This window comes from Bombina bombina, chromosome 8 (assembly GCF_027579735.1).
Source record: "Bombina bombina isolate aBomBom1 chromosome 8, aBomBom1.pri, whole genome shotgun sequence".
NCBI classification, from domain to species: Eukaryota; Metazoa; Chordata; class Amphibia; order Anura; family Bombinatoridae; genus Bombina; species Bombina bombina.
The window spans coordinates 76,301,142-76,445,320 of record NC_069506.1 but is presented as its reverse complement, the minus strand read 5'-3'; the positions used below and the strand labels follow the sequence as shown (position 1 = coordinate 76,445,320).

Here is a 144,179-nt window from a genome sequence, read left to right as displayed (position 1 = left end):
TTTATTCTTAGCAGGGCTGGATTATATATTACAAATCACATACATGTAACAACACAGAGGGTCTTGATACAAGCCCCCTATTACAAATTAGGTAATATAACTTAACAGACAGAAAATCCTTTGTATAAGACTGGAGACATTCATCCTTGAACAACAAGATAACATAGGAATGTAAAAATGCTCTTAAATGCATGGTTACGTTAGTAACAAGATAAGGATGTTACTCCCCAAAGAACAGATGTCATATAACAAAATACAGAAAAAACAACAGTTCAATATCAGTACAACAGTTCATAATTAGTTCATCATGGCTTCTTAGATACAAAATGGCAGCACTATGGTTATATTTTCTAACACCAATAAACAATGAAAATATCGGATTGTGATCTCGTCAATATAAAAAAGTGTTCTTTTTCAGGTGTTAAAATGTCAATATTTATCAAATGATAGATTGTGATCAATACTCAGTCAGTATTAATGATGCTTAAATGTAGGTTTTCCACTCAGGAATAATATCAATTTATAATAAAGGAAGTTAAATGTCTTATTATTTTGAGTCACTTAACATCCAAACATCTCATTGTAATCATAAATAAACAGTCTGATGATCATATTTCATTATTTCATTTTAGTTTAAGATTAAAAATTTAAAAGTGTGGTTTCAGCTGTATTTTAAAAAGTCAAATGATGTTTATACATTTTTGAATTGAGTTGAAACAATCATATGGTGTTATATACTCACCTTATTTACATCCTACAACTGTGTTTTACTTTGTAGAAGCCAGTGTATCCACTTTAGCCTGAATCCCTTATATAATGAACATGACTGAGTTTTAGTAACATACAGTTGCAGTGATAATAATACGAACCCACTGTTGAGAATTATTTGATCTATAAATTACATGTGGAGGGTTACTCAGCCCTATGCCAATAATATTTCATTCCCGTTAAGTAAACGGAGGAGATGTTGAATTAAACACATACCCTTGCGACTCTATATTTAATAATTTGATTGACTCTCAATCAGTTTATTATAGTATTTGTCTTTACCAGCCCATTCATCTTTCTGAGGTTAAGAATTTAATTTTTGTAACAGTGATGTCACTATAAATCGTTGAGAAGTAGTTGAGAGATAACAGGGGGGGGGGGGCATTTATCCCTATATTTAACCCCCCCTTTCTCGCTTCAATATATTGAAGAGGTGCTGATTGTAGGACACATTATCACTCTTCTTACAACTTACCCAACTTCTCCAACCCACACAATTGTGATCTAATACAACTATATTAGTGATACTAAATCAACCTCATAACATTAGGAATTCTGACAATCTTACTTCAAATTAGGGGACACAAACACACTATTATTTAATATGAACAATACATTCTCACGAAAGTCAGTACACCCCTCACATTTTTGTAAATATTTTATTATATCTTTTCATGTGACAACATATAAGAAATGACACTTTGCTACAACGTAAAGTAGTGAGTGTACAGCCTGTATAACAGTGTAAATTTGCTATCCCCTCAAAATAACTCAACACACAGCCATTAATGTCTAAACCGTTGGCAACAAAAGTGAGTACACCCCTAAGTGGAAATGTCCAAATTGGGCCCAATTAGCCATTTCCCCTCCCCGGTGTCATGTGACCCGTTAGTTTTACAATGTCTCAGGTGTGAATGGGGAGCAGGTGTGTTAAATTTGGTGTTATCGCTCTCACACTCTCTCTTACTGGTCACTAGAAGTTCAACATGGCACCTCATGGCAAAGAACTCTCTGAGGATCTGAAAAAAGAATTGTTGCTCTACATAAAGATGGCCTAGGCTATAAGAAGATTGCCAAGACCCTGAAACTGAGCTGCAGCACGGTGGGCAAGACCATATATAGCGGTTTTAAGATTTTAATATGTATAAAATGGTATCTAGCGCTGAGGAATCTGTTGGCGCTCTACAAATAACTGATAATAATAATAATAATAATAATGGTATCACTCTGATTATAGAGAGGTTAGTGTGTCCTTCTGACTATTTTAACATCAGGCATGATGTGCTGCTGAGGTGGTCATTTAGGCATACTAAGGGCTAAGATCATATATGGATAGAAGGGAATGATAAGAGTTGCAAAGACTTACAATAGTTCGGACTACCTTATTTGGAACATGGCCAAAAGTATATTGTCAGCAATCTTAAAGGGTATTTAAAATGTATGAGAGGTAACAGTATTCAGAGTGAGTCTCTGGAAGGGAAAACATCAAGTTACACTCCATGACCTAAGGCCTCCCACAGTTGAAGCAAACGGGGTAATATAATTTTATTTTACTATTTCTCGGTTAAATTGTTTTTCTGTGTTTTACCTTTGTAAACAATAAAAAGTAATATTGTTATTTATCTTTCTTTAATAAATGTGTGATTGATTATTATGAAGGAAGTATTGTTGTCTGTTCTTGAAGGGTCATATAGATATACAGAAGATTGTATATAGATTTCATTTGCACAAGGCTGATTATTGATATATATATATATATATATTTTTTGTCGTGAATGGTTTTTAACATAAGATCCTTCTTTGTTTAAGTGTAATTTCTTACATTCCCAGAAGGAAGCCTCTTCTAAAGATGATGCACAAGAAAACCAGCAAATAATTTGCTGAAGACAAGCAGACTAAGGACATGGATTACTGGAACCATTTCCTGTGGTCTGGTGAGACCAAGATAAACTTATTTGGTTTAGATGGTGTTAAGCGTGTGTGGCGGCAACCAGGTAAGGAGTACAAAGACAAGTGTGTCTTGCCTACAGTCAAGCATGGTGGTGGGAGTGTCATGGTCTGGGCCTGCATGAGTGCTGCCGGCACTGGGGAGCTACAGTTCATTGAGGGAACCATGAATGCCAAAATGTATTGTGACATATAGAAGCAGAGCATGATTCCCTCCCTTTTGGAGACTGGGCCGCAGGGCAGTATTACAACATGATAACGACCCCAAACATACCTCCAAGATGACCACTGCCTTGCTAAAGAAGCTGAGGGTAAAGGTGATGGACTAGCTAAGCATGTCTCCAGACCTAAACCCTATTGAGCATCTGTGGGGCATCCTCAAACAGAAGGTGGGGGAGCACAAGGTCTCTAACGTCCACCAGCTCCGTGATGTCATCATGGAGGAGTGGAAGAGGACTCCAGTGGAAACCTGTGAAGCTCTGGTGAACTCCATGCCCAAGAAGGTTAAGGCAGTGCTGGAAAATAATGGTGGTCACACAAAATATTGACACTTTGGGCCCAATTTGGACATTTCCACTTAGGGGTGTACTCACTTTTATTATAAACAGTTTAGACATTATTGGCTGTGTGTTGAGTTATTTTGAGGGGACAGCAAATATACACTGTTATACAGGCTTTACACTCACTACTTTACATTGTAGCAAAGTGTCATTTCTTCAGTGTTGTCACATGAAAAGATATATTAAAATATTTACAAAAATGTAAGGGGTGTACTCACTTTTGCAGCATTCTGACCACATTGTGTTACTTTTTAATTGTGTGATTTGATTTTATTAGTAGAAATTAAAAATTACGTTTTAACCCCCTTCTTTCGGGGATTGATATTATGGTGCCCATTTATCAAGCTCCAGGTGGAGCTAGAGGGCCCGTGTTACTGGCGAGCCTGCAGGCTCACCAGAAACAGCAGTTATGAAGCAGCGGTCTAAGGACCGCTGCTCCATAACCCTGTCCGCCTGCTCTGAGCAGGCGGACACACATCGCCGAAAATCAACCAGATCGAGTACGATCGGGTTGATTGACACCTCCCTGCTGGCGGCCAATCTGCAGGAGGCGGCGTTGCACCAGCAGCTCACAAGAGCTGCTGGTGCAATGCTGAATACGGAAAGCGTATTGCTCTCCGCATTCAGCGAGGTCTGGCGAACCTGATCCGCACTGTCGGATCAGGTCCGCAAGACCTTTGATAAATATCCCCCTATTAGTTAACTTTCGCAACCAGATATATGTAATAGTGTTGTTGAGTGCTATTTCACTTGATTTTTTCTGTTCAATGATTCGAATAAACAATGAAAATATCAGATTGTGATCTTGGCAATATAAAAAAGTGTTCTTTTGCAGCTGTGTCGATATTTATCAAATGACAGATTGTGATCAATATCCAGTCAGTATTAATGATGCTTAAATGTAGGTTTTCCACTCAGCAATAATATCAATTTATAATAAAGGAAGTTAAGTCTTATTATTTTGAGTCACTTAACATCAAAACATCTCATTGTAATCATAAATTAACATTCTGATGATCATATTTCATTTTAGTTTAAGATTAAATATTTAAAAATGTGGTTTGAGCTGTATTTTATAAAGTCAAATGATGTTTATAAATTTGTGAATTAAGCTGAAGGAACAGTCAAGAAAAGGCACTTGAAACATGGAAAAATTGGTGCTGAATCTTAAATGTTAAAAAAAAAGTCTACAAAAATGTGCTTTAATGGGACTTCCGGGCGGCGGCCATCTTGCTAGTCGTACTGAGCTTCAGCTCCCTAAGCTCTCTCCAAAATCAGTACTTTCAGTACAGCTGAACTGGATATATGCTATCTAAAATAGTGGCTGAGCTATTGAAGGCCTGATCTGAGAAATAGGGGTTTTGAAACGAGACGTGGCTTAATTGCCCTCAGTACCGGACTTTTTCATTTGAGGCATCCCCCTACATTAGAAGCCTCAAACACTTTTCTCCCAGGAAAACAGTGCAGTCTGTGAAAGAAAGAAGGACTCCAATAGTGCAATATTGTATGAAATAAGCACTCTTTATTTACAACAAGCAAGCCAAATACTCACAATATCTGGCGTGGTTAAAATCACATAAAGGTATCTTTTGAAATAACAGCTGATCTAGAGCAGTCCTGTGGTCTGTACAAGCTTGGGAAGTGAACAGCGATGTACCCGGTCGGCGTGTGACGTCACCACCCGACAACAGCTGATTCTGTTAAACACTCCGTCTGCAGAGCACTGACTCACAGTGCTCTCTGGATCTCGGCCTCAACACGTTTCTCGCCCCCTGCTGGGCGCTTTGTCAAGAGGAATAATTAACAATCCTTTGCTACTCTATTTATACATGATCTACTGGCGCCATCTAGCTTTCATGAGCAGAATGACCATTGAAATACAATTGATATTTCTATATACATAATACACAAATACCTTTCTTGTTTCTATTCCCTAAAACCAATTAATAACATATATAGCATCATTTCACCTCAAATGGTTAATATTAAAAAACATATACTATATAAAAATAATTAATTTTATAATAAATTACCTTCTATTTAACTAAAAACACTATTACAATTTTTTAAAAATACAATAAAATAACTACATACATTGCCACATGTGATAAAATTTCATATAATTATAAAAATCTAAACTCATACACCAATTCATATTAATAGCTATATAACAACACCTTCTAGTCCTCAATCAGATTGTTGATAACTTTTAAAACCTAAAAAAGTCAGTCTACGTGATAAAAGCTGCCACATCTAAATCAACATTTAGACCATTAGGCGCGAGAGTCCCCAGTTTATATATCCAAAATGTCTCTCTGCGCCTAAGGTCCAAAAGTCTATTACCACCCCTGGGATTGGGTTTAACCACTTCAATACCTTTCACAGTCAAGCATTTTGGATCACATGCATGGCTCTGAGAGTAATGAATTGGTACACTATGTTTTAATATTGGTTTCTTTATGTTGTAAACATGTTCACTATATCTTTTTGATAGGCATCTCTTCGTACGACCTACATACTTAAGCCCACAACTGCACTCTAATAAATAGACTACATAAGTACTCTTACAGGTAATAAATTGTTTAACCCTAAACTCTTGTCCTGTTACTTATCTAAAAACAGATCTCTCTTTATTAATGCATTTGCACATAGGACATCTTGCTTTATGGCATCTATATGTGCCCTTCAAACTCAAAAAGTTATCATTGATATTACATTGTATTGGTTTACTCTCTTTTAACTTACTGGGGGCAAGTAAATTCTTTAAACTGGTATTCTTCCTATACACTACCTTAGGATTTATATCTAGACTTTCTTTTAATAGAGGGTCCCCCTTTAGTATGGGCCAATATTTATGCAATATTTTCTTCACATTCATAATACCCTCACCATATGTGGTGATAAATTTGACAGACTGTTTTTCTTGTTCACAAGATTTTTCTTTTTGTTTACTTAATAATATTTCCCTATCTAAAATCTCCACTTGATCCATAATATGTGTGACATGTTCCCCATTATGGGCCTTACAAATTAATTTCTCTTTTAAAACTTCTGCTTCAGTATGGTAGTCACTTATTCTAGAACAATTCCTTTTTAGCCTTATAAATTGACTTTTGGGAATATTTTTCACCCATTTTTTGTAATGGCCACTAGTGGCATGCAATAAGCTGTTACTGTCCACTGATTTTCTATAATTCTTAGTATAGATTTTATTGTCCTCTACAAACACCAATAGATCCAAGAATTCAATCATTTGGTTTTGAATATTACCAACAAATTTTACATTGAACTCATTGGTGTTTAAAAAGTCAATAAAATTAGCTGCCTCAATCTCAGATCCCTCCCAAATTATAAAAACATCATCGATAAAACGCTTATAAAATATCAAATTGTGTTTAAAAGGGCCATCTCTCCAAATAAATTCATCTTCAAATAAACCCATAAATAAATTAGCATACAATGGGGCAAATTTCGTCCCCATCGCAGTGCCACATATTTGATGGTAAAAATCCTTTTCAAATTGAAAATAGTTGTGTTCTAAGACAAATTTCATACAATGTTCTAAAAACTTAATTTGATGGTCTGGAAAGATTCTTTTTTTCTTTAAAAAATATGAGCTAGCCTTTATTCCAATTGAATGTTGTATTATGGTGTACAATGAGGTTACATCACAAGTGATGAATCTCATATCACTATTCCATTTTACCTTCTTAAGTTCCTGTATTAAGTGTACACCATCCCTAAGATAAGAATTAAGTTGAGTAACAAGTGGATTCAGAAAGTAATCAATATAACTCGATAGATTGGCTGTTAATGAATCTATCCCAGATACAATCGGTCTCCCTGGAGGGTTGGAGACCGATTTGTGTATCTTGGGAAGATGATACATAACAGCCAATCTAGGGTGTTCATTATATAAAAAATTAAACTCATCTTTAGTTAGAATTTTTTCTGACAGTCCTATACTTAAAACACCTTTTAGTTCTAATAAAAATGCCTTCGTGGGGTCATTCTTTAATTTATTATATGTAGTTGAATCATTTAATAAACGTAATGCTTCAGCAATATAAACTTCACGATCCTGTATCACTATCCCCCCACCTTTATCGGCTTGGCGGATAGTGATATTGTTATTTTTTACCAGTTGATTTAAACTACTTCTTTCAAATTTGTTAAGGTTATCTTTAAAGTTTATATCAACTGGTAATGATTCAAGTTCTTTTTCGACCAAATTTTTAAAAGTCTTAATATATTCACCTTGTGCATTGATTGGATAAAATGTAGATTTAGCTTTTTTATCGCTATGTATAAAAATGTCATTTGATTCAATGGGAGAGTCACTTCCTAATAACAAGTTCATATTTTCCAGAGTTTCAACATCATCAACCTGAAGTACACTTTTGTATCTAGCTCCAGACTGTGTATTTTTCTGAGCAAAAAATCTCTTAAGCGTAATGTTTCTTATGAATCTCTGGAAATCAATGAATACCTGGAATTTATCTAGATTCTTTTTTGGGGCAAAAGATAAGCCCTTACTCAACAAGGCCATACTTCCACTGTCAATAGTATAGGATGATAGATTATAAATACTTGCTTCATTTTTATCTCTTAATACACTCTTGCATTTTTGAAGTTGTTTCCTCTTCCCTGCTCTACATCCTCTCTTTCGCTGAACCTTCTTTTTCGTTGGTTCTGCCCCCCCTCCCTCTCTAGAATTTGTGGGTCTGTCTCTTTTCTCCAATTCTGATTCCATCTCTGATCCCTGTCCTCCCTCTCTGCTGGATGTGGTTTCCATTTGATTTGTCTCCGAGGGGACCCTAAAAAAGCTGTTGCTGATTCTCTATATTGTTCATTTTTAATAAAATTCTGACTATGATACTGATCATAGTGAACTTTTGGTCTAGCACCCTCAATTCTTGAGTCTCTATTTCTGTTATCTAAAACTTCAAACCTATTTGCATGACTATAGTCTGACTGGTGTATATGATTACTGTTATCCATCCTTCTTGGTACTCCATGATGGTAATTGTCTGTTTTTTTACTTGTCACATCTATATTGTTTTTTGGATCAAAGTTGCGATCTCCATTTTTATTTTTATCTGATTGCGACTGTTGATGACTATTTTGGTCTCTTCTATTCATAAAAGAATGACTAGAATTCATATTTGTTTTTTCATTAGTTCTATTCCTATTTCCATACTGTTGATAAGCTTTATTACTATTACTAAGGTTTCTTGGTTTCCAATTGTATTTTTGGTCATTTTTACAATCTAATTTATCTCTTCTCAGTTTGTTTGATTTATTAATACTCAATTCTCTCGTCAATTTTTCAACTCCTTTTACAATATTATCATATAATTTTTTGTACTCCTCATTTGTCAGGAAGTTGTTAACTTGTTGTTCAATTTTATCAATTTCTACCTGTATTTTTTCAAGTCTACCTTCCCTATATTTTATTAGCAATTTAATTAATTTGAAGGAGCAAGCATCTAATGTTGCCTCCCACTCTGTCATGAATTCCACTTCATCTAATGCAAAAGCTGGCTTTTTTAACAACCTTAATCCCCTTGGGATAATTTTGTGTTTGATATAATTTTCTAACAATATTATATCTTGCCAGTCTTTTGCATCTTGTATTAATAACTTTTCATATTCTTTCAAAATTTCTCTTGGGTTCTCATCACAAATCCCTTCCATAGTTTCATCCTCTAATAGGTCAAAAGATCTTCTCCTATTTGCTCTAAAATTTAGACTACTCATAATTGCTAGATAGTTATGCTGCTGATCTAAACAATACAAATCACACAAACTACCACCAGATGATACAGCGCAATACTATCCCAGCAATAATTAAAAACAATTATTTAAAAAATATATATCTGCTGAATTGAATGAATATTCTATTCCAATAATAAACAATTTCAAACCTAAAAAAATATATATGAAAATATATATATTGATTGTGAAAATAAAAAAATAAATAAATAAAGTAAATAAATAAATAAATGAACTGAAATAAAGTCTTATAAATGGGAACCAATAATTTAGTATAAATCCAAATGTGGACACAGTCTTACTGTTGATTGTAGTTGTTCCAAATGATCTTACTTTCAGACCCAGCTGCAGCTATTTCAAACACACTGCTTGTCTTGCAGTTTAGTCACCAAACACTTTTCTCCCAGGAAAACAGCGCAGTCTGTGAAAGAAAGAAGGACTCCAATAGTGCAATATTGTATGAAATAAGCACTCTTTATTTACAACAAGCAAGCCAAATACTCACAATATCTGGCGTGGTTAAAATCACATAAAGGTATCTTTTGAAATAACAGCCTCAACATTGTCCCCACAACTTGCTATGCCTTGAGTGCGCAGTTATTCCTATTACACAACAGACACTTGTTAAGGACCCAGTATGGCAATTAACTTCCAAAAGTTTGAGGAATCTATAAGTGCCATACTAGAAGATCACTATGCAGACCTTGAACTGCTTTTTGAAAACTGTTTTCGCCCCGACCCAGACCGTGCGACAGGAGTGAACCCTGGCACTGTCCCTAGCCCACAGCAACGCACAGAGGAAACAGCAAATACTCCAAGTACTTCCATGGAACAAATAGAACAAGACGGCTGCAAACCTATCCCTACCCCTAACGTTAAGATGCGACAGCCTGGTATTCGAGTCATAGCCGACGGTCCTGCTATGCACAAGATTGAAGATGCGGCTTTGCCGTTGCGATCCCCACAGAAGCAGGTCCCTGATGCTAATAGCCCTACAAGGCACCAGAGAACAACAGTCGGCTGGTCCCACTTAGTTGCGCAGAGATGCAATGAAGAGGATATGCAGAGCACACTAGTGGGGAGCCACTATGAGGATATACAGAGCCCAGAAACCAATGGAGCACATACACTGCTGGAGGCCTACCTGATAGTGCAAGCACTAAGGTATGGCGCAATTACAAGCACTCGCAAGCTCTACAGTATATCGCTAAGCTAGACAAACATGAGCATGTCTCTAGCAGGGTATGAGGAGTCCATGGAGGTGAGAGTGACGCATCGAGCTATTGATCTCCTGCACTTTGCCCCCTGTGACCTTAGATCTGGTGTCGGTTAGTGAGGTAACAGCTTTTACGAGTATACTGGGAGGTATAAAGGTGTTCAAGTTGACTTTCACTGTTTAGACACTTTCAGGACGTGTTATTTGCTACAGAGGTGCCCTGTGATCCCTCTTACACGGCACCAATGTTTAAAGACCTCTCCTGGCGACTTGTCCGCTAAATCTAATAAACACACCCAACCCCAAATCTCTGCTCCACAACTTAAATGGCTTCCTGCATTGTGGTTCTTACTTTCCTAGAGATATATTTTTAGTATAAGCCAAATTGTTAGTCAGTCACAGCATTTATCAACACGGAGCTTACAATATGTCCACACTCTTTCTCATTTTGCCACTTAGCAATTCCGCTAATGATAATTAGGTGTTTATTTCTTTGATGATATGGAAGTATAGTTAATACTGTTATACCAGTACAGCTGTCTCTGTAAATACGTCTTTAAGTCTTTATGACTCTGAAGTATGCTTTTTTAGCATACTGGTCTCTGGTGGATATATATATATATATATATATATATATATATATATATATATATATTTATCATAAGAACAAGAAGCTAGATATTTCTGTCACCTTTAAAAGTCCTATACTTGTTACAGCTTTAGCTTGGGGGGGGGGCTCCTATTTTATTAGCTGTTGTTAATTAACTTTATAGATTTCAATAAGGTTCTTGTTGTTCAATTCTATGTTATTGACTTTATATGTTCGCATTGTTTAATTGTACTCCTGTGCTAAGGACTACCCCTAGTAATCAAGATAGCAATCAATTCTTCTTTGTTCATAGTAGTTACTCTTTGTTCATATTCATTCAAGTCAGCCTCTATGTCAAAACTCTCTGCATTGTGAAGAAGGGTCATTACATTTATATCCTTATGCTATGAACGATGTTATCTCAGTCATGTTGAGTTCTGTGACCCAGTGTATTACGATCCCCTTTGACTCGCTATGTGACATAGTCCAAGTCATTTTTGTATACGTTGATGGAGTTCATCTTAATATTATGTCTATTTATATCTAAAGGCTCACAACATCCCATGATTGCCTATTCCCATAGATGCTAAAATATATAAATATGTATTTGCATACCATTACATACACACAAGCTTCTACACTAATATCTCTGTGAGCCTTAATGTTGAGTGTCATAAAATATTTTCCTTCAGAGTAAGTGCTTCCTTACTTATACTATAAGATAAGAAATACAGGGTTCACACTTGAGACCCAAGAGTGGTCTCCTACTGTCCATAATTGCCTTCGGTAGCATTATAACTTTATGGTACTGCGAGGTCTAAAAGTGGCCTCATATGTCATTCGGTAGGCATATAGTCTGTCTGGCAAACATACGGCTAGATTTAAAGTTCTGCGTTAGCAGTCAAAAGCAGCGATAAGGGGTCCTAACGCTGCTTTTGTCCGCCCGCTGGTATTTAGAGTCAGGCAGGAAAGGGTCTAACGCTCACTTTCAAGCTGCGACTTTTACATACCGCAGATCCCCTTACGCCAATTGCGTATCCTATCTTTTCAATGGGATCTTCCTAACGCCGGTATTTAGAGTCTTGGCTGAAGTGAGCGGTAGAGCCTCTACCGACAAGACTCCAGCTGCAAACAAAAGTCAGTAGTTAAGAGCTTTATGGGCTAACGGCGGTTTATAAAGCTCTTAACTACAGTGCTCTAAAGCAGTGATTTTTAACCTTTTTTTTGCCGTGGCACACTTTTTTACATTAAAAAATCCTGTGGCACACCACCATCCCAAAATTTTAAAAAAATCACACATTGTAGCCTAATACAGCATATATATATACACATACACACAAACACACACATACTGTATGTATTGTGCTGTTATGCCATGCCTCCTACAAACTACCCCTGCACTGGGAGTAAAAAACAAGCAAAGTTTAAAAAATATGTCACACTGTTGTCAGTCTGCCGTGGCACACCTGAGGATCTCTCACGGCACACTAGTGTGCCATGGCACACTGGTTGAAAAACACTGCTCTAAAGTACACTAACACCCATAAACTACCTATGTACCCCTAAACCGAGGTCCCCCACATCGCCGCCACTAAAATAAATATTTTTAACTCCTAATCTGCCGACCGCACACCACCGCCACCTACATTATCCCTATGAACCCCTAATCTGCTGCCCCTAACATCGCCGACACCTACATAATATTTTTTAACCCCGTAATCTGCCCCCCCCAATGTCGCCGCTACCTAACTACACTTATTAACCCCTAATCTGCTGACCGGACCTCACCGCCACTATAATAAATGTATTAACCCCTAAACCGCCGCACTCCCGCCTAGCAAACACTTTAATAAATAGTATTAACCCCTAATCTGCCCTCCCTAACATCGCCGCCACCTAACTTCAAGTATTAACCTCTAATCTGCCGACCGGACCTCACCGCTACTCTAATAAATGTATTAACCCCTAAAGCTAAGTCTAACCCTAACCCTAACACCCCCCTAAATTAAATATAATTTTAATCTAACTAAATAAATTAAATCTTATTAACTAAAGTATTCCTATTTAAAACTAAATACTTACCTGTAAAATAAACCCTAATATAGCTACAATATAACAAATAATTATATTGTAGCTATTTTAGGATTTATATTTATTTTACAGGCAACTTTGTATTTATTTTAACTAGGTACAATAGCTATTAAATAGTTATTAACTATTTAATAGCTACCTAGTTAAAATAATTACAAAATTACCTTTAAAATAAATCCTAACCTAAGCTACAATTAAACCTAACACTACACTATCATTAAATTAATTAAATAAATTACCTACAATTACATACAATTAAATAAACTATACCAAATTACAAAAAAAAACCCCACTAAATTACAAAAAATAAAAAAAGATTACAAGAATATTAGGCTAATTACACCTACTCTAAGCCCCCTAATAAAATAAAAAAGCCCCCCAAAATAATAAAGGTCCCTACCCTATTCTAAATTAAAAAGTAACCCGCTCTTTTACCAGCCCTTAAAAGGGCTTTTTGCGGGGCATGCCCCTAAGTAATCAGCTCTTTTGCCTGTAAAAAAAAATACAACCCCCCCCAACATTAAAACCCACCACCCACATACCCCTACTCTAACCCAAACCCCCTCTTAAATAAACCTAACACTACCCCCTGAAGATCTCCCTACCTTGAGTCGTGTTCACCCAGCCGGGCACCGATGGACCAAAAGAAGACATCCGGAGCGGCAGAAGTCTTCATCCTATCCGGGCAGAAGAGGACATCCGGACCGGCAGACATCTTCATCCAAGCGGCATCTTCTATCTTCATCCATCCGGAGCGGAGTGGAGCCATTTTCTTCCAGCCGATGCAGATCCATCTTCTTCAACCGACGCCTACTCGCCGAATGAAGGTTCCTTTAAATGACGTCATCCAAGATGGCGTCCCTCGAATTCCGATTGGCTGATAGGATTCTATCAGCCAATCGGAATTAAGGTAGGAAAAATCTGATTGGCTGATCCAATCAGCCAATCAGATTGAGCTCGCATTCTATTGGCTGATCGGAACAGCGAATAGAATGTGAGCTCAATCTGATTGGCTGATTGGATCAGCCAATCGGATTGAACTTGAATCTGATTGGCTGATTTAATCAGCCAATCATATTTTTCCTACCTTAATTCCGATTGGCTGATAGAATCCTATCAGCCAATCGGTATTTGAGGGATGCCATCTTGGATGACGTCATTTAAAGGAACATTCATTCGGCGAGTAGGCGTCGGTTGAAGAGGATGGATCCACGTCGGCTGGAAGATGGCTCCGCTCCGGATGGATGAAGATAGAAGATGCCGCTTGGATGAAGATGACTGCTGGTCCAGATGTCCTCTTCTGCCCGGATAGGATGAAGACTTCTGCCACTCCAGATGTCCTCTTTTGGTCCATCGGTGCCCGGCTGGGTGAACACGACTCAAGGTAGGGAGATCTTCAGGGGGGTAGTGTTAGGTTTATTTAAGGGGGGTTTGGGTTAGAGTAGGGGTATGTGGGTGGTGGGTTTTAATGTTGGAGGGGGTTGTATTTTTTTTTACAGGCAAAAGAGCTGATTACTTAGGGGCATGCCCCGCAAAAAACCCTTTTAAGGGCTGGAAAAAGAGCTGGTTACTTTTTTTTTTATAATAATTTTTATTGAGGTTCATAAATAGGTTTACAAACAATTATCATTTGAAACAGGATACAGATCATAGTACTACAACATTTTACAGTACGTATCCAAACTAAACATATAAGAGCTGCATCTATTTGCATAGAATCTTGAGCTTAGTACAGGAGCATATCAAATATCCTAACATATGTTTACAATCCAATTTATTGTTGTAGCCTAGTATCTAACAATCAAAAGAAAAAGAAAAAAAAAAAGAAGGAACCTCAGATTTTCACTTTTTCTCCTTTCCTTAAGAAATAGTTCCCTTAATGAGCCTTTAGGACCTCCCAGGCCCAGTTCTTTACATAAGTGTTGCATAGGGAAAAGCAGTAACATAATAAACAACAGTGAACACTAAACATAAACAACCTGCTGATATGAGGACGAAAGAACATCACAGGGATGTCACAATTATTGAATAACTTATCAGGTTGCTGCCTGAATGAATATAAGTAATATTATACTAAAACTGTGTGAAGGGACATTTTCCCGCAGTGAAAAGAAGAATAACATATAAGTCTTTTATAGCGGGGGAAGATAGATATTGAAGTAGAAGTAGAACTACCAGAAAAAATATGATTACATTTGCGGTATTTATCAAGGGAACCGCATTAAAACACGTCAAGCATATTTACGGATGCCTGAGTGTATTGGTGGTAGGGGGGAGCTATATATATAAATATAACAAACAAGAGTAGGAATTGGTTATGAAAACAACAGAAATATTAAGTAAGACCTCTGGGGCGCATGGTTGGCACACAGTGATATGGTGGGGGTGACAACTAAGTATGGTCTAGGCACTATAGCTAGTAGTATTAACCTTGATTAAAAAACATCTCTAAGCTGGAGTAATGTAATTATATATATGGCGTATATTAGCTCACAAAAGGTTGCCGGATGTTACTTTAAATAGTCAGACCATGGTGGGGTGGAAAACAGCAGAAATACATGCAAAACTTAAATTTGTGGATTGGGGGGGGAGTGAAGGCTGGCAATATAAGTAATTAGCTTGGGACGTTAGACAGGTGACTGATATGGGTTACTATGGAGGATATAAATATCATTGCTATAGTATAAGTATACTGCTGAAACAAGCAAATAAAATACAAAGCGCTGACTCGGCCGTTGACAGCCCCTTCACTCTAATCTTAGGGAAAGCAGTATTAGAAATAATATATATAACTTTCTCAATTCTATATAGGTTATAACAAGTGATGTTAAAAGTGTGTGAAAACTATTCATTAACTAGCTATGTTGAGCTTAAGCACAAATATTAGGAGGCCAAGCAAATATTCCCAAAGTATGCACATTGTATTCATATTATTGAAGATTTAGCTTGAGAGGTCATGTACTATACCACCCCGCCGCGTGGGCATGGGCCCTATGCCCCACAGCAAGGCAAAGTACAGTTTTAGACAGATATGCATACAGGTGAGATGTATAGTAATAAGCTAGACAAACAGGCATCAGAGCAATTTCCATCATAAGGATTTGAGATATTTTATGAGACACCTAGATGCCATAGTTATGGATATTATGGTCCCAAAAGCAAGGTATGGGGGTACAAGGAGTATTAAGCACAAAGCATTGTGGTGAACAAAGTTATAATGGAACATGACTCCCCTCTAGCGGTGGAAATGGCTATTGCGTACCATACCCAGAAATGTTATTTGAAAACCAAACTTAATACTTTATAACAGCGGCAATTTTCAAGCATAAAAATAGTAAACTCAGTGCTTCCCACATCATAACTGAGATGGGGCTCTACAGATCAGTTAATATAGGTATAATCCCAGTGTCCCAGTGTCCACCATGCTACAGGAGCCTGTTCTAGTCTTTTAGGCAGTAATCCATTTGGAAACGTATAGATCACTAACTAAAAACATCTGTGCCCCATACACTCATCGGACCAATTGTCCAGCCACCCTAGCAATATGTAGTGAGCTATATGTGAACATAACAGGGTCTCTTAGGTAGGCTAGTTCCGCTGTAAGTTTTGGTGCCTTCCATGTCTATCCCACACCGATACTGTTCGTAGAGCACAAGAGGGATTTGAGAATGGCGTCCCACAAAATGAGTGCAAGACCTCTCCGCTGCACCTGTGTCAGTAGCATCGTTTTGAATGTGGCTGAGTCCACCTCTCCAACCCAGCATTTGTTGACCAAAACTTCGGTGTAAGAGCAGAGGTGTATCTGCACCACCTCTCAATATGCCCGCAGCCCCGTCTGTGTTCCCGACCAGCTGGGAAGTAGAAGAGAAGAGGGAGTCCTTGCATCTCGTTTTCTCAGAAAGCATTACCGGTTCGGCAGATTGCAGCGTGGAGTGTATCAAGCTGGGACATGAGAGAGTGACTGCAATGTCCGGTAACTGCGTGTTCCAACCAGGTAAGGCCCCAATATCCTGTGTGAGGACCGCTGCAGCATGATCAGCCTTTTGTGTGTACGAAGCAAGGCAGCCACGTATATCAGCAAGAGGGCTCTGCAAAATCTGCTGCTGCCTCAGAGCTACGGTAGTTAGTGGTTCGTGTTCAACCACCTTTGTAAGAACTTGGGTGAGATTAAAGAAGTGTCTGTCTAGCATGGTCATGATCCCAAGAGTCCATGAGGGCAGCGCCATCTTGGGATCCTTAGGTGTATGGATCACTGTGCGATATGCCCTGTCTTCTAGGGAAAACCGGGTGAAATGTGGCTATTGTCTGCTCCCGGACTCATTCTTAAGAGAAGTAGAAAGTTGGGGTCCACTTTTGAATAGCTTTGGATTGCAAATTGAGGTAGATATGTCCCATATAATATAGTCAGAGCCGGGAGCTCTGCAAAGATGCGACCATCCGCTCCATTAGCTAGCTCCTCCCCCCAGCTGGTTACTTTTTAATTTAGAATAGGGTAGGGACCTTTATTATTTTCAGGGGCTTTTTTATTTTATTAGGGGGCTTAGAGTAGTGTGTAATTGGCCTAATATTCTTGTAATCTTTTTTTATTTTTTGTAATTTAGTGTTGTTGTTTTTTTGTAATTTAGTTTAGTTTATTTAATTTTATGTAATTGTAGGTAATTTATTTAATTAATTTATTGATAGTGTTAGGTTTAATTGTAACTTAGGTTAGGATTTATTTTACAGGTAATTTTGTAATTATTTTAACTAGGTAGCTATTAAATAGTTAATAACTATTTAATAGCTATTGTACCTAGTTAAAATAAATACAAAGTTGCCTGTAAAATAAATATAAATCCTAAAATAGCTACAATGTAATTATTCGTTATATTATAGCTATATTAGGGTTTATTTTACAGGTAAGTACTTAGTTTTAAATAGGAATACTTTAGTTAATAAGATTTAATTTATTTCGTTAGATTAAAATTTTATTTAACTTAGGGGGGTGTTAGGGTTAGGGTTAGACTTAGCTTTAGGGGTTAATACATTTATTAGAGTAGCGGCGAGGTCCGGTCGGCAGATTAGGGGTTAATAAGTGTAGGTAAGGTAGCGGCGACGTTGGGGGGGCAGATTAGGGGTTAATAAATATAATATAGGGGTCGGCGATGTTAGGGACAGCAGATTAGGGGTACATAGGTATAATGTAGGTTGCGCGTTGTCCGGAGCAGCAGATTAGGGGTTAATAGTATAATGCAGGTGTCAGCGATAGCGGGGGCAGCAGATTAGGGGTTAATGAGTGTAAGGTTAGGGGTGTTTAGACTCAGGGTTCATGTTAGGGTGTTAGGTGCAGACTTAGAAAGTGTTTCCCCATAGGAAACAATGGGGCTGCGTTGGGAGCTTAACGCTGCTTTTTTGCAGGTGTTAGGATTTTTTCAGCCGGCTCAGCCCCATTGTTTCCTATGGGGAAATCGTGCACGAGCACGTTTTGCCAGCTTACCGCTACCGTAAGCAACGCTGGTATTGAGGGTTGAAGTGGCGGTACATTCGGGTCAACGCACCCTTTTTGGAGCCTAACGCAGCCCTTCAGACAACTCTAAATACCAGCGTTGTCTTAAGGGTGCGTTGGGAAAAAAAGCTGCGTTAGCTACGCGGGTCTTTACCGACAAAACTCTAAATCTAGCCGATAATGTTTACTATTATTCCTAAATAATGTCATATAAACATGCTATGTCTATTTTGTTCAGTTTTTACTGGTGATATCTATGAAAACATACTCTTTGTAAAGCCTTTATTCTCATGAATTGATTGTTTGCCTTGATCTAAACCTCAATAAAAAATATATTATAAAAAAATTAAAAAAATAAATAAATGTGCTTTAAAGGCATTTTCTGATTAATTGGAATGCTGGTGTTTAAGGGTCATAAAAGTGCAAAAAGAAAATTTGCCCTTACCAAATTAACCTTATATGTCTGTAATTGGATTCCCCATTTTCATATCCACTTCTTTCTTTTTGATCTCTGTCTTAAAATTCACACATATGACTTTGTTCTTGTGCTGTTAAATGGGCACTAGACACATTCAGCATTACAGAGCCTTGTACTGTATGTGTGCATGCCAGTTCTCTTGCTCAAAGCTGTTATTTTTCAGGTTACTGTAAAAAAGGGGTATAGCCAGTCAAATGTCATACCGACTGCCTCATACACAGTAAGAAGCATGTGTTCACTTGTTGGCAGCAGTAGTACATATGGGAAGGTGGGCACCCAGGGTAGAAGGTCATTTACTGAAATATATTGTTCAACAAAGTTACATTAAGGTATGGACTACATCATGGAAACAACATCAGAGTGTTCTCTAAAATTGTCACAAGTTGGAGCAGCAGTAGTAGAAATAGGCAGGTGGACACAACTGAGGAGCAGTAGTGGTAGGTTGGTGCCAGTGGAATATGTCAATAATATTTGAGTGTGTCCAAAGACTGGTTAATGGATAATGAGAACAATTGAATTCCCTTAATGAGTACAATATTAGTCAAGTTTGAAGCTGCATTACCAAGCTGGAGTCTAAACAGTTGAAGTATCACAAACTCACCAAAAAATTCCACAACATTAATTTTTCCCATATTAGCTTCTGAAGGAAATTTCCATGCTTACTCCTGCACTTAAAACCTGGTAAGTATGGCTGTCACTATATTCTGTCTTTTCTCCACTGTACTAATACTAGCAGTACCAACCTACCAACACACATTGGGGCAGAATTATCAAGCTCCGAATGTAGCTTGATGCCCCTGTTTCCGAGCGAGCCTTAAGGCTCACCAGAAACAGAAGTTATGAAGCAACGGTCTAAAGACTGCTGAACCCTAACTTGTCCGCCTGCTCTGAGGCAGCAGACAGAAATCAACCCGATCAAATACGATCGGGTTGATTGACACCCCCTTCCACCTGCAGTTGGCGGCATTGCACAAGCAGCTCACAAGAACTGCTTGTGCAATGATAAATGCCGACAGCGTATGCTGTCGGCATTTATCGATGTGCGGTGGACATGATACGCTACATCGTATCATGTCCGCTCGCACTATGATAAATTGGCCCCATTGACTTATGGCATGTAACTAGACTAGAGGATAGTTTTGATGGACAGAGATCACTATCTAAATATGTGTTATCTTTTATTAAATGATACTGAAACGTATAAGGTTTTAAAAAAGAATCCAACTGACGATTTTCTAAAAGATCTGAAGACGCTAGTCAATGGAGCAAGTGAATTGGGTATATTAAACGATAAAGAAAGTGGTTAATTGATCCCAAAGAATCCAAAAATTCCTCTCCTATACTGCCTTCCAAAAATTCATAAGAACATAAAAAACCCACCAGGTAGACCGATAGTCTCAGACATCGATTCAATAACTGCAAATTTGTCGGAATATATAGATCTGTATCTACAGTATCTACAGGATTATGTGAAGTGTCTCCCTTTATATTTAAAAGATTCAACGGATGTCTTGAGGCTATTAGAGAGTATAGATTGGGATGAGAATTGTCTATTAGTGACGTTTCAGCTTTGTATACTTGCATCAAACATGATTTAGGGATTGAAGCTATAGATTTTTATTTAAAGAATGACAGTACTCTGCTAGATGAACAAAATACCTTTCTAATTAATAGTATTAGATTTATCCTCTCTCACAATTATTTTAGTTTTGATGGAAATTTTTATTTACAATTATGTGGTACAGCAATGTGGACCAGATTTGCCCCTAGTTATGCTAATTTATTTATTGGTCTATGGGAAAGAATTTTTCTAGACTCTACTGACCTGGGGGCAAATCTGGTCTCCTTTAAACGTTATATAGATGATATTTTAATTATATGGAGAGGTAGTAAAGAGGATTTAGAATGGTTCTTTTCAAGGATGAACCAGAATGATAAGAATTTAAAATTCATCTATGAAATACATAACACCAGAATTCATTTTCTAGATTTACATAAACATTGTAAATAATAAAATTGTGACGAGGACTTATTTTAAATCAGTAGACGCAAATGGCTACATTCATGCGGAGAGTTGCCACTTGGATAAATGAAAAAAAAAAACATTCCAAAAAGCCATTTATGCGTATTAGAAAAAATTGCATGAATAATTCAGATTACTCTGAGCAATCAGAAGTTTTAATAAATAAATTCCTTAATAAAGGGTATAAAGTAGAATTAATAAACAATGCAAGAGATGAAGCATTTAAAATAAATAGGGAATCTTTACTTGAAACTAAGATAAAACAGAGACAAAGTGATGACATCTGTTAATGGTGAGATTAAAGTCCCATTTATCACCCAATATAATGAAGACACTAAAATACTAGAAACAATTTTAAAAAAACATTGGCACAGTTTAAAATCAGACGAGATATTAGGTCCAGTCTTGCCCTATAATCCGAATGTGGTATATAAAAAAATATAGGAATCTAAAAAGCTATTTAGCAGCACCAACAGATCTAAAAAAGAGTAGTATACCTAGAGACAGAAATCTAACAGGTAATAATATCACAGGTTTTTATCCTTGCCTTAGTTGCAAGGCATGTAAACACTCAAAGAAAAGCAGAGATTTCAAATCAGGAGTTACTAAAAAGGTCTTTAAAATTAATCATTTATATAGATGTACAGATTTTAATGTTGTCTACCTTTTAGAGTGTTCATGTGGGATTCAATAATCAATTGGAGAATCAACAAGGCCTGTCCGAGATAGGATTAGAGAACATATCAACTCAATTGAAAATATGGATCTTGACAGAAATAAAGACCTCCCTGTTCCTAGACATTTTAAAAGATGTAATAATGGTAATACAAAACATCTGAGCTACACTGTGATAGATCAAGTCAAACCCAACTGGAGAGGGAGTAATATACAAAATGAAATTGGAAGCAAAATGGATTTTTGAACTTAAGACATTGACTCCAAGTGGCTTGAATCTCAAATTTGATTTAGGGTGTTTTTTTATAAAATAAAAAATATAAAAAATAAATAAATAAATAAAAAAAATTATAAAAATTTTTATAATTTTTTTTATAGAATTTCTTTATAAAATAAAGAATTTCTTTATAAAATAAAGAATTTTTTATAAAATAAGGGATTTTTTATAAAAGAATTTTTTAATATTTTTTTATATTTTTAATAAAGTTTTTTATAAAGTTTTGTATTAAGTTTTTTATTGTGCTTTATAAAAGGTTTTTTATAGAGTTTTTTGTAGAGTTGTTTATGAAGGATTTTTACAAGGAGTTTTGTGTCTTTCAGAAATTAAACATATAGATTATCGCTTAATTATTTATATATTTTTAGGTGTCAAAAATCCTAGTATGAGCACCTTTTAGAAAATGTATGCTACCAATGCATGTTAGCATATTAACTAAACCTAATTTTGTTTTTTATATTCTTTTTATATTTGTTTCCGGTTTTAGAAATTCATAAAATATTTACAGCACAGCTATGGATTAATTTATATAATGCTGTTATAACAGACTATTAAGTTTTCTATTAGGTAGCGTGAATAATAAAATTAAGTTATAAAATCTTTTTTATCCTCCATAAAGTTTCTTTTGATTTATTTATGAACTTATTATTTTTGTATTTAGCGCAAATATAAATTTGACTTTATAAGATTTAATCACTGATCAGTTAATATGTACTGATAGTATAGTCATCAGGATATTATGAATCGATAATGTAATAGTTAGAATAGTTCTGTGATACCGATTGTTATATCCCAGTGTAGGTATGCAGCTTCATTTCACAAGTGACATTACGAATACATACACACACGGCACGCTATCAAAAATGTTATGAAAGGAAGTTCGCAAATATTTTTTTTTATCAGTGTGGTGTATTAGTAATTTAGTGATTGTTAGATATTCTTTCTATGCGTATAAAGATTGCCAGTAAAAGATTTTGCTAAGTTGAAACAAATTGTAACAAAATGTATATATTTGCTGTTACCTGATAGGTTTAACCATTAGCCAATCAGGAGCATAGAATAGGTTTAAAAAGACACGGAAGAGAATGCCCCGGTAAGAGCTTGAAAAAGATAATTTTGAAACGCGTTGCTCACGTGACTCCTTAACGAAGCACACCTGTTTAGTGTAACTCGTCTAGTGATTTTGTGTGTTGGCGCTTCTGAATTTGTGCTACGGCACCTCTGACGGTTCTGTTTTGTTGTACACATCCAGACTGATCAGTGTGTATTCTTTTGCGGCCATTGAGTCACTGACTGATATTAGAGTTACGATATTTTATTGCATTCTCACATTGTATGATCTGGTGGATTTTATCCACTTTGGACAGTAATTGCACAGCTGACTGAATAAGAGATCTATCAGCATTCTACTACCACGCTGACTACAGCAGTTTTATACTGTGAGTACAGATTGTTTGTTTCCATTAATGCTTTGTGATACTGCCCTAAGAGGATTTCCCCTTTCCCATAGGAGGATAATACATCAATCACAAAGTTATCGACACCTAGGAAACTACAAAGAACACCCTCTTTGAGAGAGATATCTATGATCAGCACTTTTTTGTTGGAAGCAACGATTTAGACTACTGACTTTGAATATTAATATTGACTATATTTGCGTCTGCTGAATTACTCTACAGGCACTGTTTTACTAACAGTATATGTTTATGTTTGTTTATTTTATTGAAAATTATTAATTGTTTTGTTTTGAAGTGCTTATTTTAAGGTCGACCTTATATACAGTTTTATTGTATTAAATTTTATTTTATTTTTTCCTAATCATCTTATTAGTGTGACATACTTTGATGTTTATATCTTTTCAGCATATCATGGTATAATATTTGATATAGACGTTGAGCTAGACTTGATATATTTGAACTGTTTTTGGCATCTGTGGTTTATTTTCTGCGTTTGCCCGTAGTTCATTATTCAAATCATTTATTAGATATATCAAATATTTATGTATTAATTACGCATCATTTACTTAAATAGATTTATCCAATACAGTTACACTTTAGCTTTTGTTAGCGCTCCTTGTTTTTTTTATTCTTTTTATTCTTTTACTAGACTAGAGGATACCTGGTTGACCCTGTCTTGATACTTGACTTTACTACCACTGACCTGAGTACAGCATGATGCAATAGCATTTGAATTGCTACTCTGTCCAAGAGGAAGACATATTTCAGCTACCGCTTTTTAATGTTAAAGGGACATGCAACCCTACTTTTTTCTTTCATGATTTACAAAGATCATGACATTTTAAACAACTTTCCAATTTACTTCTATTATCTAATTCGCTTAATTCTCTTGATATTCTTTGTTGCAAGGCATATCTAATAAGATTTAGAAGCTTCTAATTGGTTGCTGCACATAGATGCCTTCTGTGATTGGCTCGCCCATGTGCAGAGCTATTTCTTCAACAAAGGATTCCTAAAGAATGAAGAAATTTAGATAATACACAAGTAAATGTTGTTTGACGTTGTATTCTCTATCTAAATCATGTAAGAAAATGTTTGGGTTTCATGTCCGTTTAATTAAGTAGTAGAAAAAAAAACTAAAATATTACAGCTCCAACTTTTAGAATATACTAATTGGCAGTTTTTGGCAAAATAAAACAATAAGTTTGACAGTTTAGATAAGGTTGTACCCTCATTAAAGCATACAGCAATCTGTATGTACTGACAACTTTATACAGGATATACTGGTGCCTATTATTAATGCTTCTAGATAACAGCAGATGTAACAGAAAAAGTAGGTGTAATAAAACAGCATTTAAAGGGAATAAGAAAACAAACAGCGCTTGCAGTGTGTGGTAAACTTGGGCAATGTGTGATCAAGTGAATAATATAACTCAATACAAAAAGTGTATAAAAAATAAATATTTTATTTATTTAACGCTATCTCATACAGAAAAGTATAATGGTAAAATTATGAGAAAATTGAGCAGACTAAAACATCTCTCTTTAAAAAATCATGCAAATCGCCATTAATATAACAAGGAAGGAAATAGCAAAACAATAAGGCTTCCAATGTGGTGAGACCGAAGTCTAAAAGGCAACCGCTAGAATGTATTATCTAAAACATTAATACAATTGCTATCTGCTAAATTAACTAAAACAAAGTTAAAAAAAGTTAAAATTCAAAAGACTACAGGATCAAATAGAAGCAAACCGCAGCTCACTCGTCTGGCCAGACCTGTGCGTTCACGACGCATTTCTGGGTCACGCCCCTTCCTCAGGTGTCTTTAAAGGGACACAAAACTCAATTTTTTTTCTTTCATGACTCAGATAGAGCATGTGATTTTAAACAACTTTCCAATTTACTTCTATCTAATTTGTTTTGTTCTCTCTGTATTTTTTGTTGAAAAAGATACCTAGGTATGGTCAGGAGGTGTTGATTGGTGACTTCACATTTATACCTCATGTTATTGGCTCACCTAATGCTCCCAGCAGTGTATTGCTGCTTCTTCAACAAAGTATACCAAGATAATAAATCAAATTTAATAATAGAAGTGGATTGAAAAGTTGTTTAACTTTATATGCTCTATCAGAATCATGAAAGAAAAATGTTGGGTTTCATGTCCCTTTAAGTACGAAGGGTCTCAAAAAATTTATTTGACATATTACATGAGTGGTGTCATCATTTCAGTTATCCAAGGTTTTAAGATAATAATTCACATATACAGTGTCGAAAGAAAGAAAGAAAGAAAGAAAGAAAGAAAGAAAGAAAGAAAGAAAGAAAGAAAGAAAGAAAGAAAGAAAGAAAGAAAGATTATTTGTACATAGTAATATACCTACAGTATATTTTTCTAAAAAAAAAAAAGATTTCTTATTTTGGGCCAGATTACAAGTTGAAAGCCGTTACCCGCAGCCATTCCTCTTCATCAAGGAGCTAAATCCTTTAGATTTTATCCATCATCTTGTGACAGTTGATGAATTTCATCTGTAATGACGAAAAACAAATATTTGTTAAAAAAATGCCGTCCGCCCCATCTGTTCATCCTTATCATGGTCCCAAATCCTTTAGCTTTGGCCCATCTTGTGGCAGTGTAAGAGTTTCACCTGTAACGAAAAATTACAATGCTACCCCCCTCCGAGCCATTTCTCTTTATCATGGTCCAAAATCCTTTAGCTTCAGCCCATCTTGTCCAAGTTAAAGAATTTCACCTGTAACAGCACAATATGAAAGCCGTTACCCGCAGCCATTCCTCTTCATCAAGGAGCTAAATCCTTTAGATGTTATCCACCTTGTGCCAGTTGATACATTTTATCTGTAAAGACAAAAAACAAATATTTGTTAAAAAAATGCTATCTTCTCCATCCATTATTTTTTATTATAGTCACAAATCCTTTAGCTTTCAGTCATATTCTGCCAGTGGAAGAATTTCACTTGTAAAGACGCATTACAATCTCCCCCCATCCCAGCCATTACTCTTCATCAAATTAAAATCCTTTTGTCTTGGCCCATTTTGTGCCAGTTGAAGAATTTCACTTCTAATGTTGACGCCCCCCCCCCCCCCCCCAATCATTCCTCTTCATCATGCTCCCAAATCCTTAAACTTCGGTCCATCTTGTGCCAGTTAAATAATTTCACCTTTAAAGGTGCAATATGATTATCGCTCTCCACAGCCATTCCTCTTCCTCATGGTCAAAAATCCTTTAGCTACAGCCCATCTGTTGCAAAAGTTGACTAATAATATCAATCCCCGAAAGAAGGGGGTTAAAACGTAACTTTTAATTTATACTAATAAAATAAAATCACACAATTAAAAACACAATGTGATCAGAATGGTTTAGCAGCTTCCTGCATACCAGCCATTACTCTTCATCAAATCCAAATCCTTTAGTTTTGGCCAATTTTGTGCCAGTTGAATAATTTCACTTCTAATGTCGATGCCCCCCCTAATAATTCCTCTTCATCATGCTCCCAAATCCTTAAGCTTCAGCCCATCTTGTGCCAGTAGAATAATTTCACCTTTAACGACACAATATGAACACCTCTCTTCACAGCCATTCATCTTCATCAGGGTCCCAAATCCTTTAGCTAAGGCCCATCTGGTGCCAGTTGAAGAATTTTACCTCTAACAACGCAATATGAATGGCGCTCCCCACAGCCATTTCTCTTCATCATGGAGTTAAATCATTTAGATTTGATCCATCTTGTGCAAGTTGATTAATTTTGCCTGTAATGACTGAATAAAAATATTTGTTAAAAAAAAAAAAGTCTGGGCAAAACAAGGCAAAAAAACATCAGGCGCTGCCCGTTTGTACCAAAAGAAAGAAATTCTTCTTGACCACATTTAAGGCCAATCGGTTATATAACCGGGACCAAGGTAAAAAGGAATTTGCATTATACCCTAGCACCCAACCCTCCAACACACCACAAATAATGATACTTTTAATAACTACAATTACGGTAACCACAACCATATTGAAGGACATCTCAACCTGTTCAGAATGGTTTTAGCAGCTTCCTGCAGCTCTTTATATGCCCTTGGTTATTATGACATCACAATAGCCATTAATGTTGAATTCTGTTACCAGCAGCAATTCCTTTTGATCATGGAGTTTAATCCATTAGATTTAATACATCTTGTGCCAGTTGATGAATTTCACCTGTAACAACATAATACAAATATTTGTTTAAAAAATGCTGTCTGCCCCATCCATTCATCTTTATTATGGTCCCAACTCCTTTAGCTTCGGCCCATCTTGTGCCAGTGGAAGAATGCCACCCCCTCCCAGCCATTTCTCTTCATCATGGTCCAAAATCGTTTAGCTTCAGCCTATCCTGTGCCAATTGAAGAATTTCACCTGTAACAACACATTTCAATTCCACCCCCTGCCAGCCTTTTCTCTATATCAAATCTAAATCCTTTATTTACAACCCATATTGTGCCAGTCAAAGAATTTAACTTCTAACATTGATGCCCCCCATTCATTCCTCTTCATCATGCTCCCAAATTCTTTTGCTTCAGTCCATTTTGTGCCATTTGATAATTTCATCTTTAACAACACAATATGAACGCCATTCTCTGCTAACTACAACTACAGTGACCACAACCAAATATTTGTTTAAAAAATGCTGTCTGTTCATCTTTATCATGGTCCCAAATCATATAGCTTCGGCCCATCTTCTGACAGTGGAAGAATTTTACCTGTAACAACAAATTAAAATACCACCCCTCCCAGCCATTTCATCATAGTCCAAAATCCTTTAGCTTCAGCCCATCTTGTGCCAATTGAAGAATTTCACCTGTAACAACACAATATGAATGCCGTTACCGGCAGACATTCCTCTTCATCAAGGAGCTAAATCCTTTAGATCTGATCCATCTTGTGCCAGTTGAGGAACTTTACCTGTAAGCACAGAATACTTATATTTGTTAGAAAAGTGCCCTCCTCCCAATCTATTCATCTTTATCATGGTCCCTAATCCTTTAGCTTCAGCCCATCTTGTGCCAGTAGAAGAATTTCACCTGTAACAACACATTACAATGCCAATCCCTCCCAGCCATTTATCTTTATCATGGTCCAAAATTCTTTAACTTTAGCCAACCTTGTGCCAATTAAGAAATTGTGCAATGCTGCCCCCTGCACATTCATGGCCAATCGGCTGCTAGCAGGGGGTGTCAATCACTCTGATAGTATCTAATCAGGATGATTGCTGTCCTCAGAGGTGGCAGATGAGTTAAGGAGCAGCAGTCTTAAGACTGCTGCTTCTTAACTTACATTTCCGGTGAGCCTGAAGGCTCACGCAGAAACAGCTGCATCGCAGCTTAGTAAATGGGCCCCTAAATATTTGATCCATCTTGTGCCAGTTGATGAATTTCATCTATAACAACAGAATACAATATTTGTTAGAAAAGTGCCCTCCTCCACATTCATTCCTCTTGAACATGATCCCAAATTCTTTTGCTTCTGCCCATCTTGCACCATTTGAATAATTTCACCTTTAACAACGCAATATGAATGCCGTTACTGGCAGACATTCCTCTTCATCAAGGAGCTAAATCCTTTAGATTTGATCCGATCTTGTGCCAGCTGATGAACTTTACCTGTAAGTACAGAATACTAATATTTGTTAGAAAAGTGCCCTCCTCCCCATCTATTCATCTTTATTATGTTCCCAAATCCTTTAGCTTCAGCTCATCTCCTGCCAGTGGAAGAATTTCACCTGTTAAAAAAACATTACATTTACACCGCTTCCAGCCTTTTCTCTACATCAAATCCAAATCCTTTAGTTACGACCCATTTTGTGCCAAGAATTTCACTTCTAACGTCGACAACCCCCCCATTCATTCCTCTTGATTATGCTCCCAAATTCTTTTGCTTCGGCCCAACTTGTGCCATTTGAATAATTTTACCTTTAACAACGCAATATGAACGCCACACTACGGTGACCACAACCATATTGAAGGACATCTCAACCTGTTGGGAATTGTTTTAGCAGCTTCCTGCAGCTCTTTTTATATACCCTTGGTTATTATGACAGCACAATAACTTCGGCCCATTTTGTGCCAGTTGAATAATTTCACCTTTAACAATACAATATAAATGCCGCTCTCTGCAGCTATTCCTCTTCATCATGGTCACAAATCCTTAAGCTTCAGCCCATCTTTTGTCAGTTGAAGAATTTCACCTCTAACAACATAATATGAATTCTGTTACAGCAATTCTTCTTGATCATGGAGTTATACGTTAGATTTGATCAATCTTGTGCCAGTTGATTAATTTCACCTGTAACAACAGAATACAAATATTTGTTAAAAGAATGCTGTCAGTCCACCCATTCATCTTTATCATTGTTCCAAATCCCGTAGCTTTAACCATATTGAAGGACATCTCAACCTGTTCAGAATGTTTTAATCAGCTTCCTGCAGCTCTTTAGGGTTGATTTATCAAGCTGTGGTGGACAGGGGTGCACATACACCCCCCTGTCTGCCGCAGCGCGCCTATGGTTGGCTAAATTCCGCTGCTGAAATTCAGCATTGCACACGAGCGCTATTTTGCGCTCGCATGCAATCCCGCCTCCTGCCTGCGCAACAGCCAATCACTGGCAGGCAGAAGCTGTTAATCTCCCCAGTCGGACAAGACCAGGGAGATTGAAATTCTTGCTTGTTAAATACGGACTGCAGGTTCTCTTGTGAGAACCTGCAGTTGTAAGGGGTGCAATGCTTTGATAAATCAACCCCTTTATATACCCTTGGTTATTATGACATCACAATAGCTTTAGCCCATCCTGTACCAGTTGAATAATTTCCCCTTTAACAATGCAATATGAACGCAGCTCTCTGCAACAATTTTTCTTCATCATGGTCCCAAATCCTTTAGCTTTGACCCATCTTGTCCCAGTTGAAGAATTTCACCTCTGACACACATTATGAAATCCATTACCTGCAGCAATTACTCTTGATCATGGAGCTAAATCTATTAAATTTAATACATCTTGTGCCAGTTGATAAATTTCACCTGTAACGACAGAATACAAATATTTGTTAAAAAAATGCCATCTTTATCATGGTCCCAAATCCTTTAGCTTCAGCCCATCTTGTGCCAGTGGAAGAATTTCACCTGTTTATAATGCCAATCCCTCCCAGCCATTTATATTCATCATGGTCCAAAATCCTCTTTAGTTATTATGACATTACAATAGCTTTGGCCATTTGAATGATTTCACTTTCAACAATGCAATATGAATGCCGCTCTCTGCAGCAATTCCTCTTCATCATGGTCCTAAATCCTTTAGCTTCAGCCTATCTTGTGCCAGTTGAAAAATTTCCCCTCTAACAACACAATATGAATTGTGTTACTCACAGCAATTCCTTTTCATCAAGGAGCTAAATCCTTTAAAATTAATCCATTTTGTGCCAGTTGACCAACAAGTTAATGGATGCTGAGTGTCTATTTCTGGGAGCTGTTGATTAGCTTTGCAGGGTTAAGCAATTGAAATAGGAGGGCAGTTCTGAAAAAGTAATTTGTAAAATGAGGCACCTCTCAACATTTGCTATACGTTCATTCCAGATTGGGGGCCTAAGATCTTCTTAGATGCTGTATTCTAAGTAAGTTTCCAGTATATGTGAATAAGGAAGATATTAATATAGAGGTATTGAAAATAGTCCTTTACTAGAACAATGCATATGTTATAAATAAATATTGAAGCATTAATCTAGCTCAGGATACAGCTGTGAAAGGGCAATAAAATACATGCAAAGTCTAAATGAGCAAAAATTAAAATATTATAGTACATAGACAGCAGATGTGCTCAGCATTAAGTGGTTTCTTGGCTAGGAAAAAGAACCAATGGATCTCAAGTTTATAGCATTAATCCAACAAACAAATTAAAACAATATAAACAGAACCGCAATAGCAAGGAAGAAGGCACAGAGGCAGAGGAGAGAGGTGGGATAGGATCTCCATAATAAAGGAGTATCCCAAAATTATATATGAACACTCAGGAGACAGCTTGGATAATAAAGGTCATTACACTTTACTAGCTGTGTTGCCTACGCTGATAATTCTATATATGGTGTATGAAAATAGAGGCAAACACACTAAAGAAACGCAGCAAGATAATTAGTACAGCTTCATTCAAGAAAATAAACCTTATATGTCTCTGAACAGTGCATCCAGCACTGCTTTCACAAATCCACATCTCAGCTGATTCCTGTAGCGTAGTGGGGTTTTTTGTGCTCTCTTCCCTATGGCTATCTGCCCTGTCACTCCATAGGGACGGTCATGGAGAGAATCCAGGGTGTTGGACAGGGGGATCCGTGTATTAACAAGCCTGTCTGATCCAGATTTACTAGTTGGTTGTGTGGGCATGCTTTTAGCTCTGTATGTGTGGCGATCCTGTTGGTCGCCATGTGCAGCGATGGACCTGCATGATTGTGAGTAAGATGACAATACGGCAGTCGCACATGTGGGAAGGGTGAGACTGTAGCCATCTCTTGCAGGTCCTCATCATTCAGCCGGGGGTGCCATCCTCCATGATTGGCTGCAGTTTTCCCGGGTAGTCTCTTCATATAGCTCATAACTGCCGCTTGCATATCTAAAACGGTAAATGGCTCTGTTGTTTTAAAAAGCTCTGCGGCAGCATCCACTCCTTGTCCTTCCTCCTCTTGTCCCAGGAGTATCTGTGTAGTAGCCACGTGTGATATTTCTTGCAAATGGTGGTGCTCAACCAATAAAGAGTGCTGGGAGCAGTAGACTTTTCAGGGCAGAAAATATGTCCTGCATCTGGCTATCTTCAGTTAGAATAGCGGTGTTCATTACAGCAGTATTAGAGGGTCCGTGCATAGCGTAGTATGTTTCCATCCACCTCAGAACGCCTCCCACAATTTCAACTTTTTACTGACTTCACGGGGGCCAAGTGGGGAAATTCTTGATCCCTTCAGTTTCTGAACATCTATACTGTTAAGGATTATATGGATGGCTGTAGATTAGACCACATAAAACAGTTGTAAAGGAGAGTCTATATGCAGATCCTCATAGAGTTGTTGCCATCTTGGTTCGCTGCTCACCGGAAGTCTTTGAGTTTGACTTTTAATGACACATTAAAATCCTTCCCCCCCTCCCAGTCATTACTCTTCATCAAATCCAAATCCTTTCTTTTTGGACCATTTTGTGCCAGTCAAAAAATGTCACTTCTAACTTTGAAGCCTCCCCAGTTATTCCTCTTTATCATGCTCCCAAATCCTTTAGCTTCGGCCCATCTTGTGGCAGTTGAAGAATTTCACCTCTAACAATGCAATATGAATGCCACTCCCCACAGCTATTCCTCTTCATCATGAAGCTAAATCCTTTAGATTTGATCCATCTTGTGCCAGTTGATTACGTTTGCTTGTATAGACTGAATACAAATATTTGTTAAAAAAACTGCCCGTTTGTACCAAAAGGAAAAAATCCTTCTTGACTCACCTAAAAGGCCTATCGGTTATAACACCAGGACCAAGGTAAAAATGAATTTGCATTGTACCCTTGCAACCAAGCCTCCAACACACCACAAAAAAATATACCATTAATAACTACAACTACGGTGACCACAACCATTTTTAAGGACAGCTCAGGCTATTCGGAATGGTTTCAGCAGCTTCCTGCAGCTCTTTATATACCCTTGGTTATTATGACATTACAATAGCTTCGGCCCATCTTGTGCCAGTTGAATAATTTCACCTTTAACAATGCAATATGAAAGCATCTCTCTGCAGCAATATGAAATCCGTTACCCGCAGCAATTCCTATTCATCATGGAGCTAAATCCATTAGATTGGATACATCTTGTGCCAGTTGATGAATTCCACCTGTAACGACAGAATACAAATATTTGTTTAAAAAAATGCCGTCCGCCCCATCCATTGATGTTTATCATGGTACTAAATCCTTTAACTTTGGTCCATCTTGTGCCAGTGGAAGAATTTCACCTGTAACAACACATTACAATGCCACCCCCTCTCAGCTATTTCTCTTCATCATGGTCTAAAATCTTTTAGCTTCAGCCCATTTTGTGCCAATTGAAGACTATCACCTTTAAAGGGACACTGAACCCACATTTTTTCTTTCATGATTCAGATAGAGCATGCAATTTTAAGCAACTTTCTAATTTACTCCTATTAGCACATTTTCTTCATTCTCTTGCTATTTTTTATATGGAAAGCAAGAATGTAAGTTTAGAAGCCAGACCATTTTTGGTTCACAACCTGGGTTATCCTTGCTGATTGGACAGCACCAATAAACAAGTGCTGTCCAGGGTCCTGAACCAAAAATTAGCTGGCTCCTTAGCTTACATGCCCTTTTCAAATAAAGATAGCAAGAGAACGAAGAAAAATTGATAATAGGAGTAAATTAGGAAGTGGCTTAAAATTGCATGCTCTATTTGAATCATGAAAGAAAAAAATTTGGGTTTAGTATCCCTTTAACAACACAATATGAATGCCATTACCAGCACCAATTCCTCTTCATCAAGGAGCTAAATCCTTTAGATTTGATCCATCTTGTGCTAATTCACCTGTAACGACAAAATACAAATGTTTGTTAACAAAATGCTGTCCTCCCCATCCATTCATCTTTATTATGGTCAAAAAACCTTTTGCTTTGGTTAATATTCTGCCAGTAGAAGAATTTCACTAGTAACAATGCACCCTCGCCCAGCCATTACTCTTCATCAAATCCAAATCCTTTAGTTGCGGCCCATTTTCTGCCAGCTGAAGAATTTCACTTCTAATGTTGACACCCCCACTAGTGATTCTTCTTCATCATGCTCCCAAATTCTTTAGATTCGGCCCATCTTGTGCCAGTTGAATAAGTTCACCTTTAACGATGCAATATGCACGCCACTCCCCACAGCCATTCCTCTTCATCATGTAGCTAAATCCTTTAGATTTGATCCATCTTGTGCCAGTTGAATAATTTCACCATTAACAACGCAATATGAACACCACTCTCTGCAGCCATTCCTCTTCATCATGGTCCCAACTCCTTTAGATTTGGTCCATCTTAAGCCAGTTCATGAATTTCACCTGTAATGACAGAATACAAATATTAAAAGAAAAAGTCTGGTCCAAACAAGGCACTAAACATCAAGCACTGCCAGATTGAACCAAAAGGAAAACAATCCTTCTTGACCCACATAAAAGGCCAATCAGTTATAAAACCTGGACCAGGTAAAAAGGAATTTGCAGTGTACCCTCAAAACCAACCCTCCAACACACTACAAATAGTGATACTTTTTAATAACTACAACTACAGTGACCACAACCAAATTGAAGGGCATCTCAACCAGTTTGGAATGGTTTTAGCAGCTTCCTGCAACTTTTTATATACCTTTGGTTATTATGACAATAGCAAGGTGTAGCACTTTACCAGTGTCTGTGACTAGATGTGGCTGTTAATAACTGATTGTGATTGGAGTTTAAAGCACTTGCGCAAAAACACAGAGCACACAGGAGAAGTGTAGTATAAAAAAAAAAATCCACTTTAAGTATTAAAATGACACTCACAATTATCAACCTCAGACATACATGAGGAGACCAAGGTATCTCTCCATAACCGGACCATCCTAATGCAGGTGTCAGCAGGGCAGTGCATAATTGCTGCTATATACTGTGCATATATGAACATTTATTTTGTGCTAGATTACAAGTGGAGTGCTAATTTATTGCACAAATTTGCCCGTTTGCGGGTGTGGGATAAATAACTAGCAATTACAAGTGGCTGGTTATTGCTACCGCAAGCTCGTGGTAGCAATTAGCGCTTATAAAATTAACCAGAGATCAGATCTCTGGTTAATTTTATAAATGTTCACAAAATACCCCAAAATCAAGTGTAATATATTTTATTAAAAAATAAACATAGTAGCATCTTTATTTTTTAATAAAATAACTGCAAACAGCAGTTTTTGTGGTGTAAAGTGAGCGGGTGTGGGGTGTTAGAAAAAAAAACGGCCCTGAAAAGTGCCTTTACATTGCGGTCTATATTCCCTGTAAATATATATGTATATGCTTATATACATATATATTTATGTGCATTTTTAAATAGATTCATATATATATATATATATATACAGTATATCTGTATATATCTATACATATATGTAATCATGTGTGTATATATATATATATATATATATATATAGGTATAGATATATATTGTACCAAAATACCATCAGATATATGTATAAATATGTATTTACGTATAAATAAAACATATTTTGCTATGTGAAGAACATTGGGGAATGTGAAATATTAATATTTTTATGTCAGGTTAGCACACTTGAGAATATGTGATTGGGTTTGCGAGTGAGTAGGGTGTTAGTTTCCCCCCCTCCCCACACTTTTTTTGATCCATTAACTTTTATGGGGAATACATTAACTCGGTTGCGATATTCTAACTTTGGCACCTTGATTGACCTGGATATGTGGCACGGAGCACTCTCCTGCTGGAAAACCAATCCTCAGAGTTGGGGACATTGTCAGAGCAGAAGGAAGCAAGTTTTCTTCCAGGATAACCTTATACGTGGCTTGATTCATGCGTCCTTTACAAAGATAAATCTGCCTGATTCTAGCCTTGCTGAACCACCCTCAGATCATCACCTATCCTCCACCAAATTTCACTGTGAGACACTGTGGTTTGTAGGCCTCTCCAGGTCTCCGTCTAACCATTAGACGACCAGGTGTTGGGCAAAGCTTAAAATTGGACTCTTCAGAGAAAATGTCCTTGATCCAGTCCTCTACAGTCCAATCCTTATGGTCTTTTGCAAACCTCAGTCTGGCTCTTCTTTGCTTCTCATTGATGAAGGGCTTTTCTCTAGCTTTACGCAACTTCAGTCCTGCCCCACAACACTGTTTTCTTTTCAACTCTTTTAGCATGGTCAATAGTTATTTTTTAATTCCAATTACTTTTGAGGTACTGCTAGCACTGTTTTGCCATCCAGATGATCCTAATGCCAAAGGATTGTTAGTTATATATATATATATATATATATATATATATATATATATATATATATATATATATATATATATATATATATATATATATATATATATATATTTATATATGTAACTGAGGGAGTCTCCGGGTATTTATAACAGGCCAGATTTTGAGGGTATCTGAACTGGAGCACAGGGGAAATAATCAGCTGATTAGTAAACATTGTTATTAACTTCCTCTCACTCAAGGTAATGCTCAAAATCTGTCCTGCTAGGGAGGCTTAAGGACAGATTTGAAAACTAGTGGTCTAGGTTACTGGGATAAATACAAAATATAACACAACAATAGAAAAAAAATGAAATTGCATATTCTTTTAGAGATATTTTTCTTCGTATTTGTCTCATTTTGATATTCAGGTTAGAAAGAAGAGAAAGTTGGCAATAAGGACCACAAAAGTCAAGTAAAGGAGGGTCCCCCAAACAAAGAACCTCAAGTGGAAAATTGGACAAAAGGAAGAAAGTACTGGCGCTAATCAGCTCGGGTATAAGTCTATAAAAGGGACACAATGTCTAAAAATAGATTATGGAACTGAAATATGTGGGAATAAATGTGCAAAATATAATCACAACTCAGAGTGTTGATAATGGTGGATAATTGCATGCATGGTAAACACTACAAATCAGCCTGATATACGCTAATAACTCAAGTAATTTACCAATCCTATAAACTATGTGGAAATACGATATTTGCAATTGATATATGGTTCAAATATTAAAGACTAGCTCGAAAAAAGCAGATTACGATAATAATGGAGCATATAGGGTATTTGCAATGTAAAACAAAGAGGAGTAATAACAGAAAAATTCCTATTTTGTAAAAGGGGAAATACAATCGATAAAAGGGTTACGGCTAGACGGCTAATTGGGTCCTGATAACTAATAAGTCCCAGGTATAAGCTCAATGGTTATAATGTGAAATCCCACTGATAATATGAAAAATCATAACTAAGTAACAAATATATAAAAACGATAGTTTATTATACAAATAAATATATAGACATGTAATTAATAAAACACTCACTTTGATATTCAGAACTCAGTAAAAACTCTCACAAACAAGCTACACAGCTTTAAACATTTTGCAACATATCGCTTGTTATAAAAATCATCTTTATTGAATCTAGCCCATTGAAAACAAGTCTTTGATCACTAAATATACAGGAAAACATTTTCAAGTCATTAATCATAAAAACTAGTTAAATGGTGACTAATGAATAATGTAAGACTTTTCTATCACATTTATATATTTCTTCTACAAATATACTAATTCCTAATGTAAATACCCTAGAACAATAATAAAGTATAATAATGCTTAAGATTATAGATTCCCCATCCTTGAAAGTGAATGTTATAAATACACCTATCAATTAAGTCTTTTCCTGAATTACAGTGTAATTTATAAATAAGGAGTTGGCCACAGTAAAACTTTAGCAGTTGCTTTATACAATGCTTAGTTCCACCAGAGGCAACAATCAGTCTCTAAGCAACAAATATCCACAGACCAATCCATGCTTCGCCCTGACATTCTTTGTGTGAAAGAATGAGCAGCGTATCACTGTATAGATAAATAGTCAACAGCATATGGTCACTGTGCACGTAACTGGACGAGATCTGGCAAGAGTTTTAGTACACGCTACTCAGTCTGGCTATGGAATCCCTATTCTATCCTCAGAGAGAAGGCTGACTTTAGACAAATTATCTGATGCTGAGAAATACAATTCAAATTTGACCCTTCACCAAAATACTACATACAAGGTAAGACCAATTGCCAAACTGTTTTGTGGAATACTGGTGTTTCATTTTGTGTGAGTGGGGTATTCACAAGAAAAATGCCAATATATATATACAGTATATATATATATATATATATATATATATATATATATATATATATATATATATATATACACACACACAATATATACAATATATATATATATATATATATATATATACACACACACACAATATATATATATATATATATATATATATATATATATATATATATATATATATATATATATATATATATATATATTCAGTATTGTTATTATTGAACACTTTCTTCTAGCAACACATAAAACTTGTTCCATTCCAGAGCCAGGAGTTTGCAGCTCCTGATTAGCTCACAGTGCCCTGCTCATTAGCGGTAATACATTGTGGCTCCTGGGTGCAAACGTGTTTAACCAATTTGCTACTATTGAACACATACTTAGCAATTATACATAAATATTATGTAGGAAATGAGTTACTATTTTAGTTTAACAGTATATATTAGTGATGTTTACAGAATGTGAACAAATAAACATGCTTAATTACCTAGCTGCATGGAACTGTTTTTTATTTGTGTGTGTGTGTGTGTGTGTGTGTGTGAAACATTAGTGATGTTTATTGCTCAGTTGTGCTGAGGGCCACATAAAAAGGCTTTGGAGTTCCGGAGGTGGCCGTAGGTTGGACAATGCTGCACAAGAACGTACCTTTTTAAACTATCACTGATCTACAGAGTGAATATGTATCTGATTTAATTAATTTATAAGTGTAAAATCAAACCAAACAGATTTGCATTAAAGAAAAATCCTAATATGTAATCTACTGTAGACTGCTTATGTAGTACGTGATAGTTGTGAGGAAATATGTAGACTGTATATATCAGATCTAAGGTAAATAATTTAGTAACTGTAATTGCTTTATTCCTATATTAATTTAAAAGACTTGAATCCTTACAATTCCCCCAAAAATATGTTTTATTAACAGATAAAAAGAGTAGGTCTATACTATTATTTTAAAACGAATGCTGAATATGGCTACCTCTAGCGGCATTCAGATCTTTTCACAGCTGGATTTCTTCTTGTGAAAATGCAACACACAAAGAAGAACACAAGAAGAAATCTGGGCCGATGGTAGCCATATTTGGCATTCGTTTTAAAGGGACACTGAACCCAAATGTTTTCTTTCGTTATTCAGATAGAGCATGCAATTTTAAGCAACTTTCTAATTTACTAATATTATCAAATTTTCTTTATTCTCTTGGTATGTTTATTTGAAAAAGCAAGAATGTAAGTTTAGATGCCGGCCCATTTTTTGTGAATAACCTGGGTTGTCCTTGCTGATTGGACAGCACTAATAAACAAGTGCTGTCCATAGTTCTAAACCAAAAAAATGCTGGCTCCTTAGCTTAGATGCCTTCTTTTTCAAATAAAGATAGCAAGAGAATGAAGAAAAAATGATACTAGAAGTAAATTAGAAAGTTGCTTAAAATTGCATGCTCTATCTGAATCATGAATGAAAATATTTGGGTTCAGTGCCCCTTTAAAATAAAAGTGATGAATGCACACCTAGTCAACATTAAGGGGTAGATTGATTAATGGTAGAGCGGACATGATTTGCTGTAGCGAATCATGTACGCTCAACCTCGCTAAATGCGGCATTTAACACTGCACAAGCATGTCTGGTGAAATGCTTATGCAATGCCGCCACCTGCTAACTGGCAGGCCAATCGGCTACTAGCAGGGGCCGTCAATCATCCCGATCGTATCGGGATGATTTCCTTTTAGGTGGCGGAGATGTTAAGAAGCAGCGTTCTTATGGATCTGAAACGATAGGGCATTGATGCAGCATCCGCTGCTTAAAGGGACATGAAACTCAACATTTTTCTTTCATGATTCAGATAGAGAATACAATTTTAAACAACTTTCTAATTCACTTCTATTATCTAATCTCTTTCATTCTCTTGGTGTCATTTGTTGAAGGAGCAGCAATGCACTAATGGTTTTTAACTGAACACATGGGTGAGCCAATCACAATCAATATATATATGCAGCCACCAATCAACAGCTAGAACCTAGGTTCTCGAGGATAACAAGAGAAGGAAGCAAATTAAATAATAGAAGTAAATTGGAAAGTTGTTTAAAACTGTATTCTCTATCTGAATCATGAAAGAAAATTTTTGGGTTTCATGTCCCTTTAATAAGTTGACTACTAAATTTCTACTTAAAATTCTAAAGGGATATTCTACTTTAGAAATAAAATGTTCTATTTAAAAAAAAATATATACATTTCTTCACTGTATGAAGTCATGATCATGAATCTAGTAAGACGCCTGTGCTGCTCTAATTTGTATACGTTCTGTGACTAAACTATATGTACATATGCCACTCTTGACTGGCTCACTGACTAAGGGCTAGATTTATTAAAGCTGAGGCGGACAGGGGCGCGTATAAGCGCCCCTGTATGCCTCAGCTCGCCTGTGGCGGGGCGAATTTACCCGCAGGTAATCACCATTGCACACGAGCACAATTTTGCGCTCGCGTGCAATCGAGCCCTCTGCCCGTGCACAGCCAATCATGCACGGGCAGGAGCTGTCAATCTCCTTGGTCGGACTAGATCGCAGAGATTGAATTTCGCCACCTTAGAGGTGGCGAAGAGGTTACGGAAGCGGCTGTCTGGTGACCGCTGCTTGTTAAATTACGGCGAGCAAGTTCTTGTGAGAACTTGCAGCCGTAGGGCTTTGATAAATCGAGCCCTATATCTTTATGCTCGAAGGCAATGTTTTAGTGTGGGCAACTTTGTAGTTTAACGCACATGGGCATATTCATATAACAGACTTAAAGGCACAGTAAACTTTGACAATTTTATCACTGAATTAAAATCAGTGTAGAGAAAATAGCATGTATATGAAGGAAAAAGTTTAAAGGGACACTCAAATCAAAATACTCTTTTATGATTCAGATAGAGCAGCAGTTTTAAGACCCTTTCCAATTTAATTCCATTATCAAATTTTGCACAGTCTTTTTATATTCACACTTTCTGGGGAACAAGATCCTACTGAGCATGTGCACAAGCTCACAGGGTATACGTATACTCATCTGTGATTGGCTGATGTATATCACATGATACAGGGGCCCGGAAAATGGGAGAAAAAAATAAATTTGTCAGAAAAAAATCGACTGCTTATTTGAAATTCAGAGTAGGCGTTAAAGGCCCATTAAACCCAAAAATTTTCTTTCACGATTCAGATAGAGAATACAATTTTAAACAACATTCCAATTTACTTCTATTATCTAATTTGCTGCAATCTTTAGATATCCTTTGTTAAAGAAATAGCAATGCACATTGGTGAGCCAATCACATGAGGCATCTATGTGCAGCTAGATATGCTTTTCAGGAAAGAATATCAAGAGAATGAAGCAAATTAGATAATTGAAGTAAATTAGAAATTTGTTTAAAATGGTATTCTCTATCTAAATCACGAAAGAAAAAAATTGGGTTTAATTTCCCTTTAAATTATTGTCTTTTTATTATGCACTTTTAATTATGAAGTTTTACTGTATTGAATGGTCCTTTAACTAGGCTATATTTAGTTATAAACTGACTCCCTCCATTGTTGCTTAAAGGGACATTCCAGTCAAAATTCAAATGCAGATAAATGAATTATATATTTGAATAGAAACATATTTACAATATAAAAATATTGGCAAAAATGCTTTTAGTAAAAGTTATCACTGTTTTAGTGTTAGCATTTTTCTCTGCATGTGCATGTGATGCATATCTAGATATTCTCAGTGCACCAGCATTTTAAATACTGCAGCTGCTCAGAGAGACAGCAGGGCTTGTATTATGTCAGCAATGATGCAAATTGAGTCATTACCAGATGATACAAGCACCTGAGGCTCGTGGAGCAAGTGCTGTGTTTAAAATGCTGGTGCACAGAGCATATTTAAGTACATTATTGAAACAGCTATAATTTTTACTAGAAGCATTTTTGTTAAAGGGACAGTCTACTCCAGATTTTTTATTGTTTAAAAATATAGATAATCCCTTTATTACTCATTCCCTAGTTTTGCACAACCAACACAGTAATATTAATATACTTTTTACCTCTGTGATTACCTTGTATCTAAGCCTCTGCAGACTGCTCCCTTATTTCAGTTCTTCTGACAGACTTGGATTTTTAGCCAGTCAGTGCCCTCTCATAAGTAACTCCACAGGCATGAACACAATGTTATCTGTATGGCACACATGAACTAACGCCATCTAGCTGTGAAAAACTGTCAAATGCATTGAGATAAGAGGTGGCCTTCAACGACTTAGAAAACAGCATATGAGCCTATAAAGGTTTAGCTTTAAACTAAGAAATACTAAGAAAACAAAGCAAATTTGAGCCGTCGCAAATTGTCCCAGTCAGGTGCTGACAACGGCTCCCTTTAAGGCTTTTATTTTTTATTTTTAAATAAACTTACAGCAGGTGGTAACAGCATTTACTTTAGGTATAATATTCTTTCACAGTTTTTAGTTGCTTGCTTCATTGCAGGTGTGAATTGGGCCAAATTGAAAAAACAAACAGACATGTATCCATTGTACAGTATTCTGTACAGTGCAGTATTATGTAGGAAGACGTTAAATTGACACATTGCTATAAGTGCTAGTTTAAATATTCCCATAATGCCACTGTTCATATCCCTTAGAGAGACGTACACATGCATCTCTATAGTGTTGGAATACAAGAGCTTAATTATGCGCATGTCACATATTAGCGTCACTAAACACTATTAAAAGGTACTTCCACCTGTGAAGTAATCAATAAACCCCCAATATCGCCACTTTTTTTTTTTTTAATAGACTAATAAGGAAAATAATGTTTTTTGTTGCTTTCATCAGATAACTGTTTTGTACTTAAAGGGACATTATACACTAGATTTTTCTTTGCATAAATGTTTTGTAGATGATTTATTTATATAGCCTATACAGGTTTTTTTTTTTTAAATGTATAGTTTTGCTTATTTTGAAATAACATTGCAATGATTTTCAGACCTAACCAAGCCCCATAGTTTTAGGACAATACTCATGTATACCTACTCCAGCTTTCTCCTGTTTGTGTAAAGAGTCTTTTCATGTGCCGAGGAAGGGAGGGGAGAGTGTCTGCTTTTTTTGCACTTGCAGTGGGTGTTCCAGCTAATCTTTTTAACAGCGCTAAACTGGAATCTTCTAAGTAAGTTTTTAAACAGTTTTATACTGGATTTTTAGATCAGTACCTGTGCATCTTATGATTTATAGTAGTGTCTATTACATGCAGTTAAATGAAACTTGGTGTATACTGTCCCTAAGGGGAATTATTGACACGCCCATTTTCTGATTGTGATCACTGGAAAAAACTAACTTATCATCTAACGTTCAAAAATTGTTATCTGAAAACAAAACATGCACAAAGTTTTGATCAACCCCTGATTTGTAAAAGATCTTCCACACAAAATAAATGTTGTAAATGTATTTAACCCCTTAATGACAGTGACTTATTTTGTGCATCGCCTGCTGCAAGGGGCTTTCAGGGCTGTAACAGCTATTATACCCCTAGAAGTGCAACAGACAGTGCTCTTGTTAAAGGGTTAAAACTCCCAAAATTGCACATTGTGCTAACAAAGTGAAAATTAGTAATAAACCCCTTGAAAACCTGGTGAGTATGTTATCTTATTTCCCTTGACCATTTGAGGGTTGTAAATTTGTTAGAGCATAGCAATCACATGTTACAAGGTAAGGCACGTTACAGCATACATAGAAAACAACATTTTAATTCCAAGCACTCAAGGGATCAGGAAACAATTTTCTGAGGTATTTTAAATAAAACTCTTTCTATTTTGCTCCGAGATGTGTAACAGTTACATAAATCCATCTTACATATGACAGTAAACATCTATTTAACAGTTAGGTCTTGTAACACCAAAGTCTAAGCATGAGGGAATTTGGTCCCTCTCCTTCAACTCCATTTCCTTAGTTTCATCTAGAGGGGTGCTTTAGTCTTTTTTTTCCGTTTAATCAATATTACCTTCGCAGATTGATTTGCAGCATAGCTATTTGTTATCTCTAGCTTGGTACAAGAATCCTTTGACTCCCCCTCATAGGTTATCCTCTTTGTGATGTCTCAAAGATTAATCATGGAACATCTTATATCAATAATAAAAATTACATAATATATATAAAAAAAAAAATATAACCAAACAATTTTATAAACCATCAAGTCAACAATAATTCATGGTCATACTCTGTCTAGGTAAATCTGGCTCTTTATCTACCATAGGTTTCGACTGGCGATAGAGAGAGGTGTCTAGGTAAATCTGGCTCTTTATATACCATAGGCTTCGACTGGCGAGAGAGAGAGGTCAAGGTGCTTGGGGTCTGAATTCCTCTTCCAAGGGTAGTCCCATTTTGTCTTGTGTCTGCCTACTTATGTCTTTGTCTTTCAGATGGCATGTCTGAGGTTCATATATTACCCTTTGTTATACAATAAAACCAAGTGTTCTGGAACTGACTTCTGTCTCCCTGAGTCCATGCTATGATTTCTGACATCTTTTAAATATCTTGTATCTTGTCTAGTACTTCCTGCCAGGCAGGAGAACCCGTTTTCCAGTGTCTGGCGATGCAGACCCTAGTGGCCGTGCATAGGATTTTAATAAATCTATTTATTCTTGAGTTATATTTAGTGGATTCCTGATTTAGTAATGCGTTATTTATGGAGAGGGAATATAGTTCATTAAACAGTTTGCATAGGAGTTCATTAAGTTGGTCCCAAATATGTCTTATTTTAGCGCATTCCCACCACATGTGGATATAAGTGCCCACTTCCCCACACCCTCTGTAACAATAGATTGTGCTGTCTTTAGCAAAGTGGGATGATCTTATGGGAGTAAGATACCACCTAAAGATGGTCTTAATACTGTTTTCTCTAAGGTCTGCACTGAGTAATCCTTTACAAGAATCAAATAGAAGCTGATTCCAATCATCTATCTGAAGGACCAACTGTGTGTCTGTTTCTCATTTTGAGAGGAAGGTTGCCTTGATAGTATTTTTGTGGTCCTGGATTGTAAGATATATTTTGGATATAGTGCCTTTACCCCTAATGGGGGATCTACAGATTTCCTCCAGTATAGTGTATGTATGTTGTGATTGGGTCACAACATATCTGTTGATAGCCAATGAAATCTGTAGATAGAGATACCAGTGTAGTTTATGTGGTTGAATTTTTTCTTTAAGGTGGTTGTATGTAATCAGGAGTCCCCCCTTAATGAAGTCTGCTACTCTGTATAACCCTTTATTTGACCATTTGCCTATTATTCTACGAGTCTCAGCTGGCATAAGAGTTCTAATCGGTTTGATCCATGTATTGGTAGGGATCAGATTTAGTTGTTTACCTAAGGAGTCCCACATTGCCAAGGTATCTAAGGTTATTTGTGATCTATATGTGTTGTGGTTAGATCTATCTCTCTGATTCCATATCAAGTCGTCTATGGTACTGTGTCCCATCAGATCAGATTATAATCTTGTCCAGACTATATTTTGAGATATTTTGTGGAAGAGTGCGGTCTGAGCTCTCCTGGCCGCCCGGTAATAATCCAATAAATTTGGCAGTCCCACCCCCCCCCCTAATTGCCTGTGTAGATTCAAAACTTGAGAAGCTATTCTCGCCTTCCTATCCCCTCTTATAAAAGTGATAAGATCTTTTTGCAACTTCTGCAATTCTATCAAAGGTATTTTATTAGGGAGGGCTCTGAAAAAATATAATATTCTAGGGAGTACGTTCATCTCAGAGGTATTTTAAACACAACAAAAAAAAGAAAAATATATTTATTTTTCTTGCTTTTGTTGTGTTTAAAATACCTCCGAAAATTGTTTCTACGTTTGCACAAACTAGATGCATAGTGTTATGATCAGCAAAGCATTACCCCTCTAAGGGAATAGTTGTCCGCTTCGCAAGCGTGGAGATAGCACCATCCACCTTAGGAATGGTCCCCCAAATAAATAATAAATAAATAATAAATGTTTTATTTTCATTAATAAAATAATATACAGAGCCTTGAATGATGCACTTAGTTAGTTTTGTAGTGATTAGGTATGGTTATAATATTAGTAGCAAAACATTATTTTTTTGTTTTTAATATCCTTATCAGGAAGCCAGAGCTATCAAGTTATACAATGAGATAATGTGACAAACTATTTGAGGTCTGTTCCCCAGATTCGAGATTATGAATAAGTAAAATCACCCCATGAATGATAAATCAGATTGTTCAAATCTTGACCACAGAGATTTACATATGAAAAGCATTAAAATGTTATTGAAATAGATAAACCTTACAAAATGTTGATTTCATACAATGCATCAATTGTAATATTAGTTTATTTTCTAAAAATCAGACACTTTGAAAATGTAAAGTAGATGTAGGTGGCTCTACCATTAGGCCAAATAGATGATTGACTTAGGCCTCACTTAAACAGGGGCCTTGCAGTGTGTCTCTATCTTCATATGGGGATTTTTATGTGCGACAGGTGCATGGCAAGTCGTTTCGTAAAAAAAACCCAATGTAGGCTAGTTAACATAGGAGTACAGAAAGTGCCTGTGAGTTCTGTCCCTGACTTTCTGCCGGTTACTACTATTTACCTGGGGACTACATGTTCCAAAATGCAGTGCTGCAAAAGGAGAGTTGTGGCTAAGGGGTTATATTGTGCACCCTCCTATCCTGCATGTCTAAATACCACCCCTGTTGTCTCCTTAGTGTCTCAAAACATGAGTACCATGCAGGGCAATTACGGTGCACCATGTGAATCGCACATAGCGAGTAGACATATGTAGGTGTGATTAAAAGGAGGAGAGTAGAGATTATTGTGATCAATTAAAGAATTTAAGGATGTGAGAGTTAGCCACGCACTGCTTAAAGAAAAGCAGGGCACATGGGATACCCTGTAATGCTGATAATGATTAAAAAGAAAATCTGCCAGGTCTGCTATGACCTTCCTTTACTAGCTACATTCTCTTTCTGTACTACCCCCTTCTCGCTCTCATTTTTTCTCCTCGCTCTATCAATTTGTCCTCTATTTTTGTTCCCCTTTTCCCTTTTTCTCCTTTTCTCTCGCCCCCTCCCTTCTCTCTCTTTCTATTCACGATCTCTGTCTTTCTCTTTACTTTCTCTCCACGCCCTCCTTCCTTCTCTTCAATCTCTCTTTTCATGCGCTACCTTCTTTTTCTCTATTCTATAAAAACTCTCTCCCCTCTCTTTTCTGTTTTCTCCACACTCTCTCACCTTCCCTCTCTTCAGTCTCCTCTCTCCTCCTCCCTTCTCACTCTTTCTATTCACTATCTCTCTGTCTCCCTCTTTACTCTCTTTCTCCCCATGCCTTCCTTCCTTTTCTTCAATCTCTCTATTCATGCTCTCTCTTATTTTACTTTCTTTATTATTCGTTAAACACTTTCTCCCCTCTCTTTTCTGTTTTTCTCCACACTCCCATCTTCCCATTCTCTTTCTCCATTCTTCTTTCTTTTCTCACTCTCTCCTCTATACTTCCTCTTCTCCTCTAGCTTCTTTCATAGTCTCTCCCATCTCTCCCTACCCTCTTCTTCTCTAGTTATTCTCTTTTGTCTCTGCCTCTCTACTGTCCTCTCCTCTTTCTGTCTTTGTACACTATCTTTTCATTCTCTCCTCCTTTATTTCTCGCTCTCTACTTCCTCCTTCTCTCTTTTTTCTGTTACTTCTCTCTTTTTTATTTCCCTCTTCACGTTCTCTCCACTCTCCAAATCTCACTTCCCTTTCTCTCTTCTTCTCTCTTTCTCTTTACTCTCTTCTTTCTCTCTCTCCTCTATTAACATTTGCCTCTATTTCCTTTTTCCTCTTTCTGTCCATTTTCTCTCTCTCTCTTCTCTCTATATCTTTCACTATTCTTTTTCCTCTCTCTTCATTCTCCTTCTTTCTCCAATCTACCTCAACTCTTGCTGTCTCCTTTCTTTCCCCTCTCTACTCACTCTTCATTTTCTCTCTTTCTACCTTTTTTTGCTCTACTCTTTCAGTAAAATCCAGAGCAATTCATATTCAGATTTATTTGGTTCATTTGTGCATTTTGTTTCGTGTCCAGGGGCCTCATATTTGAGCCTTGCCTAAAACCTCACTAACTCAAGCGCAAGCTCTAAAAATAGATATCAAAAGTACAAAAAATATTATCATTTTAATATCTAATGACACATCAGTTGCACTATATTTTCAACATCCACAATGAGACTTTGCAACTTTTGATTCCTTTTTTAAAAAATGTTAAGAATTATTAACAGAATTACCAATAAATGTTAAAACTAAAAAGTTTATGAACTAGTAAGAAACATTTACATTTGAATCATCTAATGCTCAAAAATAGTGAATAGTTACAAGAATGTGTTAAAAACCATTTTCCGCTAATACTAATATATAAATAAATATAATAAAGAATGTAACTGTATCTATAGCAGATTTCTTTGTGTGGCTATGCATAGGAAGTTGGCAGGTCTGGGAAGTTCACTGCCAAATACCCATGTGAAATCTATTGGAGCTTTTTTAACCTTTGAACTTTTTTACAACTTTATAACAAATAGGTCTCCTTTGTATTGAAAAACACTCAATGAATGATTTTCAGTGGATAACAAAGGATTAAAGGGATAGTAAACATCTTGTAATTACCAGATATTCCTGTTGTGTTGCTATAGAACAACATATCAGCCAAGTATTAACATTTTCAAAACAAATTAACATTGTTTTTAATGCAATTAGTTTTCAATAATCAAACGCCATCCACCATTTGCCTTATTTGCAGGAGCCAATCAGAGGCGAGATTACATATGTGGCGCAGGCTTCAGTGTAACTGCTGAAACCTGTGTCGCCTGTCATTTCACCTCGCATATTGTGGGGAATCACACATATGGAGCTGGCAGTTCATAAAGTGACATAAGTCGGATAAACTAGCGATGTCCAGAAATGTGCATAAATACAAATTTCTGGAGTCACCAGTGACTTACGGCATGTTAGAAACTGCCGGCGCCTAAGAAAAAAAAAAGTTAAATCTCGCTCAAAAATCAAACACTTGAAAGAAGATGTCGGCCGCTTGGAAGAAGACTTCACCGCCTGGAACAGGACCTTTTCCGCCGGACTTCAGGAACCTTGAGCACCTATTTGGGAGTTGCGCTGAATATGTGATACCAATTTGCGACGCGGCTCTATATTAGCTTACGGGAGTAAAAATTGCGTGTGACGGGTGAAATATACGCACCGCATTTATATGCGGCGCCATATATGTAATACCAAAACCGCCTAAAAACCGGCCTCGCCGGCTTTTGCAGGTGACGCCGCATATGTAATCTTGCCCCAGGGTTTTAGTCCACAGACAACAAGGTTAGCCACTTTCATAAAGTAAGAATAAAATGTATTGTTTTGCTGTTGTTATCTGATAAAAGCAATAAGGGGAAGATACGTAGCATCTTGAAAAGTCAGCAGGGTGCATTTCAAGTTCTGAGAATTAGAAGTTGCTTGATTTTAAGAGCTAAATTACATGAAAAGGGGGGAAGTGAATAATGGAATTATATTGCAAAGTGTTTAATTACACATAACTAAACATTTTATATAAACAACTCAAGGGGTTTACTGTCCCTTTAAACTGCATTTTAAAAGCAAACAACATTTAAAGAAGACATAACATTGTAAAAATAAAATGTTCTAATGAATTTTATTATTGCACTGTTACATGCTTATAATTATGGGGTTGCTAAAAATCCTTTAGAAAAGCTTATAAAATTATTTATCAATAAAGTTATTTGTAGACAAATCATCAGAAGATCCTTTCTAATGTATTGTAATCTACCCCATATGCAAAGCAATTAAGCACATAGTTAAAGCCAGCTAAAGAGCAGCAGTGCAGGGACCTAACTGAATACATCTTGTGGGCCCTGTGAACATTGCTATTCCTGAGTCTTCCTAGATATGTTTTTCAACAAAGGATACCAAAAGAAAACCAAGTAATTCTGATAATACAAGTACATTCAAATGTCTTTTAAAATGGCATTCTCATTGCTGACTCATGAAAGTTTAATTTTCTTTTGTGATTCAGAAAGCAAACATTTAAAAAAAAAAAAAGTTTTTAATTTACTTCTACTATCAAATTTGTTTTGTTCCCATGGTATTCTGTGTTGAAGAGATACCTAGGTAGGCATCTGGATCACTACATGGTAGGAAATACTGCTCTTGCAAATAAATAACATTCTCCTAAGCTCACTTCCCAGCTTTTCAACAAACGATACCAATGGAACAAAGAAAAATTGATAATAGAAGTTAATTCGAAAAATGTTTAAAATCACATTCTCTATCTGAATCATGAAAGTAAAAATTTGGGTTTATGACCCTTTAAGATTTTGCTTTGTTATTGTGAGTTCTATGCACCATACAAATGTGATTGTTACTTTCACATTACAGTGTTACAACTACCTTTGTTGACATAAATGTCTCAGTTACAGGTTGAGCTTGGTATTGGTTCAGGTTTATTTGTTTATTTGTTAGCTGCCTCCATGACAGCCTTATTACCTTATCTCAGATCTCTAAGATGCAATACAAGTAAATAAAGGTGACTTTTCTGGCAAATGGGGAATGGTGTTATCTATTTACTTTAACATACAGTAGTTTATATGATATGACTCCTAGAGGCCTATTTATCAAAGGTCTGACGGACCTGATCCGACAGTGTGAATCAGGTCCGACAGACCTCGCTGAATGCAGAGAGCAATATGCTCTCCGTATTCAGCATTGCACCAGCAGCTCTTGTGAGCTGCTGGTGTAACGCCAACCCTGCAGATTTGCGGCCAATCTGCCGCCAGCAGGGGGGTGTCAATCAACCCGATCGTACTAGATCGGGTTGAATTGTGGCGATCTATGTCCGCTTGCTCAGAGCAGGCAGACAGGGTTATGGGGCAGCGGTCTTTAGACCGCTGCTTCATAACTGCTGTTTCTGGCGAGCCTGCAGGCTTAAAGGGACAGTCTACACCAGAATTTTTATTGTTTAAAAGATAGATAATCCCTTTATTACCCATTCCCCAGTTTTGCATAACCAACACAGTTATATTAATATACTTTTAACCTCTGTGATTATCTTGTATCTAAGCCTCTGCAGACTGCCCCTTTTTTCAGTTCTTTTGACAGACTTGCAGTCTAGCCAATCAGTGCCTGCTCCCAGATTACTTCACGTGCACGAGCACAGTGTTATCTATATGAAATATGTGAACTAACACCCTCTAGTGGTGAAAAACTGATAAAATGCAATCTGAAAGAGGTGGGCTTCAAGGTCTAAGAAATTAGCATATGAACCTCCTAGGTTAAGCTTTCAACTAAGAATACCAAGAGAACAAAGCAAAATTGGTGATAAAAGTAAATTGGAAAATTGTTTAAAATTGCAAGCTCTATCTGAATCATGAAAGTTTATTTTGGCCTAGACTCTCCCTTTAAGAAATGTGATATACTGCTGTCCTGGGCAGGAGGGAATACTGCACACCTAAAAAAACGTTTCTTCCCAAGGAAACATTTAAAAAAATTAAAAGATTGATATAAGTGGCGCAAACTAAATGTCGATTCCCAGTTTATAAAAGTGTATGTGAGAACTTTTAATTAATTTAAAACTAATATAGTTCCTAGTAAAAATATCAAGGTCTAAGGTTGTTGACACAAATATAATAGATGTGTGATAGTTCAATAACAGGTTAAAAATAAATACATAGTTAGTGCTAGCTTATGATGATACAATATAAATGCAAATGACAAAATGATTCGAATAAGTTTAAAAAGACATTTATTTTATACAAGTTATGATTTATACCTATATATTATTAAAATAAAATAAATGACACCGGTGTCAGACTTACTAATAATCTATAAAAAAAAAGCTTCCCTAAAAAGATAGTAATAACAATATTAAATCAAATAGACTTGAATAAGTCAGAGCATGGCCTAAAATATAGTGCCTTATAATAGGATGCCTAAGTGGATGTTGCTATAGTTCAATTCCCTATATAGTAGCAAAGTGTAACTCTCTATCCTATTGTATCAATAGGCGTATTAGAGTAATCCTCAAAGATGATACAATGTTGTTTATAGTTAACTTGGTATTGGTGCTAAGTTATTTTTGCTCTGGAGTTCAAATGAGCTAGATCTCAGCATGAAGTCAAAGATAATGAGTATACATTCTAGTAGTAAAACATCCGTAAGAAAGTGCTATTATATTGCGCTATATACATGAAATCTTCAGCAAAATATGCCCAGTGGTACCTGTATTTCCAAGTTGATGATTGTTCTGTATCCTGAGAATACTCACAGTGCACTGTGGTGTCCCGGAACTGTCTCCGGTATTCAATAGGGTCTGCCTAAACTGGCCTCAGGTAAGCTGATGTCCGTTCCTCCTTTGTTTAATGCGCCCTGGAATGGCGATGTCTATCTATAAGACTCCGAGGGGAGTGCTCGCTTGTCAGCCTCCGGTCCCTACTCTGAGTGCTCTTAATTTCAGCCTCAGGTATTTCGATAGAGTGCTTTTGTTCGCCCTCCGGTTTCACAGAGTACGGATAATCTCTGCTGTCCTTGTGATCAGTGATCAGGTTTGCAAGAAACACGAGCCCTCAAGCTCCATTTGGGGGTTGAAATATGGGCCTCCTAGTGTCCTTAGTGACCACATAGTGTAAAGATACATTAAATGTAATTCACTATAATATTTTACACTAGGTTTAGATATGATCTTAACATTTTCTGGTAATTTAACTATGAATGTTGTGTTTTTTACCACTGCCCAGAGGCTTGAGTTCAGATTTTAGACATGCTTCACAGTGTTTGCTGGATTCCATGGGGTATGTGCCTTAACTGTAAATCCACATGTAAATCCAGCAATCTTGAGAGGGAGAAAATATCACATTGTTTTGAGAACACTTTTTAGTTCATCAAGAAACTGAAGCACCTTACTTTGTCACCTTTCGCCTGAAAGGCAACGATAAGGATACCAGAAAGGTGGAAGGGATTAAAAGCTTGTGAATGTTAGGTATTTTGCCTCCTACTGGTGGCTAGGAGTTGATTTCCCAGGGGTAATGGCTCATGGACTCTCATCACCTTATGAAAGAAATACTGTAGATTTCTGACAAGTAATAATTTTGTATAGTGTGAAACACTTTTTCTAGACATCTCCTCAGATCACATTTAGGGGCTTATAATAAAAAACTCACCAACATGGAGAGAACTCACACAAAATCATGGGGGGGGTACTTTTTTGAGCATTGAACAGTTATTTGTGTGACAATACTTTTTGTAATGACATATATGTAAACAAATTGGCAATATTGTTACAACTAAAGATGTCATACAGTGCTCTACCTAGTTAGGGAAATAAGCTAAGTTAAAGGGATATAAAACAGTATAAAAAAATAAGTTAACTCAAAGTAAAGAGCAAACAAGTTACATATTTTCTTGTTAAATGAGCATTTAAAAATGATCAGTGTAGCCAAAGCTAACAGCTAGAAAAGCAAGCAGACATTTCAGAGCTTAGGTTCCATTGTCACATGATGTTTGCAGCAAAAGTTCTCTACTGAACGTCGGGCAGTGACAGGAAGTAATAGACATTACACACATTAAGTTAAAAAAGAACTAAAAGGTAAATATTTTTTTTAAATGGTGAATAATAAATATTGCAATGATTTATATTAAATATAACCCACCATGATTCAGATAGAGCATGCAATTGATTTCTTTTTATCAAATTTGCTTTATTCCCTTGGTAAATGTTACTGAAGAAAATACCTAGGTAGGCCCAGGCGCAACAATGCACTGCTGGGAGCTAGCTTGTGATTGGTGGCTGCAGATATGTTCAACTAACTGCCAGTAGTTCAATTCCGCTCCTTAGCCTAAGGATACCAAAAGAACAAAGCAAATCTGATAAAAAAGTAAATTGGAAAATTATTTAAAGGGATAGTAAAGTCCAATTTAAACTTTCATGTTTCAGATAGGGCATGCCATTTTAAACAACTTTCTAATTTACTTGTATCATCAAATCGGCTTTGTTCTCTTGGTATTCTAAGTTGAAGGCTAAATCTAGGTAGGCTCATATTCTAATTTCTAAGTCCTTGAAGACCACCTCTTATCTGAATGTATTTTACAGTTTTTCACAGCTAGAGGGCCCTAGTGCACGTGTTTCCTATAAATAACATTGTGCTCATGCATGTGGAATTATTTAAGAGTCAGCACTTACTGCCTGAAATGCAAGTATGGCAAAAAAATTTAAATAAGTTGGCAGTCTGCAGAAGCTTAGATACAAGGAAATTACAAAGGCAATTACAAAGGTAAAAAGTATTTCTTTCATGTAATTAGCAAGAGTCCATGAGCTAGTGACGTATGGGATATACATTCCTACCAGGAGGGGCAAAGTTTCCCAAACCTCAAAATGCCTATAAATACACCCCTCACCACACCCACAATTCAGTTTTTACAAACTTTGCCTCCGATGGAGGTGGTGAAGTAAGTTTGTGCTAGATTCTACGTTGATATGCGCTCCGCAGCAAGTTGGAGCCCGGTTTTCCTCTCAGCGTGCAGTGAATGTCAGAGGGATGTGAGGAGAGTATTGCCTATTTGAATGCAGTGATCTCCTTCTAAGGGGTCTATTTCATAGGTTCTCTGTTATCGGTCGTAGAGATTCATCTCTTACCTCCCTTTTCAGATCGACGATATACTCTTATATATACCATTACCTCTGCTGATTCTCGTTTCAGTACTGGTTTGGCTATCTGCTATATGTAGATGAGTGTCCTGGGGTAAGTAAATCTTATTTTCTGTGACACTCCTAGCTATGGTTGGGCACTTTGTTTATAAAGTTCTAAATATATGTATTCAAACATTTATTTGCCTTGACTCAGAATGTTCAACTTTCCTTATTTTCAGACAGTCAGTTTCATATTTGGGATAATGCATTTTAATTTAACATTTTTTACCTTAAAATTTGACTTTTTCCCTGTGGGCTGTTAGGCTCGCGGGGGCTGAAAATGCTTCATTTTATTGCGTCATTCTTGGCGCGGACTTTTTTGGCGCAAAAATTCTATTTCCATTTCCGGCGTCATACGTGTCGCCGGAAGTTGCGTCATTCTTTGACGTTATTTTGCGTCAAAAATGTCGGCGTTCCGGATGTGGCGTCATTTTTGGTGCCAAAAAGCATTTAGGCGCCAAATAATGTGGGCGTCTTATTTGGCGCGAAAAAATATCACTTTTGTCTCCACATTATTTAAGTCTCATTTTTTATTGCTTCTGGTTGCTAGAAGCTTGTTCTTTGGCATTTTTTCCCATTCCTGAAACTGTCATTTAAGGAATTTGATCAATTTTGCTTTATATGTTGTTTTTTTCTTTTACATATTGCAAGATGTTCCACGTTGCAACTGAGTCAGAAGATACTTCAGGAAAATCACTGCACAATGCTGGAGCTACCAAGCTAAGTGTATCTGCTATAAACTTTTGGTATCTGTTTCTCCAGCTGTTATTTGTATTGCATGTCATGTCAAACTTATTAATGCAGATAAAATTTCCTTTAGTACTGTTACATTACCTGTTGCTGTTCCGTCAACATCTAATACTCAGAGTGTTCCTGATAACATAAGAGATTTTATTTTTTAAATCCATTAAGAAGGCTATGTCTGTTATTTCTCCTTCTAGTATACATAAAAGTCTTTTAAAACTTCTCTTTTTTCAGATGAATTTTTAAATGAACATCATCATTCTGATACTGATAATGGTTCTTCTGGTTCAGAGGTTTCTGTCTCAGAGGTTGATGCTGATAAATCTTTGTATTTGTTCAAGATGGAATTTATTCGTTCTTTGCTTAAAGAAGTGTTATTTGCATTAGAAATAGAGGATTCTGGTCCTCTTAATACTAAATGTAAACGTTTAAATAAGGTTTTTAAATCTCCTGTAGTTATTCCAGAAGTGTTTTATCTCCCTGATGCTATTTCTGAAGTAATTTCCAGGGAATGGAATAATTTGGGTAATTTATTTACTCCTTCTAGACGTTTAAGCAAATTATATCCTGTGCCATCTGACAGATTAGAGTTTTTTGGGACAAAAATCCCTAAGGTTATGGGGCTGTCTCTTCTCCTGCTAATGTACTACTATTCCTACGGCAGATAGTACTTCATTTAAGGATCCTTTAGATAGGAAAATTGAATCCTTTCTAAGAAAAGCTTACTTATGTTCAGGTAATCTTCTTAGACCTGCTATATTTTTAGCGGATGTTGCTGCAGCTTCAATTTTTTGGTTAGAAGCTTTAGCGCAACAAGTAACAGATCATAATTTTATAGCATTATTATTATTCTATAACATGCTAATAATTTTATTGGTGATACCATCTTTTGACATCATTAGAGTTGATGTCAGGTATATGTCTCTAGCTATTTTAGCTAGAATAGCTTTATGGATTAAACTTGGAATGCTGACATGTCTTCTAAGTCAACTTTGCTTTCCCTTTCTTTCCAGGGTAAATAATCATTTTCGTTCCTTTCCTCACAAGGAACAAGAGCCTGATCCTTCATCCTCAGGAGCGGTATCAGTTTGGAAACTATTTCCAGTTTGGAATATATCCAAGCCTTATAGAAACCTATAGCCAGCTCCTAAGTTCCTATGAAGGTGCGGCCCTTATTCCAGCTCAGCTGGTATGGGGCAGATTACGTTTTCTTCAAAGAAATTTGGATCAATTCCGTTCTTAATCTCTGGTTTCAGAAACATTGTTTCAGAAAGGTACAGAATTGGCTTCAAGTTAAGGCCTCCTGCTAAGAGATTCTTTTCTTTCCCGTGTCCCAGTTAACACAGCAAAGGCTCAGCATTTCTGAAATGTGTTTCAGATCTAGAGTTGGCTGGAGTATTTATGCCAGTTCCAGTTCTGGAACAGGGGCTGGGGTTTTATTTTATCTCTTCATTGTACCAAAGAAGGTCAATTCCTTCAGACCAGTTCCGGATCTATCATTATTGAATCGTTATGTTAGGATACCAACATTCAAGATGGTTACTGTAGGACTATCCTGCCTTTTGTTTAGCAAGGGCATTATATGTCTACAATAGATTTACAGGATGTGTATCTGCATATTCCGATTCATCCAGATCACTTTTAGTGTCTGAGATTCTCTTTTTAGACAAGCATTACCAGTTTTGTGGCTCTACCGTTTGGCTTAGCCTCAGTTCCAAGAATTTTTTTCAAAGGTTCTCGGTGCCCTTCTTTCTGTAATCAGAGAATAGGGTTTTGGTATTTCCTTATTTGGACGATATCTTGGTACTTGCTCAGTCTTCTCATTTTCGAAGAATCTCATACGAATCGACTTGTGTTGTTTCTTCAAGTTCATGGTTGGAGGATCAATTTACCAATCAGTTCATTGATTCCTCAGACAAGGGTAACCTTTTTAGGTTTCTAGATAAATTCAGTGTCTATGACTCTGTCCTTGTCAGACAAGAGAAGTTTAACATTGATATCAGCTTTTCAAAACCTTCAGTCACAATCATTCCCTTTGGTAGCCTTATGCATGGAAATGTTGGGTCTTAGGACTGCCGCATCAGATGCGATCTCCTTTGCTCGTTTTCACATGCGACCTCTTCAGCTCTGTATGCTGAACCAATGGTGCAGGGATTACTCAAAGATATCTCAATTTATATCTTTAAACCGATTATACGACACTCTCTGACATGGTGGACAGATCACCATCGTTTAGTTCAGGGGGCTTCTTTGTTCTTCCGACCTGGACTATAATCTCAACAGATGCAAGTCTTACAGGTTGGGGAGCTGTGTGGGGGTATCTGATGGCACAAGGGGTTTGGGAATCTCAGGAGGTGAGATTTCCGATCAATATTTTGGAACTCCGTGCAATTTCAGAGCTCTTCAGTCTTGGCCTCTTCTGAAGAGAGAGTTGTTCATTTGTTTTCAGATAGACAATGTCACAACTGTGGCATACATCAATCATCAAGGAGGGACTCACAGTCCTCTGGCTATGAAGAAGTATCTCGAATTTTGGTTTGGGCGGAATCCAGCTCCTGTCTAATCTCTGCGGTTCATATCCCAGGTGTAGACAATTGGGAAGCGGATTATCTCAGTCGCCAAACGTTGCATCCGGGCGAATGGTCTCTTCACCCAGAGGTATTTCTTCAGATTGTTCAAATGTGGGAACTTCCAGAAATAGATCTCATGGCGTCCCATCTAAACAAGAAACTTCCCAGGTATCTGTCCAGATCCCGGGATCCTCAGGCGGAGGCAGTGGATGCTTTATCACTTCCTTGGAAGTATCATCCTGCCTATATCTTTCCGCCTCTAGTTCTTCTTCCAAGAGTAATCTCCAAGATTCTGAAGGAATGCTCGTTTGTTCTGCTGGTAGCTCCGGCATGGCCTCACAGGTTTTGGTATGCGGATCTTGTCCGGATGGCCTCTTGCCAACCGTGGACTCTTCCGTTAAGACCAGACCTTTTGTCTCAAGGTCCTTTTTTCCATCAGGATCTGAAATCCTTAAATTTAAAGGTATGGAGATTGAACGCTTGATTCTTGGTCAAAGAGGTTTCTCTGACTCTGTGATTAATACTATGTTACAGGCTTGTAAATCTGTATCCAGAGAGATATATTATAGAGTCTGGAAGACTTATATTTCTTGGTGTCTTTCTCATCATTTTTCTTGGCATTCTTTTAGAATACCGAGAATATTACAGTTTCTTCAGGATGGTTTAGATAAGGGTTTGTCCGCAAGTTCCTTGAAAGGTCAAATCTCTGCTCTTTCTGTTCTTTTTCACAGAAAGATTGCTATTCTTCCTGATATTCATTGTTTTGTACAAGCTTTGGTTCGTATAAAGCCTGTCATTAAGTCAATTTCTCCTCCTTGGAGTTTGAATTTGGTTCTGGGGGCTCTTCAAGCTCCTCCATTTGAACCTATGCATTCATTGGATATTAAATTACTTTCTTGGAAAGTTTTGTTCCTTTTGGCCATCTCTTCTGCCCGAAGAGTTTCTGAATTATCTGCTCTTTCTTGTGAGTCTCCTTTTCTGATTTTTCATCAGGATAAGGCGGTGTTGCGAACTTCTTTTGAATTTTTACCCAAGTTGTGAATTCCAACAACATTAGTAGAGACATTGTGGTTCCTTCATTATGTCCTAATCCTAAGAATTCTAAGGAGAAATCGTTGCATTCTTTGGATGTTATTAGAGCTTTGAAATATTATGTTGAAGCTACTAAGTCTTTCCGAAAGACTTCTAGTTTATTTGTTATCTTTTCCGGTTTTAGAAAGGCCAGAAAACTTCTGCCATTTCTTTGGCATCTTGGTTGAAATCTTTAATTCATCTTGCCTATGTTGAGTCGGGTAAGACTCCGCCTCATAGGATTACAGCTCATTCTACTAGGTCAGTTTCTACTTCCTGGGCGTTTAGGAATGAAGCTTCGGTTGATCAGATTTGCAAAGCGGCAACTTGGTCCTCTTTGCATACTTTTACCAAATTCTACCATTTTGTTGTATTTTCTTCTTCTGAAGCAGTTTTTGGTAGAAAAGTACTTCAGGCAGCGGTTTCAGTTTGAATCTTCTGCTTATGTTTTTCGTTAAACTTTATTTTGGGTGTGGATTATTTTCAGCAGGAATTGGCTGTCTTTATTTTATCCCTCCCTCTCTAGTGACTCTTGTGTGGAAAGATCCACTTCTTGGGTAGTCATTATCCCATACGTCACTAGCTCATGGACTCTTGCTAATTACATGAAAGAAAACATAATTTATGTAAGAACTTACCTGATAAATTCATTTCTTTCATATTAGCAAGAGTCCATGAGGCCCGCCCTTTTTTTGTGGTGGTTATGATTTTGTATAAAGCACAATTATTCCAATTCCTTATTTTATATGCTTTCGCACTTTTTTATCACCCCACTTCTTGGCTATTCGTTAAACTGAATTGTGGGTGTGGTGAGGGGTGTATTTATAGGCATTTTGAGGTTTGGGAAACTTTGCCCCTCCTGGTAGGAATGTATATCCCATACGTCACTAGCTCATGGACTCTTGCTAATATGAAAGAAATGAATTTATCAGGTAAGTTCTTACATAAATTATGTTATTTCTACAACAGTGTTGGTTATGCAAATCTAGGGAATGGTAAATATAGGGATTATCTATCTTTTTAAACAAAAACATTGTTGGTGTTTACTATACCTTTAAAATTGCATGCCCTACTGGAATCTTACTAATTTATTACATTCTATCTATCTATCTATCTATCTATCTACGGTATATATCCATCTATTATCTATCTATCATTTATATATCTATCATCTATATATCTATCAAGCTTTCATCTATCTATCCTATCTATATATATATATATATATACAGTATCTCACATAAGTGAGTACACCCCTCACATTTCTGTAAATATTTTATTATATATTTTCATGTGACAACACTGAAGAAATGACACTTTGCTACAATGTAAAGTAGTAAGTGTACAGCCTGTATAACAGTGTAAATTTGATGTCCCCTCAAAATAACTCAACACACAGTCATTAGTGTCTAAAACGTTGGCAACAAAAAGTGGAAATGTTCAAATTGGGTCCAAAGTGTCAATATTTTGTGGGGCCACAATTCTTTTCCAGCACTGCCTTAACCCTCTTGGGCATGGAGTTCACCAGAGCTTCACAGGTTGCTACTGAAGTCCTCTTCCACTCCTCTATGACGACATCACGGAGCTGGTGGATGTTAGAGACCTTGCGCTCCCCCGCCTTCCATTTGAGGATGCCCCACAGATGCACAATAGGGTTTAGTTTAGAGCGTTTAAAGGAGGGGGGTGACAGAGTAATATATTAACAGGAATTGTCTAAATATAACTGTATCTATGAATTAAATACATTAATTCTTTGTAATATTATTTAACAACAAAACCTGTTGTGGAGTCTTATTTTAAACAGAACCAAACAACTAGTAAAACTAATTGTAAAAAGAAAATACAATGTAGTATATAGAAATAAGCTCCACAATTGTGAATGGGCAATATACTCCGCTATGGATATAGTAGATTACATAAAGAAAAAGTATCAATTAAAAGGTTCCATCACATTCATACATTATTATTTGTATTATTTAAGCTAGGAACACACATGCATACAATAGCGAAGGCAAAGTGAATTAAAAACACTTTAACCTGGTCAATATATAAGTATCTAAATGTTGAAATAAGTATCTGTTATAATTTCTTAACCGCCATCAGTCAATGTATTAAGCAGTAAATAAACTAAGCCCTTACAATCCGATGGCTGTATTACATTTACAAATATGGCTAAGACCAAAGGCTGAAAGGTAGGTATTTTTATATCAACAAAACATTAGGTAGACCAGGCAAGCAATTTAAAAGTTAGACAACAAGAAGAGACAGCGCTACTCCTGTCGGACCCCTGACGCGCGTTTCACAGAACGCTTCCTCAGAGGGGGTGCGGGCCGCTGCTACTGAGCAAGATTTATTGTTCTTAAACGCCCACCACCAAAACGTCATTGGTTAGAATACGTCGTATTAATGTATTCCATTGGTAACTGAACCTGTCAGTCAATTGAACATCCATGTGCATATGATTAGAAAGAGGGCGTTCTAAGGGGAGTGGATTGCTTCCACTAATAGTGCCAATCCTCGATCTGGCTTGTTACGTTTATGGAGGTGTGTGAAAATAAAGGAAATCAAAATAATAGGGTTTAGGTCTGGAGACATGCTTGGCCAGTCCATCATCTTTACCCTCATCTTCTTTAGCAAGGCAGTGGTCGTCTTGGAGGTGTGTTTGGGGTCATTATCAAGTTGGAATAATGCCCTGCAGCCCAGTCTCTGAAGGGAGGGGATCATGCTCTGCTTCAGTATGTCACAGTACATGTTGGCATTCATGGTTCCCTCAATGAACTGTAGCTCCCCAGTGCTGGCAGGAGTAATGCAGGCCCAGACCACGACACTCCGACCACCATGCTTGACTGTAAGCAAGACACACTTGTCTTTGTACTCCTCATCTGGTTGCCGCCACACACGTTTGACACCATCTAAACCAAATAAGTTTATCTTGGTCTCATCGGACCACATGTCATAGTTCCAGTAATCCATATCCTTAGTCTGCTTATCTTCAGTATACTGCTTGTGGGCTTTCTTGTGCATCATCTTTAGAAGAGGCTTCCTTCTGGGACGACAGCCATGCAGACTAATTTGATGCAGGGTGTGGCCTATTGTCTAAGCACTGACAGGCTGACCCCCCACCCCTTCAACCTTTGCAGCAGTGCTGGCAGCACTCATGCGTCTATTTCCCAAAGACAACCTCTAGATATGACGCTGAGCATATGCACTCAACTTCTTTGGTCGACCTTTCTATCTATCTATCAATCTATTATCTATCATCTCTCTTTCTATATATATATATATATATATATATATATATATATATATATATATATATATATATATATATATATATATATAGGTAATGGTAATGTTAGGTAATGTCTGTCTGATGAAGGGGCACCTCCCTGAAACGTCATATTATTAAATTGATATTCTTGCTCATACGGTGAGTGCCTTTGCCTATTTCTAATGAAGTGTCTATATATCTCTATATATATGTCTATATATCTCTAGATATATTTATATATATATATATATATATATATATATATATATATATATATATATATATATATATATATATATTGTATATATCTATATATATACTGTATGTATGTATATATATATATAGAATAGCCAAGATGTGCACTCTCACTCCATCAAACTACATGACGTGTGCCGGGTTGTACAATGGCTTGTTTCCGGGTACACGGCGCGTCAGAGCTGCATCGTTTGTTTGCAGTTTTGATGATTGGATCATCTAGTAGCTCTAGGAAAGTGAGTTTTGTTCCCTATATATATATGTGGCTTATATGCACAGTTATCCTATATGTGCGGACTGTAGTTTAGATGACCACCCTTATATGCTATGTAGATTATATTTGGTCTGTATGTTTTCAATATTTGCACTCCATGTTATTTACTCCTCTTGCTTTAGTCACTGTTCACAGTATATCAATGATGATAGGCTCAGACAGCTTCTAACATAAATCACATGATGGTTTTGTTTATTCTATGACTATGTGGTTACTATGGTGACCGTTTGGCATTTTTTTTTTTTGTCCTAATTGGGGAGGGGGGTTTATTTTGAATATTGCTATAAGTTTGTTACATTTTGTATATTTTGTGTCTGAGGAAGGGGATACTTTGTACCCGAAACGTCACTTTTCACAGTAAACACTGTATTTGTTTGGAAAAGACCAGTGAGTCTTTTTGTTTGTTCCTATTGATCCCACTAGCACCCTTGTATATATATATATATATGTGTGTGTGTATATCATGTGTTTGCTATCATATATTCAGGCCTAACATATTTCAATAATTTTGTCATATTTTATTTTGTATTTATGCTGATTTTTTTCTGCTTATTCCGTAAATATAACCCATTTTGACTATTTCAAATGATCTGAATTTAGGAAATATCACACCAAACCCTCACTGGATATGATCTAAGGCAGCCCAGCCTCAGAGAGGTCTAACACGCTATTATCAATATGTTTACATACATATAGTGTAATAAAACAACGTTATATTAAAATTACTAGTATTTTAATCATTACAATAAAAGGTTTTAGTACAACTTTGTAACTTAGCAGTAGATTTAACTGTGACAATAGCACTAAGAAAACCACTTTCTTTTTAACTTTCTATTTATGGTATTACTGATTAAGCTTCTGTAATCAGATAACAGTATGTGGCTGCGACCTGCTTCTTAGATACTCCATTTTACTCAAATGTTTACACTGTGTGTCTCCTTGACACAAATATGTAGTAATATATACTTATCAGTAACATACCAAGAACAAACATTACCATAATTACCCTAATAATGTCTCATGTCCCCAGCTGTCTGGTGACCCCCACTGCAATGGTGATTACCTGATTACTTTAAAAGCCAATCATCTTGACATTTTAAAGGGATATTAAACAGCACTCCTTTGGAAAAAACAAATATGTTAAATCAAACAAAACATAAAAAGAAAGAGATTGTGTAAAAAAAAAAAAAAAAAAAACAGCAAACGGCTTACTTATTTTCTTGCAAAATGAGCACTTAGAAATTCTCAGTTTAGTTACTGCCCTCAGGGTAATAAGAACGCTGACTATTGGCAACTTAGGTTACATTTTGACTGATCTGAGCCTGACCAAATCTGACTCCCTGCTTATCTAGTCTATTCACTTTATAGTAAACCAGTTCACGTCACTCCAGAAGTTTTACGACATCAGGATAAATAAACCTTCCTGCAGAGACCACTGCCTCCTTGTAGGGCAGTTACAGGAAGTAATGGACACTGCACAAATATAGAGTAAAAAAAGAAAAAGAAATAAAAGGTAAACTTCATTTAAAATACATAGTAACATAGTAACATACTAGATGAGGTTGAAAAAGCAGACGATTAAGTTTAACCTATACAAATCTTAAAGGGACAGTACACTGTAAAATTGTTTTTCCATAAATGTATTTTAAATGACTTGTTATACCACCTGCAGAGTATAAAATATTTGAGAAATTGCATTTTCAGGTTTATTTGTGTATCTGAAGTAGCTGGTTTAGTGCTTTGAAACCACAGCCTATTACAATGGGTTGAGCTTCAGGTAATATCAGATCTCATTATGTTATCACTTTCATGTAAACAGACTTGCTTCCTTATCTTATATTTGTCTGGAACACCAAAGCTCAATACATAGAGAGAACAATGGAAAATTATCATTTTATTACTTAACTATCATGCCCCCACTGAGGGTGTAATCTATTCTGCTGGCTGTGTTTACTTAGGCTTGTCAATAGCATATACGCCAGTATAAAAACTTTCAGTATAGGTTGGGAAACCACAAGCTAAATCAGCTATTTCAAATGCTGAAATATGAGTAAAGGAGCTACTTGCAACCAATTTAATACACTCTAGCAGGTAAAAAGGATCATTGGGAATAATTTAAAGGGGAGAACGTTTTTGGGTGAACTGTCCCTTTAATATACTTACAAAAAAACTCCAGTTGATCTTATATTAATCCCATTAAAAAGGTGACCCATTTAACACAAGCAATAATATCCATGGACTCTGTTTATAGACAGAAATTTATCTAAACTATTTTTAAATGTATCTAAGGTATTGGCAGGTAATGATTTCCACAATTTTATTGCTCTTACAGTGAAAAAACATTTATGTTGCAGGAGATTAAATCTCCTTTCCTCCAGCCTTAAATTGTGACCTCTTGGTATAAACAGAGCTTCTGCCATCTCTGTATATGGGTCTTGAATATATTTATATGAAGTAATCACGTCACCTCTCAAGTGCCTTTTTTCTAGAGAAAACAGACCCAGTTTGGCAAACCTCTCCTCACAGCTTAAATTCTCCATTCCCCTTATTAGCTTTGTGACCCTTCTCTAAACTTTTTCTAAGTCTGCAATGTCTTTTTTTGAGATTGATCCCCAGAACTGCACTCCATACTTAAAGTGAATGTCAAGTTTGATGAATCAGTGCCGGTTTTTAAAAATCCTATTAAAAACAGGGGCAATTTCATTCATCAAACTTTACATTTCACTTGTTTTGCTAAACTACTTACCTTTTATTCTTGAAAGCCGCTCCAGCGATTCCCCCTCCTGCCGCTTGTCACTTCATACGTCAGCAATGATGAATACGGCATCCTCCAATCACGGCTTCCCCCCCAAGGCAATCATTGCCTGAGGCAAAGCCGTAATTGGAGGAAGCCAGATTCGTCATTTTTGACATATGAAGAGGCTTGCGACGGGCGGGGGAAGCGCTGGAGCGGCTTTAAAGATTAAAAGGTAAGTATTTTAAAAAAACAAGTAAAATGTAAAGTTTGATGAATGAAAGTGCCCCTGTTTTTAATAGGGTTTTTAAAAAACAGGCACTGATTCATCAAACTTGACATTCACTTTAAAGGTGAGATCTTACCAGGGATTTATATAGTGACAGAATTATGCTTTCCTCCCTTGAATCAATGCTTCTTTTAATACATGCTATTATCTTATTAGCCTTAGAAGCTGCTGCCCTGCATTGTGCATCCATCTTTAGCTTGTTATCTATTACTACTCCCAAATTCCTTTCCTCCTCTGTTTGGCTAAGTCTTGTCCCATTTTAAAAATACGTTGTCTGCTTATTTTTACTTCCAAAATGTAGAACCTTGCATTTTCCAGGTTTGAATATCATTTTTCATTTAACTGTCCATTCTTCTCATTTTTGTAGATCCGCTTGTAAATCAAGTTCAAAAGGATGAATAATACCTATTCCAATTTTTTCGACTAAGTATAAGCAACAGCTTAGTGTTTTTTTATTATAGTGAAAACGACTGTTTAACATCCCTTTAATGTATAATGTTTAGTTATGCATAGTGAAACAACATTGCAATATACTTTTATTATTTATTTTGCCCCCTTCTCATGACATTTAGCTCAGAAAATTGTGGTTTAATTAATTCTCATAACTAAAACATCACACTGCAGACGTCTGTATATATATCTGCCCCTAATTTACTTTAAAGGGACAATAAAGTCATAATAAAACATTCATGATTCCGACAGAACAACTTTACCAATTTACTTCTAATGTTTAATAAGCTTCCTTCTCTTGTAATCCTTTGCTGAAAGGTTTATCTAGGTAAGCTCAGGAGCTGCAAAGAACCTAGGTTCTAGCTTCTTATTGGTGGCTGGATATATTGGCATTGGATCACCCATGTGTTCAGCTAGAAACAAGTAGTGCATTGCTGCTCTTTCAACAAATGATACCAAGAGAATGAAGCAAAATTGACAATAGAAGTAAATTGGAAATTTGTTTAAAATTATAGCAAGCAAATTGTTAATTTGTTTAATAATTGTAAGACTTGGTTGATATGTTATTCTATAGCAAGACAACAGGCATGTCTTGTAATTACAAGATTGTTACTGTCCCTTTAAATGCTAGACAATTCCATCAGTAAACAGTAATCCTTAAAGGAACATTAAATACAGTAGATTTGCATAATCAACAAATGCTTGATTAAAAGACAATGCAAAAGCACTTATCAAGCTACGGCAGACAGGGGTGTACATACGCACCCCTGTCCGCCACAGCTCGCCTCTGGCAGGCTGAATTCCGCTACCGGAATTCAGCATTGCACCAGTACTTAGTTTTGAGCTCTTGTGCAACGCCGCCCCTTGTGAGAAACTGCAGTCGTACGGGGGCTAAGGCTGGCAAAGCTTTTAATAAATCGACCCCTAACTTAAAATGTTTGACAAATTTCAAAATTATGTCTATTTACATCCCCCACTGTATCATGTGACAGCCTTTAGCCAATCACAAATGCATATACGTATATTCTGTGAATTTTTGCACATGCTCAGTAGGAGCTGGTGACATTTTGGTAATGGAAGAAAATTGGAAAGTTGTTTTAAATTATGGTAAATCCTAACGTTTGAGAAATGATAGGATTTACTAGTGCAAAAAAATAAAGGGGACTTTCAGTCATGAAGTATAAAATATTTAATGCTAAACGTTCCTTTATTTGTCTGCACCGTTCACCTCGCTGAGCACCTCAGGCCACCCACAGCAGAACGCTATTTTTTCAATGAGGTGACATTTCCACCTCTTAGCAAATAGCCGTGCAGCCCAGCTGGCATAATGCCGGATAGTTAGCACGTTACTGGCTGAGATCCCCCTCACTGAAAAACAGCATTCTGCCATTGGCAGCCTGAGGTGATCAGCACAGCGAACGCTGCAGACAAATAAAGGAATTTTTATAATGAAGTATTTTATAACTCATGACTGAAAGTCCCCTTTATTTGTTGCACTGGTAAATCCTAGTGTTTCTTAAAAACACTAGGATTTACTATCACTTTAAAATTGCATGCTCTATCTGAATCATGAAAGTTTAATTTGGCTTGAGTGTCCCTTTAAACTAATGTGACAGATTACCGACTACCCCAACTGGGTAGCTCCACCAAGGATTCCCCCAGTACCTGGAACCAGCCGCTATGTAGCGGAGAAAGTGATTTTAGCAGAAGCCCACCCAAATAACTAGACAAACTAGCATTCAGGTGAAAACACAAAGTATCCTTTATTAGGAAACACACACAACATTTATACACAAACTGATCTTGATAAGAGTCTTATCAGTCCCTCAAATCTCGCACCAGTCCTGCCCCTCCAGGCAGGCTGGCACCACCATAGTGTCCATTGGTCCCGAGCGTCCAGCGGTACAGGGATGGTGCATTTGGGGTGACACTTCCAGGGTGTCGTTGGAAAGCCCTTGGTCCCCAGCTGATACAGTCCAAAAAGCGCCCTGATCAATGGCTGGGGGCCGGAGCTATGGACATCCAACCATTACACCGGGAAGGCCACTGGAGACAAGGTGATGAAGGGGAGTCTGAAACCCCCAGTTCCCATGGGAGCTCCTCCCTGGCAATCACCCCACCTCTGGTCTTTCCCAAGAGGTATTAATTCCCATAAGAGCGGAGCTCTGGGACAAAGGACCGCTGGTGCGAATTGGGTTAAAGAAGACCGGGGCTTTGAGCTGATGCGGCCGGCCGGTGGTTCTATTGGGCCGGTCAGCCGAAGGGCGACCTGCTGAATAGAGCTTGGAAACCCCGGTTCCCAATTGAGCTCAACTCCGGCAACTGGTCCACCTCTTGCCCTCCCCAAGGGGTACCAATCCCCAAGAGAGCGGAGCTCTGGGACAGGGGGCCTCTGAAGCGACAGGAGGTAAAGTTTTCTGGAGAGTGCTGGATGCGGCGGCCGGCCCATAGTTCCAGGAGCCCGGCCAGCCAGAGAGGGATAAGTCGGTCAGAGACCAGCTCTTTCAAGATCAGATTCAACATACATTTCTCACAAAAGGGAAGGGTTTGGAGATTGCGGTTGCTCTGAGGAGACCAAAACCGCCAAGAAACGAGAGGGGGTGTCCGTGACAACTAACAACTAATTTGGACTTCAAATAATCAAAACCCATCTAATAGTCAGAATTTGATAATAGTATGATTTTTTTTACATTTAATTACTTGTCCCTCAGGAACATGTGGGACAGCTAGCCAATCATACCCTTTTATACATATATGTGTGTGAACTCTTACACATACTGAATGGGACTCAGTGACATCACCACCACTTGGGGAATATGTTGTGAGGATTGCAGATAAAAAGAGAAGGAAAAGCTCTGTCTACAGAAACGGTGTCTGTACACAACAATGTAAAAGATACTCGAAAATTAAAACATGAGCTATATGTTTATGCAGATATATATAGCTTAGTGTCTGGCAAAAAGAAAAACCACTAAAGAGTTAAATATAATGTAAATATACCTTAATTAGCCTTTTTGATTTACATGTAGTCAATGGGGTCCATTTATTAAATGCCCGGCGGACATGATTCGCTGTAGCGAATGATGTCCGCCCGGCATCAATATATGCCGACAGTATACGCTCTCAGCATTTAACATTGCACAAACATTTCTTGTGAAATGCTTGTGCAATGTCGCCCCAACACATTTGCGGGCAATTGACCTCTAACAGGTGGTGTCAATCATCCCGATCGTATCTTTGAACCGCTGCCTCTTAACTTCTGTTTCCGGCAAGCCGTAAAACTATGGGCATAGATAGCAGCATCCACTGCTTTTTAAATCTATCCCTTTATCTTTACAATTCTGTATTTAAAGGAACATGAAACCAAAACATTTTCTTTCATGATTCAGATGGAGCATACACTTTTAAAGGGACAATCTAGTCAAAATTAAACTTTCATGATTTAGATGAGATATGCAATTTTAATCAATTTTCTAGTTGACTTTAATAATCAAACTTGCTTTGTTCTCATGGTATTCTTTGTTGAAAGCTAAAACTAGGTAGGCTCATTTGCTAATTTCTAAGCCGGTGAAGGCTGCCTGTTATTTTAGTGCATTTTGACAGTTTTGCACAGTTAGACAGTGCTAGTTCATGTGTGAAGCCTGATGAAACAGCCACTGGTGGCTGAGAAATGCGTTGCTAGTTGTTTTTAGCATTTTATAATAAAGTAAGTTAATTACTTTCACCACTTGCTGCCTCTACTTGAACTTATTTGGGACTACCATTTTGAGTTGGACTCCTGGAGTATCCTGATTGTCCTAGGATAAGTCTGTTGGGTGACTGCATTGACCCCAGCCTGCTCTATTAGCATCACGGGAGATGCTACAACAAATGTGAGTGCATTCCAACAATTATTATCATATATTTTGGGATAAACAGTACTAGGCCATATAGGCACCCTGTGTTTTCTATAATTTTTCACAGATTTCCTAATCACCTCAGGAGGCCGGTCTTCTGGGTGACTGTTATAGATCCCAGACTGCTCCATTTGCACTACTTGAGGTGCTCCATCACATGTGAGTGTATCTGATATACAATACAATTATATCTTTGTATCAAACAATATTGGGCCATATTGTGTCGTATAGATAACATTGTGCTCACTACCGTGGAGTTATTTAGGAGTCAGCACTGATTGGCTAAAATGCAAGTCTGTCAAAAGGACAGAGATAAGGGGGCAGTCTGCAGAGACTTAGATAAAAGGTAATCACAGAGGTAAAAAGTGTACTTATATAACTGGGGAATAGGTAATAAAGGGATTATCTATCTTTTTACCATTTTTCAAGAAGACTGTCCCTTTAAGCAACTTTCCTATTTACTTCTATTATAAAACTTGCTTCATTCTCTTGGTATCATTAGTTGAAGAAGCAGCAATATACATTACTAGGACCTTGCTGAGCACATAGGGTGAGCCAATGACAAAAGGTACAGCCACCAATCAGCAGCTAATTCCCAATAGTGCATTGTAGCCTGTGAGCCTACTTTGGTATGACCTTCAACAAAGGATACCAAGAGAATGAAGCAAATTAGCTTATAAAAGTAAATTAAAATGTCTGTTTGCTCTGCATGCATAATGAAAGTTTAGTTTTGCCTTTACCAACTGTTTATATGCGTGACAGGAAGGTAAAGACTTCAGCCTAATTTACCAGACACACCCAGTGTGTTATAGCACACCACTCACATATGTGTGGGTGGGCTCAAGTGTATAATGGGTATCTTGTGGGTGGAGCTAGAGCAATCCCTTTAAACCAAAGCAGAAGGAACAGAGCTCTCCGCCTATGACAGTACCACAATACCTAACACAATACCAAATCTCTGATATCAGAGTGAAACTCATCAGGATTATGTGCCTAACACCCAGCAATATTTACATTTTAATATTTGTTCATTAACAGTGTTTTTATTTATCTGAGACTCAGAGTGCCAGGATTTTCTTGACGTTTTTCTAAGTATTTAACAACGTCCCTATCTCTTCCAGTTTGTGCTACAGGTGATCCATAATTTGAAAATGGTGAATGCCCTCTTTCAAATGAAATGCCACTAGTAAGCAACTAAACACCATTAAAATGGCGATTACCTGCCCCACTAGAAACCAGGTAATTTCTAGAGGTGGGCCCTATATAAAAGGAGCTGATCAGCATGGCTCCAGTGATAACTTGACAGAACCACTGGCATATGGAACACTACCAGGGGGCTGCGGTATCCCCTATGTTGCCTCATCCCACAATACACAGATTTGAGACCCCTCTTCTTGAAAGCAATAATACTGCTCTTTCAAATGAGTGGTCATGTATCTATAAAGCTACCAGGTGGTTGTTGTAACAATGGCCAATATCTCACTACATTCGTTCTATTTTGACAGTTCTGGCAATTTTTAAGAGGTCTTTATTACCCCCTCACTATATACTCTAAATATATCATAAGATCCCACATTGGAAAGAGTTAGGTACCATCATTTAATTGTTTTTTTTATGTCCTTATATCAAGTGACTGTTGTATAAATGATCACCTGGCTGCATCCACTAGCTTTAATTTGTTGTGCTTATATATTCATGTTTTTTCTAAACAAATAGAAAAATAAAGTTAAAGGAATCAAAATAAAAGGGAGAATTCAATTAGTGTAAAAATAGATAACATTATATATAGGATGATTTCTGATGCTAGCATCTTATGTTTGGTATTTTCTTTTAAATACTTTTTTTTGCTAATTTGAGTGTATTTAGACAGGGGTAACAGCATAATAATAATACATTGTCAAACTGGGTTAAGCCACCCATCTGAGAGATTGGAATTTTGTACAATTTTGAAATGTATCTAATATTTGTATAATTAGATATTTTATACCTACTTATTATCTGCATAAATGAATACATGAATACATTTCAGTTTCTTTAGACCGCTGCTTCATAACTACGGTTTCCGGCGAGCCTAAAGGCTCGCGCGGGAACAAGGGCCATTCAGCCCTTGTTAAATCTACCCCCTTGTCTCTTGTGATGGCTTGTAACACAACTTTATTACTCACCCTATTGCATTACAGATCGTAAATACCTAAACTGCTAATGGTTTATTTATACCTTGTGCTTATTAACATCATGTTTTCAAGCGCTGGGCTATTTTTCTTAAAGGGACATTGTACACTAGATTTTTCTTTGCATAAATGTTTTGTAGATAATGGATATAGCCCTTATGGTACTGTTTTTATAAAAAAATATATAGTTTTGCTTATTTTATAGAACATTGTGCCGATTTTCTTACTCCTAACCAAGCCCTACAGTGCCAGATGTGTACATGTGTTTACAGACTCCTGTTGGCTCCTGTTTATGTTATCTGTTATTCTAATGCAGGAAGGCGGGAGGTGGGAAGCATTTGCTCTTTTTGTTTACCCAGCCCCTTTCAGTGGGTGTCCCAGACTACCTCATCAACAGTGCTAAACTGGGAGTTGCTAAGTAACGGCTAGATTTAGAGTTCTGCGGCCAAAGGGGTGCGTTAGCTACGCCTGCTTTTTTTCTCCCGCACCTTTTAAATACCGCTGGTATTTAGAGTTCACAGAAGGGCTGCGTTAGGCTCCAAAAAGGGAGCGTAGAGCATATTTACCGCCACTGCAACTCTAGATACCAGCGTTGCTTACGGACGCGGCCAGCTTCAAAAATGTGCTCGTGCACGATTCCCCCATAGGAAACAATGGGGCTGTTTGAGCTGAAAAAAACCTAACACCTGCAAAAAAGCAGCGTTCAGCTCCTAACGCAGCCCCATTGTTTCCTATGGGGAAACACTTCCTAAGTCAGCACCTAACACCCTAACATGAACCCCGAGTCTAAACACCCCTAACCTTACACTTATTAACCACGAATCTGCCGCCCCCGCTATCGCTGACCCCTGCATATTATTATTAACCCCTAATCTGCCGCTCCGTACACCGCCGCCAGCTACGTTATCCCTATGTACCCCTAATCTGCTGCCCCTAACACCGCCGACCCCTATATTATATTTATTAACCCCTAATCTGCCCCCCACAACGTCGCCGCCAGCTACCTACAATAATTAACCCCTAATCTGCCGACCGGATCTCGCCGCTACTATAATAAATGGATTAACCCCTAAAGCTAAGTCTAACCCTAACACCCCCCTAAATTAAATATAATTTAAATCTAACAAAATAAATTAACTCTTATTAAATAAATGATTCCTATTTAAAGCTAAATACTTACCTGTAAAATAAATCCTAATATAGCTACAATATAAATTATAATTATATTGTAGCTATTTTAGGATTAATATTTATTTTACAGGCAACTTTGTAATTATTTTAACCAGGTACAATAGCTATTAAATAGTTAATAACTATTTAATAGCTAATATAGTTAAAATAATTACAAAATTACCTGTAAAATAAATCCTAACCTAAGTTACAATTAAACCTAACACTACACTATCAATAAATTAATTAAATACAATACCTACAAATAAATACAATTAAATAAACTAACTAAAGTACAAAAAATAAAAAAGAACTAAGTTACAAAAAATAAAAAAATATTTACAAACATTAGAAAAATATTACAACAATTTTAAACTAATTACACCTACTCTAAGCCCCCTAATAAAATAACAAAGACCCCCAAAATAAAAAAATGCCCTACCCTATTCTAAATTAAAAAAGTTCAAAGCTCTTTTACCTTACCAGCCCTGAAAAGGGCCATTTGCGGGGCATGCCCCAAATAATTCAGCTCTTTTGCCTGTAAAAAAAAACCATACAATACCCCCCCCAACATTACAACCCACCACCCACATACCCCTAATCTAACCCAAACCCCCCTTAAATAAACCTAACACTAAGCCCCTGAAGATCTTCCTACCTTATCTTCACCATGCCAGGTTCACCGATCCGTCCACCGAAGTCTTGATCCAAGCCTCCGAAATCTTGATCCAAGCCCAAGCGGGGGCTGAAGAGTGACGTCCATCCTCCGGCTGAAGTCTTGATCCAAGCGGGCAGAAGAGGACATCCGGATCGGCAAACATCTTCATCCAAGCCGCATCTTCTATGTTCTTCAATCCGATGACGACCGGCTGATCTTCAAGACCTCCAGCGCGGATCCATCCATCTTCACCGACGACTTCCCGACGAATGACGGTTCCTTTAAGGGACGTCATCCAAGATGGCGTCCCTCGAATTCAGATTGGCTGATAGGATTCTATCAGCCAATCGGAATTAAGGTAGGAAAATTCTGATTGGCTGATGGAATCAGCCAATTAGATTCAAGTTCAATCCGATTGGCTGATCCGATCAGCCAATCAGATTGAGCTCGCATTCTATTGGCTGATCGGAACAGCCAATAGAATGCGATCTCAATCTGATTGGCTGATTGGATCAGCCAATCGGATTGAACTTGAATCTGATTGGCTGATTCCATCAGCCAATCAGAATTTTCCTACCTTAATTCCGATTGGCTGATAGAATCCTATCAGCCAATCGGAATTCGAGGGACGCCATCTTGGATGACGTCCCTTAAAGGAACCGTCATTCATCGGGAAGTCGTCGGTGAAGATGGATGGATCCGCGCTGGAGGTCTTGAAGATCAGCCGGTCGTCATCGTATTGAAGAACATAGAAGATGCGGCTTGGATGAAGATATTTGCCGGTCCGGATGTCCTCTTCTGCCCGCTTGGATCAAGACTTCAGCCGGAGGATGGACGTCACTCTTCAGCCCCTGCTTGGGCTTGGATCAAGATTTCGGAGGCTTGGATCAAGACTTCGGTGGACGTATCGGTGAACCTGGCATGGTGAAGATAAGGTAGGAAGATCTTCAGGGGCTTAGTGTTAGGTTTATTTAAGGGGGGTTTGGGTTAGATTAGGGGTATGTGGGTGGTGGGTTGTAATGTTGGGGGGGGTGGTATTGTATGTTTTTTTTACAGGCAAAAGAGCTGAATTATTTGGGGCATGCCCCGCAAATGGCCCTTTTCAGGGCTGGTAAGGTAAAAGAGCTTTGAACTTTTATAATTTAGAATAGGGTAGGGCATTTTTTTATTTTGGGGGTCTTTGTTATTTTATTAGGGGGCTTAGAGTAGGTGTAATTAGTTTAAAATTGTTGTAATATTTTTCTAATGTTTGTAAATATTTTTTTATTTTTTGTAACTTAGTTCTTTTTTATTTTTTGTACTTTAGTTAGTTTATTTAATTGTATTTATTTGTAGGTATTGTATTTAATTAATTTATTGATAGTGTAGTGTTAGGTTTAATTGTAACTTAGGTTAGGATTTATTTTACAGGTAATTTTGCAATTATTTTAACTATTTTAGCTATTAAATAGTTATTAACTATTTAATAGCTATTGTACCTGGTTAAAATAATTACAAAGTTGCCTGTAAAATAAATATTAATCCTAAAATAGCTACAATATAATTATAATTTATATTGTAGCTATATTAGGATTTATTTTACAGGTAAGTATTTAGCTTTAAATAGGAATAATTTATTTAATAAGAGTTAATTTATTTAGTTAGATTTAAATTATATTTAACTTAGGGGGGTGTTAGTGTTAGGGTTAGACTTAGCTTTAGGGGTTAATCCATTTATTATAGTAGCGGCAAGATCCGGTCGGCAGATTAGGGGTTAATTATTGTAGGTAGCTGGCGGCAACGTTGTGGGGGGCAGATTAGGGGTTAATAAATATAATATAGGGGTCGGCGGTGTTAGGGGCAGCAGATTAGGGGTACATAACTATAATGTATGTTGTGGCGGTGTATGGAGTGGCAGATTAGGGGTTAAAAAAAATATGCAGGGGTCAGCGATAGCGGGGGCGGCAGATTAGGGGTTAATAAATATTATGTAGGTGTCGGCGGTGTTAGGGGCAGCAGATTAGGGGTACATAGGGATAATGTAGGTTGCGGCGGTGTACGGAGCGGCAGATTAGGGGTTAAAAAATTTAACGGCGATGTGGGGGGCCTCGGTTTAGGGGTACATAGGTAGTTTATGGGTGTTAGTGTACTTTAGAGCACAGTAGTTAAGAGCTTTATAAACCGGCGTTAGCCCAGAAAGCTCTTAACTACTGACTTTTTTCTGCGGCTGGAGTTTTGTCGTTAGATTTCTAACGCTCACTTCAGCCACGACTCTAAATACAGGCGTTAGAAAGATCCCATTGAAAAGATAGGATACGCAAATGGCGTAGGGGGATCTGCGGTATGGAAAAGTCGCGGCTGCAAAGTGAGCGTTAGACCCTTTCCTGACTGACTCCAAATACCAGCGGGCGGGCGGTAAAAACCAGCGTTAGGACCCTCTAACGCTGGTTTTGACGGCTACCGCCCAACTCTAAATCTAGGCCTAAGTTTTTAAAAGGTTTTATACTGGATTTTTATGTCAGTATCTGTGCATAGTCTACTTTAGAGTTGTGTCTATTACAAGCAGTTATATGAAAATTGGTGTATACTGTCCCTTTAACCCCTTCATGACGGAGGCAAATGTTTGCAACCCAATCGGAATGAAATTCTGATGTAAACATTTGCAGGAATCAGGAAGTCACGTGGTCTTTGACACGTTCAGCCGACTTCAACACTGGGATCAGATCCTGGGGAACTGCCTACTATGCTAGGACCCCCAAGGTCTAATTATGCTTTTCGTAGAAGCAGGAAGCTGCAGTACGCCATATAAGATAGGACGTTGTTAAGCGGTTAATATTATGTTTTTGTTACATTTATATCTAATCAAAGAAACATAACATTCTAAAGAATATGAGAACTTTAAACAAAACAAAGCACTGTAATAAATATAGTGTAGAGATTTTTTATTTTTTTTTGAGTCTCATGTCCCTGAACAAAAATATTTTTTTCAATTAAACTTTATTAATGTGCTTAGAAAACATTATGGGATATATACACTAAATTAACTAATACCAAACTATCCTGTTGACTTTTTCTTTTATTAAAAAAGTTACCTGAGAAAAATTGTCTAAAGTCAGCTAAAGCTAAATTATTTCATTTAAAAGTTGACTTAGTCTCAAAGGGCAAATTGTTAAAAACTAAAACATCTTTAAATTGGAAATTTGCTAAGTTTAACCAACTTGTGAAGGGACTTCACAAAAAAGCTGTTTAATTTTATGGGGTTTTTTTATGTTTTGTATCAACAGTATTAGCAGTAATGTGTGATGGATTGCAGTTTTTTTACTTCCTTTACTACTATGAAACTTGGGGCGCGATCCGATAAAGATCGTAGTTTGCGGCGCAAGCGAGGTAACCCCCGCCGCGCGTAGTTTCAGCTCGCAACTCGAGCTATCCCATATACGGCACCGTCAGAGGCTAAAGTGCCGTAAGTCTGACAAACCAGAGATGTCCAGAAATCTGCGCAAGTACAAATTTCTGGAGTCGCCAGTGACTTACGGCACTTTAGAAACTGCCAGCGCCTACAAAACCTGACTAAAGTTATTAAATCTCCCGTACTGTCTAACACGCCTCCCAAACATAGCCCGACACGTCTAACCCTCTATCCGCTATCCCCCCTCACTATCCTAACAATAAAAAATGTATTAACCCCTAAACCGCCGCTCCCGGACCCCGCCGCCACCTAATAAAGTTACTAACCCCTAAACCGCCGCTCCCGGCCCCCGCCGCCAGCTATATTAAATCTATAAGCCCCTAATGTGAGCCCCTACCCCGCCGCCATCTACCTAACCTACCCCCTAAAGTGAGCCCCTACCCCGCCGCCATCTACCTTACCTACCCCCTAAAGTGAGCCCCTTACACCGCCGCCATCTACCTTAACTGCCCCCTAAAGTGAGCCCCTACCCCGCCGCCATCTAGTTTACAAATATTAACCCCTAATTTAATCCCCCTATACCGCCGCCACCTATATTAAACACATTAACCCCTAATCTAATCCCCCTACACCACCGCCAGCTATATTAACTATATTAACCCTAATTATAAGGAGGAGCCCAGCGAAACGCGTAAGGCCACGCCCATCGTGTACACGGAGGAATCTGGTAAGCCGTGAGCAGCGACGGATCCAAGCCGGCTTTTATAGGATACACGCTGCCGCTGTATATTTTACCTCCTCCTGTGTGATCTACACGCTATCTATAGTGTCCCCTTTATCATATACTAATTTGTGAACTTTTGCTATGTGACTGTGGGGGATTTTTATGCTATGATATTTTGGAAGTAATTACCAGCATAAAAAGAGAAACCCCATTTACTGTTACCACACAAGGAGCAATTCACACTGTGTTTGACAAGGGGAATTCGAAGTTTTATCACAACTGTGGATGTGGAGTATTGTTCGCATGGTGGACAACTATATGAATCTGTATACACATACCTCATATGTTTGAGGGTTCAGTCTGTAAGTGTGCATTTTTATGTGTTATCTATGTGAATAAAGTGCTAAGTGTTTTAAATCATCTGCACTTAGATTGGTGTTTTCCCCCTGGCTGCGCTCCATCCCCCTTTCTGTATCTACAGATTGTTTTGTTTTCTAATATAGTTATTATATTATATATATTAACTATATGAACCCTAATTATATTAGGGTTAATATAGTTAATATAGTTATTATATTATATATATATATTAACTATATTAACCCTAATTATATTAGGGTTAATATAGTTAATATCATTATTATATTTTATATATATTAAGTATAATAACCCTATCTAACTCTAACATCCCTAACTAAATTCTTATTAAAATAAATCTAATTAATATTAATATTATTAATTAAAATATTCCTATTTAAATCTAAATACTTACCTATAAAATAAACCCTAAGATAGCTACAATGTAATTAATAATTACATTGTAGCTATTTTAGGGTTTATATTTATTTTACAGGTAACTTGGTATTTATTTTAACTAGGTACAATAGCTATTAAATAGTTAATAACTATTTAATAGCTACCTAGTTAAAATAATTACCACTTTACCTGTAAAATAAATCCTAACCAAAGTTACAAATACACCTACACTATCAATAAATTAAATAAACTACAAATATCTAAACTAAAATACAATTAAATAAACTAAACTAAATTACAAAAAAAACAAAAAACACTAAATTACAAAAAATAAAAAAAATTACAAGATTTTTAAGCTAATTACACCTATTCTAAGCCCCCTAATAAAATAATAAAGCCCCCCAAAATAAAAAAACTTCCCTACCCTATTCTAAATTTAAAAAGTTAACAGCTCTTTTACCTTACCAGCCCTTAAAAGGGCCTTTTGCGGGGCATGCCCCAAAGAAAACAGCTCTTTTTTGCCTGTAAAAAAAAACACAATACCACCCCCCAACATTTACAACCCACCACCCACATACCCCTATTCTAAACCCACCCAAACCCCCCTTAAAAAAACCTAACACTACCCCCCTGAAGATCTCCCTACCTGGTATTCACCCAGCCGGGCAGAACTCTTCATCCGATCCGGGCGTTGTCTTCAATCAAGCGGCAGAGAAGTCTTCTTCCACCCGGCGATGTCTTCAATCAAGCAGCAAAGAAGTCTTCTTCCATCCGGGCGATGTCTTCAAGAAAGCGGCAGAGAAGTCTTCTTCCATCCGGCGATGTCTTCAAGCAAAGCGGCATCTTCAATCTTCTTTCTTCGCTCCTCTGCCGTGGAGCATCCATCCGGCACGACGACTGAACGAGGAATGAGGTACCTTTAAATGACGTCATCCAAGATGGCGTCCGTCGAATTCAGATTGGCCGATAGGATTCTATCAGCCAATCGGAATTAAGGTAGAAAAATCTGATTGGCTGATTGAAATAAGTCATAGATGTTTAGACCAGCCAAAAATAACTGAAAAGGAAGTCTATTTAGAATTGATATGCCTACACATTTCTTAAACCTATGGTCATCATAAATTATTTAAATTAGTGATATATGTTAAATAGATTAATGACTTGTTTTTGCATATTTAGCATTTTTTTTTATACATGTAATTTTCTTTAATTAATGACTACTTAGAATTTTAATTACACATGTAATTTTCTTTAATTTATGCCTATCAGATGCATATGATAAAATGTTACCCCTAGATGTGCTATAATTAGGTTCTTAAAGGGCAATAGGGCATGAAACTCTTTGATCATTGAATATAAAATTATTAACTATGCATAGTACTAATGATTAGCACCTCAAGGCAAATGGTCGGGGGAGATTAACTGTTGACAAACAAATGCAGAAAATATGGTGTTAATGCATTAAAATGTTCACACTCTCCTAGTATGTTAATTTATTGAATGATTGCCAACAAAACTGTATGTCTTTTAAAATAAAGTTGACGGATAATACTTAGAAAATATTTATATCTTCTCATATACAACACAGGCTGAAGAGATTGAATAGTGACATGCTTTCTGGCTGAAATGAAAGAAGAGATTGTTCTAAAGATGCAAGGAGCCCAGGATTTGCATTGGTCGGGGAGTCGTAGGCCACAGACTGCAGTATGGAGAATCCCTAAGACAGACAACAGAAGAGAAAAATTCAGCAAATCAGCTGACGAAATGGGACATTCCTACGAAATTCAAGTAAACTCCATTGTTGGTTTGGGTTCTCATTTTATGTGAAACAGCACCTGGTACACGTTTTAATTATTCTTAATATAAATACAGACAATTCTACATAACACAATTAATATAGAAGCTGTAAATATTGTCATTAGCTGGGTAACATATATTAATTGTTGTTTTCCTTGATAAATAACTACGGATGGGCGAATGTGGTGAAAGTTTAATTTGTTTGGTAGAACAAATAGTCCTGTGATCAATCAAATCTTGACAAGAACGAAAATTCATTAAAATTTGGTAACCAAATGTTATTTCCGGTTTTCAAATGTTACTTTTATTTATTTATTTATTTATTTATTATTTGATTTAACAAATACTATTTAGAAGTTCAATAGTTCAGGTGGTAATGAATTTAGTAAATTGACACATAATAGATAAAAAATATATCAATTACATTTTTTCTATTTTTAATAATGCATCATTTGAATATTAATTTAAAGAGAGCATTCGAAATATTATTACAAATATATCAATTATTTTTTTCTATTTCAAATAATGTATAATATAAATATTACATTTAAAGAGAGCATTAGAAAAACTTAGAAAAACTATTACAAATACCCTGTATATTGATTCTAATTTTTCTATTTTGAATATTGCATAATTCGATTCAAATTATGCAACATTCAAATTAGAAACATTCAAATCGAACATTGCATTTAAAGAAAGCATTAGAAATACTATTACATTAAATCTACAAACCTTCAAAATTAGAAAAAGAATGAACAAATGTATTAAATTTTGTTTTATTTTTCGAATGTTACAAAACATTCGCCCATTCCTATAAATAATGTAATCTTCTTCACAAATAAAGTTTAACATTAGCGAGACACAACTATGAGATGGTGCACTTCACAAGGGCAGTAGAATCTTTATGAACTTTGCATGTTGGGTCTAAAGTGTAGATGACAAATCCCAACCATATCTCTAGACAACCATAGAATATTAACGGCCAGACCCTAGTTCACATCTGCAAGAATGTTGAAATTACTTTTGTTCTAACCAGCCAGATTATTTTACCACAACAAAACAGATATGTGAATATTTTACTATTACAAACGTTTACATAGACCGGCTGAAGTGTTGCAGATGCAAACCTCCCAGGTGTCCCTATCTAAATGGGAAAGTCCATAATGCTGAGCTCTGTCCCTCTAAAACAGCCATATGTCCCTATTTGAAGAATATCCCTTAGACCCGCACATATACTGCCCAGCTACACCCACAAATTGTCCAAACACGTTCACTGCCCAGCCAGACACGCCTCACTGCTCCCCTCCAAAGTCCAGAATACCTAGCCACAAATGTTAGGAGGTATACTAATGCCACCATTGCTTTTCTGCTTTGCTAGTACAATGGGGCCTATCTATCAAGCTTCCAAAGGAGCTTGACGGCCCGTGATTCTGGCGAGTCTTCAGACTCACCAGAAACAGCAGTTATGAAGCAGCGGTCCCAAAGACCGCTGCTCCATAACCCTGTCCGCCTGCTCTGAGCAGGCGGACAGGAATCGCAACAATTCAACCCGATCGAGTACGATCGGGTTGATTGACACCCCCTGCTGGCGGCCCATTGGCCGCGAGTCAGCAGGGGGCGGCGTTGCACCAGCAGCTCTTGCGAGCTGCTGGTGCAATGTTAAATGCGGAGAGCGTATTGCTCTCCGCATACAGCGATGTCTTGGGGACCTGATCCACACTGTTGGATCAGGTCTGCAAGACATTTCTTAAAGGGACATTAAACACTTTGAGATGGTAATATAAAATTATAAATTGTATATATAAAACAACTCTGCAATATACTTTCATTATTTATTTTGTCCTCTTTGCCTGTAATTCCATTCTGAAATTGTGAGCTTTTCAGTTCCTGTTAGAAATGGAAGTGCAGAACTGTTAAATCCAGCACAACCATTGGCTGCACACTCTAGTGACCTATTTATAACTGTTTCTAATTGGCCACAGCAGAGAAGGTAACACAAGTTACAACATGGCAGCTCCCAGTGTTTTATAGACACTAAAACTTTACACTTATTTTGTCACTTTTTAAACAACTAATGAAACTTTAAAAAATACATCTACGTGTTAGTCATGGACTAATCTTTTCTTTGAATGCATCATTCTATCTAGCGTGTATTTAGTGTTTAATGTCCCTTTAAATATGCCTCTTTGTGTTAAATTTGGGCTATATCATGTACCTTATACAACTATAGCTGTTACTGGGTGCAATACCCAGTAATAAAAACATACGTGAAGTAATGAATTTCAAACATGATTTTGCCTTGTATAATACCTCTCATCAGCCTCCTGAGCAACTATAAATGTAGCCCACTGTTTGCACTTTTTTATTTTTTATCTGTTCTAAATTGGCCTTAGAAAGAGGAGGTTATTATACACATGCCACACACAATCTCATACAACACACACACACACACACACTCATACAACACACACACATACCACACACACACACAAACACACTCTCTCTCATACAAAACACACACACATACCACACACACTCTCCTACAATACACACACACACACTCATACAACACACACACATACCACACACACACACTCTCTCTCATACAAAACACACACACACACCACACACACTCTCCTACAATACACACACACACAAATGTCAACCTAGTAAACATGATTTTGTGACCCAGTAATGGATCCTTACCCGTGGTTTGAAGAGCCCTGCTTTAAAGTGATGGTAAATTTCAGATTTTAAGAAAGTTGCAATTAAAAATATATGTGTACAAGCAAAACCGCATAATTATTATTATTATTATTATTTTTTAAAGTGTATAATAGTTTTATAATACAAGATTTAGAGAGCAGCCCTACCCACTCTTTACATAGGCTTCCTAAGGGCTTTCAAAGGGCTGGATTTCAAGAGTGTCATATGACACACACACTGATTGGATGTTCATTGGAATGGTTATTAAAAAAAAGTTCATCCCAGTGGGCCGGCATAACATTTTAATAGAAACATTATTATAGGCATGGATTTAACCCTTTTCACAGATAGATTGTTTTCTTAAAAAAGGTACACCTATACTTTTTAATGGCAAAAATTACATATATGGCATTTGATTAGTTAAAGTTTACAATCACTTTAAGATGCTGCATTGCTTACAAAACAATAGTTATACTAAAATTTATACGGTTTTTGCATTATTGTGACCTTTTTCCCTTACCATTGATGCAGAGGGGCAGGAGAGAGGTAACCAATCTGTGAGAACATTCAATATGTTCAAGAACAATTGTCTAAATTGCCAGGTATTAATTATAAGTAATTTGCCCTGTTTGTCTCTAAAACACCCAGCCTATTATTTGTAATGTTGCCCTGCACAAGACTTCTTTTGTCACAAAGCCTAAAGATTAGTAAATACCATATAGCATTACTCTATTCATACTTGTTTTCTTTTCTTTTAGTCACCTGTTTATTCATCCAGTCCAATGTTTTTGTTTGATAACAATAATGGTTCTCACAACGCTAATTTGCACTTATTCCATGGAATGTCACCTGGACCCTATAAATCCAGCAACATCACAGTGCACACACCTCCATTAGGTAAGTTAGGACAAATAATATATTAATATATGACAGGTGTACCCAGCCTTTTCAAATGAGGTGCCATTTTGAAATGTTTTTACTTTCATTACACTTTAGAAGTGTTGTACTAAAATGTACAGTATATATACAGTGTTCTCTCCAGGGCCTTTTTAGTGGGTGCACCACCCAACTGATTTTACTGACCACCCAGCTAAAATTTAAGTTAATATTAAGCTAACGTTTCCAATGTTCTAAAATATATACAGTATCCCACAAAAGTGAGGACACACCTCACATTTTTGTAAATATTTTATTGCATCTTTTCATGTGACAACACCAAAGAAGTGACACTTTGCTACAATGTAAAGTAGTGAGTGTACAGCCTGTATAACAGTGTAAATTTGCTGTCCCCTCAAAATAACTCAACACACAGCCATTAATGTCTAAACTGTTGACAACAAAAGTGAGTACACCCCTAAGTAGAAATGTCCAAATTGGGCCCAAAATGTCAATATTTTGTGTGGCCACCATTATTTTCCAGCACTGCCTTAACCCTTTTGGGCATGGAGTTAACCATAGCTTCACAGGTTGCCACTGGAGTCCTCTTCCACTCCTCCATGATGGAGCTGGTGGATGTTAGAGACCTTGCGCTCCCCCACCTTCCGTTTGAAAATGCCCCACAGATGCTCAATAGGGTTTAGGACTGGACACATGCTTGGCCAGTCCGTCACCTTTACCCTCAGCTTCTTTAGAAAGGCAGTGGTCGTCTTGATGGTGTGTTTGGGGTCGTTATCATGTTGGAATACTGCCCTGCGGCCCAGTCTCCAAAGGGAGGGGATTATGCTCTGCTTCAGTATGTCACAGTACATGTTGGCATACATGGTTCCCTCAATTAACTGTAGCTGCCCAGTGCCAGTAGCACTCATGCAGGCCCAGACCATGACACTCCCACCACCATGCTTGACTGTAGGCAAGACACACTTGTCTTTGTACTCTTCACCTGTTTGCCGCCACACACGCTTGATACCATCTGAACCAAATAAGTTTATCTTGGTCTCATCGGACCACAGGACATGGTTCCATAATCCATGTCCTTAGTCTGTTTGTCCTCAGCAAACTGTTTGCAGGCTTTCTTGTGCATCATCTTTAGAAGAGGCTTCCTTCTGGGACAACAGCCATGCTGACCAATTTGATGCAGTGTGCGGCATGTGGCTTGAGCACTGTCAGGCTGACCCCCCACCCCTTCAACCTCTACGGCAATGCTGGCAGCACTCACATGTCTATTTCCCAAAGACAACCTCTGGATATGATGCTGAGCACGTGCACTCAACTTCTTTGGTCGACCATGGCGAGGCCTGTTCTGAGTTTCAGGGTCTTAGCAATCTTCTTATAGCCTAGGCCATCTTTATGTAGAGCAACAATTCTTTTTTTTCAGATACTCAGAGAGTTCTTTGCCATGAGGTGCCCTGTTGAAATTCCAGTGACCAGTAAGAGAGAGTGTGAGAGCGATAACACCAAATTTAACACACCTCCTCCCCATTCACACCTGAGACCTTGTAAAACTAATGGGTCACATGACACCGGGGAGGGGAAATGGCTAATTGGGCCCAATTTGGACATTTCCACTTAGGGGTGTACTCACTTTTGTTGCCAACGGTTTAGACATTAATGGCTGTGTGTTGAGCTATTTTGAGGGGACAGCAAATTTACACTGTTAAACAGGCTGTACACTCACTACTTTACATTGTAGCAAAGTGTCATTTCTTCACTGTTGTCACATGAAAATATATAATAAAATATTTACAAAAATTTGAGGGGTGTACTCACTTTTGTGGGATACTGTATATATACAAATTTATGTAGGTGAAGAACATTTAATTGTGAAATATTTACAGAAAATACACAGTAAAACACCTTATTAAATATTAATATTGCATAAATATGATTTTACATGTTTTCATCAACTTGACTGCAAAGGGCTCCAATGTATTTGTCTATATATTTATACATATGTATTTATGTATTTATATGTGACTGTAAATACATATATACACATATAAATACATATGTACACACGTATGAACATATATATATATAAATATATATATATATATACATAAATATTTAGACACATGTATGTATTTCTGTTAAAGCACTTTGCAGTCCTTTTTTTGTAACACTTGAGCTCATATCTTTGAGCCTTTATAACTTTTTATTGCAATTTCTTTGTAATCATTTTTATTAGATGGTTTTATTATAAGTCTAACTGTACTTTTAAATGTATTTTTGATGTGTTTTGTGCAATTCTTTTATTTGAGTGTAACAGTTAACCTTTGCTTAGAGGTCGCTCTAACCTGACACAAGTTAAATTCAATTGTGTGCAAACAGCCGTGATAAACCCGATATTGTTCACATGCAACTGTTAGCGCACCACTCGTAATTTGGCTCAAATTGTGTTGTGAATAGTTAGTGGCACAATGAGGGGTAAGGACGGGGTATGGTGACATCTGGGCCTTGTAGAACAAGCTCTCGTTAATATTGGGACAATTGAAAAAATATTATATGTTATTCAAAATATCAGACACTTGGGAGCTCCGCTTGCTGGTATATTTCATTTGAAAAGTTAACCTCAGAATTACCAAAAATCTGTACAGACCATAGGATATGTTTGCAGTGAATGTTGAGTCGAGTTGAGAGTGAGAATCATGTACTAACATTTTTTTTTGTAGACAACAAACTTCCAGTCATTCATACTTCTGTGGATCTTCCCAAATGTAACACACCAGTGGAGGGGCCATTGCTATGTAATGGAATCCAAAATTGCCAAACCTATCTGACATCTATAGAAATAAAAACACCATGGTATATTGCCATGTTGCATGAAAAGGTAAGGAAATATACTTTATTTAGGTGTCGGCGATGTCGGGGGCGGCAGACTAGGGGTTAATAACTTTATTTTTGTGCCAGCGATGTCGGGGGCGACAGATTAGCGGTGTTTAGACTAGGGGTTTATGTTAGAGTGTTCGGTTTAAACTTAACTATTTTTTCCCCATAGACATCAATGGGGTTGCGTTACGAAGCTTTTCATTCCGCGCTTCAGGTGTTAGGTTTTTTTCTAACACGCTCTCCCCATTGATGTCTATGGGGAAAGGGTGCACGAGCACGTATTCTCAGCCCTTAGATTTTGTGCGGTATGGAGCTTATCGCCACCATATCGCACGCACAAGGAGGCTTTTCAGAAACTTGTAATGGCAGCGCTATGGGGGTGAAATAACGCAACTTTTGTTGCATTCGTTTCACACCTTCTATAGCGCAAAACTCGTAATCTAGGCGTTTTACTTAAAGAAACATTGTACACTAGATTTTTCTTTGCATAAATGTTTTGCAGAAGATCCATTTATATAGCCTATCTGCGAGTGTTTGTTGTTTTGCTTATTTTTTAAAAATACATTGTGCTGATTTTCAGAATCCTAACCAAGCCCCAAAGTATCAGATGTAGACTAAAGTCTACAGATTCCTGCTTGCTCCTGTTTGTGTAATGGGTCTTCTCATATGCAGGGGTGGGGTCTGCTCTTCCTGCTTTCTTGGCCCTTTTCACTGGGTGTCCCAGCCTAACCTCATCAACAGTGCTAAATTGGGAACTTCTAAGTACATTATTAAAAGGTTTTATACTGGATTTTTAGATCAGTATCTGTGCATATTTTTATTTATAGTAGTGTCTATTACATGCAGTTAAATAAAAATTACTGTCCGTTAACTTTTTTAATGAAAATAATATTTTTTACACATTTAACTGCTGCTTTTTCATATAAAATATAGAAAATTTTTGAGTAATGTGTCACTTTAACAATTCTGAAATCTGCATTTATTTATTACACACAGGTGATTTTCAAATAACTTTATTGTCAGTTTAAAACCTTTCTATAAAAACTCACTTTATTATACACAAAACAGGTTAACAGTAAAACAATTTAATCATCTCTGATATTACTTTAATCATTTATTAAAATATTAATTGTCAGTAACTTGTTATACCAGCTGCAGAGTATTAAATGTATGGGATATTGTTCCTTTATCTTTTTTCTGTATATAAAATAGCTGTTTTTACCCATTGAAATGTCAACCCTTTGTTTGCAAATACAAGCCCATTTAAATGGGCTGAGTTTGCAGGAAGAGCAGACCTCTTAATGTTAACACTCTCTTTATACACATCCTCTCTTTCTTTCTCTCTCTATCTATCTCTTTCTATACACAATGGCTAATATTAGAGTAATTAAAAAAGAAAATGTTAGTACCTATCTCTCTCGTCTCCCACTTGAAGGTTGTTTTATGCCTCTTGTTTACATGTTTTTTCTATAGAGAATACTTTAGTTTTCATATTTTCAGTATATATGGTGGTTAAATAACAAAATAAAATTAATGTTACTATTTTTAAACAATTTGGTACACTCCATGAAGTAAAATATATCATTGGGAACACAATTTGTCTTTATAATTTGCACAATAATAGCATTCAATTATTAAATACAATTTGAGGTTGAAAAAAAATATTAAACACAATAATCCAACTTTTGAAACAAAATGGGAGAAAAAAACAATTTGTCTTTATAAATTGCAAAATAATAGCATTCAATTATTAAATACAATTTGAGGTTGAAAAAAAAATATTAAACACAATAATCCAACTTTGGAAAAAAAATGTGCTGAAAAGCATTTTAAGTTGAAAAGAAATCCATATATATTTATGGCTAGGCCAATTATATGCAGACCATTTTTCTAAAACGTTGTAGTTATTTTAAAAGCATCAACAGAGACATAGACAACAAGATTAATCTTTTGGATCAAATAGTGTATCTTTTCTGAGAAATGATTTACCAGATCTAAAATAAATAAATGCCAGATAGTGAGAGTTCAAGAGTAACTATTAAAAACCTAGCTGTAGATTGATATGATTGATTGATTGATTGATATGGAGCAAGGTGAACCTAGGGAAACCTACAGCATATGTGTGCTCCAAGCTAAAGAAAACAGGCTGTGTGTAGAAAAGTGTTGGATCACCCTGCCAAAAAAGTCCAATAAGAACACCAGGAAATACACAGTTCTAGTATGCACACAACAGAAAATGTTTATTTATACAAATAAATAAACAAAAAGTGAAAAGACAGTATGGCCAGGCAGCCAAAAAAACTGACTAACGCGTTTTGCACCCCCTAGTGGTGCTTACTCATAGACTGTTAGTGCATGTTACTCAATATTTTAAATACAGCCTTAATTTAACTCTTCACAATCATTTAAAGGAGCTGTACTTTTAAAACCATTTTGGACTTAGGCATTATTGGTACATACTACAGAATACTGGTATTCATAAATTTTAGACATGTTTGTAATACATTTACTTATATGTGTTTACCTCTTCCTACTATTTTTAGAAGGAAAAACTTCAAATGGAAGAGGATTTTGAATTTCGATAACTGATGTAGAAAAATGAATGAAACCTCATAAATAAATTTCACCTAACAATAGATACTGAATAAGTTACTGTGGAAAATACTAAACACTAAGTAGGATCCCATTGTTAATATATGTACATACTAAATCAAGTATTTCACATTTTACATTTAGTACATACAGCATAGTTTGTCTGTTTCCTAAAACTTATCACTTTAATGAGGCTGAATTATCAATTGGCCGACTGTAGTGAATCATATCTGCCCGACATCGCTAAATGGAGACAGCGTATAACATTGCACTAGCATTTCACCAATGCCGCCCCCTGCGCATTCGCGGTCAATCGGCCACTAGCACGGAGTGCCAATCATCACGATCTTATCTGATCGCGATGATTGCAATCCATCACCTAAAAGGTTACGGACGAGTTAAGGAGCAACGGTCTTAAGACCGCTGCTTCTAAACTTCTGTTTCCGGCGAGCTGGAAGGTTCGCACGGAATAAGCAGCATCCGCTGCTTGGTAAATATACCCTAATATCTCAACAACTAATATCATTAAAAAAAATGCATTTGCATATTATTCTCTGGCTAATTTTTGCTTTGAATACATTATTATAGCTATTTGTTTAGTGTTTAATGTCCCTTTTAATAGGAATATATTGAACCAACACAAGAGCGTTCTCTTTCCATTTTCTTGCATTGTTGTAATCTAAAAAATCCTTGAAATATTCTTTTTTTCCCCACAGGAAAGGAGTTTGCTGAAGTTAGGAGAAGAGATAAACCGACTCTCGAGGTATGAGGCAGAATGCAAGAGAAAAGATGAGATTATCTCGGACATGAGGAATGAAATATCACAGCTTCAGAACAAGCTATATCAGTCAGATCAGAATGTGACTCATACTGAAAAGGTACAGTGTATAGAGCAGTGTTGTCAAATGGCAATTTCATGATGTGATCTACATCTATTTTTTTATCTCAAAAGGAAACAAATTAATCTTATTATACCTCCAGTAGTCACCTACAGCTTAGAGCCATCCATACTATTCTCCTGGACATAAATTTCATGAGTTTCATGGTGAAATGGTTGATATTACTTTAAATATTTTCAGACCACCCTAAAAACTACTGGAGATGAATTCTCTTTCCCCTTGGAGACCAATGTCCTTAAATATCATATCTAAGATGTAAAACATCAGCTCCTTTCCAGCTGAAATATAAACCTTCAGCATTGGAATACAATTATTATTATAAAACAGTTGGTAGATTTTTAGAATAGGGTTAACCAAGGATTATGAAACTCAAAACATTTTTTTTTTTCATGGTTCAGATAGAACATGAAATTTTAAACAAATTTCTAATTTATTTCTATTATCACATTTTCTTTGTTCTCTTGGTATCTTTTGTTGAAAAGTAGGAAAGTAAGCTCAGAAGTAAGCATGTGTCCCGTAGTAGAATGTTATTTATTTGCAAGAGCACTAGATAGCAGCACTATTTCCTGCCATTTAGTGCTCCAGATGCCTACCTAGGTATCTCTTCAACAAAGAATATCATGGGAATTAAGCAAATTTGATAATAGAAGCAAATTGGAAACTTTTTTACACTGTATGCTCTGTCTGAATCACAAAATAATATTTTTGGTTTTCATATTCCTTTAAGTTACTATCTAATGGGTCCATAGGTACCGCATCTGTAGTGCTTTAGAACTTAGAATCACTTCCCTTGTCTTAGAAATAGGCCAATAGAGAGGTGTTAGGACGGCATAGAACGTCATAGCCGTTTGGCTGTACTGAAGCCAAAGCCACTTTCTGAATGGGATTGTGGGCTGAGGGCGTGCCTAGCATCATAGGCACCCCCCCCTGATATGATCCCATCATCGCAAAGTGTGGCCTTTCACACTTTTGATATACTGCGTTGTATTAATGTAGTGGAGATGTCCGTGTCCAATGCATTTGTCCATTTTTCTTTGATATGTTGCAATGTAAATGCATTGTCAATGGCTATTAGCGATTTATAGATTGGTGAGATTGATTTGCTTCCCTACATGTATACATTGATCACATGAATAAGGCTACTATCCTTTGTTGGTAGTTTTTTGGAACTCAGCAACTCGTTCACGTAGTGCTTTGCTTGTAAATATGCAAAGTGGTGGTTGCGTGGTATGTTGTATAGTTTGTAACAGATTTTCCTCAAGGCGTGTGTCGGTTGTTGGAGTAACAATGATTTTGCAAGATATTTGTCTTCTTTAGTAGCGCTCATGTATGGAAACATTGGAACATTGCTGTTCTAAATCTGGTATGGTAAAATGTTCTTGGCCTGTCAGCCAGTCTAGTACATAGTTTGCTTGAGTTGCCCAGCTATACAACTCTACATCAGGCACAGCCATCCCCCCCGCACCTACCGAGCTAGTCATTCTTGTGCGTTTGATTCTATGCTTCTTTTTTGCCCATATAAAGGTAAATATGAGCAAGTTTTCCAGGTCATCCATCTTTTATTTTGTCTCTGCAGCTGTTTGATATTTGCTGTGGATTCCCTAGTCTGTGTTTCATTTTCTTCTACTTTTTGTTCTACTACTGCCAGCCTAGTGGAGAATGCTTAGAAATCCGAAGTTAGGGCATCTAGACCCATTTGAAGTTGGTCCATTTTCGGTAGGAAAAGTGCCGAAAGCTGTGAGACAATTGGGTGGGTGTCATTCTGGGAGTTGTCTGCGTCTTCTAATGCACCACCTGGAGCTGAATGGATTTCTCCTTGGTGCTTGTTTCTTTTATCTTGTTGCCTCTGTTTTCCAGACATTTTGTCAGGTTTTTTTTAATATAGGGGGTGTAGTATTTTTGCATGCAGGATACGAGCTGTGTGGAAGCAGAAACGTATACTCTAGATCTGTTCTGTTAGTGTAGTTGGACTGAGGGAGAATTAGTGAGGGGTAAGATTATGGGGGACCCAAGGTTACTCACTCATGTTGAGGCATCATGTGTATGTTGTGAAGAAATATAAGTAGGATTTGGCTAGTTGTACAGGTTTTACCACCTCTGTTTCAGTGTGTACCAGGGAAAAATGTATTGCTGCTAATCTGTTTGTTTTAGGATTTTTCAGCCCTGGACTTTTTCCTGTGTTTAAAACCTCTTGCTTTACTTTCTGTTTGCTTGGATAATATCTTGTCCTTTGCAGCTATGTGTGTGCATCTTAGGGCCCCTCTCTATGTAGGCTTAAAGGATGGTATGAGCTTTTTTTTTTTTTTTTTTACAGAGGGCCACGTGGTAGTGTAGTCGTATCTGCTTATTAGCGGTGGTCCACTTTTCTGGCACCCCTATGAGGTGATGTGTGCGAGCAGCTCCACTCACCAAGGCGTCAATGCCGATTTCTGTCTGGAGGAGGGCGGGCAGCCGGCTATCAGGCCTGGTCTCTGCTTGGGGTGTTGGCATGCTCCCGTTTCGCGCCTCAGTCTCAATTTTTTGCAGCTTCACAGCAGGGGAGCCGATGTTCAGGCTCCTGTCCTTTTTACTCCGGATGAGGGTAATGAGTTTCCCCACCAAGGAGATCTGGATTTCTTGGGCTCTTAAATCACGGCTAACCGCTATTTTCGGGAGGGCAGCGCCTTTCTCAATGCCCACCCACCGGAAGTCCGGGGATATTTTCTTATAATGTTTATCATTTATTATGTTTAAGGCACTTCCAGTATAGCCTATACACTGTTATGCTTGTCCACTGTTATAATTTTATGATTAATTCATAGATATCCTCGTGTAATTATGTGATATGTTCAAACTATTTTTTTAAAATAGAAAAGAAATTGAACCCTATATTAGGAGTCTCCAAGTATTACCCTACTGGATCGTAAAAAGCTGACTAGAAAATATCACCTGAACATCTCTAGGTAAAAAAGAAAGATATTTTACCTTAAAATGTCCTTAAGTATTCATACCCCATTGTAAAGGTCTTTAAGCAGCAAATCAGTATGCCTGTCCCGGGACCGGCAAGGGAGTGAGCCTTGTGCACACTCACGTTATTTCCCTATTCAATTTAAGGAAGTTTACTATGAAATCTCATGAGAGTTAAGTGAAATCTCATGAGATCACAGTAAAAGAGTTCATGACCTCAGCACTGTTGGTGCTGATTGGCTGCAGTTAATTTTTTTTTACTTGCAGCTGGACAGCAGCTGAAGAATAACGTTTTATACAGAACTTACTCTGGTGAGCTGAGGAAATTGTGAGGTAAAATATCTTCCTTTTTTACATAAAGATGTTCAGGTGATATTTTCTAGTCAGCTTTTTACATTTATGCTGCATCAGTTTTAAGTGATTTAGCATATGAGTATTATGTCCTTTTAAGAGAACTCATAACTTAGAGCTCAGGATATTTCAGGTGCATATTAATCTTTTCTAAAATACATATCTATATTATTTGTTTAGAGTAAGCACATCTATGTTCCACTTAACCCTATAAAAAGTCGCTCCTTTTTAGTACCTAAAACTAAATATATGGGGAGAAAAGACCCTTGAGAGGCCTTCTTTCATTCAGGATACCTTCCATTGTAAACTTTGTCTTGTTTCAGTATGAGGCCCAAGAGTGACTTCCTGAGTATCCTAGAAGGTTTACACTGTGACTGGCATGCAATTGACTCTCTGTATATTAGAATTGCTTTTATTTCTTTTTTGCACACTTTGTGTATTGTAAAATGGTTGAATACTATAAAAGCATAATATTGGTTTGCCACACTTTGAAACCTCAATAAAAAAACTATTAGAAAAAAAAGATACCAAGAAAAAAAAAGAATGTAATAATAAAAGTAAATTGGAAAGTTAGTAAAATTGCATGCTAGATCAGAATCATAAACGTTTAAATCTAAATTTTTAATAAAGATGTATCTGAAGATGTAAAATTGTTAAGGGTCGGGTGTGCTGCAGGGAGTGCAATGACCTTTGGGCCCTGAAGATTAAGCAGTGGAGAACGGGGATCTCCTTGTGTGCTGTGATATACAAGCAGTGTGGTGTCCAGTAGGAAGCGCGGGGATCTCCTTGTGTGCTGTGATATACAAGCAGTGTGGTGTCCAGTAGGAAGCGTGGGGATCTCCTTGTGTGCTGTGATATACAAGCAGTGTGGTGTCCAGTAGGAAGCGTGGGGATCTCCTTGTGTGCTGTGATATACAAGCAGTGTGGTGTCCAGTAGGAAGCGCGGGGATCTCCTTGTGTGCTGTAATATACAAGCAGTGTGGTGTCCAGTAGGAAGCGCAGGGATCTCCTTGTGTGCTGTAATATACAAGCAGTGTGGTGTCCAGTATGAAGCGCGGGGATATCCTTGTGTGCTGTGATATACAAGCAGTGTGGTGTCCAGTAGGAAGCGCAGGGATCTCCTTGTGTGCTGTGATATACAAGCAGTGTGGTGTCCAGCAGGAAGCGCAGGGATCTCTCTTGCCCCAGAAGATTCAGCGGTGGTGGTGTCCAGTAGGGAGCGCCAGGATAGGGAGCAGCAGAATCGGGCTCACCAAAAGACTGTGTGCCAGCAGAAAAGAAGCTGCTTAACATGGCACAGAGTGTAAGTATTATGAAACAACATGGTGGGCACAAGAAACCTTCTCCTACTCGTGTGCGGGTTGTAGTCCGCCTAAGGCCATGCATGGAGAGTGGAAACAAGGTGCAGAACATCTGTGTGAAAGGCCTGAACTCTCATTCCATGGAGATCATCAATTTGAATAACTAGCTGAAGGCTCTGCAGTACCAATTTGACTATTTTTATGGCAACAAGGCTGCACAGAAAGAAGTCTACATAGGATGTGTCACCAATGCTTCCCTCACTTCGGAAGGGCTATATTACAAGTGGAGTTCTAATTATTTCACTCGACTGAGTTTTTGCGCACGTCCGATACCGCACATATTAAAAATTCAAAATAAAAAGTTTTTGCTTGCGTGCTAACGACGCATGCAGAAGTCTGTTACAATATCGTGATCTCATTAGCATATTTCCCCATAGACCTCAACCGAGCACAAAAAGTGGGGGGGGGGGGGAACGATTGCGTTTTCTCAAGTGTGCTAACCCGACATGAAATATTAATTTCATTTTCATTTCACATTCCAATGTTCTTCAGATAGCAGAATATGTTCTATTAATTCTTTAATACATATTTATATATATATATATATATATATATATATATATATATATATATTTATATACATACATTACAGAATAAAGGTTCCTGTGCTTTAAATCCAGAGAGTGTGATGATTGTATTTCTTGTTGTGTGTAAATTTTCTGCACCCTGGTACTTTACTCCAAGGCGAGTGGGAGTGCGCTATCTAGCACATTATATATATATATATATATATATATATATATATATATATATATATATAACCAAATTGGGCCCAATTAGCCATTTTCCCTCCCCAGTGTCATGTGACTTGTTAGTGTTACAAGGTCTCAGGTGTGAATGTGTTAAATTTGGTGTTATCGCTCTCACACTCTCTCATACTGGTCATTGGAAGTTCGCACCTCATGGCAAAGAACTCTCTGAGGATCTGAAAAAAAGAATTGTTGCTCTACATAAAGATGGCCTAGGCTATAAGAAGATTGCCAAGACCCTGAAACTGAGCTGCAGCACGGTGGGCAAGACCATACAGTGGTTTCACAGGACAGGTTCCACTCAGAACAGGCCTCGCCATGGTCAACCAAAAAAGTTGAGTGCACGTGCTCAGCATCATATCCAGAGGTTGTCTTTGGGAAATACACGTATGAGTGCTGCCAGCATTGATGCAGAAGTTGAAGGTGTGCGGGGTCAGCCTGTCAGTGCTCGGACCATACGCCGCAGACTGCATCAAATTGGTCTGCATGGCTGTAGTCCCAGAAGGAAGCCTTTTCTAAAGATGATACACAAGAAAGCCTGCAAACAGTTTGCTGAAAACAAGCAGACTAAGGACATGGATAACTGGAACCATGTCCTGTGGTCTGATGAGACCAAGATAAACTAATTTGGTTCAGATGGTGTCAAGTGTGTGTGGCGGCAACCAGGTGAGAAGTACAAAGACAAGTGTCTGGTTCTGCATGAGTGCTGCCGGTACTGGGGAGCTACAATTCATTGAGGGAACCATGAATTCCAACATTTACTATGACATACTGAAGCATGATCCCCTCCATTTGGAAACTGGGCCGCAGGGCAGTATTCCAACATGATAACGACCCCAAACATACCTCCAAGATGACCACTGCCTTGCTAAAGAAGCTGAGGGGAAAGGTGATGGACTGGCCATGCATATCTCCAGACCTAAACCCTATTGAGCATCTGTGGGACATCCTCAAACGGAAGGTGGGGGAGCGCAAGGTCTCTAACATCCACCAGCTCGGTGATGTCATCATGGTAAAGTGGAAGAGGACACCAGTGGCAACCAGTGAAGCTCTGGTGAACTCCATGCCCAAGAGGTTTAGGGAAGTGCTGGAAAATAATGGGGGCCACACAAAATATTGACACTTTGGGCCCAATTTGGACATTTCCACTTAGGGGTGTACTCACTTTTGTTGCCAACGGTTTTGACATTATTGGCTGTTTGTTGATTTATTTTGAGGGGATAGCAAATTTACACTGTTATACAGGCTGTACACTCACTGCTTTACATTGTAGCAAAGTGTCATTTCTTCAGTGTTGTCACATCAAAATATATAATAAAATATTTACAAAACTGGTGTACTCTTGTGGGATACTGTATACATATATTTTATATATATATATATATATATATATATATATATATATATATATATATATATAATTTTTTTGGTCAAATTTATATCTATGTCAATAAGAGGAATATCTATTTAAAAATACTTAGAACATATTCCCTTGTGGGAAGAACATTGGAATGTGTAATATTTAAATTAAATACATAATTAAATACTTTATTAAATATGAATATTGCATAAAAATGAGATTACATGTTTTGAGCTATTTGACTGCAAAGGGCTCCAATGCACTTATATGTATATATACAAATGTGAGTAGAATGTACCCACTCAGAGTGTCTGAGTGGAGACAAGCGTTGCTCCTAAGAATGCGCTAGTCAGATATATGAAGACAAAGTAAGACAGCTATTTATGGACAAATATTTAACTTTAGACTAAGTCTAGGTTAACTATAAGAAAATATGGTGCAGAGGGTTAACAGTGCTTACAAGTCTTCCTAAATATATAGATAGATATGAGTCTCTGGTGAGAAAAACAGTTATATATATATAAAGTCCTTAATTATAATGTAGAGATGTGTATCCAAGTGTAATGGAGATAAATTGGATACCCTTACCAAAAATTACCCCAATCATATGAGGTAAGTTTGCCGCATTGGAGGGTATATCAGGTGATGAGTAGATCCTGGTTGGTGTATTCTGTGTTTTCGTCTGCCTCTTGGAGTAGAAGGAAGTGTAGATCCTTCTGTACTGGTCTCCCCCAAAAACTTCCTATGCTTGTTGCCTCTTGGAGCTGTGCTCTGTTGTCTTGGTATGAACTAACACATATAAGTTCATGCTGATAGGCTCCAATGTCTGTGCTCAGGAAGAAGGTTCCCTTATTCACTCCAGTTACAGCAATACCTGATATCTCTCAGTGCTCTGGCCGTGTCCAGCAGCAGTCTCTTGTGAGCTGCTGGTGCAAAGCTGAATACGGAGAGCGTATTGCTCTCCGCATTCAGCGAGGTCTTGCGGACCTGATCCGCACTGTCGGATCAGGTCCGCAAGACCTTTGATAAATAGGCCCCCTAGTCTTTGGCCAATTCCTGCTGCTTCCTCCTTTAAAACAACTCCAAAATTTGCCACTTCCTCCCACAAGACACAACTAAGACTCTCTCATCATTTCCCACCTTGGCTATTGCAACTCCATCCTCTCCGGCCTCCCTAGCTGCCATTTCCCTTACATTCCATATTAAATGCCTCTTACAGGCTGATTTTTGTTACATGTCACTCCTCGTCTGCTGCAGCCTGCACCTCTCTGCCAGTCCCTTTACTGGTTTCCTCTAACCTCTAGAATAAAACACAAAATCCTGACACTGACATTCAAAGATCTTAACAACACTGTTCCCCTCTATATCTCCAACCTTGTCACTAAATACTCTCCCTCCCGTCCCCTTCGCTCTGCTCATGACCTCCTTCTCTCCTCCTCTCTTGTCACCTCCTCACATTGCTGCCTACAAGACTCTACTGTTCAGGGATGCATATAATATACACTAACATTTTCTTATCTTAGTTCCTCTCCTCCAAAGAGTCTAGTGACCAAAGAGCCTAATAGTGTCAGGATACAAGTAGGTAGCATAGACAGTTGTCAATTAGACTATAAATCTTAAATTGCAGTGAAACAAGTGTAAGTATCTTCCCGCTGGTATATTAAACATCTTACAAGACTCCATGGTCATTTGCCTAATCAATTTGTATAAATTAGATTTCATTGGCAAACACAATTATATATCTGAATATTATAACACTTTCTCATACCCTCATAGGGTTAAAGAATGATAATTTAGTATATCTTATATGAGAATGCAAACTATATATTATTTTAATAAACAATAAGCCCAACTGTTAAAGGGATACTGAACCCAAAAAAATTATTTCGTAATTCAGATAGAGCATGACATTTTAAGCATCTTTCTAATTTACTCCTATTATCAAATTTTCTTCATTCTCTTGGTATCTTTATTTGAAATTCAAGAATGTAAGTTTAGATGCCGGCCCATTTTTTTTAGTGAACAACCTGGGTTGTCCTTGCTGATTGGTGGATACATTCATCCACCAATAAAAAATTACTGTCCAGAGTCCTGAACCTAAAAAAAAGCTTAGATGCCTTCTTTTTCAAAGAAAGATAGCAAGAGAACTAAGAAAAATTGATAATAGGAGTAAATTAGAAAGTTGCTTAAAATTGCATGCTCTATCTGAATCACAAAAGAAAAAATTTGGGTTCAGTGTCCCCTTTAAGCAACCATATATAAATAAAAATGCTATGTTGTTTTCGTCTAGAGTTAACACCAACCAGTATATCTTATATGAGAGTGTAAACTACATATTATCTTGATAAACAGTAAACACAAATATATGGTGGCCATATAGAAATAAACATAAACATGCGCTAGTTGGGATATATATTATAAATCTTGAATGTCGACACTGTAAATGTAAATATTTGCTTACAATCTTAGTTCTGGATAATACAATTATTGGAGTAACTGTAAGCTTGTGTTCATAATATTGGTTCTATATAGTAGTTAGTGATAAATAGATTAAGTTCTTGGATTAACTGCGGTTTTATTGCGAGAGAAACCGCTCTTTATGTATCCGGGTGCAATAAATAAAATGCTCGGATACTTTATTAAGTGGGGGGTTGATTCAACCAGGCAGCGGCAGCGACTTAGAGGACACCTATACACTATCTGAATAGGAAAAGCTATATTGATGGAAAAGAAAAGAAAAACCATTTAAACATCAATTACGCCATGATGCAATAAAACTGATCTATAGTTCATCTGGGAAGTGTCAAATGAAATGAACTAAGAGAGTTTAGGACCAGGTTTTCTCTTTGGCTATTTTGATGTCGTCAGTTAGCTCAAATACTAATAAATTCTAAACAGAAAATTTTCTAATATAAAACTAGGTAATAAGAAATAGCCATTAGAGCTCAGACTATATTAACATCTGCCCATAGTATTCAAATACAATTTATAAAATATGCGCTGACAGCAGTTTATGTCTATACACTTATATCTCGGATTTAACCTCTCAACTAAAATGTTCTCCACTCAATAAGTTAGGATGTTTATTCTCTGAAACTGGCGATACCATGCTGTCCTGCTGGTATAATTTTAATTATGTTTTAAAAAAGATTTTATCTTTACACCTCGCTCTGGTTGAGCTATTTTTGTAAGAGAGTGCCTGCACGCTAGGAACCTTATTGGCACTGGGCTTCCTTGACAACTAAATTGCTCTAAGTGGATTGAAGCACTTCCACTGAGTGGATTGGCTATAACAAGACACCGCCCGTAGCTGGTGACTTAGCGATTTATGCTGTTGTGGGAGTAGGACGAAGCTTCCACAGATGTGAGTGAGTCAGCCGAGCAGCTCTGAAGTCTCAGCTTGCCATGATAGCACTATATGTGCCTGCACAATTGTGAGTCTGCCCTTGTAGTGATATATCATCAATCTATCTTTTTGCTGTGCTATACCATGAGGCGCCTCTGTTTATGTCTTCTAAGACTGATTCGTTGATCGTTGTTGTATATGATTTAAATCACTAATGACTATATTGTTAGATTGATGGTATTGTAGGGTTGGCATTATATTTGTAATATCTCATATGATGGGGGCAAAGGCCTCATCACAGATGGCTAATTATTTTATAGATTACATTTTTTAAACTCTATCCTCAAAGAGAGAAAAGTGTATATTTTATTTAAATGGCATCTATATTTTTTCTATTTCTGTTAATATTAGTTTGTAGAATGATTACAACATCAAAAACATTATGAATGTCTTTCATTACAGACTCAAAGTTCATAGATAGTAAAAAGAAGTTTACTACCTGTGACTTATCAAATGCCTTTTGCTGACTCCTGGCTAAGTGTTCTACAATAATGTCCACATCAAAATCACCCAGTATCCTCACTGCTTTTAGAAACAATACTTTTGTTTGTCACAAGCAGAAATTTGATAGTCGCCTGAAGAAAACTAAAGGCTAAAGAGGGTAATGAAGGCAGGGTTTGAAGTTGAGCGCTGATTCATGAGAATATTGTATACAAGGTAGACATGTGCGTTTCGTTTCGTTCCAAATCGAAATTCGAAGAATTACCCTAGCAGCAAAACTAAACTAATCCAAATGCATATGTAACGATTAAATCCGAATTAGTTTGGATTTATTTGTTACATTCGAATGGCCATGGACTAATCACAATTCAGTATAAAAATTAAATTAAAATTTTGAGTACGATCGGGTTGATTGACACCTCCCTGCTGGTGGCCGATTGATTCTGCAGGGGGCGGCGTTGCACCAGCAGCTCTTGTGAGCTGCTGGTGCAATGCTGAATATGGAGAGCGTATTGCTCTCCGTATTCAGCGAGGTCTGGCGGACCTGATCCGCACTGTCGGATCAGGTCCGCCAGACTTTGATAAAGAGGCCTTAGTGTGAGAGAACAGTGAAATAATTCCGTTTGTGTAACTTGGAACCATCTGAATCAACATAACACATACCGAACTTCCAAATATACGAATCGAATACATCCGAATTTATTTGAATCCGAAAAAAATACATTTGAATGTATCCAAATTCAAATCGATCCGAAACGAGATTCGAAAAAATCTGAATCTGTCCGAAGCGAACTGAAACAAATTTTTCTGCTGTGCACATGTCTAATACAAGGTGCCAATTACACTGAAACTATTGCCTCTTTCCTTACAAGGATCTCATTAGCTTGAGAAAGAATGTGTCATTGCCAAAAATGCTGCAAGTGATTGTTTAGTTGTGATTATTCTACAGAACTTTATTGGCACCTTGATTAAAGTTCTTGTCAATCATTTTACCTGTTGGTGATAATTCATCCTGGACTGAAATAACTATTCAGACCACAACAGGTTATAGAGTTTGTTTATTGACTTTGACAAACACTCTGCAGTATGGAGAGAAAAATGTTTTCTCTTGGGGGGGGGGGGGCGTCCCCAAACCAGATATTTATACACAGGAGACTGGGCATTCCTGATCTCCAAATCTATGCTATTACAGTTCATGATTGGCTAGCTAACAAATGCAAATTATTTTTTGTTTTTTTTCATATAGAGTTACAATAAAAGTAAATTAGAAGTTAAGGATATTGTTGTAATTAATGTATTTCTCTTTGGTAATGTGTGTTTGATTAAATCAATATAATTGTATATGAAAAACTATGGAGCAACATAACTAGAGCAGTATGTACGACATATTTGTTTATTTTTCTGAACTTGTGGATTTTGTTAAAGGGACAATAAACACTATGGGGCATATTTATCAAGCTCTGTATGAAGCTTGATGCCCCGTGTTTCTGACGAGCCTTCAGGCTCGCCGGAAACACAAGTTATGAAGCAGCGGTCCAATGACCGCTGCTCCATAACCTGTCCGCCTGCTCTGAGGCGGCGGACAGACATCGCCAGAAATCAACCTGATCGAATATGATTGGGTTGATTGACACCCCCTGCTAGCAGCTGATTGGCCACAAATCTGCAGGGGCGGCATTGCACTAGCAGTTCACAAGAACTGCTGGTGTAATGATAAATGTTGACAGTGTATACTGTCGGCATTTATCGATGTGCAGCAGACATGATCCGCAATATCGGATCATGTCCACTCGCACAATAATAATTTGGGCCCGATACCATTTATAAGCATAGTATCACGGCTATTCCCAGCTTCCCTCTAGTCATAGATGCCACTATAGATGCCTGATTTCTACTTCAGATAACTGCATTTCAACCTAAGTTAAAAAATGGCAGCACCCATATTTAGTGGTCGGTGCATGAAATGTATTTAGAGTTTAATGAGACTTTAATATTCAGTACCCAGAACAGGATCATGATTTATATTTACAGAATGCTTCAATCATGGAACCAAATGGAGAATGTGAGAAATCGGATTCTGGAAATTACCCTTTAAGTGTTCATTTCGTAAAAGAAGAACAACATGCGACATCAGCTCATAAAGATCCGTTCCTTAGTGCCGACATATCCATGACGGAGGAACATAAGGAAAGTGAACTGATGGAAATGGATGCAGAGGTACAGTAAATATTACTTAGACCTTTTGGTGCCATGGGCTATTGCAATGTATGGCTGTGCTTGTCATACGCCTCTTTCTTTCTTTTTCTACCTGTTTCTTTTTCTTCACCTTTGTTTGTCTCTTGTTTCTCCGCTTCACTTTTTTCTTTTCCCAAACACACTGTCTCCATCTTTGAGAGATTATCAGCCTCTTCTTACACTACGAGTCAGTATTCATTATACCCTGTGTGCCCCTTAAATCTGTATTTTGGACTTATAAATGGAAAAGTAACGTTTAACCCTATACTACCCACTGTGTGGACGTTGAGGGACACGGAGGGCTGTGTTACACCTGCGGCTCTAAGGAGGATATCTTTCAATATATGCTGAAACATACCTCACATATTTGAGGTTATCTTTGTGAGAGTACACCTTTTATGAGCTTTTATTAAAGGGCTATGATACCCAAATGTTGAAACATATATAATATCACCTGAACATCTCTATGTAAAAAAGAAAGATATTTTACCTCAAAAGTTTCTCAGTAGCCACATCCCATTGTAAAGGACTTCTAAGCAGCAAATCAGAATGTCTGTCCTGGGACCGGCAAGGGAGTGAGCTTCGTGCACAGTCATCTTATTTCCCTATTCCCTAGTGAAATCTTATGAGATCCCAGTAAAAGAGTTCATGACCTCAGCACTGCTGATGTTGATTGGCTGCTGTTCATTTCTTCATTTTTATTTATTTTTTACCTGCAGCTCGGCAGTAACTGAAGTATAACTTTTTACACAGAACTTACTCTGCTGAGCTGAGGTAAAATATCTTCCTTTTTTACATAGAGATGCTCAGGTGATATTTTCCTGTCAGATTTTTACAGTTAATACTGCATCAGTTTCCAGTGATTTAGCATATGAGTATTATGTCCCTTTAATAAATTGATCATTTTAACTACTGCACTTAGATTTTCTGTGTTGCGCTCCATTTGCTCTGTTTTTTCAGATCTATTAGTTACATACAGTAATGCAGATCTAAGGGTACAAGTTTAGAAAAAAGTATTGTTACATGTCAAGATGCTAAAACACAGAGACAATACAAATGGAGACTAAAAAGATTGTATAAATAATAAAAAGTAGATATTTTGGGCTCCATTTATCAAGCAGCAGTTTATGCTTCTGAGCCCCTTGTTTCAGGTTCGCCTGAAACTAAAGTTAACTTCTCAAAATGATGATTGACAGCCCCTGCTAGCGGCCAATTGGCCACTAGTGAGCAGGGGACGGGATTGCACAAGCATTTCTGGTGAAATGCTTGTGCAATGATAGATGCTGATAGCGTACGCCGTCTGCATTTAGCAATGTTGAGCGGAGATGATTCACTTCGTCTTCCCTTTTGTTAATTAAAGATAATAAACAACCTGAATTTGTTTATCCATACAGTATGAGCAAAGTGCAATTATTTGAAACAACACATATAACTAGCTAGGCAACTGTACCTAGGGTTGCCAGGTGTCTAGTATACAACAGTCTAGACTTTTAGCAGGCTGTTCAGTGAAATCTTCACAAAAATTAGACACTTAAATGTCCAGTGTACCCTTTGAGTGCTAAGCTGAATTTAATATTTTTCTGTTTTTTACTATTTTCAAAAAAAAATTTTTTTTACTTTTTTATTTTTTCCCCCAAATCCCCAAGACGTATACCATTGGAAAGGTTAGGCGATTACCTTTACAATGGTGGGTCTTGGGGGTCTGTAGCTGCTTAGATCCCTGAGATACAGGTTTCTAAATAGCATGCCCCCTTTCCCTATACTTTGTATTGACAATTTTAAATAAAGTTGCACGGTGACGTCATCACGTCATTGCGCGTGACGTCACCGCACGTAACAGGATGCCTGTCACTATGCAGGCCTGATTGCCGGGGTAGGAGCGGGTGGGGGCCCCCAGATTGCAAAAAAGGTAGTTGAGTGCTAATGACGGCTCTGAGCCGTCATTAGCACTCAAGGGGTTAAACTAAATATAACATTACAAATATAGAGCAAAAAGAAGTGAGGGGCAGTCAAGGGGGTCAAATCACCGCTGTTTATGTGTGTAACTGTCAGATAAAGAGGCCAAATTATTCATTTCTATGTTTCTGGTAGCCAAGGGGTAAAATGACTGCTCCGTTGTGAAAAATATGTATGCTCGGATCAAAATTGGTTTGTAGCAGTAGCCCTAACTACTCATTTAACTTTATTTAAATTTAAGCTGCTGACCAGCTGCTACTGAAAACATTTTCCATAGGAAATAGCAGGGGGGGGGGGATTTTCTCTAACAAACACATACTGATTGATCCCCTTAAAGTTTAAAGTCAAAATTAAACTTTCATTATTAATGCTGTTTTAAACAACTTTACAATTACTGTTGTAATTAGATTTGCTTTTTTCTCTTGGTATTGTTTGTTACATAGTAAAGCTTTGTAGGCTCAAGAGTGTGCACATGTCTTTAGCCATCTGGCAGCAGTGTTTAAAACAATGGTTATAGCAATTTTATACATAGTAGCAAACATTGCTGCCATATAGTGTCTTTAGCATTCTATGGCAGCAATGTTTGCAACTATGTATAACATTGCTATAAACATTGTGGCAAACACTAATGCAAAATTGCTAAGGACACGTGCACGCTCCTAAGCTGACCTAGGATTGCTCTTTAACACAGAATAGCAAGAGAACAAGGGAAAATTGATAATGCATGTAAATGGCAAAGTTGCTTAAAATATAATGCTTTATCCAATCCATTTAAAGGGACACTGAACCCAAATTTTTTCATTCGTGATTCAGACAGAGCATGCAATTTTAAGCAACTTTCTAATTTACTCCTATTATCAAATTTTCTTTATTCTCTTGGTATCTTTATTTGAAAAGCAATAATGTAAGTTTAGATGCCGGCCCATTTTTGGTGAACAACCTGGGTTGTTCTTGCTGATTGGTGGATAAATTCCCCCACCAATAAACAAGTGCTATCCATGGTACTGAACCAAAAACTGTCTGGCTCCTTAGCTTAGATGCCTTCTTTTTCAAATAAAGATAGCAAGAGAACGAAGAAAAATTGATAATAGGAGTAAATTAGAAAGTTGGTTAAAATTTGCTTGCTCTATCTGAATCACGAAAGAAAAAATATGGGTTCAGTGTCCCTTTAAGTTTAATTGTGACTTTTTTACTGTCTCTTTACCAAATATCAGACAAAACAAAATAACATTTATTTTCATGACAAATGATTCATCCAAACCAAATTCTTTGTCTGGGTATTTGCCTTGTTCATAGTAGTCCTTTGATATAATCTTTTTTATATAGTCTTTTTATATTCACACTTTCTGGGGAACAAGATCCTACTGAGCATGTGCACAAGCTCACATGGTATAGGTATACTCGTCTGTGATTGGCTGATGTTTGTCACATGGTACAGGGGTGCGGAAAATGGGAGAAAACTTTTTTTGCCAGAAAAAAAAACTGCTGCTTATTTGAAATTCAAATTGTTATTGCATTGTCTTTTTATTATGCACGGGTTAATTATCCAATTCTACAGCATTTAGTGGTCCTTGTAATTTTGTTTAATGTCTGCAGATTTTATTGGAGGAGAATAATAATGCAGAGAAGATTATTGATGCTACAACTGAGCTGTCTGCCCAAGACTATTCTAATGGATACCTGGAAATACCAGATGACCTTCAGAAAAAAACAAAACAGTTAAAGGAGGAATTGGGCAACTTGAAAAAAGAATATGAAATGTCTAAAGGTAAAAGAGTGAGTGAATATTTGATTGTACATTTCAGGATATTTAGATTTAATTAAAGGGACATGAAACCCAAAATATTTATTTATTGATTCAGATAGCTCATATCATTTTAAACAACCTTACAATTTATTTCTATTATCAAATTTGTTTTAATCCTTTGTTGAAGGAGCAGCAATGTGCTACTGGGAGCTAGCTGAACACACCATGTGAGACAATGACAAGAGGTATAAATATATATATGCAGCCACTAATCAGTAGCTAGCTCCCTGTAGTGCATTGCAGCTTCTGGGTCTATCTAGGTATGCTTTTCAACAAATAAAGCAAATTAGATAACAGAAGTAAATTGTAGCGTTGTTTTCGAACTACATGTTCTCTCTGAACCATGAAAGTTTAATTTGACTTCACTTTCCCTTTTAGATTATCATACAGCTTTTTAAATACAATTATTATTTTCATTTAATATTTTAATTAATCACATAGAACTGGGGCGTTGCTAGAGTTAAAATGACACACTCTAATGAATTATAATTATGGCCCTTTAATATATATATATATATATAACACATAGAAACACCCAGCACTCACCAGCTAGCTCACAGCTAAGATAAAATCACAACTGGAAAGGTTAGTCACCGCATCTGGCCAAATGGGAAAGCTCAGGCACCACGTCAAGGTCCTTTCCATTGCCTGAGTCCCAGAGCTGGATGTTGCTGAGTCACAGGATGTGTACCTGATCCGGACTTGGAGTGCAGTTCCCTTCCATGTTTTATATATATATATATATATATCAGAAAGGAAAATAACACACCAGGTCCTAAATTAAATTAATTTGCAATCTATTAGAAGAGTTATGCGTTGTGCCTTGCAGAGATTTTTGCGGAGTTTTCAAATAGGGAATAGAAAAATGTAAGAACAGCGGAATTGGAGAATTACAATTCATCACTTAGGTCTCCCTTTCTCTATGTGATACGATTACAAAATGGAAACTGCAAAAGGATTGTTTCAAAACAGCCCAACATAGAGCATCTTGGAAATAAAATGATTTAAGGGCCATATTAATGACAAAAGATTGCTCTAATTAGTTTAACACTAGCGATGCCTCAAATCTATGCGGTTAAAAACATTGTTAAAGTACCGCTTGGGAGCCGACGAGCGCTGCTGTTACTGAGCGGAAACTACTAGTCACCCAATCAGCAGCGGAAGTCGCACAGCTGGGTCACGGGACTACTGCTGCTGATTGGAACAGCAACAGTTTCTGATTGGGAGCAGGAGTAATCTGTGGTTCCTAAGTGATACTTTAAATGGATAATAAACCCCCATTTTTTCTTTCATGATTCAGATAGAGCATGCAATTTTAAGAACTTTCTAATTTATTCCTATTGTCAATTTTTCTTCGTTCTCTTGGTATCTTTATTTGAAAGCAGGAATGTAAAGCTTAGGAGCCAGTCCATTTTTGATTCAGCACCTGGGTAGCGGATTGGTGGCTAGCTTACATTCCTGCTTTTTCAATAAAGATACCAAGAGAATGAAGAAAAAAATGATTATAGGAGTAAATTAGAAAGTTGCTTAAAATTGCATGCTCTATCTGAATCATAAAAGAAAAAAAATTGGGTTTAGTATCCCTTTAACTATGTGTTTAAACCCTTTTGCATAGAATTGGGGCATCAATAGAGTTAAAATGACATACTCTAATGAATTATGATTATGGCCCTTTAATAAGCAAGTGTCCCAATATATATTTGATCAATGAAAGTTAATTTGTGCAGGTCTTAATACATATCATTGTAAATACATGTCCTGTATCTAAAGTATTTTAAGTTATAAGTAATAAACCATAATAGGTGTAAATATGTGCTGCAAAGATAATTCATTAATCTCATTTAATATTTATTACCAGTTTCACTCCTAAGAGACCTGTTTTTCCAGTTTCAAAAATACAACAGTACATTTTATTTCCTTATTCCAATTTCTTTGTATTCTATTGTATCAATATGTCATTGTTTTTTATTTGTGTAGAAGTTTTACTATAGCTACTGCAATCAATTAAAGTGAAAGTTAATCCTAGCGTTTTACAAACGCTAGGATTGACTATTGAAACAAATAAAGGGGGCTTTCATTCATGAAGTATAAGATATTTAATAATATTTTTTTTGCTAAGAGGTGACATTTTCACCTCTTAACCAATAGCCGTGCGGTAAATCCGGCTTGGCACCCATGGGAGCCATATTTCCCTATAAATTCTCATATTGTCATTTATTTATCTCCTTACAAATAACTAGATATCTTGTAAAGTAAAGTGTATTGAGCCTTCAGTGACCTTTTACTTTTTTTATTATTATCTACAACTGAAAATCTAAAAAAATATATTGATTTATTGATTTCATTACTTCCTTTACTTATTAAACAGCAAATGCTTAATTTTTCAGGTGCTATTTCATCCCTGCAGAGATTAGTTACATGCCATAAATCCCAACTCCGTAAAGCTGCATTTGAAAAAGAAACTCTACAAAAGCAATTAAAGGACAGAGGAATACAGCTGCAAGCCATGTCTGCTAAGGTATTACAAATTTACAGCTGTTAAGAATGTATTCTATTCACATACACGATATAAAGAGCCTTAGTTGTGCTTTTTTACTGTTAAATTTCAAATAAGTTGCCATTTTTTAGACATCTTTTAAAGATTCCTTCAATTTCCAGCCCCCACATCATGTGACAGCCATCAGCCAGTCACAGACTCCTATACATATTTTAGAGCTGGGATCTCTTGCACATGCTTAGTAGGTGCTGCTGCCTCAAAAAGTATGCACATACTTTAAATTACATTTTTTTTAAACAACACATACTGTAAAAAAACAAACAAGCCCTTGCTAAAGATTTTAGTCACCAATATACAAGACAGAACAGCAATGCTGATAGAAATCCCATGTAAGAAGATTAAATAACTGTAACTTACAATCACGAAAATATGAGTATGAAATAAAACCATTTTAAAAGAGCGATTGCTAAACGCATTTTCTAGATGTTGCAGTCCTAAATTCCGTTTTCTCACGTGTCCTGCAGACCTTGTTAACTGTACGCAATAACACATATATGATCATATATTCTTATTTTTTCCATGACTTTTCAAAGTTTTCCAACATGAGGGATGAACGAAAACACAAAGAGATGATGGCTGTTATGGAGAAAGAGAACTACAATCTTAGAGAGGTAAAAAGCATACAAAGCCAGTATTGCTAAACTATAACATTTAAAGGGACATAAAAGTTCAAAAATAAAATGATGTATTGTGTTGGAGCAATTCATTATTGCATTGAATCTTAAAATTAGTTTAAACACATAGTTTAAGTCAGTTCCAGAGCACCAATGAACTAAAGTGAGCTAGGTAAACACATCTGGTGAGTCAATGACAAGAGGCATATGTGCATAGCCACCAATCACCAGCTAGCTTTCAGTAATGCACTGCTGCCATTGAGTCTGCCTAGCTATGCTTTTCAACAAAGGATACCAAAAGAACAATGTAAATTTAGTTCTAGAAGGAAACCCTACACAACATATATATTCCTGTTATTACTTTTGTGTATAACTTGCTAGAATAAGACAAAACTCAAAACACTTGATTTTTCTGGGAAAATGTTTTTGTTAATCACAATTTCTCTCTGCAATTAAAGGGACACTGTACCCAAAAAAAAATTATTTCATGATTCAGATAGAGCATGACATTTTAAGCAACTTTCAAATTTACTCCTATTACCAAATTTTCTTCATTCTCTTGGTATCTTCATTTGAAATGCAAGAAAGTAAGTTTAGATGCCGGCCCATTTTTGGTGATCAACCTGGGTTGTTCTTGCTGATTGGTGGATAAACTCATCCACCAATAACAAAGTGCTGTCCATAGTTCTGAATAAAAAAAAAGCTTAGATGTCTTATTTTTAAAATAAAGATAGCAAGAGAACAAAGAAAAATTGATAATAGGAATAAATTAGAAAGTGGCTTAAAATTGCATGTTCTATCTGAATCATGAAAGAAATTTTTTGGGTTCAGTGTTCCTTAAAGCTTTTTTTGCCCAACACTAGATCAAAGCATGAACCTGGTTAGAAGTATAATTAATATTTCAGATTAATCAGTGTATACATATTTTAATGTTAATGTTTTAAAAGTCAGTTAAACCTTACAGTAAATACAAGAAATATTTTTTTTAAAGGGACAACCTAGTCAAAATTAAACTTTAATTTATTAAGAACTGCAATAAGGGGGCAGTCTACAGAGGCTTATATACAAGATAATCACAGATGTGAAAAGTATATTAATATAACCATGTTGGTTGTGCAAAACTGGGGAATGGGTAATAAAGGGATTATCTATCTTTTTAAATAATAACAATTCTGGAGTAGACTGTGCCTTTAATAATCGTCAGGGCTCCCTCGTGTGGTGAATAAAAGGAAATGATGTGTAACAGCATTTTAATTGCTTAGAATATACAAGTGTTGTGATTTTTTTCATGATTTTAGTGTTTGCTAAAACAGAAAGATTTAACTGCTAGCATATTTGAATATAAAGTGCTTCAGGGTGGACAATTTAGAAAAATACAAGTTGTTTCTCTTAAAGGGACATAAAGGAGCAATAATACAATTCTGTAATGTGCTAGAGCATTTTATTTGTGCGGTATTGATTAAAGGGACACTGAACCCAATTTTTTTCTTTCGTGATTCAGATAGAGCATGCAATTTCAAGCAACTTTCTAATTTACTACTATTATCAATTTTTCTTCGTTCTCTTGCTATCTTTATTTGAAAAAGAAGACATCTAAGCGTTTTTTTGGTTCAGACCTCTGGACAGCACTTTTTTATTGGTGGATGAATTTATACACCAATCAGCAAGGACATCCCAGGTTGTTCACCAAAAATGGACCGACATCTAAACTTTCATTCTTGCATTTCAAATAAAGATAGCAAGAGAACGAAGAAAAAATGATAATAGGAGTAAATTAGAAAGTTTCTTAAAATGTCATGCTCTATCTGAATCACAAAAGAAAAAATTTGGGTTCAGTGTCCCTTTAAGTATGACTTTGTGTATACCCCTGCATACTCATAGACACCCATTTATCAAGGTTCCCAGACAGAAAACCTGTCTGCACATGTTTAGGGAGATCATACGGCAACTGCTGCTCCCATTTAAATCACCCAAACTGCAGCATAGTAATATACAGCAGATTTGCATAATCAACAGATGCATCATAACAAGACAATGCAATAGCACTCAGTCTGAACTTCAGATGAGTAGTAGATTTTTTTCTGACAAATTTCAAAGTTATGTCTATTTCAACTACCCCTGTACCATGTGAGAGCCATCAGCCAATCACAAATGCATATACTTATATTCTGTGAATTCTTGCACATGCTCAGTAGAAGCTGGTGTATCAAAAAGTGTAAATATAAAAAGTAAATTGGAAAGTTTAAGTTTGACTTGAGTGTCACTTTAAGACATTATTCTAGCACTGACTTTATTTTACTGACGGAAGAAATGTGAACATGTTTGTTTTCTTATGTCTGGTGATGACTAAGATTAAATAAATACATTTTTAAAAATATATATTTTATTATTGATTTACCTTTATTAGTTGAAGAATGTTTATAGTGTGATCTGGAGAAGAGTCTTCAAATTGTGTGGCACACTGATAGTATTAAATGGCAATTTTGTGTTCTCAAAATATGTCATTTCTAATATTGTTTTCTTACAGCTTTTTTCAGAATTGAAATCAGAGATGACAAAAAGGAATCAACTAATTGTTAACTTCAAGAATGAAGTTCAGAGGTTGCAAAAAGAAATAACAGATTATCAGACACAAATTAAAAAATATGAGGACGAGAGGAGAGAAATACAAAGCAAGGCAGATAATTTGATGTGCTCTGAACAACATGTGAAAGTGGCTCTGGAATGTATGCAGTCCAGGGTAATGATATACAAAATAATACCTGTAATTAAAGAAATTATGTCATTTATAATATGGCTAAATATTGTTGCAAACACTGCTGTCATATAGTGCTCAAGACATGATTTTCATGACTACCTGAGTATGCTCTTCAACAAAGGATACAATTTATACAAAGTAAATTTGATAATGAAAGTAAATTGGAAAGGCTTGTTTGCTTTTTTTAATTGCATGCGCCTTTTGAACTATTCAAGTTCCATTCTGAGGAAAAATAATGCCGGTGTGATTAGTGAATGTTGAAGCATATAAGTGAGATTTATTATCATCCTAGAAATATATTTAGATTTATATATATATATATATATATATATATATACACACAACAATTCAAATTATGGGAAGGCGAAAAGTGAGTTTAAAATCCTCCACTAAATACAAAGATTTTAAACTCACTTTTCACCTCCCCATAAATTTAATTGTTGTATTTCGCCCAGAAATCAACTTTACCCAGCAGTGATTCAACCTACTCCCAGCTGATGAGTGGCAAAAACCACGAAACAGCTGTCCTGGGATTGGTCTGAATCACTGTACTAACCCTAGCTAAGCTTAAAAGCTGTGTAATACGGCGATGCTATGGCGTAAAGGGAAGTCTGCCTTGAAAAGCAGGCTAAAAGTAAAAAAGTGAGTCATTGTGAACTTTATTTGCATATCTTACCCAGAATCCTTTGCTGCATTGGAAACAATGTATTCAGAGAGTTTCGGTGGGAAAAGCAAGTCTTCTGACTGGTCTAGATTTGTAAATGGGTTACACAATGAGTTATTCTCTCTCTCTCTCTTTTTAAAGCTACCAACTGCTCTTAATATAGTGGGTTCGTTTCCACTGAGCCATAATTGGGTTTTCACGAGGTCGCAATACTAAAAAACTGCTCTAGGAAGGCATTACGGTTATTGACAGTTTACAATGGTGCGTCTTCTAAAAATGACTCGTCTCATAGAAAATATTAAAAGCCGAAAAGGGCAAATTTACACCTGGTTATTATTGAACGTGCAAACAGGAAAAACACTATCGGAAGCTGTCGATAACGTCTCACACATTACTGCATCCTAAACTAGGTGTAAAAGAGAAAAAGTATGATTTTTGAGGCCTCTTTTCCATTGAGATATTAAAGTTTTTAAACAATACAAGTGTTTCACTTTATACATTTATTGTTATATGTAATATTTACTCCTGGCCTAACTAATGCGTACGCTCAGTTTTATTGGACTGTATTATGTATTTTTCTGGACATTAATATTTTCTTTAAAAAAAACTTGAAATGGATGCCAATTTTAGGAAACGTTTGTGTAATCCTGTACTATGATTCTATATGTTTTATAAAGGTATAGAAAACAACTAGAGTGTCCCTTTAATTGCTGCAGTGCATAAGATCTGCATATGAAATCAAAGTTTTAGAAGCATTTGACACGGTCGTCTTGTTATAAACAAACACATTATTCTGCAGTTTGTGAACATACACCTTAAAAAGTGTCTTGAGTATGTTTGTTAAATCCCATTTCTTGTAGCTAATTAATCTATAAAACTACAAAAAATAAGCATTTATTGGGAATTCAATTTGTGTTTTATGATCCCTTTAAAAAACAAAATGTGTATGTATTGCAGTCCAGCGACATATCCCTTGAAAAGCATATTAAGCATATTTATCTTTATCTGCTCTGCTGTGGCAAATTAAGGGCATGGATACATGTGGCACATAATAAGGTTCAAGATCCTAAATTCAACAAAATGCACTCTCTGGGGCAGTAGAAAAAAATGCAACTTTAAGATTTAAATAACAGGAAAAGCAGACAAAATAAACAATTACAGATAATTGCAGATTACAAGTGGAGCGCTAATGATGGTGTGGGGTGCGCTATCAATATTGCTGGACCACAGTAAGCACTCAAGAGCAATAAAAATGTATTGCTCCAGGCTTTTATGGGGAATTACATTATGGGGTAGATTTATCAAGTGCTAGGCAGACATGATTCGCTGTAGGGAATCATGTCTGCCCGACATACACTGTCGGCATTTAACATTGCACAAGCATTTGCGGCTGCTAGCAGGGGGTGTCAATTATATCAATCGTATAGTATTGATATGATTGCATTCCACCACCTCTTGCGACCGCTGCTTCTTAACCCTTTGAGTGCTAAGCACTTTCCCACCTGGGTGCAAAGATTTTTTTAAGGAAGATACAGGCTTCTAAGCAGCATGCCCCCTGCTCCTATACTTAACATTGTTAAGTATAAATAATGTTGCGCGGTGACGTCATCACGTTATTGCGCGTGACGTCACCAGGCAAAAGGGGAAGCCCCGGCGATGCCTGTCACTCTACAGGCATGATCACCGGGGTAGGAGCGGGTGGGAGCCCCCAGATCTCCCTCAAAATGGGAGAGTGCTAGTGACAGCTCTGAGCCGTCATTAGCACCAGAGTGGGAAACTCTGTGACGGCTCAGAGCCGTCATTAGCACTCAAAGGGTTAAGCCAGAAACATCGGGCATTGAAAGCAGCATCTGAGTTTAATGTACATTTATCTTACACACTTAAAAGTGCAGATCTGGTTATAGAAAACTTGAGCAGACAGTTCATTAATAGATTGGTGTATTAAACTGGTATATATTGACAACGCTGAGATTGCAACACATATGGGCGCTTATGATGCCTATATCCTTGGCAGTGGAAGTTGGTTTATCTGGTAGAAAGCTGACGGTTACAAGATTGAAGCGGATTTGAATAGAGTTGATCTAACTAATCGTTACTCTAACAAGGGGAAGGTCTAATTTTTTTATGAATTCCCCAATTTTCGTATGGTGAACTTGCTGTAAGAGAGAGATATTAGTTTGACTAACTAGTTTTATTCAATATATCCCAATATGTCTTCTTGCTCAACACTACACCAAAGTAAGGATTTGAATAGCAGGAAGGACCAGTCAACACAGTAGATTTGCATAATCAACAAATGCAAGATAACAAGACAATGCAATAGCGCTTAGTCTGAACTTCAAATAAATAGTAGATTTTTTTCTGACAATTTTAAGTTATGTCTTTTTCCACTCCCCCTGTACCATGTGACAGCCATCAGCCAATAACAAATGCATACACGTACCATGTGACAGCCATCAGCCATTCACAAATGCATATACACTTATTCTTGCACATGCTCAGTAGGAGCTGGTGACTCAAAACTTTTAAATATAAAAAGACTGTGCACATTTAGTTAATGGAAGTAAATTGGAAAGTTGTTTAAAATGGTATGCTCTATCTGAATAATGAAAGTTTAATTTTGATTGAGTGTCCAGAGTTGATCTCAAATTGATATAAGTATCAATGCATTTCAAATAAGTTGACAAGGAGTTCTGCAATATACACTTTTAAGCTATAGTACATCTTGCAAATTATATCATTATTTAGTGATAGTGTTTTAAAAGGACATTAAACCCCCAAAAAATGTCTTCCATGATTCAGATAGATTATCATCATTTTTAAACAACTTTCCAATTTAATTCTGTTATCAATTTTGCTTCATTCGCTCTGTATCTTTTATTGAAGCAGCAGGAATGCACTCATGGGAGCTAGCTGAACACATTTGTAAGCCAATGAAAATAGGCATACAAGTTAGGCCACCAATCAGCAACTAGCTTCAAGCTCCTGAACCTATCTAGACATGCTTTTTAACAAAGGACACCAAGAGAATGATGCAAATTAGATAATAGAATTAAATTGGAAAACAAAAAAAATTGTATGCTCTATCTGAATCATGAAAGAAAATAAAATTGAGTTTAATGTGCACACAACCTACAGAATATATGGCCATAGGTCACATTACCAACATTTACAGATTCTTTTTTCTCAACTTTTATTTCAAATGGGTAGTGTAGATATCATAAATGGATTCCACAAACAGAGATCAATACTAACCAGGTGCTCCGATCTGCACGTACAGGTAAAGAATGCTACACTGTGGTATGACAATTCCTAAGCAGACAGGTACTTCTGTATGATAGACAGGGTTGGTTTAGTGTTCTATTTGATTGTTTGCACTGTCATTCAAATCAGTGTTGTCCCCCCCCCCCTTCCTTTGTTTGATGTCAGGGATTGGCTGGTTATCTTCCTAAACTGTAATTGAAAGCTTTTAGTGAAGCAGACCAGTTTTACCTGACAATTGTTTAGTTAGTTAAAGGGACATAAAGCTGAAATGGCAAAATGTAATCATGCGTTGGAACATTTTCCTGCTGTTCTATTGGTTTGCCCATAACTATGTGTGTAACACTTGCAAATGGTTTTAATAAATAGTTAATCACAAAAGCGTTAAAGAGATGGGAAAGTCCAAATTAAACTTGCATGATTCATTATGTCATTTTTAAAACACTTTTAAATTCACTTCTATTTTCAAATGTGCTTTGTTAGTATCCCTTTTTGAAAAAGAATACACACATATCCAAGTGGGATCTAGCTGCTGTTTGGTGCCTATACATATTTAACTCTTGTGATTGGCTTACTAGATGTGTTCAGCTAACTGCCAATGTTCCTTCAGCAAAGGATAACAAGACAATAAAGCAAATTTGAAAATAGAAGTAAATTGGAAAGTTGTTTAAAACGGTATGTTCTATCTGAATCACGAAAGAAAAATTTGAAATTCCCTGAAATTTACATAGTTAAAGGATTACTTTCTGTTATAATTTTTAAGCTAAACAACTAACATATTAAAGTTAATAAACATTAATTAAAACCTACTTACCTATATTTTCTCCAAAACAAAGTTTCATAACGTTCTAAAAGTTATATCTTTTATTCGCCGATGATGTCACGTTATCCTGCCCACTATTTTCAGCACTGCCTGTTCAAAATACTTAAACCAATAACTTTGTGTTTAAAGCGCCATTTTGAAACCTAGGTATTGTAAACGGATTGGTACAGAGCAAAGGATACCCACGGAGTGGGTTTGGAAAACAATTAAATTTGCAGACAAGATTTCTGATATACGGTAGAGATATGTTAATGAAATGCTATTGATAAAAAGCGTATTTGGGGTAGGTAGTTAGTAACAGGCATAGAAAATATTTACTTACAGTGGCCCTTTAAGTCAGCTCTTGTCCAGTAGTGTCTTTATTTTTAGGTTCTAAATATATATATATATATATATATATATATATATATATGTATTTAGACAGTATTATTACAAATGCTGATTCTTATCTTTCTCTCAAAAAACAGTTTGAGCGATTTCGTGGTAAAATTGTTCAGGCTACATACAGCACTCCGGGAGTCAAGTATCCTCAGGCTGAACTTACAGACAATGAAATTCTGGATGCCATGCAGGTAAGGATTTTTTAGTTATATTTTTTAGCCTTTGATATCCCGTGGCATATTGCCCATATGCTAATAAACTTCAAAGTGACAACGCATATATGCAAAAATCTGACTAGAAAATATCACATGAACATCACTATGTAAAAGAGGAAGATATTTTTCCTCAAAATTTCCTTACTAGACACATCCCAATTGATAGAAACTTTAAATATCCAATCAGGATGCTAATCCAAGGAAGCGTGCTTCTGGCATGAGCAAGCACAGCCATTTTATTTCCCTCCTTGTTTTATAGAAGTGTACTATAAACTCTTATGACAATTTAAATGTTACAGGGATTTTAAACACTTTTGAGATGGAAATATAAAATATAAATTATATCTATAAAAAACATTTGCAACGTACTTTCATAATTTATTCTGTACTGCTTTCCTGTAATTCCATTCTGAAATTGTGAGCTTTTCAGTTGCTGTTAGAAATGGAAGTGCAGAACACTGTTATATTCCACACAGCCATTGGCTGCACACTCTAGTGACTTATTTATAACTGTCCCTAATTGGTTACAGCAGAGCAGGTAACCTTAGTAACAACATGGCAGCTCCCATTGTTTTATAGACACTTAGGCCTAGATTTAGAGTTCGGCGGTAGCCGTCAAAACCAGCGTTAGAGGCTCCTAACGCTGGTTTTGGGCGCCCGCTGGTATTTGGAGTCAGTGATTAAAGGGTCTAACGCTCACTTTACAGCCGCGACTTTTCCATACCGCAGATCCCCCTACGCCATTTGCGTAGCCTATCTTTTCAATGGGATCTTCCTAACGCCGGTATTTAGAGTCGTTTCTGCAGTGAGCGTTAGAGCTCTAACGACAAGATTCCAGCCGCCTGAAAATAGCAGGAGTTAAGAGCTTTCTGGCTAACGCCGGTTTATAAAGCTCTTAACTACTGTACCCTAAAGTACACTAACACCCATAAACTACCTATGTACCCCTAAACCGAGGTCCCCCCACATCGCCGCCACTCGATTAAAATTTTTAACCCCTAATCTGCCGACCGCCACCTACGTTATACTTATGTACCCCTAATCTGCTGCCCCTAACACCGCCGACCCCTGTATTATATCTATTAACCCCTAACTTGCCCCCCACAACGTCGCCGCAAGCTACTTAAAATAATTAACCCCTAATCTTCCGACCGCAAATCGCCGCCACCTACGTTATCCCTATGTACCCCTAATCTGCTACCCCTAACATCGCCGACCCCTATGTTATATTTATTAACCCCTAATCTGCCCCCCACAACGTCGCCGACACCTACCTACACTTATTAACCCCTAATCTGCCGAGCGGACCTGAGCGCTACTATAATAAAGTTATTAACCCCTAATCCGCCTCACTAACCCTATCATAAATAGTATTAACCCCTAATCTGCCCTCCCTAACATCGCCGACACCTACCTTCAATTATTAACCCCTAATCTGCCGACCGGAGCTCACCGCTATTCTAATAAATGTATTAACCCCTAAAGCTAAGTCTAACCCTAACACTAACACCCCCCTAAGTTAAATATAATTTTTATCTAACGAAATAAATTAACTCTTATTAAATAAATAATTCCTATTTAAAGCTAAATACTTACCTGTAAAATACATCCTAATATAGCTACAATATAAATTATAATTATATTATAGCTATTTTAGGATTAATATTTATTTTACAGGCAACTTTGTAATTATTTTAACCAGGTACAATAGCTATTAAATAGTTAAGAACTATTTAATAGTTACCTAGTTAAAATAATTACAAATTTACCTGTAAAATAAATCCTAACCTAAGATATAATTAAACCTAACACTACCCTATCAATAAAATAATTAAATAAACTACCTACAATTACCTACAATTAACCTAACACTACACTATCAATAAATTAATTAAACACAATTGCTACAAATAAATAAAATTAAATAAACTATCTAAAGTACAAAAAATAAAAAAGAACTAAGTTACAGAAAATAATAAAATATTTACAAACATAAGAAAAATATTACAACAATTTTAAACTAATTACACCTACTCTAAGCCCCCTAATAAAATAACAAAGCCCCCCAAAATAAAAAATTCCCTACCCTATTCTAAAATACAAATATTACAAGCTCTTTTACCTTACCAGCCCTGAACAGGGCCCTTTGCGGGGCATGCCCCAAGAATTTCAGCTCTTTTGCCTGTAAAAAAAAACATACAATACCCCCCCCCCCAACATTACAACCCACCACCCACATACCCCTAATCTAACCCAAACCCCCCTTAAATAAACCTAACACTACCCCCCTGATGATCTTCCTACCTTGTCTTCACCATGCCAGGTTCACCGATCCGTCCTGGCTCCAAGATCTTCATCCAACCCAAGCGGGGGCTAGACATCCACTGAAGAAGTCCAGAAGAGGGTCCAAAGTCTTCCTCCTATCCGGCAAGAAGAGGACATCCGGACCGGCAAACATCTTCTCCAAGCGGCATCTTCTATCTTCTTCCATCCGATGACGACCGGCTCCATCTTGAAGACCTCCAGCGCGGATCCATCCTCTTCTTCCGACGACTAGACGACGAATGACGGTTCCTTTAAGGGACGTCATCCAAGATGGCGTCCCTCGAATTCCGATTGGCTGATAGGATTCTATCAGCCAATCGGAATTAAGGTAGGAATTTTCTGATTGGCTGATGGAATCAGCCAATCAGAATATAGTTCAATCCGATTGGCTGATCCAATCAGCCAATCAGATTGAGCTCGCATTCTATTGGCTGTTCCGATCAGCCAATAGAATGCGAGCTCAATCTGATTGGCTGATTGGATCAGCCAATCGGATTGAACTATATTCTGATTGGCTGATTCCATCAGCCAATCAGAAAATTCCTACCTTAATTCCGATTGGCTGATAGAATCCTATCAGCCAATCGGAATTCGAGGGACGCCATCTTGGATGACGTCCCTTAAAGGAACCGTCATTCGTCGTCTAGTCGTCGGAAGAAGAGGATGGATCCGCGCTGGAGGTCTTCAAGATGGAGCCGGTCGTCATCGGATGGAAGAAGATAGAAGATGCCGCTTGGAGAAGATGTTTGCCGGTCCGGATGTCCTCTTCTTGCCGGATAGGAGGAAGACTTTGGACCCTCTTCTGGACTTCGTCAGTGGATGTCTAGCCCCCGCTTGGGTTGGATGAAGATCTTGGAGCCAGGACGGATCGGTGAACCTGGCATGGTGAAGACAAGGTAGGAAGATCATCAGGGGGGTAGTGTTAGGTTTATTTAAGGGGGGTTTGGGTTAGATTAGGGGTATGTGGGTGGTGGGTTGTAATGTTGGGGGGGGGTATTGTATGTTTTTTTTTTACAGGCAAAAGAGCTGAAATTCTTGGGGCATGCCCCGCAAAGGGCCCTGTTCAGGGCTGGTAAGGTAAAAGAGCTTGTAATATTTGTATTTTAGAATAGGGTAGGGAATTTTTTATTTTGGGGGGCTTTGTTATTTTATTAGGGGGCTTAGAGTAGGTGTAATTAGTTTAAAATTGTTGTAATATTTTTCTTATGTTTGTAAATATTTTATTATTTTCTGTAACTTAGTTCTTTTTTATTTTTTGTACTTTAGATAGTTTATTTAATTTTATTTATTTGTAGCAATTGTGTTTAATTAATTTATTGATAGTGTAGTGTTAGGTTAATTGTAGGTAATTGTAGGTAGTTTATTTAATTATTTTATTGATAGGGTAGTGTTAGGTTTAATTATATCTTAGGTTAGGATTTATTTTACAGGTAAATTTGTCATTATTTTAACTAGGTAACTATTAAATAGTTCTTAACTATTTAATAGCTATTGTACCTGGTTAAAATAATTACAAAGTTGCCTGTAAAATAAATATTAATCCTAAAATAGCTATAATATAATTATAATTTATATTGTAGCTATATTAGGATTTATTTTACAGGTAAGTATTTAGCTTTAAATAGGAATCATTTATTTAATAAGAGTTAATTTATTTCGTTAGATAAAAATTATATTTAACTTAGGGGGGTGTTAGTGTTAGGGTTAGACTTAGCTTTAGGGGTTAATACATTTATTAGAATAGCGGTGAGCTCCGGTCGGCAGATTAGGGGTTAATAATTGAAGGTAGGTGTCGGCGATGTTAGGGAGGGCAGATTAGGGGTTAATACTATTTATGATAGGGTTAGTGAGGCGGATTAGGGGTTAATAACTTTATTATAGTAGCGCTCAGGTCCGCTCGGCAGATTAGGGGTTAATAAGTGTAGGCAGGTGTCGGCGACGTTGTGGGGGGCAGATTAGGGGTTAATAAATATAACATAGGGGTCGGCGATGTTAGGGCAGCAGATTAGGGGTACATAGGGATAACGTAGGTGGCGGCGGTTTACGGAGCGGCAGATTAGGGGTTAAAAGTGTAATGCAGGGGTCAGCGATAGCGGGGGCGGCAGATTAGGAGTTAATAAGTGTAAGGTTAGGGGTGTTTAGACTCGGGGTACATGTTAGGGTGTTAGGTGCAGACTTAGGAGGTGTTTCCCCATAGGAAACAATGGGGCTGCGTTAGGAGCTGAACGCTGCTTTTTTGCAGGTGTTAGGTTTTTTTTCAGCTCAAACAGCCCCATTGTTTCCTATGGGAGAATCGTGCACGAGCACGTTTTTGATGCCGGCCGCGTCCGTAAGCAACTCTGGTATCGAGAGTTGCATTTGCGGTAAAAATGCTCTACGCTCCTTTTTTGGAGCCTAACGCAGCATTTGTTTGAACTCTCGATACCAGAGTTAAATTTATGGTGCGGCCAGAAAAAAACCCGCGGAGCGTTAACAGCCCTTTTACCGCCGAACTCTAAATCTAGGCCTAAAACTTTACACTCATTTGACAATATTTAAACAGACGATGAAACTTTAAAAAATACATCTAAATGTTATTCTCAGACTAATGTTTTCTTTGAATGCATCATTCTATCTAGCTTTTATTTATTGTTTAATGTCCCTTTAACCCCTTAATGACCACAGCACTTTTCCATTTTCTGTCCGTTTGGGACCAAGGCTATTTTTACATTTTTGCGGTCTTTGTGTTTAGCTGTAATTTCCCTCTTACTCATTTACTGTACCCACACATATTATATACCGTTTTTCTCGCCATTAAATGGACTTTCTAAAGATACCATTATTTTCATCATATCTTATAATTTACTATAAAAAAAATTATAAAATATGAGGAAAAAATTGAAAAAAACACACTTTTTCTAACTTTGACCCCCAAAATCTGTTACACATCTACAACCACCAAAAAACACCCATGCTAAATAGTTTCTAAATTTTGTCCAGAGTTTATAAATACCCAATGTTTACATGTTCTTTGCTTTTTTTGCAAGTTATAGGGCCATAAATATAAGTAGCACTTTGCTATTTCCAAACCACTTTTTTTCAAAATTAGCGCTAGTTACATTGGAACACTGATATCTTTCAGGAATCCCTGAATATCCCTTGACATGTATATATTTTTTTTTAGAAGACATCCCAAAGTATTGATCTAGGCCCATTTTGGTATATTTCATGCCACCATTTCACCGCCAAATGCGATCAAATAAAAAAAAAAAGTAAAATTTTTCCAAATTTTAGGTTTCTCACTGAAATCATTAACAAACATTTTGTGCAATTATGGCACAAATGGTTGTAAATGCTTCTCTGGGATCCCCTTTGTTCAGAAATAGCAGACATATATCGCTTTGGCGTTGTTTTTAAGTAATTAGAAGTCTGCTAAATGCTGCTGCACACCACAAGTGTATTATGCTCAGCAGTGCAGGGGTTAATTAGGGAACTTGTAGGGAGCTTGTAGGGTTAATTTTAGCTTTAGTGTAGTGTAGTAGACAACCCCAAGTATTGATCTAGGCCCATTTTGGTATATTTCAGGCCACCATTTCACCGCCAAATACGATTAAATTAAAAAAAATAGTCAACTTTTTCACAAACTTTAGGTTTCTCACTGAAATTATTTAGAAACAACTTGTGCAATTATGGTACAAATGGTTGTAAATGATTCTCTGGGATCCCCTTTGTACAGAAATAGCAGACATATATGGCTTTGGTGTTGCTTTTTGGTAATTAAAAGGCCGCTAAATGCCACTGCGCACAAAACGTGAATTATGCCCAGCAGTGAAGGGGTTAATTAGGTAGCTTGTAGGGAGCTTGCAGGGTTAATTTTAGCTTTAGTGTAGAGATCAGCTTCCCACCTGACACATCAGACCCCCTGATCCCTCCCATAGAGCTCTCTTCCCTCCCCCACCCCACAATTGTCCCCGCCATCTTAAGTACTGGCAGAAAGTCTGCCAGTACTAAAATAAAAGGTTTTTTTTTTTACTTTTTTTTTTAAGCATATTTACATATGCTGCTATGTAGGATCCCCCTTAGCCCCCAACCTCTCTGATCCCCCCCAAAACAGCTCTCTACCCCCCCCCCCCACTGCCTTATTGGGGGCCATCTTGGGTACTGGCAGCTGTCTGCCAGTACCCAGTTTGCATATAAAAATGGTTTTTTTTCATTTATTTCAGTTTTTTCTGTAGTGTAGCAACCCCCCCCCCCCAGATCAATCCCCCACCCCCTCACAGATCCCTTCCGTTAAGTTTTATTTTTATTATATTGTACAAAAATATGTACAATTTTCTGTAGTGTAAGCGGTTCCCACCCGCTCCCTCCCCGTGCACGCGCCCTCCCGCCGCCCCCTGTGCACGCGCGCGCGCCTGTGCGCGCCCCCGGCGATCCCGCCCCCGATCCCGCCCCCCCTCTCTGACTAAGAAGCCATCGATGGCCGCCCACCCACCTCCCATTTACGCTCCCACCCACCAACGAATGCGGCCATCGATGTCCGGTGCAGAGAGGGCCACAGAGTGGCTCTCTCTGCACCGGAGGGGCAAAAATTGTTATTGCAGGATGCCTCGATATCGAGGCATCCTGCAATAACCGGAAAGCAGCTGGAAGTGATCAGGATCGCTTCCAGCTGCTTTCCAAACCGAGGACGTGCAGGGTACGTTCTCAGGCATTAACTGCCTTTTTTCTGAGGACGTACCCTGCACGTCCTCGGTCGTTAAGGGGTTAAAGGGACACTGAACCCAAATTTTTCTATTGTGATTCAGATAGAGCATACAATTTTAAGCAACTTTCTAATTTACTCCTATTATCAAATTCTTTTCATTCTCTTGGTATCTTTATTTGAAATGCAAGAATGTAAGTTCCCATTTTTGGTGAACACACTGTGTTGTTCTTACTGATTGGGGGGTAAATTCATCCACCAATAAACAAGTGCTTTCCATGGTACTGAACCAAAAAAATAGCTTAGATGCCTTCTTTTTCAAATAAAGAAAGCAAGAGAACGAAGAAAAATTGATAATAGGAGTAAATTAGAAATTTGTTTAAAATTGCATGCTCTATCTAAATCACGAAAGAAAAAAATTGGGTTCAGTGTCCCTTTAAGTAAAAGCTATTTAAACTCAAGATTAAACTAATACTGGCATATTGGTTTTGTACTTCCTACTACACGTCACCGGTTGATAATGACAACCATTGCTGCTTTGCTAGTGAAAAGCAAAAAAGGAATATGAGTGTAAAAAAAAAAAAAGAATAAAATACATTTTGAGTTACATAAATAACCCAAAAAATAAATATTTCAGTTTAAAATGAAAAGGGCAAAAATAATTTCATAGCATTTTATGTAAAAGTATTCTTGTAATAAAAAAGCTATATTTGTTATTTACACAAATACAAATAATATCTATAGTTGTGATATCTGTCTTTCATGGTATATATTTCAAGCGAAAATAGGGGTCCTCTTATTTTCATTAGAGAATAGTCACTGTAAAGATTGAGCGGAAAGAAAATAATTGACCTTAGTGTGGTGTTTTATTTCAACTATTTAATCATTTTAAAATGAACACTTTCATAATAATTAAAAACAAGCAAGCATATCGTAAATGCGACTCCACAGTTTTACAATATTCTTAAAGGGACATGAAACCCACAATTTTTCTTTTCTTGATTTAGGTAAAACATACAATTTTAAACAACTTTATAATTTACTTCTTTTATCAAATTTGCTTCGTTCTCTTGGTATGCTTTGTTGAAGGAGCAGCAATGTACTACTGGTTTCTAACTAAACACATGGGTGAGCAAATGACAGTCGGTATATATATGCAGCCACCAATCAGGAGCTCCTGAGCTTTCCTAGATAAACCTTTCAGCAAAGGATAACAAGAGATGGAAGCACATTAAATAATAGAAGTAAATTGGTAAGTTGTTTAAGATTGTATGCTCTGTCTAAATCATGAATATCTAATTATGACTTTACTGTCCCTTTAATATACCAGATGCTCTGCACTGCAGCAAGGCAAATCCTCAGATAATTAAAAGGACGTTAAACACCAAATACGTTTTATAATTGTAGTATTGAGGCTATTCCACACATCCATCGAGTCATGGAACACTTCATGTTGAAATCTATCTTTCATTGCATTCCAGTGCTGACGTGTTTGCATACTGTGCAACAACTCTCCTTTAGATACCGGCAAGAGTAATCTAGGTTCCATAAAGCAGCCCCCATGATTAGACAGAGACGCATGAAATGTATTAAGTGGATAGTGTCCCTTTAATAGATGCATTAAAGGGACAGTAAAGCCAAAATTAACTTAAATTAATTGGATAGGGCATGCATTTTTTTACACTTTTCCAATGTACTTCAATGATCAATTTTGATAAGTTCTCTTAGTATCCTTTGTTAAAGAGTAATCATAGGTAAACTCAGGAGCGTGCATGTGTTTTTAGCCACCTGGCAGCAATGTTTGCAACAATGTTTACTGCTATGTTATACAATGTATCAAATACTGCTGGCATAGTGCTAAAGAAATGTGCACACTCCTAAACTCCTATCAGCCTACTAAGATTTACTATTTGACAAAGGATACCAACAGAACAAAGCAAATTTGAAAATAGAAGTAAATTGGGAAGCTGTTTAAAATTGAATGCTCTGTCTGAATTATTAACATTTAATCTTAACTTTACTCTTCCTTTAACATTTGTGCTCTACCTGTTTTGTGACCCCTATTGGTTGTTTTCTCAGGACTGGTATTCACTGTTGACGTCACTACACATTTATATTATTTATTCATTATCCCTATCTAGTGGACAGTTGTTGAAATAACAAGTATTCTATTCTGTCCTAACCGTGCTGGGCTTTAGCGCCTTTAGGATGGAATAGAACTTCCGAGCCGTTTCAGTCCTGAAGCCAATGGCGCTTCCTGGATAGGATCGCAGTCTGGAGGGCGTGCCTAGCTTCATAGGGACGCCCCCCTGACCCGATCCCATCATTGAAATCTCAAGATCACGTGCAGGATCACGGGATTTCAATTTGTCTACATCGGAACGTTGTTCCAATAAAGACAAAATGACCCTGTCATAAAAGGGTTAAAATGCAAGATAAATGTTTATATGTCTATGCATAAACATATTGTCAATTGAAAAATCACAAGTCATACTTATAAGAAATATATATATATATATACTATATATACAGTGTGTATATATATATATATATATATATATATATATATATATATATATACATAAAATGCTAAAAAAATCTGAAATATTTCCTAAATAAATTCCATAGGTATATTGATAAAATACTCCTTGATATAATTTATTCTTGAAGGGATATTAAATGCCAATTTTAATTAAGTTTAATTAATTATGTAAAATGAAATTATATCAACCCAATTATTCCAAAACAGTTTCTTATGTTTTAGTTAAAGGGATAGTAAAAACCAAAAATGCTATTGTTTAAAAAGACGACAATCCCTTTATTTACCATTCCCCAGTTTTGCATAACCAACACTGTTATAGAAATATACTTTTTACCTCTGTAATTACCTTGTATCTAAGCTTCTACTTACTGCCTCCTTATCTCAGATCTTTTGACAGACTTGCATTTCAGGCAATTAGTGCATACTCTTAAATAACTCCACGTGCATGAGCACAGTGTTATCTATATGAAACACATGAACTAACACCCTCTAGTGGTGAAAAACTGTCAAATGCAGAGGCGGCATCCAAGGGCTTAGAAATTAGCATATGAGCCTACCTATGTTTAGCTTTCAACTAAGAATAACAAGAGAACAAAGCAAATTTGATGATAAAAGTAAATTAGAAAGTTGTTTTAAATTACATGTCCTATCTGAATCATGAAAGTTTAATTTGGACTTTACTATCCCTTTAAACAAGAGAATGGTTATGTCTATTGAAACATGCAGAAAGGAAATTACAATTAATTTTTGTGTCTTTTATAGAAAATAATCATGGAAAGGGCAGATTTCCATCAACAGTTAAAACAAAAAGGAGTAAAAGTCCCTTCACTTTGCACAGATCTCTCAACAGTTACAAAACCAGCATCGTCAACAAGAAGAAAGGCTCAGTAACTGAGACAACTAATTTATAACATTATCTCACTATATAAACATGGTTTGTAAAAAAAGTATATATACTTCATTGTGTTCTGAATAAAGTTTGAATTTTATAATAAAATGTTGGTGAATAATTTATACAAGTAAGTAACACTTCTGTGAATATATATACATATATATATATATATATATACAATTTTAAATGTAAGTTTAAAGAACCATTGAATACAGTAGAATTGCCAAATCAATATAATAAAAAGACAATGCAATTTACTTTGAACTTCAAATTAGTAGTAGACTTTTTTCTGGATTTTTTTAAAGTTAATTCCACTTTCCCTCTCCATGTATCATGTGACAGCCATCAGCCAATCACAAAATGCATATACATATATATTGTACGCTCTCACCCATACTCATTAGGAGCTATAATCTCAGAAAGAGGGCATATAAAAGTGTGTGCAAATTTTGATCATAGAAGTAAATTGGAAACATTTTTTAAATTTTGCGAGCTCTGTCTGAATCATGAAAGTTTTTAATTTTTACTTTGGTGTCCCTTTTAAATACTGTAAAACGTTTGCGCACAAATAATGTTGAAAACTTTTTTTCTTTCCCAACACACCCATCAGTTTTCCAAAGTATTTTCTCTTTGTTCAGCCAGGAAGCTATTTTATCTTTATTACGGTAGAAAGGCTACACCCCATATACTGTGTGCAAAAAAAAAACTACTTGTTAAGCTGCACATTAAATAATATTCCTAAAGCTAAAGTCTTTATTATTTTTTTTTACTTTATTTCATGCTATAAAAACTCTGTTAAATTTTAATTATGCAGTTTTAAAAGTGAAATTTTAAGGCAGCCAGGTTGGCATGAGTATTAGTTGAAAGTAAAAAGTTAGCGTGCGAGCTAAAATCGAATGGATGCTAACTTTAGGACTTTGGATATCACGACCGGGCTAACTTCTTCTCTCCCTAGACTTCAATGAGGAGCACTGTTAAAAAAGAAAGCTTATCACTTGCGCTTTAACCCAACACCGTTTTAGACTAACTGATATGTATAGTATATACAGAAATAGCCTTAAGTCATGTTAAATATTTTAGTGCAGTTTCAGCTCTTGCTGAACCGCAAACTACAAATTTCATATTGTAATTCCAGCACAAATTAGCACAGTCGCAATATTCATTGAAAGTATAGGCTACGCTCAAGCGAAATCGGGCGCAATAACTCTTTTCGAGTTAACCATAGACTTGTAATATTGAAGTGGTGTGCTAATGGTAGCGCAGTCAAGCAAACCTGGTTGTTGTGAGTGCGCTATCATTAGCACGCCACTTGTAATATAGGATATTGTTTGCTCCAGTTGTTCCTTTAATTAGCAAAGATCCCTGCACTATGATCCTTATTTGAAAGAGCCAAACTAGACTTGTTACTGGAAGGGACAAGACTTACCATTGTCATTTAGTTAGTAAAACGTATATTGTTTTATGGTAACTCATAACCATTGTTGAGTACAATTAGGAACAGTGGGTAAATTAAAGGGACAGTCAACACCAAAATGTTTGTTTTTTAAAAAGATAGATAGTCCCTTTATCACCCATTCCCCATTTTTGCATAACCTACACAGTTATAATAATACAAGTTTTACCTCTGTAATTTCCTTGTATCTAAGCTTCTGCAGACTACCCCCTTATTTCAGTTCTTTTACATTTTAACTTTCAGTGCTCTCTCCTAGGTAACTTCACGTGCGTGAGCTCAATGTTATCTATATGAAATACATGAACTAATGACCTCTAGTGGTGAAAAACTGTCAAAATGCATTCAGATTAGAGGCGGCCTTCAAGGTCTGAGAAATTAGCATATGAACCTCCTAGGTTTAGCTTTCAACTACGAATACCAAGAGAACAATGCAAATTGGTGATAAAAGTAAATTGGAAAGTTGTTTTATATAACATGCTCTATCTGAATCATGAAAGGTTTTTTATGGACTTGACTGTCCCTTTTAATAAGGTGTAATCAAGTCATCAAAGATATAAATTATACGCATTAAATATATATTTTAAATATCTTCATCAGCACTTCAAATTATAAAACTTCCATTGTTTCCCTTCAAGAGCAATTTACGTGATTAAAACACCAGTACTGTAGTTAAGTTTTCATTTTAAAAACATACTCACAAGAACTATTGATAATACACTTGCATAGATTTAGATTTGTTAGAATAGATACTTGAGGGTTATAAATTACTTGGAAACCTAGACATATGGGGTATTCTTAAAATCAGGACACCATAATACATCTATTTGGAGGTATTTTTCTTTAGCTTAACTAGCTTTCAGTACTAAACTCCTATTTATTTTTATTTTAGGTACCCATATAGGGTATCACAAGAAAGACCTATTTGTCTGTTAAAAAATGGTGTATAATATTTATGGGTGCACTTTAAGAGACAGTATACACCAATTTTCATTTAAGTGCATGTAATAGACACTACTATAAAAAAATAATATGTACAGATGCTAATCTAAAAATTCAGTATATTTTTAAAAACGTACTTAGGGGGGCGTGTCTTGATCGCGGCCATGATCAGCAGCAAAGTTATGGAGCTCCTCAAGTAACTTTCACAATTTGTTGTCTATCTCCTTTCAAAATTGACATCTTGTTTTGTATCTTATAAAACTAAGACGAGAAGACATGAAGCGGTAGGATGCTTTCATTTTTACGATCCAATATGCTGGGCCCAAACTGTTAGGTCCTTGAATACAAGCCGCGACATCATCACACTCATATATCACCCCCCTTGGACAACCAAGTGATCCGAGTAGAGCAGTATTTACCTGCTACAACCTATTACATAAACAAGAACATCACATAAAGATAGCAACATGGAAGACTTTCATAATATACTAAGAGCTAAACTAGAGGCTTTGGGACAACTGATAGATTACAGGTTTACTGATCTCAGTGGCATATGCAGGATTTCCATGAATTCGATGATCACACTGCCAGAAGTACATGGGGATATAGACACTATGTGGCCTACTTAAGCCACGGACACAAGAACAAAGAAGACCCAGCGCCAATCCATAACACTACGAAATAAGGAGCAGCCTAAACGAATCCTTCCTGAGAAGTACGACACAGAATGTGAGACGTCGCACTCGGCTCCCCTGGTGGGGGATACAGCCGGTCCCCTCGGGGGTAGTGTGGGTTTTACAGCCAAGCAAGAGGTGAGAACCTCAGATAACATTGGGCTCCTAGAAGTGATCGAGACTTTGGCACACAGCGCACAGCGGAGCGGATGCAGCGTGGGATCACTGGCGAAAGAATGGTTGCGGACCCTGTCCGCCATGCCTCCTGTTTGGGACTATGCATCATGCTGGTTCGTTTTACAGTTCAATTGCAACTTACCCCACAGTTGCTGCACAAAAGTTGGAGTTGGGTGAGGTTGGACGCTTTGCAGCAGAAGCCTTAGTTTCCCGAATCAGGTTTCTCTATAATTGTGGCTGATGGACATCATAATGAGAACTGTACAGTTTGATATGTGGGTCCTTAATGCTCCTATTATTGCTATTGAAATAACCTCATTCCTTTTTTTTATTATTTTATGTACAACCTCATGATGCTTATTGTTGATATTTTGCAAATAATATGCAGCATTATTCATGACTTAGATTACCTTTAATGATGTTTATAGTTTTCCCTAGCTGACAGGATGTATATTTTTCTTTATAATTGTGATTACTGAGTCAAACTGCGTTTCTCAGTTTCCAGTTGTAATTATCTTGCTTAGCTAAGTTCTTAGAGGCATAAAGCATGTGGCTGAGACATAATAGGTACCATCAGAAGCCTTCCTGAGCTTATCATTTGCCAAAAAATGAATATAACTAAAGACATATTGGTGGCCTGTTACACAGTAAACGCCAGAATATTTAGAAAGGAATATAGGGGGCACATAATCTTGGGCAAACTAGTACAAGGTATCTATTTTTCGCTGCAAATACTATACTCTATGTTGCCCCAAACATCTCTTGGTTTTCATTTAGGACACCTAATCAGTTTCTCATACTATACTAGATTTGTTTTTTATATATGGTACTCCTATTATAGTAATCCTGTGTATATATAACAGCTATCTTATTAACACCCATTAAGAAACAATCTCTTTGTGGTTAAAAATGTATCCTCCTAGCTTACTGGGCATTTATTTTTCTCCATAATTGGTGATCACTGATTCCAACTGCACTTATCAGTTTATGGTTGTAAATATTTTGCCTATCTAAGGTCTATGAGCTATAAAGTAAGTAGCTGAGATATACTAAGCCCTAACAGAAGACATTTTTATCTTATTTACTGCCAAGTAAGATATTCATACTATTCTAGATTTGGCTAGTATATATAGTGCTCCTGTTATAGCAATCATGTGTATATATAACAGCTATTTTATAATCACCCATTTAGTAACAATCTCCTAACAGTTAAAAATGTATACAGTCTTTTCCTAGCTTATTGGACATTTATTTTCCTCCATAATTGGTGACCACTGATACCAACTGCACTTATCAATCTCTAGTTGTAAATACTTTGCCTATCTAAGGCCTTTGAGATATACAGCAAGCAGCGTAGACATATTAAGCCTTAACAGGAACCCCTTTTATCGTATTTACTCCGAAAAAAGGTATTTTCATGAAGATGTACAGTATAGGTGGCTGGTTACACAGCAAACTGCTATGTCAAGATATGGTTACTATACAAGGTGTTCCTATTGTAATGATTCTAAGATGTTCTTGTGTGCATATAACAGGTCCCTTGAGGCCACTCATTAAGCGAATTGTATTTTCATTCCCTTCAATTAACATTACAACCCCCTATTCAATTTTTTATAAAATTTTGTTAGATATCACTATATTTGGCGAACTAATTACTCAAGGAAGATTGTGTAATTCTATAATTGCTCCTACATATAGAAGGCTATAAAAATGTGTTACCTCTCAGAAACAAGAGTCTGTTGTGGCTTACAAGGGCAATTTTCAAGTATTATTCTAATAGACAGCAATCCAAACTCCAGAGGTACTAGTTTTGAGCTATCCTATAAATTAAAAAGAGGTATCAAATTATTATTGTTGCACTTTAAGGCCTAGATTTGGAGTTCGGCGGTAAAAGGGCTGTTAACGCTCCGCGGGCTTTTTTCTGGCCGCACCATAAATTTAACTCTGGTATCGAGAGTTTAATCAAATGCTGCGTTAGGCTCCAAAAAAGGAGCGTAGAGCATTTTTACCGCAAATGCAACTCTCGATACCAGAGTTGCTTACGGACGCGGCCGGCCTCAAAAACGTGCTCGTGCACGATTCTCCCATAGGAAACAATGGGGCTGTTTGAGCTGAAAAAAAACCTAACACCTGCAAAAAAGCAGCGTTCAGCTCCTAACGCAGCCCCATTGTTTCCTATGGGGAAACACTTCCTACGTCTGCACCTAACACCCTAACATGTACCCCGAGTCTAAACACCCCTAACCTTACACTTATTAACCCCTAATCTGCCGCCCCCGCTATCGCTGACCCCTGCATATTTTTTTTAACCCCTAATCTGCCGCTCGGTAAACCGCCGCAACCTACGTTATCCCTATGTACCCCTAATCTGCTGCCCTAACATCGCCGACCCCTATATTATATTTATTAACCCCTAATCTGCCCCCCTCAACGTCGCCGACACCTGCCTACACTTATTAACCCCTAATCTGCCGAGCGGACCTGAGCGCTACTATAATAAAGTTATTAACCCCTAATCCGCCTCACTAACCCTATCATAAATAGTATTAACCCCTAATCTGCCCTCCCTAACATCGCCGACACCTACCTTCAATTATTAACCCCTAATCTTCCGATCGGAGCTCACCGCTATTCTAATAAATGGATTAACCCCTAAAGCTAAGTCTAACCCTAACACTAACACCCCCCTAAGTTAAATATAATTTTTATCTAACGAAATAAATTAACTCTTATTAAATAAATGATTCCTATTTAAAGCTAAATACTTACCTGTAAAATAAACCCTAATATAGCTACAATATAAATTATAATTATATTATAGCTATTTTAGGATTAATATTTATTTTACAGGCAACTTTGTAATTATTTTAACCAGGTACAATAGCTATTAAATAGTTAAGAACTATTTAATAGTTACCTAGTTAAAATAATAACAAATTTACCTGTAAAATAAATCCTAACCTAAGATATAATTACACCTAACACTACACTATCAATAAAATAATTAAATAAACTACCTACAATTACCTACAATTAACCTAACACTACACTATCAATAAATTAATTAAACACAATTCCTACAAATAAATACAATTAAATAAACTAGCTAAAGTACAAAAAATAAAAAAGAACTAAGTTACAGAAAATAAAAAAATATTTACAAACATAAGAAAAATATTACAACAATTTTAAACTAATTACACCTACTCTAAGCCCCCTAATAAAATAACAAAGCCCCCCAAAATAAAAAATTCCCTACCCTATTCTAAATTAAAAAAGTTACAAGCTCTTTTACCTTACCAGCCCTGAACAGGGCCCTTTGCGGGGCATGCCCCAAGAAGTTCAGCTCTTTTGCCTGTAAAAAAAAACATACAATACCCCCCCCCCCCAACATTACAACCCACCACCCACATACCCCTAATCTAACCCAAACCCCCCTTAAATAAACCTAACACTAATCCCCTGAAGATCTTCCTACCTTGTCTTCACCATCCAGGTATCACCGATCCGTCCTGGCTCCAAGATCTTCATCCAACCCAAGCGGGGGTTGGCGATCCATAATCCGGTGCTGATTCTATCAGCCAATCGGAATTAAGGTAGAATCAAGTTCAATCCGATTGGCTGATCCAATCAGCCAATCAGATTGAGCTCGCATTCTATTGGCTGATCGGAACAGCCAATAGAATGCGAGCTCAATCTGATTGGCTGATTGGATCGGCCAATCGGATTGAACTAGATTCTGATTGGCTGATTCCATCAGCCAATCAGAAAATTCCTACCTTAATTCCGATTGGCTGATAGAATCCTATCAGCCAATCGGAATTCGAGGGACGCCATCTTGGATGACGTCCCTTAAAGGAACAGTCATTCGTCGTTCAGTCGTCGGTCCGGATGGATGTTCCGCGCTGGAAGTCTTCAGGATCCTGCCGCTTCGCTCCGGATGGAAGAAGATCGAAGATGCCGCTTGGAGAAGATGTTTGCCGGTCCGGATGTCCTCTTCTTGCCGGATAGGAGGAAGACTTTGGAGCCTCTTCTGGACCTCTTCAGCACCGGATTATGGATCGCCAACCCCCGCTTGGGTTGGATGAAGATCTTGGAGCCAGGACGGATCGGTGATACCTGGATGGTGAAGACAAGGTAGGAAGATCTTCAGGGGATTAGTGTTAGGTTTATTTAAGGGGGGTTTGGGTTAGATTAGGGGTATGTGGGTGGTGGGTTGTAATGTTGGGGGGGGGGGGTATTGCATGTTTTTTTTTACAGGCAAAAGAGCTGAACTTCTTGGGGCATGCCCCGCAAAGGGCCCTGTTCAGGGCTGGTAAGGTAAAAGAGCTTGTAACTTTTTTAATTTAGAATAGGGTAGGGAATTTTTTATTTTGGGGGGCTTTGTTATTTTATTAGGGGGCTTAGAGTAGGTGTAATTAGTTTAAAATTGTTGTAATATTTTTCTTATGTTTGTAAATATTTTTTTATTTTCTGTAACTTAGTTCTTTTTTATTTTTTGTACTTTAGCTAGTTTATTTAATTGTATTTATTTGTAGGAATTGTGTTTAATTAATTTATTGATAGTGTAGTGTTAGGTTAATTGTAGGTAATTGTAGGTAGTTTATTTAATTATTTTATTGATAGGGTAGTGTTAGGTTTAATTATATCTTAGGTTAGGATTTATTTTACAGGTAAATTTGTTATTATTTTAACTAGGTAACTATTAAATAGTTCTTAACTATTTAATAGCTATTGTACCTGGTTAAAATAATTACAAAGTTGCCTGTAAAATAAATATTAATCCTAAAATAGCTATAATATAATTATAATTTATATTGTAGCTATATTAGGATTTATTTTACAGGTAAGTATTTAGCTTTAAATAGGAATCATTTATTTAATAAGAGTTAATTTATTTCGTTAGATGTAAATTATATTTAACTTAGGGGGGTGTTAGTGTTAGGGTTAGACTTAGCTTTAGGGGTTAATCCATTTATTAGAATAGCGGTGAGCTCCGATCGGAAGATTAGGGGTTAATAATTGAAGGTAGGTGTCGGCGATGTTAGGGAGGGCAGATTAGGGGTTAATACTATTTATGATAGGGTTAGTGAGGCGGATTAGGGGTTAATAACTTTATTATAGTAGCGCTCAGGTCCGCTCGGCAGATTAGGAGTTAATAAGTGTAGGCAGGTGTCGGCGACGTTGTGGGGGGCAGATTAGGGGTTAATAAATATAATATAGGGGTCGGCGGTGTTAGGGGTAGCAGATTAGGGGTACATAGGGATAACGTAGGTGGCGGCGCTTTGCGGTCGGAAGATTAGGGGTTAATTATTTTAAGTAGCTGGCGGCGATGTTGTGGGGGGCAGGTTAGGGGTTAATAAATATAATACAGGGGTCGGCGGGGTTAGGGGCAGCAGATTAGGGGTACATAAATATAACGTAGGTGGCGGTCGGCAGATTAGGGGTTAAAAATTTTAATTGAGTGTCGGCGATGTGGGGGGGCCTCGGTTTAGGGGTACATAGGTAGTTTATGGGTGTTAGTGTACTTTAGGGTACAGTAGTTAAGAGCTTTATGAACCGGCGTTAGCCAGAAAGCTCTTAACTCCTGCTATTTTCAGGCGGCTGGAATCTTGTCGTTAGAGCTCTAACGCTCACTTCAGAAACGACTCTAAATACCAGCGTTAGGAAGATCCCATTGAAAATATAGGCTACGCAAATGGCGTAGGGGGATCTGCGGTATGGAAAAGTCGCGGCTGAAAAGTGAGCGTTAGACCCTTTAATCACTGACTCCAAATACCAGCGGGCGGCCAAAACCAGCGTTAGGAGCCTCTAACGCTGGTTTTGACGGCTACCGCCGAACTCCAAATCTAGGCCTCTGTTTGGCACGGTTAATAGAGATAACATGTTTTACTATATTGTATAAGATTCTTATATGTTGTCTCAGTTTTTTTCAAATAGGTAATTATGTTTAGTACTAATGTGTTTTATGCCTGACATTGCCGTTTTGAACATTTCCTATTTACATTCTATAAGTGTGATAATGCAAAGTGTATGTTATTATCCGAAATACCTCAATAAAAAAACATAATTTATGTAAGAACTTACCTGATAAATTCATTTCTTTCATATTAACAAGAGTCCATGAGCTAGTGACGTATGGGATATACATTCCTACCAGGAGGGGCAAAGTTTCCCAAACCTTAAAATGCCTATAAATACACCCCTCACCACACCCACAAATCAGTTTAACGAATAGCCAAGAAGTGGGGTGATAAGAAAAAGTGCGAAGCATATAAAATAAGGAATTGGAATAATTGTGCTTTATACAAAAAAATCATAACCACCACAAAAAAGGGTGGGCCTCATGGACTCTTGTTAATATGAAAGAAATGAATTTATCAGGTAAGTTCTTACATAAATTATGTTTTCTTTCATGTAATTAACAAGAGTCCATGAGCTAGTGACGTATGGGATAATGACTACCCAAGATGTGGATCTTTCCACACAAGAGTCACTAGAGAGGGAGGGATAAAATAAAGACAGCCAATTCCTGCTGAAAATAATCCACACCCAAAATAAAGTTTAACAAAAAACATAAGCAGAAGATTCAAACTGAAACCGCTGCCTGAAGAACTTTTCTACCAAAAACTGCTTCAGAAGAAGAAAATACATCAAAATGGTAGAATTTAGTAAAAGTATGCAAAGAAGACCAAGTTGCTGCTTTGCAGATCTGGTCAACCGAAGCTTCATTCCTAAACGCCCAGGAAGTAGATACTGACCTAGTAGAATGAGCTGTAATTCTTTGAGGCGGAGTTTTACCCGACTCAACATAGGCAAGATGAATTAAAGATTTCAACCAAGATGCCAAAGAAATGGCAGAAGCTTTCTGGCCTTTCCTAGAACCGGAAAAGATAACAAATAGACTAGAAGTCTTACGGAAAGATTTCGTAGCTTCAACATAATATTTCAAAGCTCTAACAACATCCAAAGAATGCAATGATTTCTCCTTAGAATTCTTAGGATTAGGACATAATGAAGGAACCACAATTTCTCTACTAATGTTGTTGGAATTCACAACTTTAGGAAAAAATTCAAAAGAAGTTCGCAACACCGCCTTATCCTGATGAAAAATCAGAAAAGGAGACTCACACGAAAGAGCAGATAATTCAGAAACTCTTCTAGCAGAAGAGATGGCCAAAAGGAACAAAACTTTCCAAGAAAGTAATTTAATGTCCAATGAATGCATAGGTTCAAACGGAGAAGCTTGAAGAGCTCCCAGAACCAAATTCAAACTCCAAGGAGGAGAAATTGACTTAATGACAGGTTTTATACGTACCAAAGCTTGTACAAAACAATGAATATCAGGAAGAATAGCAATCTTTCTGTGAAAAAGAACAGAAAGAGCAGAGATTTGTCCTTTCAAAGAACTTGCGGACAAACCCTTATCCAAACCATCCTGAAGAAATTGTAAAATTCTCGGTATTCTAAAAGAATGCCAAGAAAAATGATGAGAAAGACACCATGAAATATAAGTCTTCCAGACTCTATAATATATCTCTCGAGATACAGATTTACGAGCCTGTAACATAGTATTAATCACGGAGTCAGAGAAACCTCTATGACCAAGAATCAAGCGTTCAATCTCCATACCTTTAAATTTAAGGATTTCAGATCCGGATGGAAAAAAGGACCTTGCGACAGAAGGTCTGGTCTTAACGGAAGAGTCCATGGCTGGCAAGATGCCATCCGGACAAGATCTGCATACCAAAACCTGTGAGGCCATGCCGGAGCTATTAGCAGAACAAACGAGCATTCCCTCAGAATCTTGGAGATTACTCTTGGAAGAAGAACTAGAGGCGGAAAGATATAGGCAGGATGATACTTCCAAGGAAGTGATAATGCATCCACTGCCTCCGCCTGAGGATCCCGGGATCTGGACAGATACCTGGGAAGTTTCTTGTTTAGATGAGAGGCCATCAGATCTATCTCTGGGAGCCCCCACAATTGAACAATCTGAAGAAATACCTCTGGGTGAAGAGACCATTCGCCCGGATGCAACGTTTGGCGACTGAGATAATCCGCTTCCCAATTGTCTACACCTGGGATATGAATCGCAGAGATTAGACAGGAGCTGGATTCCGCCCAAACCAAAATTCGAGATACTTCTTTCATAGCCAGAGGACTGTGAGTCCCTCCTTGATGATTGATGTATGCCACAGTTGTGACATTGTCTGTCTGAAAACAAATGAACGATTCTCTCTTCAGAAGAGGCCAAAACTGAAGAGCTCTGAAAATTGCACGGAGTTCCAAAATATTGATCGGTAATCTCACCTCCTGAGATTCCCAAACTCCTTGTGCCGTCAGAGATCCCCACACAGCTCCCCAACCTGTGAGACTTGCATCTGTTGAAATTACAGTCCAGGTCGGAAGAACAAAAGAAGCCCCCTGAATTAAACGATGGTGATTTGTCCACCACGTTAGAGAGTGTCGAACAATCGGTTTTAAAGATATTAATTGAGATATCTTCGTGTAATCCCTGCACCATTGGTTCAGCATACAGAGCTGAAGAGGTCGCATGTGAAAACGAGCAAAGGGGATCGCGTCCGATGCAGCAGTCATAAGACCTAGAATTTCCATGCATAAGGCTACCGAAGGGAATGATTGTGACTGAAGGTTTCGACAAGCTGTAATCAATTTTAGACGTCTCTTGTCTGTTAAAGACAGAGTCATGGACACTGAATCTATCTGGAAACCCAGAAAGGTTACCCTTGTTTGAGGAATCAAAGAACTTTTTGGTAAATTGATCCTCCAACCATGATCTTGAAGAAACAACACAAGTCGATTCGTATGAGACTCTGCTAAATGTAAAGACGGAGCAAGTACCAAGATATCGTCCAAATAAGGAAATACCACAATACCCTGTTCTCTGATTACAGACAGAAGGGCACCGAGAATCTTTGTGAAAATTCTTGGAGCTGTAGCAGGGCCAAACGGTAGAGCCACAAATTGGTAATGCTTGTCTAGAAAAGAGAATCTCAGGAACTGATAATGATCTGGATGAATCAGAATATGCAGATATGCATCCTGTAAATCTATTGTGGACATATAATTCCCTTGCTGAACAAAAGGCAATATAGTCCTTACAGTTACCATCTTGAACGTTGGTATCCTTACATAACGATTCAATAATTTTAGATCCAGAACTGGTCTGAAGGAATTCTCCTTCTTTGGTACAATGAAGAGATTTGAATAAAACCCCATCCCCTGTTCCGGAACTGGAACTGGCATAATTACTCCAGCCAACTCTAGATCTGAAACACAATTCAGAAATGCTTGAGCTTTCACTGGATTTACTGGGACATGGGAAAGAAAAAATCTCTTTGCAGGAGGTCTCATCTTGAAACCAATTCTGTACCCTTCTGAAACAATGTTCTGAATCCAAAGATTGTGAACAGATTTGATCCAAATTTCTTTGAAAAAACGTAACCTGCCCCCTACCAGCTGAACTGGAATGAGGGCCGTACCTTCATGTGAACTTAGAAGCAGGCTTTGCCTTTCTAGCAGGCTTGGATTTATTCCAGACTGGAGATGGTTTCCAAACTGAAACTGCTCCTGAGGACGAAGGATCAGGCTTTTGTTCTTTGTTGAAACGAAAGGAACGAAAACGATTGTTAGCCCTGTTTTTACCTTTAGATTTTTTATCCTGTGGTAAAAAAGTTCCTTTCCCACCAGTAACAGTTGAAATAATAGAATCCAACTGAGAACCAAATAATTTGTTTCCCTGGAAAGAAATGGAAAGTAGAGTTGATTTAGAAGCCATATCAGCATTCCAAGTCTTAAGCCATAAAGCTCTTCTGGCTAAGATAGCCAGAGACATAAATCTAACATCAACTCTAATAATATCAAAAATGGCATCACAGATGAAATTATTAGCATGCTGGAGAAGAATAATAATATCATGAGAATCACGATTTGTTACTTGTTGCGCTAGAGTTTCCAACCAAAAAGTTGAAGCTGCAGCAACATCAGCCAATGATATAGCAGGTCTAAGAAGATTACCTGAACATAGATAAGCTTTTCTTAGAAAAGATTCAATTTTTCTATCTAAAGGATCCTTAAACGAGGTACCATCTGACGTAGGAATGGTAGTACGTTTAGCAAGGGTAGAAATAGCCCCATCAACTTTAGGGATTTTGTCCCAAAATTCTAACCTGTCAGGCGGAACAGGATATAATTGCTTAAAACGTTTAGAAGGAGTAAATGAATTACCCAATTTATCCCATTCCTTAGCAATTACTGCAGAAATAGCATTAGGAACAGGAAAGACTTCTGGAATAACCGCAGGAGCTTTAAAAACCTTATCCAAACGTATAGAATTAGTATCAAGAGGACTAGAATCCTCTATTTCTAAAGCAATTAGTACTTCTTTAAGTAAAGAGCGAATAAATTCCATCTTAAATAAATATGAAGATTTATCAGCATCAATCTCTGATACAGAATCCTCTGAACTAGAAGAGTCCAAAGAATCAGAATGATGGTGTTCATTTAAAAATTCATCTGTAGAGAGAGAAGATTTAAAAGACTTTTTACGTTTACTAGAAGGAGAAATAACAGACAAAGCCTTCTTTATGGATTCAGAAACAAAATCTCTTATGTTATCAGGAACATTCTGCACCTTAGATGTTGAGGGAACTGCAACAGGCAATGGTACATCACTAAAGGAAATATTATCTGCTTTAACAAGTTTGTCATGACAATTAATACAAACAACAGCTGGAGAAATAGCTACCAAAAGTTTACAGCAGATACACTTAGCTTTGGTAGATCCAGCAGGCAGTGGTTTTCCTGTAGTATCTTCTGGCTCAGATGCAACGTGAGACATCTTGCAATATGTAAGAGAAAAAACAACATATAAAGCAAAATAGATCAAATTCCTTATAAGACAGTTTCAGGAATGGGAAAAAAATGCCAAACATCAAGCTTCTAGCAACCAGAAGCAAATGAAAATGAGACTGAAATAATGTGGAGACAAAAGCGACGCCCATATTTTTTGGCGCCAAATAAGACGCCCACATTATTTGGCGCCTAAATGCTTTTGGCGCCAAAAATGACGCCACATCCGGAACGCCGACATTTTTGGCGCAAAATAACGTCAAAAAATGACGCAACTTCCGGCGACACGTATGACGCCGGAAACGGAAATGAATTTTTGCGCCAAAAAAATCCGCGCCAAAAATGACGCAATAAAATGAAGCATTTTCAGCCCCCGCGAGCCTAACAGCCCACAGGGAAAAAAGTCAAATTTTTGAGGTAAGACAAAATATGATAATTTAAAGCATAATCCCAAATATGAAACTGACTGTCTGGAAATAAGGAAAGTTGAACATTCTGAGTCAAGGCAAATAAATGTTTGAATACATATATTTAGAACTTTATAAATAAAGTGCCCAACCATAGCTTAGAGTGTCACAGAAAATAAGACT

General features: G+C 37.1%; 1 protein-coding gene across 1 annotated transcript; it reads left to right on the top strand.

Annotated features, from left to right (window-relative positions):
- Positions 1-38,070: 38,070 nt before the first annotated feature.
- CCDC27 (coiled-coil domain containing 27) lies at positions 38,071-129,470 on the top strand. The gene is made up of 13 exons (XM_053690955.1): positions 38,071-38,166; positions 80,976-81,175; positions 81,260-81,313; positions 84,649-84,787; positions 87,499-87,656; positions 90,964-91,125; positions 103,792-103,977; positions 107,548-107,719; positions 110,146-110,276; positions 110,849-110,926; positions 113,457-113,669; positions 118,903-119,007; positions 129,342-129,470. The coding sequence occupies exons 2-13, from the start codon at positions 81,014-81,016 to the stop codon at positions 129,468-129,470; spliced, it is 1,689 nt and encodes a 562-aa protein (XP_053546930.1). The 5' UTR covers positions 38,071-38,166; positions 80,976-81,013.
- Positions 129,471-144,179: the final 14,709 nt, after the last annotated feature.

Bases quoted from the DNA above. Each gene is read 5' to 3' on its own strand.
- CCDC27 (XM_053690955.1), top strand. From the start codon at position 81,014: ATGAAAGAAGAGATTGTTCTAAAGATGCAAGGAGCCCAGGATTTGCAT. The intron at 84,788-87,498 runs GTAAGTTAGGAC...TTTTTTTTGTAG, and splicing joins AGTGCACACACCTCCATTAG to ACAACAAACTTCCAGTCATT. The intron at 119,008-129,341 runs GTAAGGATTTTT...TGTCTTTTATAG, and splicing joins AAATTCTGGATGCCATGCAG to AAAATAATCATGGAAAGGGC.